The following is a 144179-nucleotide window of genomic DNA, read 5'->3' on the forward strand; positions in this document are numbered from 1 at the left end:
CAAGCCAGGCATGGTGGCTTATGCCTATAATCCCAACACTTTGGGAGGCCAAGGTGATGAATTGCTTGAGCTCAGGAGTATGACCAGCCTGGGCAACATGGCAAAACCCTGTCTCTACAAAATATACAAAAATTAGCAGGGTGTGGTGGTGCCTGCCAGTAGTTCCAGCTACTCAAAGGCTGAGGTGGGAAGACTGCTTGAGCCTGGGAGGCACAGGTTCAGTAAGCCATGATCATGCTGCTGTATTCCAGCCTGGATGACACAGCAAGACCCTGTCTCAAAGAAAAGAAAAAAGCAAAAATGAAAATTACTTCATTCCTGTAGTACCTAGAGGAAAGAAACATCTTCTATTACTGCTCCATTAACTCTACTCTAACTACTTGAAACATCCAAACCTTCAGCTGCCCTTATAAAGAAAATGTATACAAAACAAACACCCAATTAAAATAGTTATCAAAATCATCTGGCAATGTAAGAATAGTCTCATTAACAACAGCGACTCAAAAATACCACAAATCAGGCCAGGCACTGTGGCTTATGCCTGTAATCCCAGCACTCTGGGAGGCTGAGGTGGGTGGATCACTTCAGGTCAGGAGTTTAGACTGGCCTGGCCAACATGGTGAAACCCCATCTCTATTAAACATAAAAAAATTAGCAGGACGTGGTGGTGCCTGTAATCCCAGCTACCTGGGAGGCTGAGGCAGGAGAATCGCTTGAACCCAGGAGGTGGGGGTTGCAAGTGAGCCAAGATCACACCACTGCACTCCAGTCTGGACAACACAGCGAGACTCCATCTAAAAAACAAAAATAGCATAAATCATCATCTATTAACCTTATAGAGATGCAGGAAAGCAGCCATAAATAACTTTAAGATTTCTTTTTCAACCCTATTTAGAAGATTTTTACATTTGAACTGTCAATGTTGATGACACTTAAGTTCTCTTCTATTGTACCTATTAAATGAGATAAACACATAAAGCTCATGAAAGTAACCAGTATGTTAGTAAAAGATTAATAAATGTTAGTAATGTTTACAATTTTTGACTTATCTCCACCTTACAAATGGGATGTGTTCTGAAAAGTTCATTAGTAAGTCAACTGTTTAGAATTTGAAATGCATTTTCTTTTAGACATATATATATTCACATGGATATAAACATATAATTTCAAATAGTACACAAAAGTACATAAAGTAATACATATTATGTATACACGTCTTAGTCCATTTGCTATATAGGAATGCCTTAGTCTGTTGCTATAAAGGAATAACTGAGGCTGAGTAATTTATAAAGAAAAGAGGTTTATTTAGCTCACAGTTCCGTAGACTGTACAAGAAGCATCTGCTTCTGGTGAGGGCTTCAGAGTGCTTCAATTTACGATAGAAGGGGAAGGAGGGCAGGCATCTTACAGCAAGAGGAAGCAAGAGAGAGAAGAGGGTGGTGCCAGATTCTTTTAAACAATCAGATCTTGCAAGAACTAAAGGAAGCACTACCAGGAGGGCACCACACCCTTCATGAACAATGCTTCCCCATGATCCAAATATCTCCCACCAGGCCCCACCTCCAACACTGGGGATCAAATTTCTACATGAAATTTGGAGGGGTCAAGCATCCAAACTACATCAATATATAATTTTAAAATACTGCTCAACGTCAGGATATGAATGCCAGGAATAAGTTTATTCTCTCTAATATCAGAGGGGCTACTTCCCCAATTTTCTAAAGCACTAAGACAATCTTAAGCATATAATAATCACTAAATTCTTAGTTAATATAATTGTATGTGTTCATTCTAGATCTTTTTGCTCTGGAGGATTTTTTTAGTATGAAAAGGAGAAAACATAGGTAGAATAATATAATATTCTCTTATATTTAGAGCGCTTTATGGAAAGGAACTAAAGTTATAGTTTGGCATCAAAGAACTGATCTAGGACTGTTACCTGCAAATTATGGCACATATTTAGCTTCAGTATCAGAACTTTCTAATAACTAGGATATCAAATGATGTTATCATTTCTATGAAGTCATTTTTTAAAAGTATGAAGCATTCCTGAATCAGAAGGCTACAAACCTGAACCTTATTTTGTTCCTAAACCTTAGAGCCCTTAATTGAGATGATTTGATGTTGAAGTCTGAAGACTTTTTAGGAATGGCCACTACAACAAGTCAATATTTAAAAATAATTCCATCTGCTATAGAACTATTAACATGTTTATATTCAGTGCTCCCTCCATGAAGCCCCCATGACAATTTTTTTTTTAGAGCTGAGTGTTAGGAAATGCCTCTTTCCTTGAGAAATGTTGAGTGTATGTGTGTGTGTATTGGGAGGGTGTTCTTCCTAAATGCAAGGAAAATATAACTGACTTTTTCAACTGACCACGAGGAAGCTTACAGCCAAATGTGAGGCTCAACTGTAGGAATTCAGTAGGCTTTATAGCCCATTTAGTTGATGTTTTTTCAACTTATATCTTAACTTCCTACTCTTTTATAAGATCCTTATTTATGAGGTCTTGAGTCTTACTAAATGTTTAAAGCACACAAATATATTTATTTATAAACTGCCTCAGATTTTTTATGAATCAAAGCAGAGGAAGAATAAATGTTTACGTTTTTCTTTTTTTGCCGTACATATATCCTCTTGAGTCTCTAAGTCAAAATATCTATGTGAGAGAGATACATCTTGCTTGAACATGTGGAAATGGGACAATCCATATACAGGAAGATAAGGACAATTCGTGATTAGACTTTCTTGGGCATGAAACATGTCTGATCTTCATAAGTGTGTTTACCTATATCATTTATTACCTATAAAGTTAAATACAGTCACATGTGCATATTAAATATACAGAACATCCTCCAGTTTTCCTTTAACATTGGTACAGAAGCCCTGATTCGTTCATACAATATCCATGACCAAATAATCTCTTTCTGCCACATAAATTTTTTTTTCATGAGCAGAGCACTTAAACAATAATTGTACCTACTAAACCTGGGTTTTATGTAAAGATTATTTCAGAGGGCACTGGAAACCCCAGGTTTCTCTTCGATCCTCCAGTTCTTTAGAAAGCAATTTCTAACCCACCAGTTCTACCACCCTTTTAATCTCCATAAATTGTTGGTAAGAGCTGCATCAAGGCATTCTGCCATCAATTATTTTACAACGGTAGCTCAATCATATATGCACTATCACTGATTATCCTAAAGAAATACTGCACTTAAGAGAACCAACTCTAAATCATCATACATCTCATTCCAGCAGGTGTAGCTAAGAAATAAAAATAAAAACTAACTATATATACCTCAATATTTATAGAAAAATAAAATTTCATATAACTTTCCATTCAGATCTTTCAGAGTATTTTGTTTATATGTTTGTAATGGTGAACATATAAAGAATGTATTGAAACAATGGCCTTGTAAATTATTCTATTATCCAAATCCTAGAACAATAACTTATGCAAAACATTTAACCTTAATATACCCTTTACAGTTCAAGATTTAGTTCTTCATTAAAAAGTGAACTTTAACATATATAAATTTGATTTAAAATTTTTTGAATGTTATTAAAAAAACTTTCACTCATTGAAGTTTGCCATTTTTTATGGTTTAGTTTTTTAAAAAATTTATATTGGATACATAGCATATGCTTTTTGTTTTTGAAGACGTAATCTACTCCAAATGTTCTATTTTCCTTCTGTTAGATAATTATACATTTTTAAAGACATACTACATGCCAATGATAAGCTGGTTTCATTTAAGCTGGTTCCAATTTTCTCAAGCAATTCTTATTTCTCTGGCCTGGTATTTTGGGCCAAATTCCAATGACTGTGGTTTGTGACATTTTTGTGTAATTTCCATGATTTCTAAAAGTAAAAACACCATTTTTGAATCACCTTTTCAGTATTACCCCTACATAATTCCCTATACAGCAAGATCAAATTGCCTTTTACATTTAGTACTTCACTTTTAAAAACTTTATAATAAACCCTAGATTTACTAGAGTCAGATCCCACAATTTATTTCACAAACTGGATATTCTGGGGCAATAATCAGTAATTTTCAAGTCCATCTGACACATCTCTTGTGGTTTAAGACTCTCATTTTATTAGATTTTTTTGGGTTTTGGTTTTCTTGAGGAAATCTTATAAGGCAACTTTATTAAAAGTCAGGTTTTCCTTGTGGCACTCACTATCTGAATAAAGTAGCTTAATGAATTGTTTCACATTAAGCTTTTTAATGCAAATTATTAAGCAATAATTAAATTGCTTAAAATCTACCAAAATTTGCATTGATTTATGAGGTAAACACTTGCCTATAGCTTCCTTTTAAGAACAATTCTCAACCTACAATTCAGACAGATACACATAAATACAAGTATCTGTCAACTACTCCCTCAACATTAATAGTACACAGAAGAACAAAAGGGGACAAAATTAGGCAAAATTATTCTCTAATTACTATATTGTCATAGCTGTTCCTTCTAAAATGTACACAGGAAAACTTTTTATTAACAAATCCAACAACCTAATAATCAATTTACCAAAACATCAAATACTGGAGTTCTCCTTCAAGTAACTGATGGGGGCAACAAATAACCCAATTACTTAGCCCAGATGTTAAAAACTGACACCTTCCTTGATAATTACAAAGTAATTTGTAAATGTAAGATGACACACCTTTAATGAGACTTGTAGGAGAAAAAGAGTTTACATTAGTCACTAAATCTCAGATTTGAAAAATGTGACAGTATGTGAGAAGTTATAAAATAAAGTATTTTTAAAAGCTTTGTGTATTTACTGTAATTAGGTTGTGTTGGAAACATGGTAGAACACTTAGAAAAACTAACCCCTCACACGAAATAACCAACAGAAATGTAATTTTGCTTAAAATTCAAAGGACTCTTTTTTCCTATAAAAGAGTCATTTAATGACATTCCAAAACATCTAAAAAATGTTGTTCAATGGAAATACCACTATGTTCTAAAATATTTTAAACTTTCTATATGCACAAAATACACAATAAACTTGTAATTCAGAAATAAAAAATTGTATCTCAATATTGCCATTGTTTTTCCCATACATGTATTATTACTCTAAAAAATAATTTTTAACATAGAAAAATTTGAATTTGTGGCTCAAGCTCCTAAGTCTAGGGTGAGATAATTGGGACATACTGGATAATTTCCCTATTTTTACTCCCCTGTTATAGCCCAATGTTATTCTCTACTCTGACTGTAAAAACTGGTGTTACAGCTTGACCCTAGAAGGGGAGGTTTCTTGTTTTGCTTTGTTTTTTTCGTTAGGGGGATGGGAGGAGGAATCATTTCATTGGACCATATTACAATAATTTTGACAACAAAATGTCTTCATCACCTACTATTCATTCTCATACTGTACTAATGATTGTGTTAGCTTAAAATATGTTCATTGGTACCAATTATCATTGGTCAGAAAACAATTTTCAGTCTAAAATATCTGAATCTCAGGAAAAGGATCACAAGATTTTTTTGAGTAAACTTCCAGGAGTTTCTATTTTGTGAAGAAAATATGAAAGGATTACTGTGTTACATAGAAATAACAAAGCTTTATAAACACAAGTGTAAAATTACCATAAGACATTTAAAATAATTGAAATGAACACTACTGGAAAAAGGCTTATAGAGGGACTAAAAAGATGAGAACCAGATCTCAGAAACTGATGAATTTAGCAAAAAAAAAAAGTAAAATAATTCAAATAAACTTTGTGCTTATCTCTACAGTAGTTTTATTTTCCTCTTTATAACCTCAAATTTTGCTGCAAAATACTAGTTTCCTTAAGATGTTTCTTTATTACCTTCCCAACTGCAAAGACAGTATTTTAAGGCTACTTCTACAACATAAAACTTTTATTAATCAAATTATTTCACAACTAGTTTAACTGCAAATGTAGCAAGTGTCTCAGTTCTAAAAGGCACTTACGTTTTTGGGTATCAAGCAGAAAGTTATACTTTCAGTTAGTCTTGATGAGGAAATACAAGACCCACTGGAAACCTATTCACCACCTAGAAAAACAGTATTTCCCTCTAAGTACTGGCTGGACCCCCACTTCAAAGTGGGTATGTCAGAAGTTTCTCAACTCCTCCCAAGTCCCTTTTGCTGAGCTTCTGTCTGCCAACAGCAAATCCAAACCGCAGAAGACTCTTTCTTCAGAATTTTTTTGCTAAACATTTTTGGCACTAAGGCTATCCAACACATCAGAGATTTTCAATAAATTCCACATTTTTGCTAGAAAGCCAGGGGAGTGTTTTATCTAGAAAAATCTTGTCTTTTTGTCTAGAAAAAATTTCTGTATCTGCCACAGCCTATCTTAGTCTGCTTTCAATGTTGTAATGTGTGAAACTATGAAAACCTAATCTATGAAAAAGGCAGGTACCAAATCACATAGAGCATGCTATCCTTTGTGTGTAAAATGGTAGTATGCTTCTAGATGGACAGGCTATTCCAAAAGAAACAGGTAACACCAAATACTCTGAGGAGAAGAACTGGGAGGCTTGAAGGATAGGAGAGTGAGAACCATTTCTTTTCACTGTATTCCCTTAGGTAGTATTTGCATTTTATTTTATTTTTTAATTGTATTATTTTGCTGGGTGCCAGCATTGCTTTTTAAGGAAAACAATGAGAAAACACTCCTGAGAAATAAATTTCCTGTGAAATGCAATTTAGTCAATAATATTTGAGAATATACTAAGTATAAATTTCCACACGTAATTTAGGTACACGATAATCTGATGAAATGAATACAAAGCTTCAATGGAATATCAATTGCGTTATATTGTATCTATATATAAATGTACATACACATCCTTCAGACTATATCAATTTTAAGAATCATCCACACACATCCAAATAGTGTTTCCGGCATGAAGATACGTAATTTCTAGAATGAGATACAAACAATTGACAGGGAGAAATGTCAAAAATTGTAGATTTTTCTTCCCCAGAACTGTTTACCTATAGTGATGGAATACTATTTGGCTTATCAAATTCCTAAGCAGTCAGAAAGTGACTTACTGCAGAGAACCTTCAGATGTGATAAAGTGCTTTTAATTTAAAGATGGAAGCATTCCAGATGTATATGCACTCATAACAGGACCCAATGCAGTTGAAAAACAAAGTAAGCAAAAATTGTAATACAACCACTTAATGTTAACTGGGATGTCAAAGTTCTACAAAGAAAATTACATGAGATGAAATGTATAGCCTGAAAACAGAGTAACTAACAATCATCTGGAAAAAATTAGAATTGTAAACACCTTTCAATTTGGACAACTAATCAATATGGAGATTATGATAATGAATTTTATTTTTGAAATACATTTGAACTTGAAAAATAAAATATAATGGTCTACAAATAACTTTTATATTCACAGATGTCATAACACAATTATTTTTTACTTACCCTGTTGTCTCTGAGAAACGTTTGAAATGACTTTCTATTTTATTTAAGCTAATACATACAAGTAAACAATACAATTTAAACTAAACTGGAAACGTAAAATCCAAACTGTAGTTTTCAGAAGGATCCCAGCAAGTGTTTAAATACATACATAAATGCTTCTTTGTGTATCATTAGTTTGTTTGTTTTTTTAAGTAGGTAATTCCAGTGCAGGTGAGGATGAAGACATAGCCCAAGTGTTTCAAGTTCATAAAAGGCCTGTAAAAGTAGCATCATGTTAAAACTGTAGCAATATGAATCTTGCTAAGTCAATATTGATGTCTGTAAACAATTCTTGTAACCTTGCATTTTATTTTTACAGTATATTAAAACATTACTCTTAACATTCGTCTGTCACTTCGTTCCCATAGGTGACCTATGACTTTTTCCCCCCTAGAAAGGGCAGATTCTTTGCAAAACTATACTGAGATTAACAAAACAATAATTTAAATCATAAGAACAAAACCATGGAACACATTGACACCAAAGGGCTAAAACCAAACAGAAAAAGGAATATGTAATACTGTTCTTGCCTTCAAAACATGTACTGTCAGGTTAAACTTAAATCGTTTCCACACACCCTTTTCTGGAAAAAAAAAAAAAAAAAAAAAAAAAACCAAAAAAACCGCGTAAAATATTGCTTAAGAAAGTACTCTCCGTGTTTTTCTTTCTCCTGCTCCAGTTTCCAGGAAAACTTACAAATTTTATCTTCATTTCCCCGTTATCATTATTATTGCTGCAAGATTGTTTTCAAAATTTAATCAATATGCTTTGCACTTCTTTTGTCTTATGCTTTGTCTTGTTCAGTATTTAGTAGAGAGTTCGTAATGTCTAAGTATTCAGATAAAACTGCAAGTCAAAGGATGACAAAGTTTTAAAAATCTGTTTATCTATGGTTTTGTATTTTTTCAAAGAAACTACAATTTTCACCTGATTTCTGCATCCATTTTCATACCGCTTGAACAGGTTATATTTTTCCAACAACAACAAAAAGGCCCATTGCGAACAACTAGAAATATTTGGAAGTTTTGATGTTTTGTCTTTTCTTTTTGATCATGATAGTGATGGGAGAATAAACTTAAGTCAGAGATATTTATTGAGAGAAAGAGAGAAAGAACACACACAAAGAGAAAGAAAGCAGTAAAAACAACTTTTCAAGTGTAAACTCAGTATGAAATATTTTAGGAAATAAAAATGTTCCCCCTCTTTCCCTTGTTCAATCTCCATCCCCACAGAGGAAAAACAGAATACTTACAAGTTAGTATCTGCGTATTTATCAGTGTATGTGTTTTCTCTCTTCTTTGGGCTTGGATACTTTGAGCTAATTTGGAAGTGCCCGTTTGGTTGCCCACAAAATGATGCTTAAGGGTCTAAAGACGCATAAATTAGGGAGCCCTACAATGGCAAAGGACGGTCATTGTACCTCCTCTCTTTATGCGCTCTTACGGTGGGACCCAAGAGTCTTTTTTTTTTTTTTTTTTTTTTTTTAACACTTTAGGTGATGGAGCGAATGAGGGACTGGTAACTGGAGAGGACGAAGCGAGCTCCCGCAACACCCTCCCCCCAAACTTAGCAGTATGTTCCCCACTCCGCAATTATACCAGACTTTGCATCGAAGTCGCTTTAGAAAACTGGGGTCTGGACGGGACCAGGCGAGGAGTCCTTCCTGTCTAGCCTCGACGCCAACCTCCGAGTTTCTATTTCTGGAGCTCGAGGGCTGGGGTAACGGCCGCAGATGGAGAGGCGAAGGATGGGAAAAGCAACGGGGGGTGATCTTTCCAAGAAACACCCAACTGCCGCTTTTACCTTTTTTGCCTCCATTATGGGGCGGGGGCTGGGGGGAGCGAGAGAAAAAGATGTCAATGACCATTGTTTGCTCGTTTGGGATGTTGCTCCGCCCCCCGAGTCTGTCGTAAACCTGGCGCCGGACTAAAATAAACCCCAGATCCCGCAGCCCGGGGGGCTCGCCGAGCCGCCGACTCCTCGTCACAGGCTCAGCTGCCGCAGCCGAGGTGGCGGCGACGAGCGGCCGCCGCGTCCTGCCGGCGCGCGCCCCGGGCCCCCTACCTGGTCGCCCGCCGAGCCATGTCGTTGAGCCCAAAGCACTCGACGCCCTTCTCCGTGTCCGACATCCTGAGCCCCATCGAGGAGACCTACAAGAAGTTCGGCGGCGCCATGGACGGCGCGCCACCCGGCCTGGGGGCGCCCCTGGGGGCCGCGGCCGCCGCCGCCTACCGCGCGCCGCCACCCGGGCCCTCCTCGCAGGCGGCAACCGTGGCAGGCATGCAGCCCCCTCACGCCATGGCGGGTCACAACGCGGCGGCCGCGGCGGCGGCGGCAGCAGCGGCGGCGGCGGCGGCCGCCACCTACCACATGCCGCCTGGCGTCTCGCAGTTCCCGCACGGCGCCATGGGCGGCTACTGCAACGGCGGCCTGGGCAACATGGGCGAGCTGCCCGCCTACACGGACGGCATGCGGGGCGGCGCGGCCACCGGCTGGTACGGCGCCAACCCGGACCCACGCTACTCGTCAAGTGAGAGGGGCCAGGAGCGCGGGACTGCGGGCGGCTCAGGCGTTTCCCGCCACAGCCGGGGGGCGCGGGACGGGGTGCGCGCGGCTTAGGCGGTCCTGGGACCTAGCGGGCGCGCTGGGCGTTCTGGGACGCGGCCCGGGACGCGGGGGGTTTCCGCGGACTCTGGGCGCGCGGGGGGTCCTGGGACCCGAATGGTTACGCGCGCGGGGTCCTGGGACCTGTTGCGTGCGGTGCCCTGGGACCGGCCGAGGGAGCGCGGGGCGTGCTGGGGCCCGGGGCCGCGGCGCTCAGGGGGTCCTGGGATTCAGCGAGGGCCCGGCAGCGTCGCGGCCGCCGCGGCGAGAAGAGAGCGGCGGCTGGAGCGGCTCCCAGCGGGCCTGGAGCTCACCCGCCTTCCCCCTTGGGCCTCTTCCCCAGTCTCCAGGTTCATGGGGCCGTCGGCGGGCGTGAATGTGGCCGGCATGGGGTCGCTGACGGGCATCGCGGACGCCGCCAAGTCGCTGGCCCCGCTGCACGCGGCGGCGGCGGCGGCCGCTCCGCGAAGGAAGCGCCGCGTGCTCTTCTCGCAGGCGCAGGTCTACGAGCTGGAGCGGCGCTTCAAACAGCAGAAGTACCTGTCGGCGCCCGAGCGCGAGCACCTGGCCAGCATGATCCACCTGACGCCCACGCAGGTCAAGATCTGGTTCCAGAACCACCGCTACAAAATGAAACGGCAGGCCAAGGACAAGGCGGCGCAGCAGCTGCAGCAGGAGGGTGGCCTGGGCCCGCCGCCGCCTCCGCCGCCGTCCCCGCGCCGCGTGGCTGTGCCCGTGCTGGTCAAGGACGGCAAGCCGTGCCAGAACGGTGCCAGCACGCCCACCCCTGGCCAGGCCGGTCCGCAGCCGCCGGCCCCGACGCCCGCGCCTGAGCTGGAGGAGCTGTCGCCCAGCCCACCCGCGCTGCACGGCCCGGGGGGCGGCCTGGCGGCCCTGGACCCGGCCGCCGGGGAGTACGGCGGTGGTGTCCTGGGCGCCAACCTGCTCTATGGCAGGACGTGGTGACAGCGAGGGCGCCCCGGGGCTAGGACCTGGTGCAGCCGAAGGGTCTGCAAGAAACTGCTAGAACGGATGGGGGAGGCATGCGAAAACTGACTCGCGCGTGTAAACGGCGATTCAAAACGAACCGATCTCAGAGAGGGGCAGGCTGTGAACCTCTTTGCTGGGGGCGGGGGACAGCGACAGCCCGGAAACCGAGTAGTGTAACATTATGCCACGAGGCTTTGAGGTGATTTTCTCGTCCTAGAAGTTCTTAAATGACGCGAAAAGATTGGAGAAATTCACACGGCGTTCTTAACCACAGCTCTCAAAGTTGGAAACTTTGTTGGCGTTTGTAACTCTAAAAATCAACCCAGCTTTAACAATGAGTCCTTTCTGAAGTGGAGTTTATCTTGGGAGATTAATTTTCGAAGGGCCCCATAAGTGCAATTTCATTAATGTTTGATTGAAAGTAAATTGAATTGTAGCTCAAGGTGGATCATACACATAGCAACATTATTGCAGAGGAATTACTGCCATTTAGGTAATAGAGCAATGGAATCAAAATAGAATACTGATTATATGGATTGATGGAGCTTTTTAAATTTAATGCTGATTTCAAAATGTTTTGATGGTTATTTGGCAAATGAGTGTTTGTATGTTACCCTAAAAGAGGATTTTCCCCCCTAAGATGCAGCTCACCATAAGAAAGGAAGGTTGTATACTATTTGTATATGCAATCTGGTCTCCCAAAATCAACTGAGAAAATAAATAACCCTATCCTTCTGTAAACATGGTATTTACTCTTTTTGAGGTATTTTCTTGTCTGAATTTGAATACCTTGATAAAGTACTAGAACAAACAATTAAAATTTCTAGAATTTACATCAATTAATCTATATTCAAAGCATGACAAGAAGAAGAAAGGTGATGTATTGAATTGTAATCAAGATATAAGGAATGAGTAACTAAAATATTTATAATTTTCCCACCATATTTAGAACTTAGGAGTTGCACTGGTTTTGTTGGTGTTTTATTGTACAAATAATGTATTTACTCTTTAATATGTCGATTTATATTTCCTATGTTTCAAATGGATATTTAAATATAACTTAAAAGAAACAAGTTCTTTTTTCTAAAAGTCAAGTGGTCATTTCTTTTTCATTAAGTTTATACAGGACTTGATGCGTTTTTAAAATACTAGTTGTCATGATGTGACAACACAGCTCAGTTAACTCATAAATGACTGGTATTGGAGTAAAAATACTAAAAGCTGAAGAATGTGTGTTTATAAAATTAATGAAAATTAAAGAAATAACGTGGATAAAGCATGATTTGCAAATGATCAAAACAAATAGTTACCGGAGACCCCAAACCTCTTCTACATTTGAGATTTTAGAATTACAGCTTGGGGCTGAAACATTGTGTTTCACTTCATTGTTAGAACGTTTTTCTGAATGTGCAACATGAATTCATAAGAAGGTGTTTTAGAAGTTAAACTTGCACTTTTTCTAGACTCTTTTGCATAGTAATTTTTTAAAACTCTAGTTTCTTTCACAGAGGGAGAAAACCACTAAAGAAGCAAGGAAATCACCCTTTATCAAGGGGTTGTAAAAGAATTTTTAGAAAATGAGATCTAATTTTTGAGACATTTTATGTAAGAACAAATAATTTGAGCAGACAGATTTGTATGAAAATGTTACAATACACCCACAAAATTCTCTCAACTTAGGGGTTTTTTGGCATATTAATGGAAATGACTTTAGAAATGTTAACTAAGCTAGCAAGACTATTATTGATGTGCCAGATTTCAGAATGTTTGTTTATATTAGTTTGATTTCCTCACAATAGTACCATAATTCTGAAATTTTACTTGTAGAAAACGTTCTAAAAGTCCACATGGTTGGCAGTGTTTTTTTGTTACAGTCCAATACCTACAAAAACAGTAATAGCTTATAGTCCAAGGGCTCCGGGTAACATATTTAAAGAAAATAAGTCTTCATGGACAGTTTATTTCTGGAACAAAAAAATCCTTTAGACTGAAGGCATGCACTTTCTTTTAAAAATATGTCACATTAAGAAGAAACAACTTTTATATACAGTATTTTCTGAAAGTGTATTTTGTGTGGGCGTATCTTTTTCCTTTCAGCATTCCTTTAAGCAGTAAAAAACCCCAAGCCAGAAATAATTGCTGCAAAGGGCTTAACATTCTATACCCAGAGACTTACTGAGTGTATGTGTGCATATCCTGAAATTAGGGAAAGGTTTGATTCTTGCAGCTTAAAATAGAAATGTTTTTACCATAGAATCCCACCTTCTGATTAATGCAAAACAAGAGCTGTTTTCTTCTTTCTGCAATTAGTGCTTTGCAGATCTTTTATAAAAATACAAACGGCCGGACTAGGTGAAACTCATTAACTGAAGAGGAGGATAAGTGTCTCCACAACTAAGAGGGAGGACTGGCGCAGGGTCTGAGTGAAACAAAGGCCCCTCAAAGTTTGGCAGAGGCCACAGCAAACCTGTTTCAAAAATGCTTACTCAGCAGATGTGACCTTTTCCTAAATGTTTTTGGGTTTTACAAGAATCTGACTTACCTTTTCCAATTGAGGCACGGAAACCAAAAGCCAGAATCAAAGTTGCAGACAGGAACATAGGGATTGCAGGTACTTTTCTGTAATATGTGTTGGGATGTATATTGAAGTGCTGTGTGTGCGAGAGTGTGTGCAGTTTAGAAGGACACAAGAAGGGTGTTTTGTATATGGAAGGATGGGGGTGTAACCCAGTTGTCTTCTATTTAAGTCTTTGCCTAGAGCTAAAACTTAATGGTCAGAACAAGTAGTCAGTCAGACTTCTATCAACACAGATGTTGTGTTCAAACTCCATTCGGCTAGCGACTGTTTACTTTCAATTTAAAGCAAATCAGAGACTCAGTCCTGTTCACTAAATGCAAGCATCTTCCATAGACTTGCTTTGTTAACTGCATTGAATACTGATTATTTTAAAAGACTTTTTAGAATAAATTTGTGAGCCATAATTATATAAAGACCTATCAATTGGATTTTTAGATGTGAATTTGTGCCGAAGAGAACATAATGCATTATGTGGTGGCAACACAAATTTCAAACAGAGTTCAAAGCATGGATAATACTCCCTCACTGCTTACCATAACCCTAATGTGTGGATGAAACCCTGTATGTTAATTATTTGAGTACAGTTTTTTGAAACACTATTACTTGTTATCCTGCAACCCAGTGAGAGAAAAATGATACATTTTTAAACATATAAATACCCTTTCACTACTAGTGAGATTGGGTGAACATCTGGGGAAGTTTCAAAGAAGATACCTAGACTGGGGAACTGCATTCGCATCCCATCAGGAATTTGCGCTCTCCAGTAAGTATTGAGATAACTTTGTGATTTCAATATCACTTTTGTTTTTATTATTTTTAACTTTAGAGGTAATGGAAGTTTCTGGGAGAGGTGGGTTTGGTTTTGTTTTTGCTTTAGAATGTTTACCTGCAATTGAATGAAATGCCTTTCGTTTTTTGAAATTCCATGTAACCTTCAGTAATTGTTTTAGGTGACTTCTAAAAAAAAAGTTTCACTAGGAACATTGCCTAAATTTAAGTTGTGCAAACTGTTTTGCAGTAGTGAACAGCTGTATTCCTATTTCATACACATCAATTAAAGCCTGTTCTCTTTTGGCCCTCATTCCATAAATAAGGCATGGAGAAACAAGCCACAGGAGGATTCTGCTTTACTGGGTGGAGGAGAAATCCATCGAGAATGGGCCGTTTGCTAGTTCATTCGTTCATTCCTGATGGGAAATAGCAGAGCAGTGGATCACCAGGAATAGAGTCTGGCGAGATCGCAGCTCCAGGACCCTTTCGGGGTGGGCAGAAGGCGTCAGTCAGTGGGACGGAGCCAGATCGAGGAATTGGGAGCTCTAACTTGACTCTTCAGGGAATGTCCGGATTTTAGATTTCAAAGCATAGCTAAATTCGGTTACTTTCACACTTGGAACTTAAAACAGCAGCCTCGGAAGGAAGACCATTTCTGGTATTCTACAGCTCTGCTGCTTGCATCTGTACAGGGAGTTGAGATGCAGCGGCAGGTTGAGAAGCTGCGGCGCCGCGTGAGGGGACGCGGACGAGGAAGGAGGGTGCGCCCGAGGGTGGAGGAAGGAGCTTTCCGCGCCCATCCTGTGCGTGCGGCCGGCTCGCGGGGCTCCCGGGAAGGCCAGTCGCGGCGTCTGCGGGGTGGGCCGGGCGGCTAATGAGCCGCTGGGGAGACCCAGGCGCCGGGCGCGTGCCCCACGTGCATCGAGGGCCGGCACTTCCCAACCCCGCTGGGAGAAAGTTGAGCCAAGCACCTAGGACCTGAGCCCTGAGTAGCCCGCGGGTCCCGGAAGCCGCCACCATCCCGCCCCCGGCTGCGAGGTCGCCGCGCCCGGGCCCTTCATTTCGGTCCAGGCGCTCCCAGCAAGGAAGTGCTGGGACTCCGGCCTCACCCGGCCTGTTCCTGGCATCCCACGTCATCGTACGAAAATTAACCTATCGCTCATTACACCCAATTTGCCTTTGTAACGCTAAATGGCAATTTAATACCAGTTTGTAGACGGCTTTGTACATTAACATACATTACCCCATTTGATCTTTAAAGGGAAGACAACTGCTCATTACGGGCCCTTAGCCCCAGAGTAGTCAAGCTGTTTCCAGGTTCTAAGATTTTTTTGTTTAACTTTAATAGAAGACCCTGAAAAAATGTGCCGTTTAAAGAGAATATAATTGCGTACAAATAACTACTTAAAATTGGCCCAACGAATTTATTTTTACATCAGAATTTGGAGGAGATATTTACAGCTTTAAACATTAAAGCTCTAAAAAGCATTGTGCTTATTGAAATGGGCAGGGCATTTTCCTGGAAGATTCAAACGCGGAGACAAGTTGGAAAGAGATGAAGACTAAGGATGGAGAGGCAGCAGCAGGGGTGAGGTCAGGAGCAGGGCCTGAAGCTGGCTCAGGGAGGGAACACCTGCCAATTCTGCAGAGGAAATCTGCTGTCATCAGTTTCTCCATCAGGCCTTTTGCTCAGATGTCTTCCAAACAGTGCTTTAAACATTCAGTCAAAAACTGAATTCTCAAGACAGCTTAAAATAAAACTAAGTCAAAACTAAAGGTATGAGAATATAAAGAGTGGAATTGTGGGTTTTGACTGTGAACTATGAACAGTAAAACATTTACTCCTTTGGAAAATGCAATGCTTTACTGAGATAGCTATCTATATTTTTAATACTTGGGAGATAAACTTATAGAGAAATTTAATAGAAGACATTATCACTTGAATGTTGAGCGAAGGCAATTATGTAAGGGTTGGATTGGTAATTCCTGATGGAGAGACTCTTTGTCTCAACAATAAAGGATCCTGCTCTGGTCACCCATCATTAGCAATGAACTCAATAGCTACAAAATACCTTCCTATTCAAGGTTGAGGTGAGATTTTTTTTCACCCCCCCAGACTAAGTTTAGCAAGTACACTTCAGTTGAATATTAAAGCAAAAATGCCCTAAGTCAGGAGGTCAAAGAGAAACTTTACCTCACAATCTTGGGCTAGGAGGGAAAAACTGAAACAAAGCAATAGTCTTTGTATGTATGTCTAAATATGTTTTGGTAATCAAATGAAAATGCATACGTAAGTGCCGTATGTGAACTCCAAACACACATTTAAGCAATTTATAGTGTGCTTAGTGTAGCAAGGAAAAACATGAGTACAAATTGCAATCTAATGAAATACAAAAAATATGCTAAGGAGCATAGACTATTTGGCCATTAATTGTCAACTTGAAGATTTAAAACAAGTCCTTAAAACTGGAGCACAAGTCTACATTAAATTTGTAAAAATGTTATTTATCTCACAAAGATTTTTGAGTTAGCCAGATCAGTCACTGACATACTAATACAACAAAGTTAAAGCTTTTGTTATGTCTTGCTGACCCTATCTTTTAAAATCTACTTCTTCAAATTGACTTCTTTGTCCTTTGGTTTGACATCTGATTATAGAAATAAATAGTTTTCTGCAAAAGTTAGTTTTAAAAAACCATGCTTGGTCAAGATTTTCAAAGTAGAAATACTGCAAAATAACAAGAACACAAAACAGAGTTTCAAAAGTTTAACTTTATTTTTTTTTACTAAAGTCCAGAAATTTCTGTAAGACAAGTACATTAATGAAATGTTTCCAAAGAAATACTGAACAATATATACTCTAGTTTGCTGAGGGTTCCAGCTCAAGAGTTCAAACCTAATTCTTGTGCAATAAAAATCAGCATGGATCTTAGATGATCTAGAATACACTGTGTTTTGAAATCCACAGCTGGTTTCATTTTTAACCATAATGAAAAACCAGTACTCCTATTCCATCAAATTGTGTTTTATAAGCAATAATAAATTCAGATCCACTGTATTATGCAACATACATCTTTGGAAAGCAACATAAACAGTGAGATCAGATCAGTAGAAATATACACAGTTAAAAGAAATACACAAAGTACTGTAGTTTTATTAAAAACTACTACTTGAGAAAGAAATCTTTCCACAAATAGCATAAAACTGTAGAATGATGAAAGGATTTGGGAAAGCTTTACAAAAGCTTAATTCCAATTGTATCTTCCTGAGGGTGGTGGCAAAGGGTATTTCCTTCCTTCTCTGGGATATCCCTGAAAATAAACAAAAGAAAAGAGTTTATTTTCTGGACTGATACTCCTGCAAGTCAGTTAATTTTACACTTCTATGGAAAAATACATCATAAAGAAACTGAGTATGTGTTAAAGGTACAGCACATGGAAAGGTCCCATAAACAGGTGCTTTGATCCAGAGCTTTAACACAAACTTGTTGCAAAGTTGGAGGCTAGCACAAATGCTATTACTGAAAAATAAAAAAAAATAAAAAAAACCTTAACAATCACAAATGCACACAAATGCACTAGAGTTAAGTGTTTTGTGTAAACAACATGTACAGACAGTGGTTCTCAATTTTCCCACCGTCCTAGCAGTAGTAATTCAAGTCACTTTGTTGTAAGATACCCACATCAATTTAGACTTATTACACAAGGAAAGTAACTTTGCTTTAAACAAGGCAAGAGCTTGCTAAGTCAGTTAAGGCCAAATTGATTTTAGGGATTTTTTTATTTAGCAACAAAAAGTAGGACATTAAATGATATATTAAGGTTATTACACAATCCATTAGCAATGACCTTTATAACAAACATATCCTAGAATGCTTGCAAATAACATTTCTGTATAACAAAAGATAAACCTGACACCTCTTCACTGTAAGTCCTTTTCTAGGCCTCTAGGGTTTTGAAATGGAACCCCCTCCCACCTCATTTTGCCACCCAGAGAGCACTTCAGTACTTTAAATATGAACATGTGCAGACTCAAAGCCAGAATGTAGGCTAAGGCCTTGTTTGGTCATATAAAACTTCACTAAACATACAATGAAGTAATGATTTTATGTTTTTAACAACAGACTTCTGCAATTTAATAGTGCTTCAAACATTGTGGTTTAATAAAAAGTATCTCCGTGGAAAAGAGACTGAGAAAGAAGAAATGTTATTTTAAAAAAGTCCTAAAAGAATAATAAATTTACCAATTAGTTTATATCTTTTAAGTAAATAAGAATTTTATCTCCTACAATAGCAGAGAGTTCCTTTAAAAGGAAGATCTCCAAAGGAGGAAGGAAAATGGATGAACTGGGGTCAGCAGTCTAGGCAGCCAGCCCCCAGCTCTCCCGCCCAACTGTGTGGGGTTTTTAGGGTTTCAGTTTCTGACTTGGAAAATGAGGTGACTAGACTATACATTCTCCAAGTTTCTTTCAGTTACAAATATGTCCTCACTTCAAAAATGCTCATCACTGAAACTGCCTAGTGCCATCTAACCACAGTAACATAAAGAGCCTTAATTCACTGATGTGATTTTGAGGGGTCCTGGTTTGAAATAATTCAAAGCAAAATTCTATAAACTGATTTAAATAAACTGTAAAAAAATCCTCTCAGAAGACATTAACTATTTGCAGTTAAGGTGATTATCTTCTTGTAAGGTGGAGATACTTGTAAGAATACATCAAAAAAGTATACAAAATATGTTCCTTAGCTGTGAGAAGAGAGGTCTTACTAATTAATATGTGAAGCACTGCAGAAGGCCTGGAGGCAACACCAGGTAAGCAATTTAAAAACCACTTCACATCACTGCAGGTGCCAAACTCCATAAACACTACACTCTGAATCATAGCATTCCAATCTTGTTCTCTAGTAAGGATTCCATTAAGAGCATGTAAATACTGGCCAGGCTGTCAAATTGCTGGAGGAAATTATGTCAAACAGACCTCAGTCTTAAATGCTGCTAAAATTGGATGCTGTAAAGAGAAAGAACTGAAGCTTACATATACTAAATTTGTCTAGGAATTATGACATTCAGTGATACAGCTGCTTACATTGAGAAGAAAAATATGTGGAAGATTATCAAGCAGAGATTTATGAGGAGGGATATCAGATGAATCAAGACAGGAGACTTCTAAAATGACATTTTAAAATGACTTCTAAAAGACAACAGCTGAAAAAGTAGACTTACTTTCCAGCTTCCAGAAAATCACCCATTATGAGGGATCTAGGTTCTACTAAAGAACAATATCCTTAAAGAAAAAACAATGTTTTGGTGACTGACTACATTTGGACTAATTATCACTGACTGCTATGATTTAAAGGGCTTTTGGGTTAGAAATTCTTTGGCATCTTCAAGGTATATAACCTATTTAGTGAGGCAGGTACTCAACCCATATACATTTTTAATGACAGACCAAAGTTCAGCCAAGATACTCTATCAGTGTCTTCTCCAGAAATGTTGGTAAGAAAATATGGAGTCCTGTGAGCCTTGCTGAAATATAAAGTGAGCAGTATGCTTTTCATCCCACAACCCATTTACCTGTCTCCCTCCACGATCATCTCGTCTGGGTGGATACCCACCAGGCCCAGCTAGCATCTGGTACTGGTTTGGCTGGAAGGCTGCATTCTGGGTTTGCAGCATCCGGTTCCATGGGAGCAGAGGTTCAGCCCCAACGCCTCTGTAGAAAAGTACCAGGTTTACATCAGAAGCCATGCCTACTATACAGCACAAAGCCTAAAAGTGGCAGGTATCATCTCCAAATTTTAGTACAATCCAATTTACCTGGATTTATCATATGGGATACAGAGTATCAGAATGGCCTTTGTGTCCCTTATATCCAGTATAATCTAACATGTTTCATGAAGCATGAGCATTTATTACAATGGATGTTTAAACTCAACTGAGAAGTTCTGACTTTTAAAAATTATTTTGTTCATTTTCAATTGGGAAATTTCCTTTTTAGTCACTTAAAGATGTAGACCCAAGATCACCAAGTTGGCTACATTTAAGATGCTATCCAAATAGTAAACATGTACACGACAGGAGAATGAGGCTTTATTTTCAAAAATGTCCAGACTCGTTCTTGGATCCATTCTTTCTACTTAATTGCAGGTTGCAAATGAATTCTTACTGCTGAGTATTTTGAATCCAGGGTAGGAGACTTGGCTGTTTTTTCCCATCCATTATTCTGTTCAATATGTCAGAAGGTCTGATTGGGAGGAAACCTTTTCAAGTTCTATTGATGCAGCTTTCAATTGACCACGGTGACCTAGCAACATGAGCACTAATTGGCATGGGCTGACTGGCATTTGGTGTACAGTTTACATGGGAACACAGATTCAACGGCTATTATAACCCAGTTTGCTGTCCCAGATTACTAGTCGAAAGAAATGTTTTAATTGTCTTCAAGTGCCTATTTTAACTTTGCAGATGCAAAGCAAAAGGTATAATGTACTAAATCATAACTTAATTAAAAACTGTCACATAAACAATGTAGCAAGGATATATACCTTCTAAAGGCAATCACCATTTAAGACTTTCCCCTTAAGGCACTTTCCATAACTTCCATTTTATGGAAGGCACTATAAAGAATAAACAGAGGCAAATGCGCCAGTATATTTGAACATTAAAAGCTTTGGGGCCACTGACCATGTTAGGAGGAATTCAATAAAACTTTAAATTCACTGAAGTGCTGACTAGCTGGTAATCAGTTATAACCATAGCAGCATAAGAATTTCAATTCCGAGGTCTTAGGGGAAAAAAGCCTGGTGCTGGGCTCACTGGGTAAAGCATTCTTCTCACATCTATTCAAGCCTGAATCCATCCTCTCTACCCCCACTCTCCTCCCTTCACTTGGAGCTTGCCTTCTTTTTATTAAAACAACACCAGAGATAATTATTTTTGTGTGATGGCTCGAAGAGATGAACTGCTCTCTGAAGAACTCTAGCAAGACTAAAGCTTTTCTTTACAGTTGGTAGCTGAAACCAGAGCTCTAATAACAATATGTTATAAGTAATTCAGAATACAATTAAAAATAAGTTTTTATCTCAGAAAGAAAATGCATATGGCTAGGGCTTTTAATTATTTTTCAGGATAATTACTAGCACAAATATATTTTAGCAAGAATGCCTCCATTTATTTTAGCAAAAACAGCTCCATGTGCAGAGATAGGAATGGTCTCTTCCAGTCTCTGCAGGAGTGAAGAGCTAAACTAAGGTTTGTGCTGTAACCAAAGTCTCCTCAAAACTGGGCCAATTAATGCAAAACCTATAGGCTAAAAATACAATTCATATCTTAACTATGATCAGTTTTTCTTTTGAGTCTTACAATAATAAAATTCAACTGAGTTTTAGGAAGATCTGCTGGCATAAATAATATACATTATAAATGCAATTCAAAACTATTTTATGTTCCAAAAACAGATTAAGAACAAAGCCACAGTTTAAAAACACAAGTTCTTTTTGTTTGATTACTTATAATGTTTTTTGACAAAGATAATTTTTATGGAAAAAATCATCAATAATTAAAATTAAACAGAAGAAAAAAGCAAGGATGTCATGTACTACCCTCTTCTGACTTTTATGACAGAAAGGCCTTTATTTTCAACAAGTTTATCTATATGTCTAGACTAATTATATAATTTGCAAATACTTACAAAACTAAAAATTTGCCTAGGAAATTATGTTTTAAAATCTGGGATGGAAGCACAGAGACTGACATATCCTAACTTCTAAAAATTAGCAATGAGGCCAGGCACAGTAGCTCAGCCTGTCATCCAGCACTCCAGGAGGCCGAGGCAGGCAGATCACTTCAGCAGGAGTTTGAGACCAGCCTGGGCAACATGGCAAAACCCCGTCTCTAATAAAAATACAAAAATCAGCCAGGCATGGTAGTGTAGGGGCCTGCAGTCCCAGCTACTTGGGAGGCTGAGGCATAAGAATCACTTGAATCTGGATGGCAGAAGCTGCAGTGAGCCAAGATCATGACATTACACTCTAGCCTAGGTGATGGAGTGAGACCTTGTCTCAGTAAATAAATAAATAAATAAATAAATAAAGTTAATAAATAAGGCAACTTATTTGAGCCATTTGGCATCGTAGATGACAACAATATTCTTAAGTTTCCAGATTGTTTTGGAAAGTTACTGGCAATGTGAACTACTATGAATTTGGATATTTTAAATGTATACATATGGTAAAACCGGAGTTTTAAAAGATATTTCATGATTGAGCTTAACACCCATAGGAAAAAAATTAAATGGCTGCCTTGCAAATGACTGAAAAAGAGGCCTCCATCGACAAGAAGAATCCAAACAATGTGGCAGAACTCAAGTGACAAAGATAACGCTGGGTATCTATTAACTCTAGGCTGTGTCTGTGTTGGGAGGATCTTCCTGTTGTATTTTTAAATCTACTGGATATATGGATTATACATACCATCTTGAAGTAGAAAATATTCAAGAAATGCAATGTAATTAAAAAAAAAAAGACACTCAAAAGTCTCTTAATAGGATTCTCAACGAACACTCAGAATAGTGCCATGGAAACATACTGAACTAAGGACTGGTAAAAATCTGGTTCTGGACAAAATGGTGTATTTCTTAAATATCTGTAGGACTTTTATGATAGAACTCTATTATGCTCACATTTACCTTTTGCTTTCAGGTATAATTTTAAGTATTTGACTAAAACTAAACCAAAAAACATCCCCACAAAACTTGTCACTAACCTGCTGGGTTCACAAAGTCAGAATAATACTAGTACTTGGCTAGGGTAGAATAAGAAAAAAACCTGATGGACAGCAGGGCAAGGGAAGGGACAATGATGACGATCTTAGGAAAACTTTTAATGTGAACAGAGGGGAGGAAAGCTGTTGGGGCCTTAGAAGTGGAAACAGATCCTTTACTTCCTTTGAAGTCCCTACGTCTTTATATTATGCTCAGAGTAAATATTCTGGTAAGTTTTGTTCCAGTGAAAAGTTTCTTGGTAAAGAATGGCACAAAAGAGTGACCTTAGGTAAGCTGCTGAACTTCTCCGTGCCTCACTTTCTTCATTTGCAAAAATGTAAAAATAATAGCATCTATTTCAATGCATTGCTGGGAGGAATAAATGAAATCATTCTTATTAAAGGATGTGAACAGTGTTAACATTTCGTAAGCAGACAAACATTTGCCATTATTATCAGTATGGAAAGTGAGCAATAAGATAGGGAAACCAAGTATATAATTTAGGAAAAATTTACCCCTTACTCATTTAATTTCTGCTTAAAATTGGTGGTACCGAGGAAAATGAAACAGCACATACTGTGTGCTTTCAGAAAATATACTAAAATCAAAACATTAATACACACATTGCTAGTCGTACTACATTTAATGAGACTTGCACTAAGTTGATACTATCAGTAAACATCGAATAACATGATTCCTTTTATCCTCTTGAAGATAACAGTGAAATGAAGTTTTGGAGTCTCTAAAGAGTTATAAAGTTTTCTTAAAAGGGGAGCTGCATTTAGAACCCCATTTATAAAAACACTTTATTCATTTCAGATGTGAACAGATTGAGATTGTTAACATGGCAGAGGAGAAGATAATAGAACAGATTAAAACTGGGAAGGCAAAAAAGAAAGCCTTATTATGATGTGGCTTAATTTGTTTTTGCATTTACTGATGTTGGCAAAACCATCGTGAAATGATGCATTTTAAAGCTGGCCTTTAAAAATTATTCTACAGAAGTTAATTATTCATAACGTGCCTAGTTGTCTTGTCGTACAGAGTCCATCTGACTTAGGAGCATACAACTTATCAATGAAGGAATACATGTTAAACATCCCTTGTTATTAAACCATGTCACATTCTTCCTAGTCCATGGTACTTATTAGACTGCAGATCCCATAATCCTCTTCTGAGTCCCTTCTGCGTTTAATTCAGTTCAGTCTTAAGTAGTTAAAGAAACTGTTTTCAGTGGCAACTAATAACTACTGACCTACAGTGACACTGCCCTACAATAGGCTTGTCAGCCCTGAAAAAGTTGTACCAAAGAAGCTGATTAGGACTTCAAGAGGTTTGCAGCAAGAATCAATGGTTGGTCTGTACTAACGCTGCATTGCCCGCACAGAAATGATAAAAGTGGAACACCATTAGTTATGCCTCATTAAGCTGCACAACCCTTCTAAAAAGAAATTTGTTTAGCCTGACCAAAACCTAATACCGTTTTAAGCTGTGTTGCATTTTTCAGGGCATCTCAAAAGCATCAATAAAATAAAGGCAAAGAACCAAGAAAAGTAAGAAAGTATATTAAACATGAGTCTTTTAATTCAAAGTATTAGCTATATACTTCCTTTTTAAAGGACAGGCACAAGGGAAACTGTTTTTGGTGGGAAAAAGTACATTTCAAACCATGGAGGTTTTAGCTTCCATAAAACCCGTAAGCCCCAAATGTTGGTGTCAGAAAGTATTTAAAAGTCATGTCTACTTTAATATTACCTGTCAAACCTTTGCTGCTGGAAAAGGGGAGGAGGACCTCGCCAGGAATCCTGGGGCCTCATATCTGAAAAAGAAACAGAAAGGATTAAGAAGATTTTTTAAAGTAACCAATATTCGACTACCCAATATTTTATAATTAAAAGTTCTTGAAAAGAATCTGAGAAAGACTGTAAACTAAATAAACTAGTATCATAATAACACACGCCACAAACGTATAAAGATAGGTAACTAACAGGGTCAGCAAATTTTTTGTTTTATTATTTTTCCTTTGATAACAAAATAGGTTTAGTAATCCCTGGCCACTAAACTCACATAATCGTGTGTGTGTGTGTGTGTGTGTGTGTGTAAGTAAAGATATATATATTTTACACAGTTTTTACATTTATATTTTAAATGCTGTGCAAAAGGAAAGGTTTAGTTCTTTTCCATAAATAGAATTAATACAAACTGAATGAATAGTATCTACAACAGAAATCCTGAAATTTTCCTTCTGAAGGCATAAATTGCTATCACTAACATTAAACAAAGCACACACAATCTCTCCAACACAAACCAAGAAAACAGGTTAAGGAAGGGACCACCCATTTCTCCATCTTTTCTGATAGTTTTCTTGTAACACAAAGCTGAACTAGCAACATCATCTAACTAGAAGAAACAATTAAATGGCTCCAGCTCTTCTATGTAAACTGACGGATATGGGATGAAAGAAACATCTGGGCCTGTCTATATCAACGAACCACAGCTTGCAGTCACTTCACCTTCAGCGGGGTCTGCTGTGACCTAATTAAAACTGCTGGTTCCAGAAGTTGTCTAATGAGATCACCGTGCGAGGACAGTAACCTCCTCTAGACTCCCGAGACCAAGGACAACAAGGCTTACCATAATGTATTCAGGCTCACATTTTAATAGAAACACAAACTAAAAAATGCTTTTCAAAATTACTTGCTTAAAGAATAGAAGAGTTGACAGCTTATCTCTGGTTAGAAACCAAAAATATATATGGTTTTTTACTTAAGAGAGAGAGAGAGAGAAAGAAAAAAGTAGAATCACGCATTAAAAGCCCCATACCAAAGAACATGGAATCAATAAAATATCTAGCTGCTCACAATGATTCTAGCTCACAACTGGCGGCCTCAGTCCTGGGCTTCCTTCCCATCTTGACATGCTGAGAAGGCCAGACTGAAGAAAGTTTTCTTTATGTGGACAAACTACCTGAAGGTGGGCAATCTGCAGCTGCCACAGCCACTCCCACCTCAGTCCATGGCCAGCTGGAAAAGTTTCTGCAGCCATACCCATGGGTGCCAAACATACCTCTCAGAAAGGTGCAGGAAGCCCTTCACCAGCTGTCACTTCCAGGCAGATTCCCATTGTGAATTAAAAGGTAGTATCTTTAGTCAATTGGAATTAAGTTCCTTTTTCATCTCTTAAAAACCAAACTACTAGCAGTCAAACTGAGTAACAATGTGGAGGATGCTGATTACCACACACTCCACAGAAAACAGAGGAAGACAGTTCCCCACCCTAGGCCCAGAGTAAGTTCTGAGTCATTACTACAGACTATACACTATCAAAAAATCAATTTTCTGAAGAGGTAAAAGTAAAAAATTCTTACAATAATGGCAATCATTTGTATGGTTTATTTCTATGCAAAAACTTAAGATACATTTACATATGACTTTCAGTGAGTTACCATTTGTGAGAAAGTAATCTACTGAAAGTAAAATCAATGTTTGAGCCACTTTTTCAGCTCATGTACAAAATTAGTTTAGTGAGAATCAGTTAAAATGTTCCCAGAAGAATTTCATTTTAGTGCCCTTATATATACAAAATTTACAAATGTAAAAAACAGAAGTCAAAAGCAGTACAGCAAATATTCATCCGGACCCCTGTCTACCTCTATACTTCACATCCCCTGGAATCACTGTGGTTACCCTGGAAACACACCCTTTTTTACCATTAGGACTTAATTCCATATTGCGGTTGCCTGGTGTCTCTTTACATATGGTATAATCGCAGGATACACATTCTCCATGGTACTTATGAAAGCTTCCACGGTGGCTCCCTAATAACGTTAAAATCGAATGAAGACAATACAAAGATACAGCTACATTAAGAGAAACCTTCAGAAACAATCTAATGTTTTAAGAAAAATAAAGACGGGAAAAAAACTTGTATATTTTCTCCTAGAAACTGTGCTAATGCAGATGAAGCCATCAACACCCGTAATATATATTCATTAGACTCAAACATGCTATTCTTAGATTAAGCACAGCAGTATTTCTAAGTAGAACTGGAATGTAAAGTTTACTAAGTATAAATGCTTTTTTTGGAGGAGGAAATAATTGTCTAACCTATACACCTAGAAATGTCTTAAAAAACAGCAAATGTTCCTAATACATCACTTCTAGTGTGCCAGTTGCCTCTCTATTTTCCATTTTCTATCTCTCACCGCCAGGACAATTTTTTTTTCCATATAAATTCAGCACATACGAGTATTAACAGTTTTTTGTTAAAACCTAAGCAAATTTTCCAAAACTTTCAATAAACTCTGATGCAATTATTAAAACACTCCTTGTTTTCAATCCAAAAAGAAAAATAAAAAGGCTCAAAGAAATATTTCAAGGTTATTTTTAACCAAATTTCTTTATATGGCTCTTAGTAACATATATAACCTGGAAGTATTCATAAAGTAGAAATATTTCATGGCTGATCTGTAATGAAGTAGATGGTAAAACAAACTTATTATCATTCATTTGTATGGCTCTAACAGAAGATCCATTTGAGAGGAAGGAAAAAAATTCTGAGATAGTGAATTGCACTTCAGAAGGTACAGGCGAGAGTAGAAAAATGACAGTTAATTTTTTCCTTTGGTCTTTAAAAACTTACCCCTTTTCTAGAGCTCTAAGGCCATGTAAACCAAGCTTCGCCAATAGCTTCTCAAGTGACAATTTACCTAATCAGCGTGGCAATCACAGAAAAGATTCCATGTTTACTGTTGTACTAGGCAAAAATCACTTTTCAATGTGGCTAATTGACAAGTTTACAGACTAAAATGAAGAGAAGTCACATTTAAGGTTCTCTGGGCTACAAAAACCAAATGCTTTATTCAGACTGAGTACTCAGGGCTACACTCAACTCCAACAAGTTATCAGTACTCTGACAATTACTCATCAGTCAAAACTGACATATCAAAGACAAATCAAACACCAACAATAAGAAACACCTACAGCAGACGTTTGTCAGAGAGTTGTCAGTTGGACCAAATGGCCCTTCTTTTTTTTTTTGAGACGGAGTCTTGCTCTGTCGCCGAGACTGGAGTGCAGTGGCCGGATCTCGGCTCATGCAAGCTCCGCCTCCCGGGTTTACGCCATTCTCCTGCCTCAGCCTCCCGAGTAGCTGGGACTACAGGCACCCGCCACCTCGCCCGGCTATTTTTTTTTTTTTGTATTTTTTACTAGAGACGGGGTTTCACCGGGTTAGCCAGGATGGTCTCGATCTCCTGACCTCGTGATCCGCCCGTCTCGGCCTCCCAAAGTGCTGGGATTACAGGCTTGAGCCACCGCGCCCGGCCAAAAATGGCCCTTCTTGAGTGCAATTTCATACTACACGAAAATGATTATACTAAAAATACTTTAGACTGAATAAATGCCTTAGAACTCAATCTTACTAAAACAAGCTATTTGACTAAATTTTAAAGTTCAAAATTCTATAAAAGATGATCTTTTATCACTTAATACTTTCACAGTACTTACTATATACAAGGTACTATTTTAAGTGCTTAGCTTCTTAAATTCATTTAGTCTGGTTATTTTGTCAGATAAATATTCTTATCCTCTGTACTAGTTTTGAAATGAGGAAACTGGGGCAACGACCAAACCTGTCAGAGGTCACACAACTATTAAGGGTCAGAGTGAGGCCAGGGGCTATGTTTTCGTAACCACTCTCTACTACACTGTGCAATCTCAAAGTTTCACATGCATTTATGCTGTCGGTTGAGATGGCACTTCATATTAATTTATTTCAGAAGAAGCAGAGGAGAATCACCCATGATTTTGTGCTGCTTAATCAGGAGGCTCAGAAACTTAGGGTTTCAACAAGGTTGGATGGGGGGTTTAACAACTACTCTCAACATCTTAAAGGTTCACAACTGACATTACTACTCATAGCCAATTAGGATAGGAAAGAAAAATAACACACATTTTAGTTGTAAACATTTAGGCAAATACAGGATTTATAGGCAGAAAATAAGAAAACATCTTGGCTAAAACACTGGAATCTCTGCTCTTTTTAAAAGGATAATACTGCCCCTCAAAATCTGGCACTTAAAATATAAAGAGAAGGGATCAGGTAAAAATCAGTATCAAGAGGTTCCTGAAGCGCAAACCAAAACCCAACATCACTCCAAAGAGCTCAGCTGGTCTGTCGAGGGACAGAAAGAGCGGAGAGGCGCTCTTGAAGCTGTGACAGCCTGGGCGAAATGAATCAGGTCCCCTTCCTGGTCAAGCCTACCTCCCTAGAGACAAAAAGGTACCTCTCTGCCCTCATAGCCAGAGGAAGCAATGGAGAGATGTGGCGCTTAGATTCACTTTACAATCCCGTCCATCCAAGTCCGAATCATCTTAAAGATGCTTTTCCTTGCCCTCTATCTCCTCCCTTTTGTGTTTTTCTTCCTCTTATAGCTAGATATGGAAGAATGGATGAAAGATTGATACACAGGTGAGGACTGGTTCTATATAAATATTGAATCTAGAAGTAACGAGATCACAAAACAAATATGTCAGAAGTCTTAATGACAGTAAACTAAAAGAAAATAACCACAGGTCAGACGTGGTGGCTCACGCCTGTAATCCCAACACTTTGGGAGGCTGAGGCGGGTGGATCACTTGAGGCCAGGAGTTTGAGACCAGCCTGCACAACATGGCAAAACACTGACTCTACTAAAAATACAAAAATTAGCTGGGCATGGTGGTGCATACTTGTAATCCCAGCTACTTGGGAGGCTAAGGCAGGAGAATTGCTTGAACCTGGAAGGCAAAGGTGCAGCGAGCTGAGATTGTGCCACTGCACTCCAGCCTGGGTGGCAGAGCAAGACTCTGACTAAAAAAAAAAAAAACCAACAAATCATATGTTGGACTATGTGTAAAGAATGTTAGGAAAACATCAGATTTCCTTTTTTCGTTGTCTGCAGCATTTGCCTGAGCTTATCATACTCTAATGACCATTCTAGATCAAGCTAATTATTTATCCAATACATTTCTTACAAAAGTATCAGGGAATGATTTGTGAAATGACATGGTTGCCTTCAAGGAAGTCCAAATTCTTAACCCAAGCTTTCCAAAGTTTTCTTATAACCAAGAGCAATCAAAATCTATTAATCTATTCAAATCTTTTTTGAGCTTCTACATTTCTAGTTTATATGCAGACAATCCCCAAATTTCTCTCCAACTACGTCCTCTCTCTCTTGAGCAAGAACCTGACTCCTATGACCACCTAGCACAGATGCCTCTAATGTCTTTCGGGCACGCCGACCCTCACAAATCACTCATCACATTCTTTCATATTCCTTCACCATCTTGGGTTTCCAAAGTCTGTGAAAGGCCTCAGGAAGCACCCAGGCATCCACAGTGGACACACAGGACTATTCATTCCCTTCTCCCTCTCCTCCTCACTCTTCATATTCAATTATCCAGACTTTCAGCCTTCCCTTCCTCCCACCTTCCGGACTTTGGATCCACTCTGCCACAGTGTAGTTCAGACCCTCATCATCTCTCCTTAACCCACAGAGTTGTGGTTCTAGAATGGAAATGTTATCTGGTTCATTCTTCTGCTAAAGTTTTTAAAACCTTATAAACAAACAGACTAGTGCCCAAATTAAATCAGCAAGGGACAAGAACAGCCAACTTACGAAAGAAAAACTGGTCAGTAAAAACATGACCAAAGTAGCAATTCAAAAATCTTATCTTAAAACAAAGACACATTATTTCTTATCAAATTAGCAAGAACTTTATTTTATGTTAAAGAGACAGGGTCTTGCTGTTACCCAGGCTGGCGCTATCATAGCTCACTGCAGCCTCAAACTCCCCGACTCAACCAATCCTCCCACCACAGCCTCCTGAGTAGCTGAGACTAGAGGCACATACCACCACGCCTGGTTAAATTTGTGCTTGGATTACAGGTGTGAGCCACTGCACCCGCCCAAGAGCTTTTAAAAAATAACACCTGGTATTGGTGGGAGTGGGATATTAGACATTCTCATATGCTATTGTAGGAAGTATAAATTGGTATACTCTCATTTAGAGGTTAATGTGGTGATATTGACCAAAAGTCTAGAAATTCACCATACCTTCTGACCCAGCAATACCATTTCTAGAAATTTAGCCTGCAGTTAAGAAATAAATATATTTTTAAAAGATTATTAGAAAAGCCCTAGATATTAAAAAAAATTAAGCAATATACTTCTAAATAATCCATGGGTACATAATGAAAAATAAAAATCGGAAAATACCATGAACTAAATGATAATAAATATGTGAGACAAAACTTTGTGGGATAAGTCTAAAGTGATTAGACAGAAATCTGTAACACTGAAGTATATATATTGGAAAAGACCAAAAACAAATTACCTAATTCTCCATCTCAAAAACTTGGAAAAGAATACCAATTTAATCCCCCCCAAAAGTAGAAGAGAATGATGAAGACAAAAGTAAAATCAATAGAAAACAAATGCACATGGAGGAGGCAAAAGGAAAAAAAAAAAAAAAAAAATATATATATATATATATATATATATATATATCAAGAAAGCCAAAGGTTAGTTCAGTGGGGGAAAAAAAAACAATAAAATTAAATAGGTTCTCAAAAAAAAAAAAAAGTTTCTAGCAACGCTAATCATGAAGAGTGACTGTATATTATCAGTATCAGCACTTAATTTTGAAGTCTTACAGTCATTAAATATATACTTTATTTTATTTTTTATTATACTTTAAGTTCTAGGGTACATGTGCACAATGTGCAGGTTTGTTACATATGTATACATGTGCCATGTTGGTTTGTTGCACCCATTAACTCGTCATTTACATTAGGTATATCTCCTAATGCTATCCCTCCCCTTTCCCCCCTCCCCACAATAGGCCCCGGTGTGTGATGTTCCCCTTCCTGTGTCCAAGTGATCTTATTGTTCAATTCCCACCTATGAGTGAGAACATGCGGTGTTTGGTTTTCTGGTCTTGCAATAGTTGGCTGAGAATGATGGTTTCCAGCTGCATCCATGTCCCTACAAAGGACACGAACTCATCCTTTTTTATAGCTGCATAATATTCCATGGTGTATATGTGCCACATTTTCTTAATCCAGTCTGTCACTGATGGACATCTGGGTTGATTCCAAGTCTTTGTTATTGCAAATAGTGCTGCAATAAACACACCAAAAGCAACGGCAACAAAAGCCAAAACTAATAAATGGGATCTAATTAAACCAAAGAGCTTCTGCACAGCAAAAGAAACTACCATCAGTGAACAGGCAACCTATAGAATGGGAGAAAATTTTTGCAATCTACTCATCTGACAAAGGGCTAATATCCAGAATCTACAAAGAACTCAAACAAATTTACAAGAAAAAAAACAAACCACCCCATCAAAAAGTGGGCAAAGGATATGAACAGACACTTCTCAAAAGAAGACATTCATATAGCCAACAGACACATGAAAAAATGCTCATCATCACTTGCCATTAGAGAAATGCAAATCAAAACCACAATGAGATACCATCTCATACCAGTTAGAATGGCAATCATTAAAAAATCAGGAAACAACAGGTGCTGGAGAGGATGTGGAGAAACAGGAACACTTTTACACTGTTGGCGGGACTGTAAACTAGTTCAACCATTGTGGAAAACAGTGTGGCGATTCCTCAAGGATCTAGAACTAGAAACACCATTTGACCCAGCCATCCCATTACTGGGTATATACCCAAAGGATTATAAATCATGCTGCTATAAAAATATATTTCAAAATCTTACGAACAATTTCTGGCAATAAATTTGAAATTTTAGAATGGGCACACTCCCAACAACAACAACAAAAAACTTACCAAAACCAACATAAGAATTACTGAAAAATCTGAAAAGCCAGTACTAAAAAATCTATAATTGAAAACTTTTTCATAAAGGAATCTCTAAGCCCAACTGGCTTGACCACTGAATTCTTCTAAAAATTAAGAAATGACAACATTCTTACGATAACCCAGAGAACAAAAATGTAGAAAATATTTTCTAACTTGTTTTATAATGCCAAAAAAACTCTACCCCAGAACATCCAAAAAAGGGAAAGTAATAAAACTAATCTCTCTCATAATACATAGATTTTAAAAATCCCACCATACAGTGACATACAGAATGTAGTGACATATAAAAAATGATGATATATATTCCAGAAATTAGGTTTACTCCAGAAATGCCATGTTGGTTTACCATTTGAAAATCAATCAGTGTAATTTACCATATTAACACAACAAAGAAACAACAACAAACAAAACCCCAGGTTTTAGAGAAAAAAAAAAGCATCTGATAAAATTCAATACCCACTAGAAACAAAGAATAGAACTTCCTCAATCTGATCAAGGTTATCTACAAAGAAAAAAACTGCAGCAAACATCATATTTAATGATGAAATAGTAAAAGTTTCCCCCTTAAAACTGATTGGGAATGAAATGAGTATATCTACCATCATCACTTCTATTAATTATGAGAGGTCCTAGCTCGTGCAATAAAGCAAAACAAAACAAACAAAAAAGGCATTAAGATTAGAAAATAAATAAATAAAATGGTCACTACTTGGAGATGACGTAATTGTGTACACAAAAAAATTCAAAAGAACATACAAATTATTAGAAGAAATGAATCTAGTAAAGATGTCAGAAACAAATATTGAAAACAAATTTTCAATGAAGTTGAAAAAATCAACTTTATCTCTATATACAAACAAGCAATTACAAAATGATATTTAAGATACTGTTACTTAAAACATCAAAACACATCAATTATATAGTATTGATTCTTTTTGTCCTGTTTTTTTTTTCTGAATTTTTTACTGTGATGATTTCAGACTTAAAAGTTACAAGATGAGTATAAAGAATTCCCACATCCCCTTCACCCACATTCCCTAAATGCTGGCATAAACCTCTATTCATCATATGATACCAATAAAAAAGCGAAAAGGCAAATTGTCAAGTGGAAAAAGATATTTCCAATATAAAACTACTCTCATAACCAGAATATAAAAACGTCTACAAAACAAAAAGATAGATAACCCAATGTAAACCACACAAACCTTGAACACTACATCACACAAACAAAAATATCCAAATGGTTAATAAACATTTTTTAAACTGCTCTAATTAGTCACCAGGAAGATGCTAACTAAAAGTTCAGTGAGATACCCACTCCCTGCTTAGTCAAATGGCTAAAAGTGCAAAGACTGATAACATCAAGGGTTGGCAACAATATGAAGCAACCAGAACTCTCCTCCACTGCTGAAGGAGTGTAAATTCATACAAACTGAATGTCATTTGGGAAATGTGCCTGACACTTTCATTCACTAAAGCTGAACATACACACAATCCTACAATCTTGCAATTCCACTCCTATGGAGTACATTACCTATCATGAGTGTTTACATGTGTGCATCGAAGGACGCACAGGTTTCACAGCAGTCCAATCCAGCAACCTTAAACCAGAAACCAACCCAAACGTTATTCCTACTGGATAGGTAAATATATGGTGATATAGTCCTATGATTCAACACTATAAGCAACGAAAATGGATGAACTGCTGGGCACGGTGGCTCATGCCTGTAATCTCAACACTTTGTGAGGACAAGGCGCGCGGATCACGAGGTCAGGAGTTGGAGACCAGCTTGGCCAACGCGATGAAACCCCATCTCTACTAAAAATACAAAACTTAGCCGGGTGTGGTGGCATAAGCCTGTAATCCCAGCTACTCGGGAGGCTGAGGCAGAATTGCTTGAACCTAGAAGGTGGAGGCTGTAGTGAGCCAAGATCGCGCCACTGCACTCCAGCCTGGGCGACAGAGCAAGACTCCATTTCAGGAAGACAAAAAAAAAAAGAAAAAAGAAAAAGAAAATGGATGAACTACTGCTACAAGCAATATAAATCTCAGAGAAAAAGATTGAAAAAAAGGCAAGCTTTTAAAAGGGTAGTCATGTAGTAGCTTTTTAAACTATTAGGTAAAGTTAAAAAACAAAAAGGTAATGTATGATACTATGATACTGCAGTCAGGATAGCGGTTCCCTTTAATGGGGGTAGTGCCAGGAAAGGACACAATGGGGGGCTTCTGAGGACTGATAGGTTTCCACTGAATCTGAATGGTGGATACATGAATATATCCATTTCATAAAAACTAAACTGTACAGTTCAATTTGGCACTTTATATATGTTACATTTCAATAAAAAAGTATATGTAAAAATACATATAAAATAATCTAATTTTCAAAACTTGGACACATGAAATAATAAAAAGAAACACTGCTTATTTCAGGACTATGGAATTACTGGTGTTTTCTATGTTTTATTGCTACATGCCACATTTTATTCAATTAACATGTACTGTAGTTAAAAATGCATTTTAAAAGTTTTTTAAATTAGTTTTCTTCCCCTCGTAATCTGTTCCAAGTATGCTCCCAGTCTAATTTTGTATCAGTTATGCTATGCTTAATACCACCCAACTACTTGCCATGTACTTCAAAGTTCATTGTTTTCTCTCAGCCTAGAGTAGCCCAAATTTCCCACTTTTGGGCTCAATTTAAATACCACATGACTGCCAATTTTTTGTCCATAAACTTTTTCACTCCTCCCATTCCTACGCCCTTTGAAAAGATGTTAAATGTCATTAGAGTCCCAGCACTAATCCTCAGTTGAGTCAATGTTTACAAGTCACCAGGCAGAGGGTACTTGTTTCTTGCTCTAAATCAATCCCTACTTTACAAAACATATCTCCCAATTTTTTCATGACATAACTGAAATAAAGATATTCTAACTGGAACAGATTCTAATTAAAGTCCGTTTGTAAGTATTTTGTACTTTGTAAGTACACATTAAATCTAGTAACAGCCACAACAATGGCAAATAAGGAGTTACTTAACCAAAGTAATATTAATAAAAGTAGAGAGGGGACTCCACTATTTGAAATAAAATGCACAGATGCAAACAAGAGTTGTCTGTTTCCAAAGAAGGCAGACCAAGAACTATAGAACTGTAGGCCCCTAAGGGCATGAAATTCTCTCCTTTGGTGTAAAGCTAATAAATAAAAGAACCTGGCTTCTTTCTTTCCCTATTATTGGAACAGGATCCTTCTGCTAGAAGCAGAAGGCCATGGTATCCATGTAAATGGTAAAGAGTAACAAGAAAAAAGAAATGGATAGGAATGTGTCAATAACAGCTGGCTTTAAAAATATGTTGGATATGCTTTCACCATTTATTGGTAAAATCTTACAGCAAAGATAGTTCATTCAAAATGATTAGACTCTCCTGTTGTACATGGTATGACTTGATACTGAATATATGGAAATACCTAGAAATGTTATTTGCTAAATCTTATGGGAAGCAGCTGTTAACCACTGCACCAAGCAGATTCCCACAGGACCACTGACTCTGTACCTCTGTACCCCTTCTGTGCTTCACTGAATAGAAGTCCATAGTTTTCATGATAGAGTCTCACAAAGCTCCACTCAATGTCATTAAGCCATATAGCAAAGCTATACCGCCAGTGAGAGGGACAGAGATAGAGAGTGAATACACTAAAAACAGAGGGCCCTGAAAGAGTAAGACCTATAGAACCAATTTCTTCTTGGGTACTACATCCAGAAAATCTGGACTTCTGGTGTGTAAATTAACTGGCATTACAACAGTGCTAGGTGCATAGTACAAATATTTCCCATCAATTATCCATTTTTAACCTGGCACATTCTTTAATAAGTACAGCTTCGGTTTAAAAACAGCTCTGAGGGGTGTCTATAACAAAGTATCACTCTGTGTTTTGGAAATCAAATTTTTATGAAATATTTCAAACAATCAGAAAAAAATGTTTTAATGATATGACACTCAGATTTAACAAACTTGAGCATCCTGCCACACTGTATCTTCTCCCCTATGCTGCCCTTGTAGCAACCAGACAACGAGGAATGGAGAAACAAAGCCTTCATGAAGACATTTGTTTTGAGACACTGGCACACGACTTATACTTCTTTGATAAATGGGCATGACAATGGAGCTCAAAAATAACATTAAATGGGGATACAATTTAAAATTAATGTAAAATCTACGAAGTCTAACATTCAACTATCTTTTCCCTTTCCCACCGCAATCCAAATGCCATGTTAATAATTTTTGTGGTCAACATTTCTGACCTGTCCACAGAACAGATTATGAGGGGTTAAGGAAAGACTAAGGTCTTCCAGAACTATGGGGTTAAAGGTATAGTCCACCTAAAGCAGTGCCTGGCTATACTGTAGGTAATACTGAGATACAATCTGAATCAAGAAAGGGACACCTTTGTCTTTCAGGCAACTAAGTGATGACAATCCATATCTATCACATCTGATTTAATTATACTTGTATTAATGAAATAAATTGCAATCATTTCCACATACTTTTTTTGCCTATTAACTGAGAAACAGATTTGTAAGTGAAGATTAAGGAAGAAATCCAAATTATCTTATTCATTTAACTATATATAGTCAAGATGAAAAACAGACCAAGAATAATCAGTTATCATGAGCAAAAAGAAAAAAGCTGGAATAATCACATTACCTGACTTCAAATTATACTATAGAGCAATAGTAACCACAACAGTATGGTCCTGGCATAAAAACAGATAACCCACACCAATGGAACACAATAGAGAACCCACAAATAAATCCATACATCTACAGTGAACGCATTTTCGACAAAGGAACCAAGCACATACACTGAGGAAACGACAGTCTCTTCAATAAATGGTGCTGGGAAAACTGGATATCCATATGCAGAAGAATAAAACTATAACTTTATCTCTCATCATACACAAAAATCAAATAAAAATAGTTTACAGACTTAAATCTATGAAACTACTACAACGAAACTTTGGGGAAAATCTCTAGGATATTGGTTTGGGCAAACATTTCTTGAGCAATACCCCACAAGCACAGGCAACCAAAGCAAAAATGAACCAATGTGATCACATCAAGTTAAAAAGCTTCTGCACAGCAAAGGAAACAATCAGCAAAGTGAAGAGACAACCCATGGAATGGGAGAAAATATCTGCAAACTATCCATTTGACAAGAGTTTAATAACCAGAATATGTAAGGAGTCCAAACAACTCTATAGGAAAAAAACGTAACCTAATTTTAAAGTGGGCAAAAGATCTGAACAGACATTTCACAAAAGAAGACATACAAATGGCAAACAGGTACATAAAAAGTTGCTCAACATCATTGATCACCAGAGAAATGAAAATCAAAATTACAATGAGGTATCATCTTGCCCCAGTTAAAATGGCTTTCATCCAAAAGACAGGCAATAACAAATGCCAGTAAGGATGTGGAGAAAAGGGAACCCTCGTAGACCACTGGTGGGAATGTAAATTAGTATAGAGCTACCATATGATCCAGCAATCCCTAACGCTAGGTATATACCCCAAAAAAGGGAAATCAGTACATCAAGGAGACATCTGCACTCCCACATTTACTGCAGCACTATTCACAGTAGCCAAGATTTGGAAGCAACCTAAGTGTGCATCAACAGATGACTGGATAAAGAAAATGTGGCACATATACACAATGGAGTACCGTTCAGCCACAAAAAAGAATTGAGATCCTGTCACCTGTAACAACGTGGATGGAAATGGAGGTCGTTAAGTGAAACAAGTCAGGCACAGAAAGACAAACTTTGCATGTTCCCACTATTTATGGGGGCTACAAATTAAAACAATTGAACTCACAGAGACAGAGAGTAGAAGGATGGTTACCAGAGGCTGGGAAGGGCAGTAGGGGAAGGGTTAGGGAGGGGAGGATGGTTAATGGCTATCAAAAAATAGTTAGAAATAATGAATAAGATCTAGTATTTGATAGCATAGCAGGATGACTATAGTCAATAATTGTACATTTCAAAATAACTAAGAGTATAATTGGACTGGTTCTAACACAAAGGATAAATGCTAGAGGTGATGGATACCCCATCTACTCTGACGTGATTATTACTCATTGTATGCCTGTGTCAAAATATCTCATATATCCTATAAATATATACAGCTACAATGTACCCACAAAAATAAAGATAAAAAATATATGAAAGATTTTGCATAAGGTATTCTCTTACAACTCTTCTAACTAACATGTTTTTAAAGTTCACTGTCTGTACTGATACAACAAATCTTTTTCAGCAACAAAGATTAGAAACCAACCTTTGCTGTGATATTTAATTCATAATGTAAAATAACCGATTTGTAAAAGCTTACTTGACATAAGTTTTGGAATCTGGGCTTGTCCTCTCAAAAGCGGCCTGTATAAGTTTCCCTGGTAAGTCGCAGGTGGTGGTGCAGCATTGCTGTAAATGCCAGTTCCTGAGCCTCTTGGCATAACATGGCTATAAAAGGACCCAACACAAGAAAAAAAAATTATATAGTGATATACCCATCATAACACAGCTGACACAAATAAAACAAATGCTCACAGCCATGTCTTCACTAACAGATCTGATCAAGATAATACAAACAAAAAGGTGGTTTATAATTAAAGCTCAAAACTACATAATGGTAATAGTGAGAGCAAATGTTCATCTGCCACACCAAGACTCTTAATTGATAACCACTTAAATATTTACAACTTACATCACACAAAAAATAATTTGAATGTTTTTCTTTTTTTGCATTATGTTTCAGTTTCGTCCTTAAGGATCCACGTTCTTGCTATCACTGTATACATGACTACTCTACATCTTGCTATTTTTAATTTACTATATCAAATACTTGCCTATGTCTTTTCTTCATCTTTGTAATTCTTTTTTTTTTTTTTTGAGACGGAGTCTCGCTCTGTCGCCCAGGCTGGAGTGCAGTGGCACGATCTCCGCTCACTGCAAGCTCCGCCGCCTCCCAGGTTCACGCCGTTCTCCTGCCTCAGCCTCCTGAGAAGCTGGTACTATAGGCGCCTGCCACTATGCCCGGCTAATTTTTTTTTTTGGTATTTTTTAGTAGAGACGGGGTTTCACCGTGTTTGCCAGGATGGTCTCGATCTCCCGACCTTGTGATCCGCCCGCCTTGGCCTCCCAAAGTGCTGGGATTATAGGCATGAGCCACCGCGCCCGGCCCATCTTTGTAATTCTAACACATAAACCTATAGAATACTTTACTATGTTGATATCTTACACTTTACTAAACCATTTCTCTCATTTTGTACTAGTAGTATAGATTACAATACAATAGAAATATTTGGGCATATAATTATGCTCATCTAAAATTACTTCCTCAAAAATCCAAGAGGTAGGAATTTGGACCAAAGGTTAAGAGTATCTTCTGAACTCACCGCTCTATTTAGAGGAAATACTATGTTGCTTTCCAAAATAGCTGAAATAATGCAAAAAAGTTATCTTAGGACTATTTCAAATCTGCATTTCTTTTACTGCTACTAAGAATGAAGACTTTCCAAAACAATGACAGTAACAGCTAACATTTACATAGTGTTTAGGAACTACCCTAAGCGCGTGACAGACATTGGGCTCACTTAATTCTTACAACTTCATAATTTTAAGAATATGTAGGTATAATTACTGTCTCCACTTCAGGCATAAAGAAATGGAGGCATAGAGTAGTTCAGTAAAGTTCACAAATATATTAAGTGGTTTAAAAAAAAAGGTATCTGAATCCAGACATTTAAGATCTATAAGCCCATGCTCTTAATCACTCTGCCACACTATCCCTCTTAATATTTGTTGTATAAATTACATGCTGATGGTGACCTTCTGCCTAAACAGTTTTTTGAATCTTAAGGTTTCCCCACTAATTGGAAATATCTATTTATAAGTTATCATTAGTAGTGCATGAATCCTAACTCATTAATATTATGGCAAGCCTGTTGCTCTTTCTATACTAGCTTTACCTGCTATTCTTTACAAGTCCCCTCTCTCTATAGTATCTCTACAGCTAGGAAAAAGACAATTCAGTAACTAATAAGGGCAAAGGATAAAAATCAAAAATTCGTAGAAGAGGAAATACAAATGACTAATAAACATATTAAAAGATAATTTCAGTAGGCAGGGAAATGCCAATTCAAGCAACTATGAGATACCACTGTTCAAGCACTGGGCAAACAAAAATTTAAAAGACTGGAGGCTTCCATACCAATGTATTGGTCAATACTTGAAAAAGAGTCTCCATCATACATTAATTAATTCAGCTAAAACTTTCTTGCGGGTAAAGAGGAGGTTTTATTCCCTTGAAGTAACAGTCAGAAAAATAGTAAAACATCTTAGAGAAAGCAATAGAATTCTCATGCAACACATATAGCAATACATAAATGGAGAAGTGAATTTTTAAAAATGAAGAAAAGCAGAGCAGTATCAAAGTTATTAAAATATCTACAAAACAGTTGTATTTTATGGTCTGTTAGATATTTGTGGCGTACAATAATGTGTCCAAAATGCCCGTTTAGGTTTTAAAGATGGAGCTCCACTCTTTGCTTGGTTTTAAGTATCTATGAGAGGACATAGTAGTAGTGGTGGTCAGCCGTGGTGGTGAGACAAAAATGTAAGTGTGAAACAAACTGAGTATTTCTTTTTTTTCTTTTTTTGTTGAGACGGAGTCTTGCTCTGTCGCCCAGGCTGGAGTGCAGTGGCGTGATCTCGGCTCACTGCAGGCTCCACCTCCTGGGTTCACGTCATTCCCTTGCCTCAGCCTCCCAAGTAGCTGGGACTACTGGTGCCCGCCACCATGCCCGGCTAATTTTTTGTATTTTGTTTAGTAGAGATGGGATTTCACCATATTAGCCAGGATGGTCTCGATCTCCTGACCTCATGATCTGCCTGCCTCGGCCCCCCAAAGTGCTGGGATTACAGGAGTGAGCCACCGCACCTGGCCCAAACCCCGTATTTTCATAAAGTTTAAAAAAAAAAATTATGGCATAAATACTGACTTGTCTTGAGAGATGATTCAGAAAAAGCAAAACATACAAGGGCTAGAAACTGACAACTCACCCCAAAGTCCTGAAGGCTGCCTGATCCAGGTGCACAGGCCTCCGGTCACGGTTAAAGCCAAGCTGAGGCTTCCACTGCCGTCCATTGCTGGATTTTTCCCAGTCACTAGGTTTCAGTACTGCTGCTGGTTTTCTGACCATTTAAAAAGACAAACCTTAGTAATAGGGATGAAAACCATTTGTACAAAATAAACCTAGGTAATTTACTGTTGTTACCTTGCTCCTGGAAGCATTACAGCTTTAAAAATGTAATCTTCAGCAAACTGTGGGTCTTTAAAATTAATACTGGAAAAGAACAAGAAACAATTCAATGATCTGATTATATTAGCCTGTCTTAATTATCATGTAGACTGAGGTATTTTTCATGTTTAAGTCCTCTCCAAAAATTATTTTAGTTAATAAATGGGTTTGCCAAATGGCTAAGTATCTTCCTCACCAAACTGTCTCTAATTCCTGGTACATATAACCTTCATGTAACTTTTTCTCTGTGGGAAAAGTCATGCTCTAGTTAACTATTGGTGATGACAGAGAAATAACAGACATTGCCTCAACTCAAATTTCAATATGATATTGTAGACAGGTCGAAGAGGTTTATAACAACAAAAAATAAAAATAAAATAACCTTTAATTTTGTTCAGTCCATGGCAAAAACCCCTAAGCATCTTGAGGCAGATTAGCCCCTATTTTAATAATTGATATACCAATAGAAATATTTGCAAAATCAAAAAATGCACACAAATTGCTAAGAAATCCATGGGGTGTGGGGGGGAATTACAAAAAAAAAAATTGAACTTCACAGTTGGACCCTTGTATCCTTCTCTCCTAATGTGTGATTTTAATAATTTTCACCATTTGACAACTACACAAATATGCTTTTTTTTTTTTTTTGAGACAGGTCTCACTCTGTTGCCTAGGCTGGAGTGCAGTGGCAACTCACAGCTCACTGCAGTCTCAACCTCCCAGGCTCAGAGATCCTCTCACCTCAGTCTCCGTCACTGGTGAGACTATATGTATGCAACACCACGCCCGGCTAATTTTTAAACTTTTTGTAGAGACAGGGTTTCCCCACATTGCCCAGGCTGGTCTTGAACTCCTGGACTCATAAGACCCACCCACCTCAGCTTCCCAAAGCAATGGGATTACAGACATGAGCCACCGTGCCCGGCCAATATGCCAATTTTTAAAAGATATACACTCAGGCTTTGAGTATAAGCTGGGCTGAACTTCTTTTCTGGTGGTGATGGCGGTGGTAGCGGTATGTGTGTGTATGTACCTATCCCAAAGGTTGGTAAGTACCTAAGTCTGTCTTCTGACACAGCAATGCTTCTTCCAGGACTCTGTTTATACACCAGATTTATACTTAAGGATGCTTATAACACTATTATTCACAATGTTTCAAAGACTGTAAAACCCAAGTGTATGAATAATAGCGGACTGGTTAAAACACTGGAGTTCTTCCTTTTTAGGAAGAACTCAGATAACATTTTAAAAATTTAATAACAGAAGGCCGGGCGTGGTGGCTCATAAGGTCAGGAGATCGAGACTATCCTGGCTAACACGGTGAAACCCCATCTCTACTAAAAATACAAAAAGTTGGCCAGGTGTGGTGGCGGGCACCTGTAGTCCCAGCTACTCGGGAGGCTGAGGCAGGTGAATGGCGTGAACCCGGGAGGTGGAGGCTGCCGTGAGTCAAGACCGTGCCACTGCACTCCAGCCTGGGTGACAGAGGGAGACTCCGTCTCAAAAACAAAAACAAAAAAAACCCAAAAATTCAGTAGCAGAATACTTAATGACCTTAATGACATGGGAAACATATATACAACAGACTAGACATATTCATCAATCGATTATCAGTGATTTTTCTCTGTAAGTTAGTAACTTGTTTCCTTTTATTTTTCAAAATTCCTCCAATGATTACACTTACACTTATAGTCAGTTAAAAAGGTTTTTTAAAAAAGTTTTATTAACCTGGTTGACATTTTTAGTTAGCTATTTTCTTTTTGAATACTGCCGCTTTAACTAGAGTCCACCTGCTTTACAGAAATTTTCGTTTTAAATTTAAGTACACAAAAATGGATTCACTTACAATAAATGTACCATGAGCTCAAAAACAGCTGAACAATACTTATTACTCAACTGGTTCTTCTTACAGCTCACTCTTCACTGGCAACTGTCTTTAGCTCAGATTTTTTTCTACTGGCAAGATGGCATGGGGCAGGGCAAGGTAGAACAGACAGCAATAAATTAAGAGGATGACAGAAAATGGTACTTAAGTATTTGGGCTCGTTAGGGCTTTGCAGATAAAAAGTCAAGTAACAAAGCAAGACTTGCAAATAGTGTTTTGAAGCAGGTATCTGTGTTTCAGCAGGGCTTTTTTTAGCAGTTTGCCAAACTGTTAGAATATCTATTGCATGCATGGTTCATGGTGGGAGGGGGGTTATGCACACCGCCAGGCATCAGGCCTGCCTCCCCTTCTAATAAGAGAAATAAGGAAGAAAGTAGAAAAATGCAACAACAGGCACAGAAAAGATGCTGAGTCAAAGCATGTGTGTCTATACACCTTCCATACAAACATCTTTGTCAGCGTAGGCTAAAGATATGTGTGTACTGGGGGGAGGGAAGGGGGAGGACAGGAATTATTTCACCCAAGGACCAAGGAAAACATCATCCAAGAGGCTGCGGTTTAAGATGAGACAGGATTAGTTACAGGGTGGCAAGGGAAACAAATGGAACAAAGATATGGAAAGGGGTCCCAGGACCAAGGAACAGTACAGTTTTACTGGAGCAGCCCTTCTCAATGGGGACGTGGGAGGGAATTAAGCCCTACAAAAAATGATGAGTGAGTACATTCTCAATTCTCCCAAGGAAAAAACATAGCTAGTATCATTCTAGAGATACAGGACACAAACTGCTACCTACAATCTGATACGTACAACAGATGCTTTAAGATCTCAAGGCAGAATTCTCCCATGGAACTCCAGTTGAGAAGGGCTAGATTAGAGTAAAAATGCATTTGGGCAGAAGTGGGGCAGGAAGAAAGGTAACTGAAGCAGGTTATGGTTATGGAGGGTTTGTGTGAGTATAATGTGATGCCTTTGCAAGTAGTCAATAAGGACGTATAAGTCATCAAAGATCATTTCAGAAAGAACAACCCAGCAGCAGTGTGCGAGAGCAGAGGGACACCCACAAAGAGGTCACCGACAGAGCCTAAGCAACAGTCTTCGACACACATCTGGGATGGGAATGTTGGGAAAGTAAATAAAATGGTAAGGCTGGAACTAGAATGGAGATGGAGCTCAGATGAAGATCTCCAAGTCATGCACAGAAAGACCTGAAACTAAGAAAATGAAGGAAATAGCCAAGGTAGTAAGCTCCCAGGGAGAAGGGAAAATCCCAGGGTCACAGAGATAATCACTTCTGCAGGAGAATGGTTATAACAAAAGATTTAATAAGATAGCTGAAACTAAAGTTTGAGAAAACAAATCCATCTATTTCCCAATTGTTCCTTAACAAAATTGTTTTTAAAATTCCATTATTCATGCTCCTGCTCTGAAAGGGAAAAACTTTCCAAGTCAATAGGACAGTCTCCAAGATCATCCCTACTTCCCCTCAGAACCACACTCAACAAAAAGATCTACACACTTAATACAATACAAACCATTATGAGATAGAAAAGGAGTATCTAAAAATGTTTGGAAGTTTCCATTCAAAGACAAGGACACTAATGACAACAAAGTATTAATACCATTTTTCCTTGGATCCCTGAGAATAATTTGAAGACACACTCTCTCCTAAAATGGATTAAGCTTCCAAGGGTTGAACAATTTTTAGTATTTTAATTTGTTCCCAAAAATGTATGCTAAGATCTATTATGTTTTTAGAAATGTATTTTTCCAATATGATAACAGCCATGACTCAGACTCAAACAAACTTCCTAAAAGTCAAACACACAGACTAAGCAGGAACCCATTAGGCAAAGACTCAAAAGGTAATTTTTTATATGGATCCAAACTTTTGAAGGTCTTTTATTTTTTTCATGTCTATGTCATTTAAATTCCATCATCAGACGCAAAAGGGTTTACTTGTGGAGAGCTTATCTAGGGAAGTAGTAAGTAACACTGAGGTAAAGAGAGAAGCACCCTCACACAAGCTCTGAAAAGCAGAGGAAGGGAACGAGTTAACACAGCCTATAGACTCAACAGTCTGCCCAGCTGAGGTAAGAGACTTGTGTTTAGATTTGTATTACTTCATCTAATTCTGTAAACTGAAGTATTTTTAAACAATAGTATTTTTATCCACTTTTTCCAAATGCAGGTGAAACACTGTTGATGCATCAAGCTTTTATGTACCAGACCAGCTTTCCCCCAAGGAGCATAACAGATCCTTTCCTTGACAGGTAACCTATTTTAATCGCTTGATTGTCTTCATAAACACACCAAGGAAAAAGTAAATAAAAATTTAAAACCTAAGCATGGTTGAAAATAAGAAAACTGAACAGTGCTTTTGTTTATATCACAAGTAGCACTTTCAGCACTGCTGTTAAGAAAATATTGTAGCAAAGTCTCAGCAGAAAAGGAATGGAATACAGAACGCCTTTTTCTGATTCGCTTTAAGAATTATCCTTAGAAATGCTATTTTAAGTATTACTGTTAGAGAGTGTTAGCACACTTCACAAAGAAAGCAGAAAACTCCAAATATCAAGTTTCATTTTTACACAACCTTTCCCTGATATATTCCATAATTAATGCTAAATTGGCATACAAAGGCAAACTGTTCTTGCAGGGAAATTTCATGATTCATATACTTGACATTTTAAAACACTTAAAGAGTTTATAGAATTGTGACATTCTATCAGAAGAGGTTAATCAATTCAGCGTCCTATAAAGTACTGCAGGCAGTGAAAGTGAAACTTTCCCAACTGTTTTCCACCATCAAATCCACTGCTGACTACATGTATTCCACTTCCTTCAGGCTTTGTATTTCGAGTTATCTGCTTGCCAAGCACAAGCCTTGCAAATGCTGTAGAAATAGTTACTTTAAAAATCCATCTTCATACACATCCACATTAAAACAAAAAATCTCCTTGAAGAGATAAAACATTCTATACCTTGTCTGATTCATCCAAAAATGAATACAAAAAGTCTGAGAAACACTCCTCTGAAGAAAAAAGTTCAGGCTCTTCAAAGACTTTGGAAAACACTGGTTGCAACATTATGAACAACTAAGCTTTTTTATGAACAACTGAGCTTTTTAAATATGAGTTCAGAACTATGCTGCTGGGTGCTATGAGGAAAAAAAAACCTAACGACACTACTGCTGGAAACAACATACATAAAAACTGTATAAATTACGCTTTAGAACAAAAGAAAAGCAATAAACGGCAGGCTATGGGGCAGGTGGAAAAAAGAAAGGAAGAGTACTTCAAACAACAGGAGAGAGGGGCAGAGGTCAAAGGGTACTGAAGGGATCAGCCTGGGCAGGAAGGAAGCATCCTGAGGACCTGGGGGTTCAGGCACAGAGCCAGGGCCCTGCCAAGCTACGTCAGGCCTTGAAAAAGTAAAAGCACACAAATGCACTTACCCTTCAGATTGGGAGGAAAACTCTTCTATGATTTTAAAGTCACATGCAGAAGCTAATATGTTGAGTAATTTATGGAGTTAGAAATGTGAAAAAAAATATGATCTCCTAGGTTAGAGTTGACCATATTCTCTAAGGGTCTGTCTACGAATTTAAGGAACTTCAACAGCCTGTATAACATACTTTCTGAGCACTACAGATAAGAATGAATACAATGGGAAGAACTTACCTAAACTCAACTTGAGGAAACGATTTCTCAAATATCAAATGGGATACTAGATGTATTTAAATAAGGAAGAGGAAAAAATGCCAGGAGTCAAAAGAGAAATAACTGGCAAATGACTGGTGAGTATATTTTGAGACTTTTTAAATCTGAAAATTATAAGTTAAAGTTATAAGGCAAATTTAACACTGGAATCTACAATGAGCCCTAAAACACACACGCAAAAATCTGCTGTAAAAACTGGATCTCAGCCTAATGTTGCCACCCTTCAAAGAAAGCACTGAAAATTACTTTTACTTAAAGGAAGTTAACTTCAGTCTCCCACAAATCCCCACAAATCTTCAGCAAATTAACCTAATTTAATTGATTTTATTATAAAGTTATTTTCAACATACACCTGAATATGCATTTAGATCTGGGATTTGTTTTATACATTTTTTTTTTTTTTTTTTTGAGATGGAGTCTTGCTCTGTTGCCCAAGTGGCATGATCTTGGCTCACAGAGGCCTTGGCCTTCCAGGTTCAAGCAATTCTCTCACCTCAGCCTCCCGAGTAGCTGGGACTACAGGTGTGTACCACCACCATGCCCGGCTAATTTTTTGTAGTTTTAGTAGAGATAGGGTTTCACCATGTTGGCCAGGCTAGTCTTGAACTCCTGATCTCAGATGATCCACCCATTCTGGCCTCCCAAAGTGCTGGGATTATAGGCGTGAGCCACCGTGCCTGGCCTGTTTTATAAATTTAATAATATTGTGAACACAGTGTATACTAAATACCAAAGGCCCCTTTAGGCTCAGAAACAACCAACCAACATCATCATCATCCAAACAAAAATTCCAAAATGTGTCCATTAATTCTGTAACTCTCCTCTAGGCAAGCCTCTCTATCCTAATTAGAAAGTTAAGTAGAATTAACTATTTCTACAGGGTTAGGCAGGAAGGCCCTTGAATATATGCAGAAAAATTGAGAAGCACAAGCACACATGTGACAATCCAAAGAGAGAACCGTGGAATTAATTGGCCTGAAGCGCCAATGCTTTAATGCAAGCCAGAGACCCCAAGGGTTAATACAGTGTTCACAGTGAATTTGTCAGAGCCAGATTGTTTGTGATGGGTTTAGGAGCGTGGCTTTCAATTCTGTACCCAACCCTTAACAAAAGAGCACAAAGACAAAGAGCCAGGACAAATTAGGTGTAAAGATAAACAAAAACTTATACGTAAAGATAAACGTAAGCAACTCATCCAGAAAGATTTTCCGAATTCACAATAGTTTTCTTTAAATAAAAGCCTTTCCAGAATGGCAATCATTTACTACCTGAATCCATTAAAGATAGGAAATAAACATGTTTATACTTCACAAAGGCAAATCTAAAAAAAAAATCTAAAATATTTCCTGAGGGAGAGAGAAACAAAAATGGATGGAAAAGGAGGATTCAGGATTAGCAGGCTTTTATCAAATTCTTGAATACCTGAGATGTGTTTGCTTTAGTCTTACCTAAAGATTGGTGAAAATGACAACTAAATTCTGCCATCAAAATTTGTCATTATATAATACAAAAGAGTAGTCAATTTGTTGGATTTTAGTCCAAACGGTCATATTACATTTTATATTATTTTTACTCAATAGAATATGCTGTCAGCACCAAAGAACTGAGATATAAATTAGTTTTCCAGAGAGAAGAAATTAGCCCTTTAAGTTTATAATTGCTAATAAAAATTTTCACAAATATATTCTGCTCTATGTCATCTTAACTAAAATATACTACAGAATATTTCTGCTTTCAAACTCTGCAGGGCCATGATTATAAACATAAGTAAAATAGTCTGTTGTAATGCAGGGAAGCTGTGTGAACCTCTGGGGTGTAGAGTTCTGTTTGTTCCTATATAACAAACTGCTAGATACTCCTACTCTTTACCTCCCACTTGCCTAATCCAGGAAGAATTACAGGTTGTCATGGGAAACCAGAAAACAGATAAGCAAGCATGTTAAATCAGTAACCTTAACAATATACATAATTTAGAGTCAAGAGGCTCTGCTCTAAGGTCTGCAACACAGGGACTCTCCAATCTCAAAGCACTGGTGGATTAACAGCTGCCATTTCCTTGTGAATCAGAGGTCTTTTAAAATGGATTTGCAAGTTCAGAGCTGTGTTCTCAGTGAATGCCATGAATTTTGGAAAACTTACCTGACTACAGTGTTCTGTGTCAGATCCCTTAACATAGGAACAGGAGAACATACTATTCTAGAAGGAAACAAGAGAAGAAACATCTATCTGTAAACTAACCTTTTAGGTAAGTGGAAATAAGACGTTGCTACGTTTGTTAGTCTTCAGAAAAGATAAATCATTAGAATGCACTAACACAAACAATAAAACCATTTATATCTTTAAAAAAACAGTAAGTACCACATAAATGAAATGGCTAACTATTAACATAAGGCATTCAATCTCATTAACACTCAGAGAACTGCAACTATAAACCACAAGATGTCAATAAGCATCCACCAGACTGACAGAAATTAAAGTTGTGACAAGGGTTTGCCAAAATGTAGAGAAACAAGATCTCTCACAAACTGCCACTGGGATTACAACACAGTGTAACCACTTTGAAAAACCATCTAGAAATATTATCTAGAAAAAAAATGAAGATACACATACTCTATGGCCAGCAGTTCCATTCCTGGAAATGTACCCTTGAGACGTGGTTCACAAACTCTGGTCTCAGAACCCTTTTACCTTCTTAAATCTCAAAGGGCTTTTGTTTATAGTGGTTATATTTATGAACATTTACCCATTAAAAATTATGACTATGAAATTTTAAAATAATTAAAGATAACCCTACATGTTAACATAAATAACATTCTTATGAAAAGCTATTTTTTACAAAGCAAAACAATGTCATTGTTGTACACTTTCAAAAATCTTATTAATATCTGGTTAGTATCTGTTTAATAGCTACTTTCCTCTGCTTCTATCTCTTGAGAGGCCTCTGAAAAACTCCACTGTGCACTCAAGAGAGAAAGTATAAGAAAAGCAAGTAACACCATAACATCTTAGTATCATTATGAAAAGAGCTTTGATCTTCGGGATATCCTGCAAGGGACTCCCAGATCTCCCTGCACAAGGTGACACAGCTCCTATAAAGAGCTGGGCTTTGGACCCAAGCCTTTTTCAGTCAGCAAGGTTTTGTCTTATTTTAAACACAATTTTCTCACTATTATTAGAAAATAAACATTTAGACAACAAGGAAAAAAATCCTAACTAAACTTCCTTCCAGTCACCTCAATTATATACAAAATGAAACTTACTGATCTGGAAGAATGGCTTCTTCATCCAAAGAAAACTTTCCTTGAATCCCATGACATAGTTCAGGGGGTACATCCACTGGCTGTGGAAAAATGCATTCCTGATCTCATATGCAAAGAATGGAAAACTGGGACTCAAGCAGATTCTTGAGTGTTCATAGCAGCATCATTCATAAGAGCCGAAAGGCAGAAACAAACCCAATATTTACCAATAGATAAGTGGATTAAAAAGTACGCATACAAATAGAGTATTATTCAGCCATAAAAAGGTATGAAATTCTGATACATGCTACAATATCAATGAACCTTGAAAACATTATGCTAACTGAAATAAGCCAGACAAAGCCAATACAAAATACTGTATCATTTCACTTATATGAAGTATCGAGAACACAGGTATCAAATTCATAGAGGTAGAAAGTAGAAGTTACTAGAGAATGAGAAGGTCGGGCCGGGCGCGGTGGCTCACGCCTGTAATCCCAGCACTTTGGGAGGCCGAGGCGGGCGGATCACAAGGTCAGGAGATCGAGACCACAGTGAAACCTCGTCTCTACTAAAAATACAAAAAATTAGCCGGGCGCGGTTGTGGGCGCCTGTAGTCCCAGCTACTCGGGAGGCTGAGGCAGGAGAATGGCGTGAACCCGGGAGGCGGAGCTTGCAGTGAGCCGAGATCGCGCCACTGCACTCCAGCCTGGGCTGGGCGACAGAGCGAGACTCCGTCTCAAAAAAAAAAAAAAAAAAAAAAAAAAAAGAGAATGAGAAGGGCAGAATGAGGAGATATTATTTAATATTATTTAAAAGGTACAGAAATTATATTCGGGAAGATGAAAAAGTTCTGAAAAAGTGTTGATGGTTATACAACACTGTAAATATACTTAACGCCACAGAATTATAACCACTTAAAAATGGTTACAATGGTAAATTTTATGTTACGCATATTTTACCACAATTTTAAAAAGTGCATTTCTAATTAACCAAATTGCGTAAAATACCTCTGTGGAACCTGTCTGGTACAGCTCTAAAATGAAGTCATGGAGTGGGTGATGTTTCCCCACAAATAAGACATCACCTCCAAGGCTGTTTCTTCTGGCTAGGGGGAAAGAAAAGAATAAGACCTACACATAAAAAACTGCAAGACCAATTTTTATGAGCATAAAACAAGGAAAAGCACCTAAATGTTAAGAATTTAATTATAAAATTTATGAAAAATAATTTTAAAGTGGTAAGTTAGACAAGAGTTAAGTTCTAGTATTTGATAGTACTGTGAGGAAGTTAGTAATTTATTACATATTTCAAAATAGAAGAAAAAAACTATAATGTTCCCAACACAAAGAAAAGATAAATGTGAGGTTATGGATATCCCAATTACCCTATTTTGATCAGCACATATTGTATATAGGTATCAAAATACCACATGGACCCCAAAAATATGTAACTATTACGTATCAATTAAAAACAAATTTTTTAATTATAGTGATAATCTAAATGTGTGATGTGCCTCTATGGGAAAAAAAAATATTTTAACAAAAAAGTTTCAAAAAGATCATTTAAAAAAAACCCACTGAAATATATATAAACATACTGCAAGATAAAGGACAATGTTTTCTTATTTATAATAAACTCAATTTCTTAGTATAATACATAATCATTCCCTGGGGAAACATAGACAGTGTCATCTGATGACAAGATCGTTCTAAAAGACAATCTTTTTGATATAGAAATTGTTTCTAGAGGCTTATTATAATGGTATTAAATTTTTCAATAGAGCCCAGCTTTGCAATTTCTGAATATGAATACTTTTTATTGTCAGTATTAATTACAAAATACCTCCTTTTATGTCATATTTCAAGTTAGTACTCAAAGAGCATATGTTTTTGTTTCACCCTAACCTTTTAAACAAAGTAGTTATTATTGGGGGGGGAAGGAGGAGTAGGGGAGAAGGCAGATGGAGAAAATGAATAATATCTTCCCAACAGGCAAAAGATACTTTCGTGCGTGCATATCATATAAGAATCAAAATGTCAAAGGATATTGGTGAAGTATTGCTTTTTTAAAAATTTAACAAATACTTGTAAGTTAAAACATTTTATTTAACTACTACTCAACTTACAGATAATGAATTAAGAAGCAAAGTCAACGTCTGTAATAAGAAAATAAAATCAATGATTTATGCCCCCCTTTATGGGAAATTTGACAAATGGGGGAAGGAAGGTCTAATTTTATACAGAAATATAAAGTGTATATTACACAGATCAATGTTAACTAAGAAGTATAATTCTTACTCTCTTCTGGAGTGAGGTCTGGGTATACCTCTTCTAGGGCAGCTCGTAGCCTTCGCTCATCCACGAATGGCAAGAGAGCAACACCTGGGAAAACAAGTGCAAATGAACCACCCCTGCCACCAGGATCACCCAAATTCCAATTTATCATTGGTCGAAATCAACCTTTCTAGTCGAGTTTCCTTGCTGATACAAAAACATTTTGGAACTGAACTCTTATTGTCTCATTAAGCCAAAACTCAGATGCTAATATTTTCCATGTAGTGGCAGAAGAAAAAATTCTACATATTTTCTATTCTTTAATGGCTTATATGGAAAATCATGTTTTCTGAATCTTAACTCCATGGTGATAAGTATTTTAAATAAATGAACAAATGGCTACCTGGATACCAGTATATGTTCTCACTTTAGTTACTAAGATGCCCCCAAGCAAGCCAGTTACTCTCCCTAGGGCTTAAGCATGTCCTTTCATCTTTCTAGTACTTGGTTTCATCTTTTGTAAAATGAGAGCATTTCAACCAAAATACTCAATTCTGTTCAACCAGAATTCAAGGATCTCCTCCTGCTCTAAAATTTCATAGTATTCTTTTTACATTTTAAAGCCTACTAATTATATACAAAAAATTTTTAAAGACTTGCTTAAATAACTTGGGGGCAGGGGATAGAACAGAGGCTATTCATTTGGGGCTTCAAATGATCCTCTGGAGTATGCTGAAATTAAGGGCACTTATTTGGACCCAGATGCATAATTTTTGAAGAAGCACATCACTAATACAATGCTATAAGAAAAATATACAAAGTTATTGAAGCATATATATTTTCTGCTATACACAGTATAGGTAGTATTTTGGCTAAATAAAAATTTTAAGATACATAGCAAAGACAAATGCTAAATAGTGTTAAATAATTCTGAAACTACTGCTACTCAAAACCACTGTTATTTGTGACTATTCCCTTTAAAATTATGAGAAATGAAAAGGTTTCCAAGTCTTATTTAGCTACTGCATTTTCAAAGTTAGGAAACATGTTCAATTTTACTACCTAGTAAGATATATTTTTTTAATTTTTAAGATAAGGTCACCCAGGCTGGAGTGCAGTGGCATGATCATTTCTCATTGCAGTCTCAAACTCGCAGCCTCAGTCTCAGACTCGCAGCCTCAAGCAATCCTCCCACTTCAGCCTCCTGAGTAGCTGGGACTACAGGCACAGGCCACCACCACACCCAGCTAATTTTTAAAATTTTTGTAGAGATGAGGTCTCCTTGTGTTACCCAGGCTGGTCTCAAATTCCTCGTTTCAAGCAATCCTTCCAACTTGGCCTCCCAAAGTCCTAAGATTACAGGCATGAGCCACTGCACCTCATTTTTTTTTTTTTTAAGTTAAAAAGAAACTAAGTTCTAGTATGAATTTTGAATGGCTTAAAAGAGTGATTTCAAGGATCTTAATACCTAACATGTGAGTCAAGTTATTTCAATTACTGGTAAACACATGAAGAAAACCTAGGAAATTGCTAAAATATTATTTAGTCATACACTTAAGAGAAATATATCAAGGAGAAACTACAGCATCATGTAGCTTGTTTTCTACCCACTACATTTAAGATATATATATATATGTCCTACCCAGTACTTATATATATATATATAAAACCATGCTACATATTTATATATATATAATATATATATAATAAGACTTTTCTACAGTATCAATTCCAGAAGCTAAATCCAATCAGTTAACAATGTGAAGTGTTACTCAACAGCAAGAAAGTTACTAAGCAATAAATTAGCCCTACTGGCCAGCATAGAAAGGAATGCCTTACATCCAGATATGACAGAGCTAGAGTGAGCTGATATGTAAGCATGAGAATAGCAGCTACTGTTTTCTGAACACTTCTTATGTTATATGCATTATCTCACTGAATTCTTTCAATACCCAGAGGGAGCCCAAGTAGTGATAATAACTTAGGTATTACACAGTCACTTTGAACATGAGCTCAGTATCAGACTTTCTGAGTTCAGGTCTTAACTCTGCCACTACGTGACTTGATGGAATTACTTAAATTTTCTATTCATATATAAAATATACAGCAATCAAAACTACTATGCTATATATCTATATAGTACTAGGCAAATGGACCAAAACGATATTGCCTTTAAATAACGTATGTTGGGCCCGGTGCGGTGGCTCACACCTATAATCCCAACACTTTGGGAAGCTGGGGCGGGTGGATCACCTGAGGTCAGGAGTTCAGGATCAGCCTGGTCAGCATGGCAAAACCCCACCTCTACAAAAAATACAAAAAAATTAGCCGGGTGTGATGGCACACACCTGTAATCCCAGCTACTCAGGAGGCTGAGGCAGGAGAATTGCTTGGACCTGCGAGACAGAAGTTACAGTGAACCAAGATCACATCACTGCACTCCAGTATGGGTGACAGAGTGAGACTCTGTCTTTAAAAAAAAAAATTACATATAATGTTGATAAGCACAAGTTTAAAAATGTTGAAGTATCCAGATATATTTTATCTTCTATTAAGACGTACTCATCCAGGTAAGAGTTTAAGTATTATCATAACTTTCACTAAGTAAGTTTTAAAAACATGTATGAGGAAGAAACTATATTTCCCAACAGTACTAAATTTTACCTCAAGAAAAGTGTGTTCTCGCTACTGAGCTAAGTAAAAATATTTATATAAAACATTGTATAAAATACAAAAATATCTGAGGTCAAAATTTAAACCCATCCTAAAATTCATGTGAAATCTCAAGGGACCTTGAATAAGAATAAAGTTGGAAAACACAATTTCTGACTTCAAAACTCACTACGAAGCTACAGTAATTATAACAGTATAGCATTGGCATAAGAATACATAGTTCAATGGACTAAAATAGAAAGCCCAGAAACAAACCTTTACATATATGGTCAACTGATTTTCAACAAGAGTGCCAACTTATTCAATGGGGGAAAGAATGGTCTTTTCAACAAGTGGTGCCAGGAAAACTGGATATGCACACGCAAAAGAATGAAGCTGGACCATTACCTTACACCATATACAAAAATTAACTCAAAATGGATCACAGACTTAAATGTAAGAGCTAAAACTGTGTAACTTTTAGAAGTAAACATAGGAAGAAAGAGTCATGATGTCGGATTTGGTAAAGATTTCTTGGATATGACACCAAAAGCACAAGAAGCAACAAAAAAGATAAATGTGATTTCATCAAAATTTAAAACTTGTGTGCATCAGAGGACATCATCACACGGTGAAAAGATAATCCACAGAATGAGAGAAAATTTATGCAAATCATATATTCAATAAAAGCTTAATGTCTAGAATATATAAAAAAAACTTCTATAATGCAAAAAACAAAATCAATCCCAACTCAAAATTGGGCAAAGGACCTGAAAAGACATTTCTCCAAAGATTTAGAAATGGCCAAAAAGCAAACGAAATGATGTTCAGTATCACTCATCATTAGGGAATGCATATCGCCACCACAGTGAAATACCATTCACGCCCATTAGCATGGTTATTACTAATGAAAACAAAATAACAAATGTTGGAAAGGATATGAAGAAATCTAAACTCTTGTACATTATCTCACTTTTCCCCTAGAGTTAAGTTATATTGAAAATATCCCGTCAGTGAAAGAAATAATACATACCACAATGACAGAGTTGACAAGTCACCTGCATGTTTATATACTTATCTACTTAATAAACCCAATGATTTAATAATTTACTTATTTAACAAACACAAACATATATTTGCTTCTTAATTTACTTTTACATCTCTCACTGTCCTATGCATCTTCTCTCTCTGCTTTAATCAAGACATCCTCCACAAAGCATCTTGAAAAACCCGAATCTCCAATCCATTTAACATGGAATAATACATGATCATGAAGCACACAACACTTATACAACCCCAATGGGTGCATTTCCATGATCATTCCACTGAAGTGATATACTTCCGCTACTACATAAATCAAGCCAACTCCAAAGCCTCATGATTTTTCAATTTGTAAATTATATTATTTACTCCCCTTTGTCTCAAGACTCTCTGTAAGCCATTTCATTGGACATTCCAACCACAGGGAACAGTAAGAAAAAAACAAAAAAATATGATTTTACCAAATGTGTTTATTACCCTAGGAAAATGTTTGGTGGAAGAAAGGGTTAAATAATTTGCTGCAGGATGGCTTTAGTGTGAAACAATAGCTGGTTTACAGTGTAAGAGATATTTCTTTATTGTATTTTACATTCAATCATCATCACATATTGGTTGAGTGGTAAACAGCACCTTAAAGTTAGTACTAATTTTATATAGCCATTCCTACAAAATCTGTTAATGGAACGAAAAAGTAGCAGGAAAAGTAATGATCAACATCAAGTATTTAAACTAAATAAAAGTTTCTGGCATATTTTTCAAAAGTTTCCATGGAGTATACGTAAATCTCCACATGGACACTCCTGTGTTTCTGTATTTCTCAGCAACCTCAAAAGGTGTTAATGAGCTACTGACCACTGAATGTAACAAGCCCCATTAATTAATCACAAAGGAAATAAAAGATGTAATTATCAACCTATTTCAACCCAATTTACTGCTTCTAAGAATGTTATAATTAAATTTACTATTAATCATTGCTAATCCCAAGTTGGATGGAGAAATATCAACATTTCACATATAATTCTGAAAATATTTACCTTTTAAAGTATTTATTTATTTATGAGACAGGGCCTCACTCTGTCCCCCAGGCTGGAATGCGGTGGCGCAATCATGGCTCCCTGTAACCCAGACCTCCCAGACTCAAGCAATCCTCCCACCTCAGCCTCCCAAGTAGATGGGACTACAGGTGCAAGCCACCACGCCAGGCTAATTTTTGTATTTTTTGTAGAGATGAGATTTCACCACGTTGCCCAGGCTAAAATATTTATCTTTTACAGAATTCTTTCATCTCAAAAATTATGTTTGCTCATAGTTTTACCAGAAAAGAACATCTAAATTTTACCTTGCCATGCATATTTCTTCCCATTCAAATCAATAGCAAAATCTTCAGGATAGAAGTCAATTATACTAGAATCCTGTATCAGGGAGAAAAGTAAAGAATCAAAACAGAAGTCACACATCTCTGTTATAAAGAATTTGATACGACTTTCATTCAAGTAATAAGGTCTGATGAGAAAATAAAGTACATTCCTTTTAAAAAAATGTTGAGATATTAGGTCATTAATCCCAAGTATAGTAAAACAAAATGAACAATGTTATTTTAAAAGATGAAAAGAAAAAGCATTATTGTAGAAGAATTTTAGAATTGACAACTATGGGCCTCAGGCAGGCAGAAAGTAAAGGGTTTACGTACTCTAACACTTCCTACTTTCTGGCTGGGTCTCACTCTTTCTAGCTAGCATACAAAACAAGTGCACAGGTGATTTTAGGTAAGGCAGTCTCCTCATCTCTGGTGGCTACCATATATGGCTGGAACAAATAAAATTAAAGACTTACAGGTAGCTAGAGAACAAAATGACTGTTATAAAAATTTCTCCCCAGCCAGGCGCAGTGGCTCACGCCTGTAATTCCAGGACTTTGGGAGGCCGAGGTGGGCAGATCAAGAAGTCAGGAGATCGAGACCATCCTGGCTAACACAGTGAAATCCCATCTCTACTAAAAATACAAAAAATTAGTCAGACGTGGCGGCAGGCGCCTGTAGTCCCAGCTACTCAGGAGGCTGAGGCAGGAAAATGGTGTGAATCCGGGAGGCAGAGCTTGCAGTGAACCAAGATAGTGCCACTGCACTCCAGCCTGGGCGACAGAGCGAGACTCCATCTGGAAAAACAAAACAAAACAAAACAAACAAAAAATTTCTCCCCAAAACAAACCGATCTACTGTGTAGGGCCAAAGAAAGCAGGAAATATATGTGTGTTTGGAGTAAAAAACATACTTTCTTTCTGTACTTCACTGTTTAACTATCAGCTGCAAAAGCAATTGTAACTAATAGTAATAAAATGTATGACAAAAATCCTGTCACCCACACATTCAAAACACTGAGACTCACAGGATCACTCATGAGCTTCCGCCATGATGGAGGTAGAAAATTACCACTTGCAGCTGGAAAAACTCCCATAAGTTGTTCCAGTGGTTTAAACTGCAAAAAAAAAAAAAAAAAAAAAAAAAAAAGTTAAAAGACCCAAGATTATTATCTAATCCAAAATTCTATAAATTTTATGACTTTTAAGTAATTAAGCTTACCGGTTTTGTACCCTTCTCAAAATCCGATGGCATGTCTGCAATGCCTTCAAAGTCTGAAGCAAATGGTGCATAATGAAATGGATAATACCACTTCCAGGAAGCACAGCCCTAGAATCATTAAAAAGTAACAACAAAATCAAAAGCCTACGTTAATGATGAACACAATTAAAAAAACAAAAATTAGACTGTTAACCTATAATACTCTATTCATAAAACACATGACTTTTGGTATATATTCCAAATACCGATCTTTTCCATGACTCCTAAAAATTGTTTAAGTTTGAAGTTTCTAATTCACATCAATGGCTCTTTGACTTTAAAAATATTACAAACCATCTTTGAAAAATCAGTAGTTCCTGCCAAACTTCATATTCACAAACAGAATTTGGTGAAAATTTCTATCCTTAAAATACATTTGGTGACATTTCTTTCCATCTCTAGAGCTGTCATCATCAAGTAAAACCAAAAGCAATCACAGCTGACATTTACTGAGCATGTAAGATGGTAGGAGACATTATTGGAACAGCGGTTTAGAGTAAAACAGCCATGAGTTTCATTTTAAAATTCACCATTATATTTCCACCTGACAAGTTTCTTTTGACTATAAAAACATGTGAGTAAACACACCAACAAGAAAACAAAAGCAAGTTATACTCATAGGAAAGATATCTAACATGTGTTTTGACAGTGTCTAGTGAACTTAAATCTTGACAGTAGGAGTAAAACATGCAAACAGAGTACTTAATAGTCAATACTCAGTGCACTGCGTTACTGTCTACTTGTCAACAAACTTCATCTATTCCCAGGTCACACCAAATTTAACTTGGTTTGCTCTCTAAGCACGAAACCAGATATTAACTATCAGTGTTACAATCCTCAATATGTCTACCTAATCTCTCACCAATTATCAAAAGGTAGGATACAGGTTATTCCAATTAGAATGTGTTTCATGTATCATCACTATATTATGAAAAGGATAGCATTCAAATTCCTTTAGAATTCTTACTGGTATTTTCCAGGCTTTGTCCTCTGTTCAGTCATTTAGTGACTGTCAATTCATTACTCAGTTATTTTTGTACTCCAATTTTAAAAGCACTAACCTTTCATCATCTTAAAGACAAAGTGCAGTCAATCACATTCTTGATGCTGAAAATACTTTTAACAAAAATTAGCTTTGGTTCTATATTAATACCTAAGAAGCTTCCAAGTCTTCACAAATAAATATTTACAATTATGGACTTCTGAATAGGGAGCTTTAAAAGATGAGCCTGGGTTTGTTTTCAGGATCCAGCTCAATAATACTATTAGTACAGAAATTACCTGGCTGGGCGCAGTGGCATGACCCCAGTACTTTAGAAGGCCGAGGCAGGCGGATCACGAGGTCAGGAGTTTGAGACCAGCCTGACCAACATAGTGAAACCCCATCTCTACTATATATACAAAAATTAGCCGGGCGTGGTGGTGCACTCTGTAATCCCAGCTACTCATGAGGCTGAGGCAGGAGAATCGCTTGAACCCAGGAGGCGGAGGTTGCAGTGAGCCAAGATCGTGCCATTGCACTCCAGCCTGGGCGACAGAGCAAGACTCCGTCTCAAAAAAAAAAAAAAAAGAAATTACTATTTTTCTTAAATGATTAACTACAAAGTCAGAGGAAAATATTCTTTTTGTACCTGGTAATAATATCTAAGAACCCAGCAAAGTCCTTCAACGTACGACTGCACAACTTTCCGACGGAATTTCTCATCAGCTGCATCCACATCAAATTTGTTCTTGTAGTACCTCTGCTTCCAGCCAGCTTCCCATAACCTAAAACCAGGCACAGCTCATGTATGCTGAATTAACACACCTTCAGTAACAGGCTGTCTACCAATTTATACCCCAAATCAATTTATATTTAATATCCAGGGGAAATGTGAAAGAGTTAAACAGTCATGCTAACACAGATTCATTTAATTATTTCTAAAAAGTCTAATTTCATAGGATTTATTATCAACTTAAAGACAGTTAAACACACCCCAGTCACTGATTCTGGTAAGACCATTATAAAACCACATTTTAAAAATGTTATTGAAAAAGATATACAACACATGTTTGCTCAAATTTTACTACTACTTTACATGTTTCTTTGTACAATTCTAAAGCTACATTTTAAGCTTCAAATATTGAAGATATTTTATATAGTTCAAGTTCCTTAGTTTGTTAAAATATATTTAAACCATACAAAGAAAGTCAACTAAATTACTTAAGACTCACACAGGTAACTTTTTTAAATGTAAAAAATAAATTTATAAAAGAATAATCTAGACATTAGGCAGAAATTATGTGTATACCTACTCTCTCTATCCTTGCTTGGGCCTTATCCCTCTTTCAGCTAAGAGCTGTTGATGGCTTAAGGAAAGGAGATAGAGATATATATAGAGAGACATACACATTCTATATCTCTATATATCTATGTATACATATACACACACAAACATGTATGTTATGGTAAAATCTAGAAGCAGGTCAATGAATCCACTAAATTATCATTCATCACTGAAAATACAATGTGACCAACCACATTTTCACCCAATGTATTATTTTTTTTTAAGAATCCATTTCTTATTCTCTAAGATTTAACATTTAAAGAACATGAAGAAGCCAAAGAACACTTTTAAAAACATCAGAACAGATCAAGAACATCAAGATGATTCTCCATTTAGGCCTCTTTTCCACGTGCCAGATTTCACATATTAATTGCAGTCATGTTTCAGAATATACCATATCAGTTTTAATCTACCCCTCCCACAACACAAAAGATTCATAGAATAACAATTAGAAATATCCCCTATCCATAAGGTGGATTATCACTATTTTACAGAAAATATTAATGAAAAAATGCTAAAAGCCCCAAGCATTTCTTGGTAGAGGCATTTCCACCCTTAATTATCCTCTAGGATTAAACAAAAAAATACTAAACAAATCAAGTTACCTATTAAACTAGTATTGATCATGATGGCTACATAGTAAACAAAATCAAAGACATGCTGTAAGAGGAAAATCCAAAGTACAGAAAGTAGAGGATAGAAACTAAAGATATACAGAGTAAGTAAATGTTCAATCACAAGTAGACATGGATCTGAAATCAAAGGATGTTAGAAAAATGCAGAACCACACATGACCCTTGCAAAGTTTCTAATCATAAACACAAATCACACACTTTCCATGTCCTGCAAAAGCAGCATGAGCTGTAGGTGACTACTGTCTTGTTTACCTTTGAAATAGATTGTTTTCCTAAATTCTTAATGAGCTACAATTATTGAGATTGTTGGCCTTTTGCACTTGGAGCCCACGGTTCAAATCTGGATTTAATTACATGAGAGGTTGTTAATCTTATTATATAATGATCTCAAACTTCAGGATGAATTAAAGAATCAGCTTCCTATTTTAAATTTGAAGTACACAGTTAAAGGGAAACTCCTCTCATGAAATATAATTGTGCATATGCAAGTTTGTGGTTTTTAAAAAACATACATATTGATCTCTTAACAGAATGATTTCTGCATATTTCATTTTGAGGAAGAACTCTTTCAATTGAGAAGATTAAGGCAAACTATATTAAGTGTCTAAGTATAACTGAACTTTCTAGGTTAAGCAGCTTGAAAATTTAATCAGTCTCCAAACAGCAACATTCAGATCACATAGTCAGAGCTAAACACCTCATGTCTAGCCGATCTTGTGCCTGGTCTCAGAGGAAACAGTGGATTGGAGGACGAAAGCCTGCACGCATACTAATCTAGACACTTAGGTTTAACAGCTATAGCTTACACATCTCACTGGAATTTACTGACTATTCTAACCCTCCACATTAATTACTGATGGATAAAAAGATCACAGGCAAGTATCTGAAGGCACTGCTGCTCTAAGCTAAATAGCATTAATTAGACTGCATCTATTTCAGCAATTTGCTATCAAAGTGATACCAAAAAATGGCTTCACCTGACGTTATCCTCTGGCTCAGGTTCACTGTCACTGTCTTCTGCTTTTCGCTTAATTCCTCCTATTGGAGACGGGGAGCCATCAGATGTGAAACTCGTATTAGGAGATATTGAAGGACTCTGCAGATAATGATGACATTACAGAGGAAGGATTTCATTATTCATTTTACATAAGAAGGTACATCCAACCATCACTACTTACCGTGTTTCAAGTAACATTTTTAAAGCTACTATGTAGAGATGGTAAACATATTTAGAAGGTACAGAGACTGATCTTGCTCCATTTCACTTCCCCTCAAAAGAAGTAATGTAATACCCAAACTTCCCATGCTTAAACTGAAAAGAATTAACACTATTAGGGCAAAAAAAAAAAAAAAATGTTTCTGAAGCAAAAAAAAAGTTTTAATTTTATAGATTTTTAAAAATTATAGTACTTGAATTTTATTTTCCCTTGGTGGTTCAAGTTCATTTGTGACAATCAATTGTAACAATTCCTGTTAGGAATTCACAATCATTTGCCACCTACCAAATGGCAAAGCTATGAGGGGAAAAAACATACATATATTTTATATATATGTATAGTTCTATGTTATATATAAAATGTATTACATATATAGCATATATATAATAATAGATGTAATAATATATAAAATAGCTAATGCTGGTGAGAATGCAATTAAATGTTTAATTAAGTCTTCAACCTAGTACAACCACTCTGAAAAGCAAATTTAATGAGACTGTGTTAGAAAACTTAAATTACTTTATATGTTGTTTTAAAAGTCAATCTATAAATAAAAATCTATTAGTCATCTTAGAAAAATGCAGATTTTATTAGTATTTCAGAGACTTAGCTGTCACTTTAAATTCAGTATTATCTTCCCATTGTACCTAACTCAATTAACATAATAGTTTAATTTTAAGTAACATATTTTAATATAACCCTAACATATTTTAATATTTAATCTAAAAATTAAAAGAAAATCTTCTGCAACTTTAGTTACTCAGGCTAAAGGACCACATCACCAAAAACATAAGGGGCAGAAACATTTCCACAGTCAAATTTTTCTTCTGTTACTCACAGTGTATTAGCTATTTCAAGTAAATTGAATTTTTTTTAAACTGAGAGCACAGAAGGCCATTTAAATGATATAACAATTACAGTATCCACAGCATAAACACAGTTCATACTACGGGTCAAGAAAAGTTAAAAAAAATACGAAATCATATTTCACATAGAACTTAGAGCACTTCTCTTTTAAAAACGTATGTCAATGTTATTAATGAAAAGGTACAGACAATACTGTCAAAAAAAAACCCAATAAAAATAAATACAGGAAGGCACTGTTGTACTTGGAAAACAAGGCAGGTATTACTGTATTTTAGTTATACAGATCTGAGTCTGAAATACCAAATTCAACCTTTACTGGCTGTGTGGTCTTGAACAATTTATTACTTAACCTCTATGAGCCTCATCTTAAAATGGGGATGATAATGTTCTGTTTCCTTACAAGTTATTGCAAGGATTAAACGCATCAATACATGTGAAAGATAACTGCCACGCTGCCTACCTGGTACATGGTGGTTAACCATTCAGTAAGTAATCACTATTGTTTTTTTAACACTACACTAATCCATTTCGATTAAATTATGAGAGCGACATTCCCATTAATTGTCTAGAGAGAAGTTGTGTAAAAAGCAAACTTTAACAAAATTAATTATTGACTAACAAGATATAAACTCTATCTTTAGAAAACAAAAATACTAATATACTTTCTAGAAAAAAATGCTGTTCACCATTTAATGCTAAATCTCCACTGCTCTGCCTCTACCAACAAAAATATTCTTCTCAACATAACCAGATTCATATAAATTCAAATTTCTTCTTAAGCTGTTTTTTAATCAAATTAGATATAATGAAACCACACTGAAGAATGCTAAATATAAAACCACATATACAAGGAAATGGAAGCTATTTAATAAAACACTAAGAATGTTAATCATCAGTAGACAAGTACTAGAGACTACAACCCAACAGCTCAGAAAAATAAAACAACAGAAATCTGTAACTTAAATGGCTCCCTTTAAATAAACTGGTAATTTGGCTTCAAAATTTCCTTAAATTTAGAACATTCTAGGTGAAAATCTCACTCTACGAAGATTCGAATTCTATACCTCCTCTATATAGAAATAATTGTGGCTAGGTGAAAATCCCACTCTGCAAAGATTCGAATTCCATACCTCCTCTATATAGAAATAATTGTGGCAAGGGGAGTTAATTAAGACAGAATCAAAGAAGCAACCTCATCACCAATCTCCCCATTACTACTCCTGCGGCAGATGTTATCGATCTACAGTCTGGTCCTGCAGCGTAATCCTACCGAGCCTGAAAATAACACTGGAATCCTTCTTGAAGCAACCACAGCTGGCAAATTTTAAACCTGCCTGCCTCCCAAGATCAAAAAAAAAAAGTACTCTACCACCAACAGGGCATATGACAACACCAGTCACTCTCAGTTCTGCTCTGCAGGTATGGTAGTCACTAAAATCTTGAATGATGGGCATCAGCTATTTCCGTTCCATATGAGCATCAATAGGATAACTAACAGAATAACAAAAATTAAATATCCAAGCTTATTCGATTTCCTTGGATATATCATAGCAAAAGTGAATGTTCCTTCCTCTACTGTTAGATCAGGGTCTGTTCCCTCAGCCCTGCTGTTGTCCCACTGGGTATTCTGAGAGCTCATGGTTTATTTCCACTACAATAGGAAGGCGGTGGACAAAGTACAGCCTTGCAGGATAGGTTGACCTGCTTCTGGAGTTTGGATTACCAAGTTCAAATATGGAAGAATACAAGGCAAATAAATGCATGCAGTTGCTGAGTTCACAAACAGGGAGCAACCAGAGTTTGAATAGTAAGGGCTACCTTAAGATATTTATTCAGATCTATTTCATGATGAATTGGAGAGCCAGAGTTTACAACTAAGGAATACTATTTTGCAAAATGCTCACAACTGCCCACTGAAGGAAAGGGGAAGTAAGGGAATAAAACCCATCCTCCTCCTCTTGCCCCAGCTTTGAGACATATGGATGTCCCTTGACAAGCTTCTAGCACCATTCGCCACCCTATTCTTTGGAGAAGGGGGAAGTAGTGTGTGGTCCATCTGCATTACAAAAACACTGCAGCCACCTGGCTTATTTTTGAGACAGGGTCTCACTCTGTCACCCAAACTGGAATTAGCTATCTCTTTATATTCGCACGTTATCACCAATCCTACATGCTTTTCTTTCACATGATTTGGATATTTTCATATTGATAAAGATGGACTTAACAGAACTAAAAATATCTCAAGGCAAAGCAATTAAGAAAAATTATAAAACAAAACTCCAGGCTGTGATAAATTTCACACACACATCCCCCTGCAAGAGGTATGTGATATTCACCACTCTTAAATACCACATAAAAGTAAGCCACTTACAGAGTTATTCTGCATCCTCATTTCATAGGCTGCTTGTCTCGGATTACTGGCTACTTGAGAACCTGGTGAATTTCTTGAACCCAAGGCATGAGGAGTTAATATTCCACTAGGTGTGAAAGCTGGTTGATCTCTCTAACATAAATGGAAATTAATGTAGAAATTAAAATTAAATCACAACACAGATGACACAAAGAAGGCAATGGAATAAAGTCCAAACTGTAAGCACTTTACAAAACCCACTAAAAGACCAAATGATCTTCATTAATATTACAAGGTCATCTACACTTTGATTTGATGTTAACTTATACCTTCCAAACAATAGTGTATAATACTTAATAACTCTGCCCTAAAGTACATACAACACATTGTCCTGAAATACAGAGAAAATCTTTCAAGTCTCATTATGCTAATCCACTGCTTCTTACAATTACAGAAAACATTCAAGACACAATTTCGGGCAAATAAAAACAATATAATTTAGGTTAAAAAAAAAGTTGAGTTTGAGTTACACTTAGGAAATACAACTTTTTAAATTAATTTATTTATTTTTGAGGCGGAGTCTCACTCTGTTGCGCAGCCAGGAGTGCAGTGATGCGATCTCAGCTCACTGTAACCTCTGCCTCCCAAATTCAAGCGATCCTCTCACCTCAGCCTCTCGAGTAGCTGGGATTACAGGTGCACATCACCACACCCAGCTAATTTTTGTGGAAATACAACTTTCATTTACCCTTCACCTTGCTAGAATTTAACTCTTTATTTACAATTAATTAGATATAATTACAGCTAACATAGGTGATAATCTTGGCTGACTGATAAAAGATACTGACAATAATATATAAGTAGAAACCAAACATGCCCCTCCCAATCTAAATGATTTTGAACCCACTGCAACAATAAATAATTCTACTTTTCTCCCTTCTTGTTTCCTGAAATTGCTTAATTCTAACAAAACGTAGTAAAAGTCAGTCCCTAAACTCCACAAGCTTGAAAATCTACTAGGGAAGATAAGAAAACAAGAACTAAAGAAGTTAAATGTCTATAAAGCATTATGAAATTAGGTAAGAAAACATGTATCAGAGGTAGGAAGCACCAGAGTTAAAAGAAAGGATTGCTCAATCTGTACTATGAGCATAACCAAGAAGGGAGGCCTTGTAGAAAAGGTAAGATGACAGTGAGCTGCAAAGTCAGAAATCCATTCAGATGTCACAAATGAACACAACACTCTTAGCAGGGACATGGTGTATTTAGAAGACAACAGGGGATATGCTGGACAGCTGGAATTCAACAAGATGACAGTGTGCTCTGAACACCAAACTAAGATAGAATTGGATTCTGAGGGGATTAAGGAGTCAGTGGTGCATTTAGAGCAGAGAAACAAGTTTAGAGTGTTATGTTCTAGAAAGATTAATCTGACAAAGATGTAGAAACAACAGTATAGTAACTTTCAAGGGGATACAAAAGATTGACCATTTTTACTTAAAAAACAATACTTGATTGCTGTAAACCATTCAAATAGCTAAGTGCCACCCACCTCTCACCTCCCAAGTGTATCCCTTCAGACACCAGAGCCTAGAGGACCTTCTTTAAAATCGACACCAGTGTTCTTTCTACAGGTAAAAAGGCAATTGGGTGGACACTTACGTCCCTGACCAAGTCCTACTGGACAAGGAATAAAGCTACTGTAATGAACATCTTTCTCAAATTGTAAAATTACGCTATTGCCAATCTCATGAAATCAATTAAAACTCACCTTCATTCTCTTTCTTTTTTCTTTCTGTCGTCTTCTAAAACTGTCCTAAAAGTATAAAATCCACATATTCTGTCAAATAATTACACAAAAATGTCAGAGTTAAGCATTACCAGGAATGATATGGGAGACAACTTAAGTTTTAAAGGACAACACCAGAAATTTAGGTACATGATTAAACCAGGCAACAAGACTATATGTTCAAAACGCTGCTTATCAGAACTTAACAATAGAAGACTGAATTTAGATACAATTTAATTGTTCTTAGTAATTCTGTTCAGAAAGCTTTTGAATCATTTCAGGAAAATGCAAAGCCATTACAAAGATCCTTGGTTTTATCCTGGAGCAAACAGGCTGTCAATATGGAGAAGACACAAGTAAGTTTAAAAAAAAAAAAAAAAAAAAACTCAACAATTCTTAAGGTTTAGTTGAATGTAGTTAATAACTAAGGTATCCATTTTTTAAAAAATCAGCAAGACAATTTAATTAGACTCTGTTACCCAAAAAGGGCTCTTACTCTGTAGCATGCACGGCACAATAGAGAAAAGAGAGAAGTGGGACTCTATGCAAACATTATCCCTCACCCCGGCCAGATTCCATCAATCCAATGAAGAAAAGGAAGGAAATTCAGATGTATGCACAGCTTACTACTCTGGGCCAATTTAATTCACAGGCAAGGGTCCAGCCCACGTTGATTTTTTCCCCCCACTCATTTCCAAATTGCAGCCATGGTTTCAACTGGACAGAATTTTGTGTTCATCTTGTTCCCTACTAACCCTGGGTCATTCATGGGTCTCCCATGCCCATGCCCAAGTTTCCCTGAGTATCAAGGAACTGAAATGACACCTAGGGTGGCCACAGCTGCTGTTGTAGCCTAAAACAGGGGTCAGTGGATCCTATACTGACGGTCATCCTAGTAGGTACACTTCCAAGTCAGTCCTACCAACTGCAATATAAGGCCTTAAGGAAATTGGTGCTTTCTGCCAGGCAAAAAGCTGAATGCTGGATACTTAAGTCTCCTGCTCTGAAGTGGAGCCCAGGAGATCAACTACCCTAAAACCTCCTCTGATGTAGAAACCACTGATTTATTTAATCAAGCTTCTGTCCCATCTTCAATGAAACTTCTCTTGTGTAGGTCACCAATGACCTGCAGACTATGAAATCCATTAGTCAAACTTCAGTCCTTATCTGACCAGGATTCTTTCCTCCTTGGATCACAGTCTTCACTTGGCTTCCAGGAAGCTACACTCACCTAATCTCCTTCCCTCTTGCTATGTCCTACCTCCTCAACTCCCCAACCTCTTAACCCATTTATGCCGGAGGCTGCAAGTTTTTTGTGTGAAAAATCAGACCTTGGGGATGACCTTGAGCAGTAGGATATAAATAACTCCCACAGGCTTATCATTTCAATAATGTAACACTGGGCACAAATGGGTTAATGTTGGTGCTCCCCTGGGCCAAGTACTTGGACTTCTCCACTTCTCTCCTACCATGGGAGTCATCACCTGGTCTCATGGCTTTAAACACCATCTACATGCTGATGGCTCCCCAACCAGGGCCTCTCCATACTTAGCATCTCCATTTGGCTCTCTCAAACTTCACATGTCTGAAATAGAATCCCCACCCCACCTTTGCACCTCCCAGTCTTTCCATGAGGGTTGCTCAAAACATCTTTCAGTCTTTTGTCACCTTTCCTTCTCTTACACTCTATATTGAATGCATTTGCCAATCCCACTGGTTCTACCTTCAAAATATGTTCAGAATCCAACTGCCTCTGATCATCTCCACTGCTACCATCCAGGCTCCCTTAGATTACTGTAAAAAAGGCTCCTCACTGGGCTGGGCTCACTGCTTTGACCTTTCCCTCCACACAGTACTTCCAACATGGCAGCTAGAGTGATCCTTTTATAGTATGTGTCAAATCTTGTCACTTTTCTACTCAAAACCTTACACTGATGCAAAATGAAGTTAAAAGTCCTATGATGACCTGTGGAGTCCTACCAGACTGGGCCCTCCATCTCCTTTCTGACTTCATCTCCTACTGCTCTTCCTTTGCCTCCTCTGCTCCTTCCACAGTGGCTGCTTGGTGTTCTGTGAAATCCTGAGTATGCTCCCGCCCCAGGGCCTTGGCACTGGTGATTCCCTCTGTCTGTAAAGTGCTTCCTGCAAACATCTGCACGGTGTGCTCCCTCACATCCTTTACATCTTTAATCAAGGTCAGCTGTCAGTGAGGCCTTCTCTCGTCACCTTTTCTAGAACTGTAATGCCCAACCTCTCCCTTCCCAGATGCATCCTCACCTGCTTTAGTTTTCTTTGTGGCACTTATTCTCTAACATTTAATGAGGTTTACTTAGTTACTGTGTTTATCCTTCCAGCTCACCCAAGAGAATGTAAACTCCATGAGGGCAGGGATTTCTGTCTGCTCTTTTGTTTTTTGCTGTATCACTAGCACTCAGAACACTGTCTGGCACATGGTAAATACTTAAGTATTTGCTTAATAAATGAACAACATTTCCAAGATAAAAGGCAAACATCAAAGCTCATAAAATAAAAAGCAACACATTTCTTGCCTAAATGCTCAACTTTAATAAGCAATTTTTTTTCCTTTGGAGACAAAAGTATCGCTCTGTCGCCCTGGCTGGAGTGCAGTGGCATGATCCCGGCTCACTGCCGCCTCCATCTCCTGGGTTCAAGCAATTCTCCTGCCTCAGCCTCCCAAGCAGCTGGGATTACAGGCGCCTACCACCACGTCCATTTTAAATTTTTGTATTTTTAATAGAGATAGGGTTTCAACAAGTTGGCCAAGCTGGTCTCAAACACCTAACTCCAGGTGATCTGCCCTCCTCGGCCTCCAAAAGTGCTAGGATTAGAGGCACGAGCCACCATGCTTAGCCAATAACTAATATTAATTTAGTCCTTTTCTACCATTTGTTCTGCTGGTCTGTTAAATGCCTATCTCTAAGGGTGGTAGTCACACACAAACAGAAGACCACCTGCGTGGACCTCATGGATCTCTCCCTTTTTTGTGCTATGAACGCCTTTGGAAATCTGTCAAATGCCAGGGACACACTTCCCGGAAAAATAGATACACCCGGAAACTCTCCTATTGCATTTCTGAGGGTTTCCCCTGGTGTCCAACCATGCTGAAGGATATTTCATGACTTCAGGGACACCAACAAAGATCCAAAGCTTTAAAATGCCCTCTCCTGCCAGGTCAGCTGAAAAATAGTATTAATTAAATCTGTAACACTATGGTATCTACCAAATCCCATACTTCCTCCTCTAATGCTAACTTACAGTGCAGAGTCTGCTAATGAGAAAGTAGAAGGCTAATGTAACTTGAGGTTTTTAAACCAAGTGGTACAAAGTATGTAGCAGCAGATCAAGGGATGCCACTGTAATTGTTGAAAAAGTAGTTAAAAATGTCTGTTCCAGTTGTCATCTGATCATCCCGACAAAGCTAGTTCTGTAATTTGAATTCTATATGCAAAAAAACTCTTGACATCACATAAAAACATTACCAAGTACTGAAGGCTTTTGGAAAGAATGCTTACAGTCAACTCACTATGTTACATAAAATGATGCCCAAAGTTTAAAAATAAGAGATCACTAGCTACAGTATACAAAGTTGATGAAAACAGAAAATAAGATTCAATGACACATTTTAATGTGTTGGGAGATCGTGAAGCAATGTAGCAGTAATATATGTTGTTATCTGCTTAAAATAGCCATGTGACTTTTATAAAATCAGTTTCTGAAAGGATTTCCTTACTGTTTCTAAGAAGCTATTATCTGCTTATTTTGACCCCTGCTGGCCTCCCTTGCTACACCCTGCAATCACCCTTCAACCACTTTGCCTCCAGGTTGCTGCCCCTCTAATCCCATCAGCTCACCAGGGGCTCCCAAACCCTGTCCACAGACGAAGTGCCTGTCCATCTCACTGTGACCCCTTGAGCATGACTTCTCATCTCTTCAGGAATTTCCTTCTAACTCTCTAGAACTGGCTCCTCTTTCTCCTTAAATGTCCATGGTTCCCTAGACTTCTGTTAAGCGTACTTTTACTCCACACAAGCTCCCAGGGTCACACTCGTAGTTTGAAGTACCTTCCATTAGTTAATGGTTCTCAAATCTCTTTTCAAAAGACTTCTGCCCTGAGCTTTACACACATCTAACAACTGCTTAATGGACTTTTCTCCTCTCAGGTGTCCTATAGCCCCTCACATTAAACATCTCCAAAATGAAACTCAATTTCTACTTTGTTCCCACCCCAACCCATTCCACCCCTAGTGCTTGCTATCTTAGTAAATGGCACCAGCAAACTCCTAACTGCCCAAGCCAGAACCTGGACTTTTCATGTAAGCACTCATCCATAATAAGCAATCAATTTTCAAATGCTTTGTTATTTTATTTCCTTCTTGTGTTTCAATTTCTTACTTAAGAGATGCAGCTCTCCACAGATCCTACATTCTCCTAACCCTCTGCCCTGGCTGATATAATCCAACCCATACTCCCTACACTATCGATTCTTCTTGACCTGTCTTCCTGCCTTCAAAACATGACAGTCACTAGTTCGATCCCAGTAGTCTTCCAGCCTTAGTACCGGCATTTCAAATCCTATTGATTAGAAATGTGTTTGGATTTATATTCAGATTATGAAGACAGAAAAAAACATTACAATGCAACTCAAACAGGGTACAATACACAGTTTCACAGAGGAAGCAGCACAACCTTTATAAAATAATCAAAGCACTGACCGCTGATGATTACATTAGTCTTGACACACTATAATGATATAAAAACACACTCAAAGAGATTAAAAGTAATCACAAGATCATCATAGCCTATTAGAGACAGGAGCAATTTTAGCTACTGCAATAAAAACACTTTACCTCATCATCCTTTCTCTTTTTAAAAATGCTATCCTCAACTTCACCAACTGCTAACATGATCATCTGTACTCTTTGCAGATTGACATAACCACTTTCTGTAAGGTAACCCTGTAAGTGATAAAATATATGTAAAATGATCTTCTTATAAAAGCAAATACTTCTGTTTTGAAATCATTCAAGAATGAACTTACCCCAGTTTTGTGTACCACATTTTTGTATATGTTAACCAAACGGTCAATTGCATTTTCCCTGTCAGCAAGAGACAAACATTATACATTAGGACCATTATGCTTTAGGCACAGTAAAGTCAAGAAGCCTAAAACAGTAGTTTGAAAAGCTACACAAATGCACATACCGAATCTCTAACGACGGCAAATGAGGGAGGAAGTCATTTCCCACAAAGAAGCACATGAAAACCCAGTCATCAATGCTCCTCTCAACATCAAATGTGAATGGTAGGCTGGCCATGGTGAGTTCTCTTTCCAAATACTGCAACCAAAAAGGAATGCTACCATTACAGCTATCAAAGGCACCCTGCTTTGAGTGCTGATTTCAATGATTATTGCTACATACCTCACGAAGAACATTAAGCCGAAGGAAGATAAACTCTCCTTCTGCACAAGGAAGACTATCGGCAAGTTCATCATGCTGCAAGAACAGGAATGAAGATGAAACAAGTCTACTCTACGTCCAGTAATTTTTTCCAACCAAGCAAATTTTAAGGCTTTTTCTAACACAAGATCCATTTTAATATCACAAGTATTAAATTTTTAAAAGCTCACCAATCCATTTTAAAATAAAAATTACCCAAAAAATCAACCACATCTAGACCAGGGGTCAGCAAACATTTTTTGCAAAGGGCCAGACAGTAAATTATTTTGGCTATTGGGAGACATATATGATCTCTGTTGAATAGTCTTTCGTGTTTTATTTTGTTTTTAACAAGACTTTAAAAATGTAAAAAACATAGCTCACAGGCCAAACCTGGAGGACTGAAGTTTGCTAACTGATGACCTATACCCAACCAACCATTACCCCTTCCTTGTGAACAGATGTGCATAGATAACATCTATACTGTCTTTATTGTATTACGTATCTGAAATATGTACACAGACACAGGTATACTGTCTTTATTGCATTACATATCTGAAATAATACACTATATTACATTTATCTCTTTTTTTACTTAACGATGTCTTTGAAAGAGGCACCATTGTCTTTTCCCCCCCATAAAGTATATGACTCAAGAGGCACCATATTATTGAAACACAAGCCCCTTTAAAGGGGACTGGACATAACCAAGTGAACCTAAAATACATAAAAAGTGGGAGTAACTTAAAAGTCTCAAGAAGTTGTAGTTCCTTTTAAGAGTATTTCAAACAAATAACTTCCACAAATAAATTACAAGCTATGGGCATTATTATCTATGAGAACTAAGCCTCGTGTAGATATAGGTGATGTCAGAAAAAGTGCTAAGTAGAAAGGATGAGTGTGTGCAAGTTTTTGAATGCAGGTTTATGTTAAAGTACTTTAAAAGATACATCTCTATCGAGACTCCCTCTCAAAAGGAAAAAAAAGAAAAGAAAAAAGATACATCTCTGTGAAGGGTAACAGAACAAGCACATAAAAAACTAATCAACCACAATCTTCTCTTCATTTTAAAAACAAGGTAACTCAAATATTTAATGCTATTTAACTGTATATTTTAAAATGGTTGAAATATTTTATGTCATGTACATTTTACCACAATAGATTTTTTTTTTTTTAATGAGGCAACTACCATCTCAAAGTTCTTACCTTTCCCTTCTTTTCTCTTGGCAAACCTTCACAATCTTTGACCTCATGTCCAAACTGATTACAAAGACCACATGGTTTGGGCTTGTTTGGTTTGAATTCTTCTCTAATAATGGTAAAGTTGGGTTCATGTGTGGCAAGGCCAAGCATAATGAGATCAGCTATCAATCGACAATGAGAAAAACACTGAACAGTGAGTATTCTGAGAGGATTCTTACCATAAACTACTATGAGATGCCAACACAAAGAAAAGCCCAAATGAGCACCCAAATGAGCAGCCAAGCCCCAAAGCCTGACACTTCCTGGCAGTTCCCAGTTAATAGGAAGTCCTCCAGATATGTGGACCTACAACATAGACTGCCACTAAGGATTAAACACTTGGGAAATTTTCCATTTTAAAAGTACGGGGAGTTAAAAGGTTGAAAAATGTAAAAAAGAAGAAAAGAAATTAAAGATCACTGATCACAGATTAAACAGCAACTCAATACTAGTTCCTTGTCAAACATAAAATAACCAAGGCATTTTGGAACTTCCAGGTAACCATGAATAATCCATTACTGCACACCAACCCATAGACTTGCTATGGTTTAATCCAAGAGAAGCAAATCCCAAAGAAGAAACCTACCATCTGCTCCACATAAACAATGATGAGTATTTGGGTCATGGTTAGGCTGGGCTAAACAAGAGAGAAACAAATATTTATATTAATATATTATATTCCACAAGAATATTACTTCATACCAAATATTTTCTATTCAATGGCTTTTTAAAAATAGAACATACAATCAAATACTGGTTAAGTAAGCTTTACCTCTTTGCCTTCTAATGTAATCCATGATTTTATGTTCTCCTTCACCAGGAGCACTAGCATCAGATAAAATAACCTATAAAAAAATTAACACTTTCAGCTTATCCCCAATTTTCTATAGGCACAAATATCAAATGAATTATATGTCTCAAGAAAAACTGAGAAAAGTATTACAGGAAAATTTTCTGAATAAGGTGGGTGGGCGGGTGGGGGTGTGTGTGAAACACCAAAACTACTTCATTGAAAATTTTCTGAAGGGGTGTGTGCGTGTGTGTGTGTGTGTGTGTGTAACGCCAAAACTACTTCACTGAAAATTTTCTGAGTAAAGTGGGGGGTGTGTGTGTGTGTGTGTGACACCTATTTCACTGATTAACTTACTACATGGAATGGAAAGTAATGAAATGTCTGGGTCAGACCTAGCCATCAGAAAAACTGATCATTCACAAGTTCCTATTTTCACTGCCATGCAAGGATATAGTACTGGACCATATATGCCCCAAGAATAATCAATAACAGATATCTATTAAATATAATTTACCATTTCTCATTATTAGGGAAGCCAGCTTATGAACCTAAAATTACAAACAAGTTCATTTAAATATTTTTTAAATATTTGGGAACATAGCGATTTAAGGCAGACCCACAACTTACTAATCTTGCTATATTTTGATATGTAAGAATGGAAATTTCCATTTAAAAATTACTTTCCTATATATATTTTTTAAATCATGAATCCCATTTTATGGCTTCATAGTGATGGCAAGACGACAAAATTGGCTTTAAGAGAAAATTCAGCTATCTAAAACCTAACCATGTAAGGATACCCCATCTCCAATAACCCTGGAAGCTTTTCTTTCCTCCGACAGTCAACTAGCATTTTATGGGGCAGGGCAGAAGGATAAATAATGTCAGTCATATCAAAGTACAGCCTTGAATGATCGCCCTTAATCTTTCTGAAGTATCAAAATGTGAAACTTACTGTCAAATTTTTCCACCCAGGGTCATTATTTAAACGATCAGCTATGTAATAGCGAAGGCATTTAGCAAGATTGTCCATAAATTCAGTTCCCTAAAACGATAGAAAGAAACAAATTAACCTATCATTTAAGAGTTAGCAATAGCTAGCAAAGTATGAGACTACTTACTGGTGTAATACAGTTGCTGTCGAATCTTTCTTTTATTTCTTCTGGAGGAAGAAAGCCACCTAGAGAAAAGAGGCAACATTTTGTTCTCCCCATAAAAAGTGAGATACATTACTCAATATTAAGCCAGAACAACAAAAACAAAAAGTTCAAATACAAAAGGAAGTGAAGTCTTGTCATCCGAGGAACAATGTTCCCTCACTGGGAAGAAAATAAGATTCCATCTCTCAAATTTAAATTATTATTATTATTATTATTACTATTATTATTATTATTTGAGACAGAGTATCGTTCTGTCACCCAGGCTGGAGTGCAATGGTGCAATCTCGGCTCACTGCAACCTCCGCATTCCAGGGTTCAAGCTATTCTCCTGTCTCAGCCTCCTGAGAAGCTGGGATTACAGGCACCTGCCACCACGCCTGGCTAATTTTTGTATTTTTAGTAGAGACGGGCTTTCATTGTGTTGGCCAGGCTGGTCTCGAACTCCGGACCTCCAGTCATCCGCCCTCCTCGGCCTCCCAAAATGCCGGGATTACAGGGGTGAGCCATCATGCTCAGCCTTTTAAATTATGTTTTAACAAGAATGTAAAACAATATATGGTACACAAAATACATTATACTGTTACATAAAAATTATGAAGTTATTCACTCTGCAAGAGACTATACACACACACACACACACACACACACACACACACACACATATACACCAGTTAGGGGCCATATTTTTGTTAACAGTTCCTAAAATAAAGGTGCCTAAGAGAAATGAAATTTTAAAGGCCGAGTTCATCACAGCTTTACAGGATAAGAAATACAATTATCAGACAGAGGAATATAAAAATCCAATTTTTTCCTCTATATCACTATTAGCTGCTTCTCAAGAAACAAATATATTTCATCACATCTTCAAAAAAAAAGACATTCTTAAAATCAGAAACACTGTTATAAATACAAACTGGTTTTAGAGTCTTAATTACAAGTTGCAGCTAAAGGAACTATATACTTGTACACTTCCAGCAAAATTAAAGTAATATAAAATGTATTGTAATTAGAGGCCTGAGGTGACTATACTATGGCATCCTTTTTCAACTGTAGAGCGCAATTATCTGGAGCCAAGACATTGTGGCTTTTCTGTTCTATTATAACCCTGTAAGTAGCAGAACACCAAACAAACTACTCTGCTACAACCATACCCTACCTCACACACAGGTATGGTAGGAGAGAACCGTCCCAACTGGCATCAACACTCCTTGATCCTCCTTTTCTCTGAGGCTTAGTCAGTTCCTACCCATGTAGCCACCAGGAATTTTTTTTTTTTTTTTTTTTGAGATGGGGTCTCGCTCTGTCACCCAGGCTGGAGTGCAGTGGCGCGATCTCGGCTCACTGCAACCTCTGCCTCCTGGGTTCAAGCAATTCCTCTGCCTCAGCCTCCCAAGTAGCTGGGACTACAGGCATGTGCCACCATGCCCGGCTAATTTTTTGTGCTTTTTTTTAGTAGAGACGGGGTTTCACCATGTTAGCCAGGATGGTCTCGATCTCCTGACCTCGTGATCCACCCGCCTTGGTCTCCCAAAGTGCTGGGATCACAGGCGTGAGCCACCGCGCCCAACCACCACCAGGAATTTTAAGGCTTTGGGGAACTGCAAAAATGAAGACATCCCACCCCACCCCTCCAAACTTAAAGGAACCATAAGTGCTGTGCCTGCTCCATCAACTTATATTGAAAGTATGCAAATGACTTGGCAACAACCTGTAAATGTGGATCGAATCACCTCTGGCTTCCTCAGATAGACCTGAGTTTCAAAAAGCAAGCAAACCAAAGCTGATTTGAAGAAAATGTTTACAGAACTATAGCTTTCTGACAGCTGCCACAGAGAAAAGTAGTAAAAAGTACTTACTGTATTTCTATTTTACAGAGACATAAAAGTTTGTTAAAGAGTTGCACTGGCCCTGAGAGGGGTTGACAATCTGCACTCTCCACCAGAATTCCCTATTCCCAAGGCTCCCTTTTACAGGAGAGTTTGAAAATAAACAAGCCTATTAAGCCTATTGGTAGGATTTCATGAACTACTTTTCCTCAACAGTGAACACTGGATATTCTGGGATCCTTATTAAATTAAAAGCTTGCCTATTTGTAAGAAAAAGTTGCCACCATCCCCTCATTCTGCATACATCTTATAAAAAATCCAACTTCAAGATACATATTCTTTACCTTTTGCCAATATTTCTTCCCTGACTCGCTGCTTCTCGACTGCTGCTTCCATTCCTTCTTTTGATGCTCTGAACCTCCTTGAACGCTGCTGGTTCATTTTGGCACGTGGTGCCTGAAAATTTCATATTCCATAATACTAATCAAAATATTCACAAATAAATCTGTACATTATTTTGAATCAGGTGTTCTTTTAAAAGTAGTATACTAAAATGGAAGAAAGGTAAGTAGTGTGTCGAATAATCCTTTCATGGCAGATACCAGATCCTGAGAACTTAAATTTGGACCAAGAACCTAAAAGCTGAGCTCAATCAGGTGAATGAGTGCCATGTCAAATGGACAAACATCCTATGAAGCCAGAGCACTTATACTGCAAGTCCTCCCAGTCTAACACCAGTTCCCCTCAGTTAGGGTGCTTGATTCAAGGCACCCAAGAAAGAAAGCTCACTTTACTCAAAAGACCCAGCCAGCATTTGATGAGTAGTTACTACTGAACTAAGATCAGGAAGACCTTCTCTATGTCCACACCTAAAAGGAAGAATGGTCTCCAGATGGGATTCACAATGTCTCATAAAAAAGCAACAGAAAACTATTTCTTTATCTGCAGAATCTCGGTGCACTTCTATTTCCCACAATAAGGTTTATAATTATTAGTCTGTCTTTTCAATACAGCATAGCAGTCAGAAAAGAAATAATGTTTTAACCAAAAGTACTTTTAAATCACTCTAACCAAATGCAATTTCACTGGAAAAGCCCAAATAAAGTGAACCAGATTGTAAGATTTTGGAAGTTACTGAACTGAGTTCTGGGGTGGGAAGAAACTGTGAAACATCCTGTTTACATCTAAATATAAGTTATTTAATATTCTCTTTAAACAATTTCCTTTTCTGTAGAACAAGACCACAAGACCATCTAATGTAGCCCTCTTAAGTACAAAGTTCTTTATCTACATTTATATATTAACAAAAAAAGTGTGTATAAACATGTACACACACATATGCATACAAACGTGTACATACTTTATACTTGATGCAGCAGAAAGAACACACTGGAGTAAAGCTAAAGATTTATTCAAAAAAAATTAGCTGAATATAAACTGAAATGTGCTCTAAACAAGACATATTCCTTTTCTTTTTGCTCTTTACTCAATTCTAACTGCAACTTAGCAAGTTATCAGGTAGCTAAGATTTTTCACTGAGTAAGACGAATCTCACAGAAAAGTTAATCTTCTTGGATTCAAAGTTCTCTGGATTTCTAAACTCATTCCATTAGCCACTAGGATGCACTAAAATTAAAAGAAAGAATCTACTTGCACATAGCTAAATAAATTTAGAGTTATATCTTACCTTACACCCCGATACAGTTTGCTGGTCATTTATAAAATGAACTACTTGGTATTATTATCATAGGTCAGTAACTTACTCCTCTCAAATCATTTTCATGACTACTCATTGCCTAGAGGATACAATCCAAACTCCAGATGGTAAGGCTTTCTCAAGCTTTTGCTATACTTCGCGTCTCAATTCAAACCACCGGTAGTTGCCAAAACATGTCAGTGTGGTCAAAGGCATGGAAACTGTGTTTACCTGCCACATTTGAGAAATGTGGAAGGTCCTCCCTCCCCAAATCCTGTCCCATCCATCTCCCACCATTACCCACCAATCTCCCAATTATTCTTCATTGTTAAAGAAATGGAACAAAAGTCACCTCTTCTCTATATCCTAACTTCCTTAGCAGCACTGACTTCCTCTTCCCTCAACACCCTGCATGTATTGTGCTTATAATGGCTATAAATAACTAAGCTCACTCATTTATCTATGCCTCCTTCCCTTTGACGGTAAGCCAAAAGTTCAAAAGCAAGGGCAGTCACCAACATCCCCAGTATTTCACAGTACTGAGCACAAAATAAGCACAAAACACACACAAAAAAAATCTGAACGAATGACTGAAGGATGAGGCTTTCTTTCTCAAGTTCATCACTGTCAACATTTTTCATTATTTAGCTGACTTTCATTCTAGACACTGGTAACACAGCAAAAACCAAAATGGAGGCTTCTAAGTTAATTATTTTAGCACTTACCACTCCATCTATTGCCATGTAGAGAAGTCGTCTTGGTCTTACAATACTGAAAAGTCTGTCAATGTACTCAAAAATTGCAACCATCATTTCATCTTCATTTTTTGGTGCTGGTCTATAATGACAACCAAACAATGTAATATAATATAGTGTTTCCTCTGTGATTTGCTATATCAGTGACAAAAACGGGTTACGTACTTGTCTTCAGGATGAGTACAGGGATGGATGATTCCATTCATATCCAAATACAGATTATCAAACTCCACATCATTTGGATTAGGTTTACTGGCATCAACTGGAATCTTTACACCATTGCATTCTTTTGGCTATGAGGAAGTGATAATTAATAGTAGTTTGATTGTTCAAGTCTAAAAATGACAGATCCTAGGCTCAGTATGAACTTGTGCTTCATTTCTGAACTGGAAATAAAACACTTCAAGTAACCTTTAAATTATAAGAAGTTATTTTATTCCTTAAAGCAAACTGAAGCAGGTATTTTATCTGTAGGAAGTGGATGGCTTCTAACACAGTTATTTTTGACAATGTAGGAGATGTATAGAAAATTCCCAAATCATTTAGGTTGTTCAAGTAAGAGATCATGGGAGTCATCTTAAAATTCATTTCCCTCACCACTCACATCAGTAAGTCCTGTCAAAGTAACGTAAAAAATGCTTACCTACTTCATCTCCTTTCATTCCCACCACCATGAACAACAAGAAGTTACCATCTCTAACCTAAAAGAGCACAACCTTCATCTAGTCTGCCCAACCTCTAGACTCTCTGGTCTCCAGCTCACTCATTGTCAGAGTTCTCTTTCTAAAACATAAAAGTGTATGTCTTAATCTTACCTAGTTTTTCTAATGATTCTCACAGCAGGCATTTACCAATGAGCCTGGACCCTTCCTAGTCTCCTATCCTGCCATACTGTTGTTGAGGCCCACTCACTCTCTTGTAAGTTCCTAGAAAATGCCTTTTAATCTCTCAATGTGGTCACATGATGCTTCTTTCAGAATGCCTTCTTCCTCCCTTGCCAACACCCACTTCCTGAAATATTACTAATTTCCAGGGTCTAGACTCAAATCAAATGTCACTTACTTTATAACATCTTGTACGTATCTCCCAAGAAATTAATTGTTCCTTCTGCATTTCCTCATAATTTTGCTTATTCACTTGTGGCACTTGCACTGTTTTACAATTAGTCAATCTACCCCAGCTACAGAGTTCTTCGAAAGGCAAGGGCTTACTCACTGCCAGAGATACTCAATTATGTTTTTGTAAATGTTATTACCTTTGTTTTTCTCTCCCAGAGCCTCAGCGAAAGATTAAGACTATGAGATCTCATTTTTACTATTAACAATAAAAGTCACTTAAAATAACAGTTCCTCAAACACATATAAAGCATCACTTGTAACAGCAAAAACTATAAGCAATTTAAAAGCCCATCATGTACATACTACATCATGGATGAAGCTCAAAAACATTATGTTAAATGAAAGAAGCCAGTCATAAAGTACCAAGTACTATACAATCCCATTTATATGAAAAGTCTAAAACAGACATGTTTGCAAATATAAAATGTAGATTAATGGTTGCTTCATGTGAGGGTGGAGACAGGGGAGGGAGATGGGTAGCAACTGATAACTACTTTTGAGAATGAAGACCCTCTAAAATCAGATAATAGTGATAACTGCACAGCTCTGTAAATATACTAAAAACCACTAAATCATATACTTTCAGCAGGTCAATTTCATGACATACAAATTATATTTCAATAAAGCTGTTAGAAAAAGAAACAGAAATTTAAAATCAGGTATGGTGGTATGTGCCTGTTGTCTCAGCTACTTCGGAGGCTGAGGTGGGAGGACTGCTTGAGGCCAGGAGTTCAAGGCTGCCGTGAGCTATGATCACACCACTCATATAACATCCATATACCTGGGAGATGCAAGTGAGATTGGAAAAGCTAGAGCTAGATGGTCACAAATATACTGCCAAGACCAAAAAAAAAAAAAAAAAAAAAAGAAAGAACATACACAGTATACCATTTACAGAAAGTTATGAATTAAAACAGCATTCAATATTGCTCAGGGACGAATACATATGCAATAAAAGCATGTTGAAAAGCAAAGGAATGATAAACACCAACTTCAGGATATTGACTATCTCTGAGAAGGAATCACAGGAATGGAACTGGGCTTCAAGTTGCATTTAGAACTGAAGGGAAAGAATAACGAAAGGGATTTAAGGCAGAACAGAGAAGAAGCCATTAGACAATCTTCTGTACACACATGCTGTGAATCAAGAAAAAAAGGCTTGATCAGGAACAGTGAGTGGAATAAGTGGTAAGGAAAAAAGCAGATCAATTTTTGGGGCGGGGGTGGAGTCTGTAGAAAAAGGTAATTTGATGACCCCAAAATTAAAACAAACTCTATGATGGCAAGAGGCTCTCTATACTGCAAAGTCCAATCTACCTTCATCCTGTCCAAGGGCCCACCACACTCAGGAAAATCAAAACTCATTCTTTGTGTCCCCCAAGAGAGCAATCGGTAAATATTTCAGACCTGCTGGCCATACGATCTCAACTGCAACAACGAATATCTGCCTTTGAAGAGTGAAAGCAGCCATAAACAACACAACATGAACGGGCATGGCTGTATTCCAATAAAACCTGACTCACAAAAACAGGATGTCACTAGCTGGCTAATCCCTGCCCTAGTGCCTAGCACAAGAAAAGGCACAGCTCTTCATATGGAGTGGAGCTACATGAGAATTTCTACTTCTACTACCTAGGAAAAAAATAAAGTATGCAGTAGGTGGGTCCTAATTTTGAGAAAAGAGCTCCGAGTATTCCCAGTAAGAAAACTGAATATGTTTTCCCCTCAAGAGTACTGTAGATATGTCCAACACACTTACTATGTAACTTTAGAATTCCTTTCATCAAGAGAAGACTTTGATGCTCAACAAAGAACTGACTCCTCAAGAACCTTGTCCAATGCTATACCAACACATTTCCTGTTCAGTTAAAGAGAGATCCTTAATCAAAGGGCAGCTAAAAGGAGAGCCACTCTGAACCCTAAAACCAATGTATTTCAAGTAATGACTTTTAATTATTTTTTTGGATTCCCCAGATGACAGACTGAGCACACACTGCAATCTTCCCTTTCTACCCCGAGAACACATGAAAGACCAAACAATCTACTGTATAACTACGGCAGAAAACCAGAATTTCTGTGGCTGAGAAATGATGAGGGATACCTAAAATATGGGGAACCAATAGCCCTAACTGAAGATGGAGCGCAGTACCTCCAATATGTGAGAAGAGATATGCTGCCAAAGGTGGGCTAACACAAGAGGGCTCCAGGCCCACAGAGGAGACTCAAGGAACAGCTTCTGGATGAGTCATCAGCGCCAGTCACAGGAACAGCCAGGTGGGTCAACTCCTGCCCTCTCCTCTCCCTTCACCCACCCAGGTCCCATGTGAGCCAGGCAACTTGAGAAAGGAGCTCCCAGAGAACATGAAGGCTTAGGTTAGAAAGGCAGTGCAGTGCCCTGGCTGAGCAGCAATTCCCAGGAAGGAACAGAGAGCACCCATACCAGAAGGCTGGCAGTCAAGATAGCTCTGCCTAGTAGGAAGCCTGCTCCTTCATGACTTCATAGATAATAAAGTAGGGGATATATTTATTCCAAATAGGCAGCTGGGATATCATTCTATTGTGCATGAAAATGCCAAGAAATCAAGATAAAGAAGGTATTTAAAGAAGTAAATATACAAATAATGTTTGTATAAAATACATTACACAGGTTTTGAAGTCCTAAAATGAATTTCATGCCAACCTATAGTCCCAGTCAACCTTATGAAGATAAACCACCACCAATAGCTCAGTAGATGCATTATTTTTGTTTAAACCTACAAAGGATTTAAAAAGCAACATTAGAAAAACCACGAATCATGTCTGAGATTCCAGGGCCATAGGAGTATCCCACTGAGGGAAGTCACAGGCCAAACCATACAACTCAGTTTTAGATTTCCCTTAAAGAAGCTTGAACTATGAAAAGAAATTCAAAACATGGGTGATATTTTAGAGAGAAATGGCCAAAGAGCTAATGAAAAGTTTAAATTACAGTATTTAGGCTTAAAAATTCAACCTATAATAAGACATTTTGACACTTGTGCATGATTAGTATTTTTTCAAGTTGTACGTGTGTTAGATCTTCATTTTTATATGATATTAGTGAATGAGGACTAATAATTACCACTAGCATTTATGGAGCACTTAACATGTGATAAGCACTGTTACAAGGGCTTTTACTCATGGATTATTCCATTCTATACTCACAACAACCTTGTGAGGTCTGGAGTATTCCACTTACAATTAAGAACACAAATGCTTAGAGAGGTTAAGTGGCTTTTCCAAAGTCACACCACTGCCAGGTTCAGGAACTAGGATTTAAAACCATGACTAAGAGATGGTACCTTAACCAGTATGTTAGACTAATTAATTGTAATTTCACTAGATTCAAAGTGATGTGGGCCGAGGTCTATGTTAAGTACTACACAGGATACAAAATAGGCAAGGTGTGTGACATTGATCATCATTCCCTACATAAAGTCTTATCAGAAGATTTTATTCCAACATGACAGCATGAAGAGCTTCAATGACCTGCTCCCCAGTGAAACTGGTAAATATTACTTTTAAAACAAAAACATTCAAAGCCTTTGGAAATGATCCTGAGGGCAAACAGCAAGCAACTCAAGAAAACCTGTAAAAATTTTAGAACGAAATTCATTTGCAAAAGTGCACAGTAAAGTTTGAAAAAAAACAAAAACAAAAACACAGCTGTTCTCAAAAACAGTGAAAGTAGAGTGAGGCCGAGTGGCTCAGGTCGGTCATCAGCATTTTGGGAGGCTAAAGTGGGGGAATCACTTGCAACCAGGAGTTTAAGGCCAGCCTGGGGAACACAGAGACTCCCAGAGCCCCACCAAGAATCAGGCAGGGGGCCGGGCGCGGTGGCTCAAGCCTGTAATCCCAGCACTTTGGGAGGCCGAGACGGGCGGATCACGAGGTCAGGAGATCGAGACCATCCTGGCTAACATGGTGAAACCCCGTCTCTACTAAAAAAATACAAAAAAAAAAAAAAAAAACTAGCCAGGCGCGGTGGCGGGCGCGGGTAGTCCCAACTACTCGGGAGGCTGAGGCAGGAGAATGGCGTGAACCCGGGAGGCGGAGCTTGCAGTGAGCTGAGATCCGGCCACTGCACTCCAGCCTGGGCGGCAGAGCGAGACTCCGTCTCAAAAAAAAAAAAAAAAAGAATCAGGCAGGGGCAGTGGCATGTACCTGTAGTCCCAGCTACCCAGGAGATTAAGGCAGAGGGCTGCATGAGCCCAGGAGTTGGCAGATACAGTGAGCTGATTGTGCCACTACAGAACCATAGCCTAGGTGACAAAGTGAGACCCTACACACACACACACACACACACACACACATACACACACACACACACACACACAAAGCCAGGCACAGTTGCTCACAACTATAATCGGAGCACTTCGGGAAACCAAGACAGAGCACTTGAGCCCAGGAGTTTGAGACCAGCCTAGGCAATATGGTGAAACCTCATCTCTACAAAAAATTAGCCAGGTGTGGTGGCACACCTGTAATCCCAGCTACTCAGGACGCTGAGCTGAGGTGGGAGAATCACCTGAGCCCAGGAAGTCGAAGACGCAGTGGGCCAAGATCACACCACTGCACCCCAGGCTGGGCAACAGAGTGAGACCCTGTCTCAAATACAAACAAACAAACCAAAACAGTGCAAGTTATAATGAAAAGCAATTGGGAGGAGACTAATGGATCTAATGAAGATACAGGCCTGGACTACAAGCTAGTTTGCAGAAGAAAACTAGGCATTAAGATGGCTGGGAGGAGCCCTCCTGGGTTTGGCACAAATACCAAACACTGACCTCAGAAACTAATCCCCGGAAAGATCTACAATTTAAGAGTTCGAGTTCAGCCTGGCCAACATGGTGAAACCCCATCTCTACTAAAAATATAAAAAATTAGCCGAGTGTGGTGGTGCATGCCTGTAGCCCCAGCTACTAGGGAGGCTGAGGCAGGAGAATCACTTGAACCCAGGAGATGGAGGTTGCAGTGAGCCAAGATCGTGCCACTGCACTCCAGTCTGGGTGACAGAGTGAGACTCCATCTCAAAATAAATAAATAAACAAACAAAGAAGGCCAATAGGTAGTGGGATAACATAAAAAGCAGTGAAGAAGTGGAAACAAACAAACAACAACAAAAGAACCCTGTCAACCAAGAATTCTCAGTCCAGGAAAGCTATGGTTCAAAACTGGGGTGACATGAAGACTCAGATGAATAAAAAGCTGACCGAATTGTTGCTAACAGACCACACTTTCAAAAACTACTAAACCAAGTTATTCCAGCTATAAAGTTACAAAAAGTTTACTAAAGTTACTAAGGCAAGTGACTCCAGATGGTAATGCAAGTCCATGCAAACAATAAGCACAAGTATATTTTCCCCTCCTTTATTAACTGAATTAAAAAGCAAATGTGTAAATATTATATAGTATAATGTTGAGCTTATAAGGTAGAATGTAATATACATGTAACATATTTGCCCTAATAGCACAAAAGGGGTGGATGGAAACAAAGTTGCAGTGGGCTAAGGAAATGGCTGCAGATGGTAAAGTAACACTTAAAAAAAAGTATTGTTGGGTTATGTCAATATATGTAATATATATAACAATAATATACAAAGGGGGGATGGGAATTGAACTATATAGCAGTAAAGTTCAATAAATTTTAGCATATATTACTGAAATTAAGCTAGTATAAATCTGAATCTGATTCTGATAAGATACATAGGGTAATCTCTAGAACAATGACTTTGAAAAATATATATAGTAGAAAAAAATTACTAATGAAATTAAAATCCTTCTAGTAACTGGCCGCTGAATAAGAAAAGAAAAAAATTAGAATGCTATATTAGAAAATAGCCTCTCATTACAAAAGAAACCACGAAGGAGAAAGAGAAAAATGACATGAGACATACAAAAAACAAAAAGTAAAACGTAGCTCTATCAATAATTACATTAAAATGTGAATGGATCAAACAATCCAACGAAAAGGTAGCTTGTCAAAGCAGATTTTAAAACATGATCCAACTATGTGTTATATACAGGAGATATACTTGAGATTCAAACACCCAAAAGAGTAAAAGTAAATGGATGAGAAAAGATAATCATGCAGACAGCAACTACAAGAAAACTGGAGTGGCTATACTGATTATCGGATAAAATAGACTAAAACAAATAAAAAAATGTTACTGGAGGTAGAAGGTCATTTTATAATGATAAAAAGTAAATCCATCAAGAAAAAGATGTAACAATTAAAAATACAGGTGCACCTAATAACAGCACCAAAATATACAAAACAAAACATATGGCAATTCAACACTGATAGCTGGAGACTTCAATACTCCACTTTCAATAACAGAACAAAACAGAAGATCAACATAAAAACAGATAACTTTAACAACACTATCAACAGAGACCTAACAGATGTTTATAGCACATTACACCTAACAACAGAATATACATTCTCAGGTGTACATGAAATATGCTCTCGAAAAAATTAAAAGCATAGAAATAATACAAAGTATATCCTCTGACCACAATGAAATTAGAAATCACTAAGAGAAAAAAAATTAGCAAATTCACAAATATGTGGAAATTAAACAACACTGTCAAATAACCAAGGGGTCTAGGAAGAAATCAAACAGGAAATCAGAAAATACTTTGGGATCAATACAAATGAAGACACAATATACAAAATGTTACGGAATACATATAAAGCAGTGTTCAGATGGAAATTTATAGTTGTAAATGCTTAGATTAAGAAATATCTCTTCAGAAGTATTTGGCTCTGAAAAAGTTAATTAAAAAAAAATCTCAAATCAATTACCTAACTTTCCACCTAAGATACCAAAAGAGAGTAAACTAAACCTAAAGCAAGCAGAAAGAATAAAAGATTAGAGCAGAAATTAATGAAAAGAAAATTCAAAAACAGAGAAAAAGCGAAACCAACAAAGCTAGTTTTTTAAAAAGATCAACCAAAAAATGACAAACCTTCTGCTAGTTTGATTAAGGAAAAAGGAAGGAAGATTCAAATTACTAGAATCAGAGACGAGAGCGGACATTACAGTTAACCTTATAAAAACAAAAAAAGGATGATAAAGAAACACTATAAATAGTCATACACCAACAAATTAGATAACTTAGATGAAATGGACAAATTACTAGAAAGACACAAACTACCAAAAATGATTCAAGAAAGAGATAATCCGAATAAACCTGTAACAAGTTAAAGAGATTAAATCAGTAATCCACAAATTATTCACAAAGAAAAGTCCAAGCCTAAATGGCTTCACGGCTGAATTACATCAGACATTCAAAAGAAGAATTAGTACAAATTCTTCATGAATTCTTCCCAACAATTCTGAACACATTTTATTGGGCCAATATGACCAATACCAAGACCACACAAAAACATAAAAGAAAAAACTGCAGACCAGCGTTTCTTATGAGCATGGATGCAAAAATCCTCAACAGAATACAGTCAGCCCTCCACATCTGTTGATTCTACTCTGTGGAATAGGCCAATCACGGATCGAAAATATTCAGGAAAAAAAATGGACAGTTGTGTTGGTACTAAACATGTGCAGACCTTTTCTTGTCATTATTCCCTAAACGATACAGTGTAACAACTACAGCATTTACATTGTACCAGGTATTTAAGTAACCTAGGGATTATTTAGAATATACGAGAAGATGTGCATAGATTATATGCAAATACTAAACCATTATATATCAGAAATTTGAGCCTCTATTGATTTTGGCATCCACAGGAGGTCCTGGAACCAATCCCTCACAGATACTGCAAGACGACTGGACTAGCAAACAGAAGTCAGCAATATATTAAACTATTATACACCACCACCAAGTAGGATTTATCCTAGAAAGGCAAAGTTGGTTGAACATCCAAAAACCAATCAATGAAACACATCATATAAACAGATTGCAAAGCAAAATCACATGATCATCTTTATACAGAAAAAGCATTAGAAAAATCTAACACTTTCATGATTAAAAAAATACTCAACTAGAAATAGAATGGAAATTCTCAACATAAAGGGCATCTGCAAAACAAAACAAAACAAAAAATCCAACAGTTAACATCACATTTGGCGGTCAAAGCCTAAAGGCTTTCCCTCTAAAATCAGGAACAAGACAAAGATGCCTGCTCTTGCCACTTCTATTCTGGAGGTTCCAGCCAGGGCAATTAGGCAGGAAAAAGAAAACGTATTGGTATTAGAAAAAAAGAAATTAAACTGTATTTGCACATGACATGATTTTCTATATAGAAAATCCTAAGGAATCTACTAGAAAATTATTAGGATATATGACTTCAGCAAGGTTATAGGATACAAAATCAATATATAAAAATAAATTACATTTCTATACACCTGCAATGAGTATTCCAAAAATAAAATTAAAACATTCTCACAATAGTATCAAAAAACTAGGGCTAAATCTAACAAAGAAATGCAAAATTTATATTTTGAAAACTACAAAACATTGTTGACAGAAATCAAAATCGTTCTAAATAAATAGAAAACATCCCATATTTATGGAACAGACGACTCAACATTAAGATGACAATACTCCTCAAACTGATTGACAAATTCAATGTGATCTATACCAGAATCCCAGCTGATTTATTTGTAGAACCTGACAAGCTGCTTATAAAATTTCATATAAAATTGCAAGGCAGCCGTAATAGCCAAAATAATCCTGGAAAAGAATAAAGTAGGAATCATACTCTATTTCCTGATTTCAAAGCTTACTACAAAGCAACAGTAATCAAGACAGTGTGGTCCTGGGACAAGGATAAACATTTAGATCAACGGAATGGAACTGAGTCCAGAAATAAATGCACATAGCTATTATTAGCTGATTTTTACATGGTGTCAAGATCATTTAACGGAGAAAAGAACAGTCTTCAACAAATGGCATAGGACAACTGGAGAGCCAATGCAAGAAAGTGAAGCTGGACTATTACTTCACACCTTAAACAACTCAAAATGGATCATGAACCTACATTTAAGAGCTAAAACTATAAAACTCTTCCAAAAAACAGGTGTAAATCTTTGTGACCTTGAATTTGGCAGTGGAATTCTTAGATATGCCACCAAAAGCACAAACGATAAAAAGAAAAAAGCAGATGAACTGCACTTCATCATCAAAATTTTAAACTTTTTTTTGTTTTTTGAGACTGAGTTGTGCTCTTGTTGCCCAGGTTGGAGTGCAATGGCGCGATCTTGGCTCACTGCAACCTCTGCCTCCTGGGTTCAAGCCATTCTCCTGCCTCAGCCTCCCGAGTAACTGGAATTATGGGCGCCCGCCACCAGGCCCGGCTAATTTTCTGTATTTTCAGTAGAGACACGGTTTCACCATGTTGGCCAAGCTGGTCTCAAACTCCTGTCCTCAAGTGATCGGCCCGCCTCAGCCTCCCAAAGTGCTGGGATTACAAGCCTGAGTCACCACGCCTGGACAAAATTTTAAACTTTTATTCTTCAAAGGACACCATCAAGAAAGTGGAAAGACAATCCACAGAATGTGGGAAAATATTTGCAAATCATTTATCTCATAAGGGGCTTATATTCGGAATATATTCTTTAAAACTCTTACAATTCAATAACAGGCCAACCCAATTTTTAAAAGGCAAAGAGGCCGGGTATGGTGGCTCACGCCTGTAATCCCAACACTTTGGGAGGCTGACGCAGGTGGATCATCTGAGCTCAGGAGTTCGAGACCAGCCTGGGCAATGTGGCAAAACTCTGTCTCAATCCAAAATACAAAAAGTTAGTCGGGTATGGTAGTGCCTGTCTGTAGTCCCAGCTACTCAGGAGGCTGAGGTGGGAGGATGAACTTGACCCTAGGAGATGGAGGTTGCAGTGAGCTGAGATTGTGCCACTATCCTCCAGCCTGGGTAACAAGAGTGAGACCCTGTCTCAAAGAAAAAGGGGGAAGAGGAGACAAAGAACCTAAATAGATATTTCTCCAAAAGATACACAGATGGCCAGTAAGCACATGAAAAGATGCTCAACACCACTAGTCATCAGGAAAATGCAAATCAAAACCACAGGAAATACCACGTCACACACCCACTAGAACGGCTAAAGCCAAGTCAGGTAACAAGTGTTGGCAAGTGTGGGATGGTTCTTTGGCTGGCCTTGGACCAACTCAGTTCCTTTTCTTGCTCATAGTTCTCAAAAGTGACTGTAGAATGTGATGGGAATGCAATATCCTGAAATAGGGAAGAACTGCCTAAAAATGTCCAGCCTTGCTCCTGTCCCTCCCAGGAATGTAACATCTTGAGTGATGGCACCACTGCCTGGGACAAGGTGGGCTCTGTACCTTTCACCCCCGGAAGCAGAACGTTTTTCAAAGCATTAGCTCAGTGTGTCACATGAACCCTGAGGTGTATAACCCAGAGTGGGCTGCCTTTTGGGGTTCCTCTGCCACCATGCAAGTGTGGCCCCTGCAGTCAAGACTCTATCTGCCCTGGGCACATTTCCTGAGCCATGGGGGACCCATTCAGAATGAATCCTAGGCTTCTGTTGTCCTTTACTGTCTATTTGTAAATAATAAACCCTCTTCATGTAACACTGTACGTGGATGTCCTTATCTCATCAGACTCAGACAAGCTGGTAAGCAGCACACAGTAAACATGCTTCACATCAAAAATGTGGAAAAACTGGAACCCTCATACATTACTGGTGGGAATATAAAATAGTGCAATCACTTGAGGCTAGGAGTTCAAGACCAGTCAACACAGGGAAATTCCATCTCTTTAAAAAAAAAAGTTAGCCAAGCATAGTGACACATGCCTCTAGTCCAAGATATTTGGGAGACTGAGGCAGGAGAATCGCTTGAGCCCAGGAGTTCAAGGCTGCAGAGAGCTATGATCATGCCATTGTACTCCAGCCTGGGCAACAGAGCGAGAACCTGGGAAAGCGGCTGGCAGTTCTTCAAATGATTAAACCATGTAATCCAGCAACTCTACCCCTAGGTATACACCCAAGAAAAATGAAAACATATCCACATAGAAATGTAACATGAATATTTAAAATAGCATTATTCATAATAGCCAAAAGATAGAAGCTGTTCAAATGTTTATCAACAGATAAATGGATGAACAAAATGTGGTATATCCATACAATGGCACAGTATTTGGCCATAAGCAAATAATAAAGTACTGAAACGTGCTACAACATGGGTGAACTTTGAAAATGTAATGTTAAGTGAAAGAAGCCAGCCAGAAATGACCATATTCTATAGATTCCTCTCACGTGAAAGTCTGGACTAGGAAAAATCTACACAGACATAAAGTAGATCAATGGTTGCTTAAGGTTGGGAGAAGAGGTGACAGCAGATAGAGGGACAATAGCTAAAGAGTACAAGTTTCTTTTCAAGGTGATTAAAATGTTCTAAAATTGACTGTGGCGATGGATGCACACATTTGTGAAAATATTAAAAATCATTGAGCTGTACACTTTAAATGGGTGAATTTTATTGTATACAAATCATATCTCAACAAAGCTGTTTAAAGAATGTGGTAACCAGCTCCAAAAAAACAATCATATTGGAGAAAATAGAATGTAGGATAAGGATAAATGTCCGCCTTATTATTTTTCTCCCTTCCCTCAGAGTGATATCAGCCTATCACAAAAGTAGTACTCAATGAAATGGAAGAGAGAAAAGAGGCAGTGGAGGAAACCTGGATTTCATTACATGAAAACAGTAAGACCACACTGTACACTACAACGCAGCATCACCAAGAGTTAGACTCAAAAACATCTCTGCCTTTACTTGGACAAAAGTACTAAAAATTAATTCACCAAATAAAATTCTGAAATCAGATTTCCCAAATAGTTGCCATTTAGCAAATGCTTCTGTACTAGGAATGTATAACTGGTATTAATACATCTAATCCACACAACCACCCTCTGTGATACACACATAGCCAACTTTCACTATTCATGAATCCTGTGTTTGCAAATGTGTCTACTCACTGAAATTTATTTTTAACCCCAAAATTAATAATCATGGTACTTTCGCAGTCATTTGTGGACATGCACAGGGCAGTGAAAAATTGAGTCACCCAACACACACATTCCCAGCTGATAACAAATGAGGACACACAGCCTACTGGTTTCAGCCCTTGCACAGAGATCACCAGAGGGGAAAACTGTAGGGAGCAGCAGTGTAGCGTAGTGTGATAACTTACATCAAATTTTGCCTGAGAATGGCTCCTTCCTGATTCTTCACTTGAAGAACTGCAATATTACTTATACAAAGTCCATTAAGGAAAAGCCTAACTTAGGAGCACGCTTTTGTAACAGAAAGCAGAGTCTCGGCCAATCACAGCAGTTGAGCTTCAGTCAATCACAGGTTGCCAACTTACCTGGCCATATTCAAATAAGCCAAAGATCAAACCGTTTTTATATCTCACTTCCGTTTTCGAGAGCTCCCCAAACCTCTTCTGGTTCTGAGGGCCACTCAATTGGCAAACTGTTCACTGCTCAATTAAACTGTGTTATTTGATTTATCTAGGGCCCAGGCATGGTGGCTCATGCCTGTAATCCCAGCACTTTGGGAGGCTGAGGCAGGCAGATCGCCTGAGGTCAGGAGTTCAAGATCAGCTTAGCCAACGTGGTGAAACCTCTACTAAAAACACAAAAATTAGCCAGGCGTCATGGCACACATTGGTAGTCCCAGCTACTTGGGAGGCTGAGGAAGGAGAATAGCTTGAACCCAGGAGGTGGAGGTTGCAGTGAGCAGAGATCGCCCCACTGCACTCCAGCCTGGGTGACAGAGCAAGACTCCATCTTCAAAAACAAAAAAAATTTATCTTGGGGTTTGGTTTTAACAAGAAGCTCCAGCTCTCCAGAGTTCAGGCATTTAAGTCATTTTCCGATGGTCAGAAAGCTGATAAATGGAAGACTGTATGAGCCAAGCAGTTAAAGTACATGAAGTGAAGAAGCTGATGATTGAATCAGTAAAGAGTACTTAGTAAGTAAGCAAAGAGAATAAAATGAAATCATAAAAACACAACCTAAGGCCGGGCGCAGTGACTCACACCTGTAATCCCAGGAAGTCAGGAGATCGAGACTATCCTGGCTAACGTGGTGAAACCCCATCTCTACTTAAAAAAAAAATAAATAAAACACAAAAAATTAGCTGGGTGCGGTGGCGGGCACCTGTAGTCCCAGCTACTGAGGCAGGAGAATGGCGTGAACCCAGGAGGCGGAGTCTCGCTCTGTCGCCCAGGCTGGAGTACAGTGGCATGATCTCAGCTCACTACAACCTCAGTCTCCCGGGTTCAAGTGATTCTTGTGCCTCGGCCTCCTGAGTAGCTGGGTTTACAGGTGTCGTACCATTACGTTCGGCTAATTTTTTTTTTGTCACTTTTTTAGAGACAGGGTTTCACTATGTTGTCCAGGCTGCTCTCAAACTCCTGGCCTCAAATGATCCATCTTCCTCGGCTTCTCAAAGTGCTGGGATTGCAGGTATGAGCCAACGTGCCTGGCCATCAATAACCATTTTAAATATAAATGTTCTAAATGGCCCAATTACAAAGCAGACTAGAAAAACAATTTGGTGGTTCCTCAAAATGCTAAACACAGAATTACATGATCCAATGATTCCACTCATAGGTACACACTCAAAAGAATTGAAAGCAGGGACTAAAAAAGATACTTGTACACTAATGTGCACAGCAGTGTTATTCATAATAGCCTAAAGGTAGAACCAGTCAAAAGTGTCCAGAGTGTGACATATACTCCCATATACTCCCACATACAATGGGAGTATCATTCAGCTTTAAAAAGGAATAAAATTCTGAGACATGCAACAACATGGACAAACCTTGAAAACACTATGCTAAGAGATATAAGCCAGACACAAAAGGAAAAATATTATGATTTCATTTACATAAGGTAGCTAGAATAGGCAAATTTATAAAGACAGAAAGTGGGGAGGGGGACAAGGAGCTACTGTTTAACGGGTAGAGTTTCTGTTTGGGATGATAAAATTGTTCTGGAAATAGACATTGGTGACAGTTGCACAACAACGTGAACATACTTGATTCCATTGAATTGTACACTTAAAAACAGTCAAAAAGGTAATTTTATGTTATGTATGTTTTACCCCAATAAAAAGAGGGGGCAGAGATTCTCAAACTGTGTTAAAAAGCCAGACTCAACTGTTATGTTACCCACAAAAATGTCCACTGTAAACATAACGATGCAAACAGACTAAAATAAAAGGATAGAAAAAAATACACCATGCTAACACTAATCAGAATAACTGGCTGTATCAATGACAAATAAAAGATTTCTGAGCAAATATTAACCAAAAATAGTGAAGGTCATTTCATGATAAGCATATTATTCATCAAAAAACTAGAACAATGTTAAGCATTTATGTACCTAATAAAAGAGCTTCAAAATACACGGAGCAAAAACCAACAGAACTGAAAGGAGAAACAGGAAAATCCAAAGGTTATAGTCAAAATTTCACAGCAGCAAAAAATGTATCCTTTTCAAATGCACATAAACCATTCATAGAGACCATATTCTGAACCAGTCTGATAAACTTTAACAGAACTCAAATTAAGTATGATCTCTGATAAGTGAATTAAATTAAAAATCACTAACGGGAAAAAATACCTGGAAAATCTCCCGTGTGTGAAAATTAAGTAACACTCTTAAATAACCAATGGGCCAAAGGGAGTTCTAGACTATATTTCTAAATGGATGAAAATGAAAATACAACATGTCAATATTTGTGGCACACTGTTTAAACAATATCTAGAAGGCAACTTATGGCACTCAAGATCTGTATCAAGGCCGGGCACGGTGGCTCAAGCCTGTAATCCCAGCACTTTGGGAGGCCGAGATGGGCGGATCACGAGGTCAGGAGATCGAGACCATCCTGGCTAACACGGTGAAACCCTGTCTCTACTAAAAAATACAAAAAACTAGCCGGGCGAGGTGGCGGGCGCCTGTAGTCCCAGCTACTCGGGAGGCTGAGGCAGGAGAATGGCGTAAACCCGGGAGGCGGAGCTTGCAGTGAGCTGAGATCCTGCCACTGCACTCCAGCCTGGGCGACAGAGCGAGACTCCGTCTCAAAAAAAAAAAAAGAAAGATCTGTATCAAAGAAGAAATGTCTCAAAACAATGACCTCAGCTTCTACCTTAATAAACAAGGAGGAGAAAAAACAAGTTAAACCCAAAGTAAGCATAACAAGGAAATAAATATAAGAGCAGAATCAAAGAAGTAGAAAACAGAAAAACGATAAACAATGAAACCAAAAGCTAGTTATCTGAGAACAGTATAGCCAGACTGATAATGGGGCAAAACAAAGAAAGCAGAATTACAAGTATCAGGAATGAGAGACAGAACATCACTACAGATTCTAACAATATTAAAAGGATAATAATAAGTTAATAGGAAGAAAAAACAAAAGAGAAGTAAAAACAGAAGGAGTGAAAACATTTTTAACAAAAAAAAGGATAGTAAGAAAATACTATGAACAACTTTATGTCAGCCAATTCAACTACTTAGATCAGGGGTGTCCAATCTTTTGGCTTCCCTGAGCCACTTTGGAAGAAGAACTGTCTTGGGCCGCTAATACTAACGATAGCTGATGAGCTGAAAAAAAAGAAAAAGTCTGTGCATAAATCTCATGATGTTTTAAGAAAGTTTACGAATTTGTGCTGGGCAGGATTCAAAGCATCCTGGGCCACATGCAGCTCGCAGGCCATAGGTTGGACAAGCTTGACTTAGATGAAATGGGCAAAACCTGTGAAAGATACAAACTAAAAAAGCTCATCCAAAAATAAATAAATAGGTAACCTCAATAGTTCTAGATCTACTAAAGAAACTTAATTTGCAGCTTAAAGCCTTCCTACAAAATTCCAAGTCCAGATGGCTTCACTGGTAAATTATATCAAATATTTTAGGAAGAAACAACACTAACTCTATACAAACTCTTCCAAAAAACTGAAGGAACTCAATTTGAGGTCAACATTATTCTGACATCTGAACTAGACATTAAGAGTGCTACAAATATCTTTTGTGAACAGAGACATAAAAATTCTCAAGACAACTTTAGCAAACTGATTTCAACAGTATATAAAAATAATACAACATGATCAAGTGGGGTTTAATCCAAGGAATGCAAGGTGGCTTTAGGATTTAAAGACCGATAATTCACCACATAATTAGACCAAAAAATGGAAACCACAGAATGAACTAAAACTATAAAACTTCTCTAAGAAAACACAAGAGACTTTGGCTTTGACAAAGGATTTCTTAAATACAAAAAGCAGAAATATAAAGGGAAAAAATTAATCAGACTTCACTATAATTTTTAAATGTTTGCTCCCAAGACATTGTTAAGAAGTAAAAAGACAAGCCACAGATTAAAAGAAAACATTTGCAAAAGATATATCAAACTAAAGATTTCCACCTAGAATATGTAACAAACTCTACATTTAAGTAAGACAACCGAAGGTAAAAATGGGCAAAAGATCTGAACAGATGCCTCACCTCGCCCGTGATAATATACAGAAAGCAAACAAGCATCTGAGGGAAATGCAGCTTAAAACCACAATAAGGTAACAGTACACTGGAATACCTAAAACTAAAAGGGCTAACCATATCAAGTGTTGGTGAGGAAGTTGAGCAACTGGAACCCTGATATGCTGCTGCTGCCAACGTAAAATGGCACAACCAGTATGAAAAACAAAAAGTCTGGCAGGTTTTTCTATTTAAGTAACCACACACCTACTATACAATCCAACCATTTCACTCCTAATCTTTTTTCCCCCAAATAAATGAAAGTGTATTTCCCTACAAAGACTTGTACACAGATGTTCATAGGTTTCTTTTTCTGAAAGCCAAAAACTGGAAACAATCCCAATGTTCATCAATCATCTGAATAAATAAATAAAATGTGGTGTATCTACACAGAGAATACTATCCAAAAATTAAAAGATGAGGCAGGCAGACCACTTGAGGTTAGGAGTTCAAGACCAGCCTGGCCAACATGGTGAAACTCCGTCCCAACTAAAAATACAAAAATTAGCCAGGTGTGGTGGCATGCGCCTGTAATCCCAGATGCTCGGAAGGCTGAGGCAGGAGAATTGCTTGAACCCGGAAGGTGGAGGTTGCAGTGAGCCCAGATTGCACCACTGCAGTCCAGCCTGGACAAAAGAGCAAGACTCCATCTCAAAAACAAGGGAAAAAAAAAAGAAACTACTTACACATACAATAATGGATGAATTTCAAAATAAATAAGATGAATGAAAGTAACTGAGGCAAAAAATGAGTATATACTAAATAATCTCATTTATAAAAAATTATAGAAAATGAAAACTTATCGATAGGGTCAGAAAGCAAATCAGTCAGTGGTTGACAAGACAGGTGGCAGGGAGGGATGGTAGAAAGGAACTACAAAAGGGCAGAAGGAATGTTTTGGAGGTCACGTTCACTGTCTTGGTTGTGCTGGTTTCACAGATGTATGCACTGTATTAAATTATACACTTTAAGCCCAGGAGTTTGAGGCTGCAGTGAGCCGTGATTGCACACTACATTCCAGCCTGGTGACAGAGCAAGACCTCATCTTTAAAGAAAGTTAAAAAAAAAAAAATTGTACACTTTAATTACCTGCAGTTGATTCTATGTCAAGTATACCTCAACAAAGCTGCAAAAAGGCCAAAGGCTGGTGGAGGTTTCAAGGAAAGCCAGAGAATGAGAGAGAAAATAAAAATAAGAATACATGAGTCTAGGAGAACCAGTATCCTGAGTCTGGAAAGGGAAGAGAAAAACGTCAAGAAATCATCAAACAGCATTCCCTAAAATGCTGTTTGAAGAACATAAGACTCCAGACTCAAAGAGTGAGCCACGTACTGATCAAAATGAATCTGAATTTAAAATAACATCTATACCTAGGTACCTAATAATGAAAGTTTACACTATCAAGAAAAAGATCTTTTTAAAATCTAGAAAGGAAAACTGATCACAAAAGAATGAAAGCATACGAGCACAGAAATGAAGTCCTTCTGGTTTCCACACTAGCTCTGACATTTATCAGCTGAGGGACCTTGGTATCTATGATACTCTACCCTGCTGTGTTTCCATTTTCTCATCTGTAATAATAATAAACAAAAATAATCATTATTTTTCTGAGACGGAATTTCGCTATATCACCAGGCTGGTGTGCGGTGGCCCGATCTCAGCTCACTGCAACCTCCGCCTCCCGGGTTCAAGGGATTCTCCTACCTCAGCCTCCCAAGTAGCTGGGACTACTGGCACGCCACCACACGCAGCTAATTTTTGTATTTTTAGTAGAGACGGGTTTCACCATGTTAGCCAGGATGGTCACCCACCTCAGCCTCCCAAAGTGCTGGGATTACAGGTGTGAGCCACCATAACATAATAACAATATTGGTTGTCTCTAAATATCATGCTTCTATTATTTGTACGTAATAAAAATAATTACAACAGTAGGAGTCATGTGGTTGTAAGGATCAAACAAGTTAATAAAGTTCTTAAGACAACGGTAAATGCTATATAACTGCTGGTTAAATAAATATATCACATTAACACCGAACTTGTCATCAACACCACTAGATGAGAGAGTACAAAAGAACAATTTCTTTCAAAGTTTTCAGGGAACCTAATACTAAAACTCGAATTCCTGGCCAGGTGCAATGGCTCATGCCTGTAATCCCAGCACTTTGGGAGGCAGAGGCTGGTGGATCACCTGAGGTCAGGAGTTCAAGATCAGCCTGCCCAACATGGTGAAATCCCATCTCTACTAAGGCAGGAGAACGGCTTGAACCCGGGAGGTGGAGGTTGCAGTGAGCCAAGATCACACCACTGCACTCCAGCCTGGGTGACAGAGCTAGACGCTGTCTCAAAGAAAAAAAAAAAAACCTCGAAATCCATGCCTAGCTAATGATCACTCACGTGTATAAGGGTAGAATGGAGCTATTTTGGGGCCTACAATGACTCGGAAATCTCACATCCCACACAGCATTTCTTAAGAATTAAGAATAAAAACTAAGAAAAGATTTAAAGGAAGAAAGACGGGCCAGGTGCCATAGCTCACGCCTGTAATCCCAGCACAAGGGGGGCCCAGGCAGGCGGATCATGTGACGTCACGACAGAGAACAGCATAGCCAACATGGCAAACCCCGTCTCTACTAAAAATACAAAAAAAAAAAAAAAAAAAAAGCCAGGTGTGTTGGCTCATGCCTGTAATCTCAGCAATGTGGGAGGCTGAGGCAGGCGGATCACCTGAGATCAGGAGTTCAAGACAAGCAGGACCAACATGACAAAACCCTGTCTCTACTAAAAAAAAAAAAAAAAAAAAAAAATTTAGCTGGGCGTGGTGGCGCACACCTGTAGTCCTAGCTGCTCCAGAGGCTGAGGCATGAGAATGGCTTGAACCCAGGAGGCCGGAGGTTGCAGTGAGCCACTATCACGCCACTGTACTCCAGCCTAAGAGACAGAAGAAGACTCCGTTTCTAAAACAAATGAAGAAAGATGCTGATCCAGAAAACAGTACCTCCCACTGAAGAAAGATATGACAGCAATAATAATAATAAAATCCCAGATGCAGCTTTCCAGCAAGCCTACAGAATAGCCAGGTATGACAGCAACAAAAATAAAGAAGACCCCAAGGAGGACTCTTCAAGAAGAAAGACTCTTGATAGACTACCTGGTAAAATAGAGTTTGGGTGCAGAAAGATGTAAAGTGGAAAAAAAAAAAGGCATCCCCAGGGAAAAAGACAAAAGCAGCACAAAAAACAAAATCGCAGTACATAACTTGAATCCACACAGTGTCAATGCTCAAATATCCGATTTGATTTTTCAGCTTTTTAAATCTGTATAGTCAAAGCCCTGATCATTTAATTTTGGATGCTCACAGCGCAAAGTACAGCTGACAAACTTGAGGTGAAAGGGAAGAAAAGCTAAGATCGACCTTAGAAAGCATTAAGTCAAGGGATACTTTACACAGGTGATGGAATGAAAAAGGCAAATTACTTAGTTATAAAGCTTACCAATGAAATATATATAGTGATTTACTCCATTAAGAGTATAGAGGGAGGCTGAATAAGTGACTAAATCCTCTCCTATCCAGCTAGAATTCAACAGATCTAAAAGCGATAAAGTATAAGTATACTTAGAGACAGAACCAAAACAGTTAAAAGTGGAGAAATGGGATGAGAAGGGGTAGAGCAAGAACTGTTGCTTTTTGTTTAACCCACGTAAAAGTTCAATAAAGTTCGATTAAAATTTTACAAAGGAAGCAAGCATTCAATTTAGCAGTTGCTTTTTGAAAAAAAAAAAAAAACAAGAAATAGTGGGAATGTCACTAAAACAAGGCTTTTGGTTCCTCCTTGGATAGAAGCCAAGAAAGTTTAAAAAAAAAAAAAAAGCAGAAATAAGTTCACACTGACAGGCAAGCACTGCCTTCAAAAACCAAGGAGTGAGGTACGCATGATGTGCCTCCGAACATTTCCAATCCAGAAATTCTAATTAAGTGTACAAAATCGAACTCGCACGGAATGATGAAAACAATAAAAACAAAACTCAATAATGGCCAAAAATCTACTTACATATTAACAACAAAAATTGTACTGCTCGAGTATATCCAGCAATCTTGAAATTTTCAACAAGCACCCACCCTGTCCAGTAGTCGGGGCACACAGAGAAGGGTAACTTCTCAGAATTCTATAGCGTTCGTCCTGGACCTGACATACTGCTTTCAGCGCCCAATCTAACCAGAACAACAAATGGTCCTGAACACTAGGAGAAAACCTTTCAGGCACGACTGATAAACAACGAAAAGCTCGCCGCCAGGGATTCCTTTAAAAGGTTGTCAAAAAGCAGGCCTCCGAATCCGTGCATCCGTAACCCGCTAGCTCAGCCGACCTGGCATGCATTGCTCAACAGCCTCTGAACCTCTTCCGAGACCCAAAACGCGCGGTCTCGAGAGGAAACAAAGCAGTGGGCGGGGCCTTCCGGTGCCGGGAAAAAGCGGGTAGGGGAGGAGCGGCCCTCCGAGTTCAGAACCAGATAGGCCCTTGCCCAGCCGAGGGTCCCGAATCCCTAGCCCCCGGGGTCCTGAATCCCACAGCCCGCGTCCCACCGCGTGTGGGGCTGCGACTGCTCGCGAGGCTGGCAGCAGGGCGCGAGCTCCGGCAAGGCTCCCCGGGGGCAGGCGGCGGAGCCCGAGGGCCGCGGCCTAGACATGCCAGGACCCCCGGCTCGAGTGTGGCGGCCGCCTGGAGCCTCCTCACCTTCTCTTCCACGCAGTTGACTATGATGGACGGGTACTTGCGGCTGAGCCAGCGGAAGAACGCCGGGACTCCCATAGCTGCACACGGCTGGAGGCGGCGGCTGCCCGGCTGACGAGCGTAACCAAAGAGACGGGAGCGGCGGCTGAGGGCACCAGCACTTCCTCCCACGTGCGCCCTTGAGACCGGAAGTGACGTCACGGCGCCGCCGCCGGGGAAACTGGGAAGGATCCTCGGCTGGGTGACAGAGCGGCGGAAAAGGGCCTGGCCGGGCTGCTTGTCGGAAGCGGGGTCCGGCAGCGGACTGGGTAGCGAAGGCTGCAGCTCGCCCTCGGTGGTCCCAGCCACGGAGCGCGAAGCCGAGCGCGTCTGAGTCGCGGGGGCTCATGGGCGACTACTCTGCCGCGGCTCCGCCGGGGTCTCCCAGCCCCAAGCCCTCCGGCTCCCTGAGCGCAGAATCTGTGCGCTCTGCATGCCCGGGGGGAGGTCTCCCTTGCCCGTTTGGTTACCTCTTGTTTGGAAGAACATGTCTTCTTTTGCCTCCATTCTCACCTATCTCTATCTAGGACAGAATCGAAGCATCAAAACTCACTCGTTATTTCCATTTCCTGGTTTCTCCTGGTTTTGTGCCACAGTACGTAACTGGACTATCGAAAGGAGCATTTTAAAGTATTTTACAGTAATAATGGCTGGTTTGCACCAACAATTTGCTTGTTACTTATGCAAATAAATAATTATAATAGTTACCGAATGGAATCTAGCCGGGGTTTAGCATCCAATACAACCTTCTAGCTACAATTATGGGTATAAACTAATTGCTAATGTGATTTTCCAGCATTTTCTGAGCGTTTACAGTGTACCAAGACATTGACTAAGGGATTGCCCTGTGTAATCATCACTTGAGCCTTGTGAGGGTACTGTTAGCACCCTCGTGTAAATGACAAGAAAGCCAAGTTATAGAGGGGTTAAGTCACTTACGCACATAGCTTGTTTCAATTCAGCAAAGATCATTTTTAATCCGTCCTTGTTCTAACACGATACTTTTATCCTTTGTTTTCTGGTGGTCTCAAACGAATTTTTTTCATATGTAAGGAGAGGTCTGGAAGAGGAGGTTTATTTGTCCGTTTGCTCAAGCCTGGAAGTCTCCCTGAATCCCCTCTTGGTTTGACACACATCACACAGTGCTAAATGCTCACCTCAAGAGGCCTCTGTGAAAGTATTTCTCCGAGTTACCTCGCAGGCAGTATTTATTGCCCCTCCTCTGTGGTCTGATGACTACTTTGTTTAAACTACTAGTGTGGAAATTAGAGAAATTGTCATCCCGTGTTTTACTTAAGGATAGTCAAAACTATTCCAAAGTATTATGTCTGTGGTGAAATTCCTCCTTTTACGTGGAAACAGCCCCTCTGGTTTCCCTGGGAGGTGCGTTATAGGAACATGCACACCATAGGCAGTTCAGGGATAGCTGGCCAAGTTGAGCCATTTAGAATCCTCAACCAGCATTTTGGCGTGTGTGTGTGTGTGTGTGTGTGTGGCGGGGGTGGTTATTGTTTTCTTTTTGTTTTTTCAGACGGAGTCTCGTTCTGTCACCCAGGCTGGAGTGCAGTGGCAAGATCTTGGCTCACTGCAACCTCCACCCACCGGGTTCAAGCGATTCTCCTGCCTCAGCTTCCCGAGTAGCTGGGATTACAGGCGCCTGCCGTGACACCCCGATGGTTTTTGTGTTTTTAGTAGAGATGGGGATTCACCATGTTGGCCAGGCTGGTCTCGAACCCCTAACCTCAGGTGATCCGCCCACCTCGGCCTTCCAAAGTGCTGGGATTACAGGTGTGAGTCACTGCGCCCAGCCTTACCAGCACTTTTGAGCTTTGAACCATAAGAAATTTAAGACTGCATCTTTCCAGTGCGTGAACGCTAAAAGATAAGAATTGGGACTTGTTGCCAGTAGACAATGAGAGAAGCAGGGTTAATTCCCTGGTTCCAGTTAAATCCCTCTCTTCCTGCAGTTTGATTAAGTCTGTCCTTTGATTCTGTGAGCCAAAAAAGTTTCTTTTCTTTTCTTTTCTTTTTTTAGGACAGAGTCTCTCTCTGTTGCCAGGCTGGAGTGCAGTGGCGCCATCTCGGTTCTCTGCAACCTCCACCTATCGGGTTCAAGCAATTCTCACACCTCAGCCTTTCGAGTAGCGCCTCAGCCTCCCGAGTAGCTTGGACTACCAATGTGTGCCACCACGCCTGGCTAATTTTTGTGTTTTTAGTAGAGACGGGATTTTACCATGTTGGCCTGTATGGTCTCAATCTCTTGACCTCGTGATGCGCACACCTTGGCCTCTCAAAGTGCTGGGATTCGAGGTTTGAGCCACTGCTCCCGGCCAAAAGTTTCCTTTTGCCCTAAGCTGGCTTAGACTAAATTCTTATCCCTTGCAAAGGAAAGAGTCCAGTAACAAAATTTAGAGAGTGCAAGCTAATTCACCTGGGCGGTGAAATTGGTTTGCATAGAAGTACAAAAATTGGAGTTTTGGCACTCAGAGAAGGGGCGGGTAAAAGAGAGAAGAAACTTGAAAGGTGGCAGGAGGATATGGACTAAGTATTGTGACACTTTCCCTGGCCCAATGTGTCCGGTAAAGCCTGTCAGACTCAGGCTTGGTATGGGTTTTTCTTGTAGAAATCAAATTAAAAGTCTCCAGTTGGGGTCACTGTGGTCTGGAACCACCACGGGTTGGGCAACACAGAGCTCTAGAAGCAGAAGAGATGAGAATTTATTAGTGTTAGAAATTAGCAGGGAGGCCAGGTGTGGTGGTTCACATCTATAATCCTAGCAAATTGGGAGACTAAGACAGGAGGATCACTTGAGCCCAAGAGTTTAAGGCTGCAGTGAGCTATGATTGCACCACTGCACTCCAGCCTGGGTGACAGAGTGAGATGCTATCATTAAAAAAAAAAAAAAAGAAGTCCGGGCATAGTGGCTCACGCCTGTAAACCCAGCACTTTGGGAGGCCGAGGCGGGTGAATCACAAGGTCAGGAGATCGAGATCATGGTGAAACCACATCTCTACTAAAAATACAAAAAATTAGGCGGGCGCTATGGCAGGTGCCTGTAGGCCCAGCTACTCAGGAGGCTGAGGCGGGAGAATGGCATGAACCCGGGAGGCAGAGCTTGCAGTGAGCCGAGATTGCCCGCCACTGCACTCCAGCCTGGGCGACAGAGCGAGACTCCGTCTCAAAAAAAAAAAAGAGGCTGGGCGCGGTGGCTCAAGCCTGTAATCCCAGCACTTTGGGAGGCCGAGACGGGCGGATCACGAGGTCAGGAGATCGAGACCATCCTGGCTAACGCGGTGAAACCCCGTCTCTACTAAAAAATACAAAAAAAAAAACTAGCCGGGCGAGGTGGCGGGCACCTGTAGTCCCAGCTACTTGGGAGGCTGAGGCAGCAGAATGGCATAAACCCGGGAGGCGGAGCTTGCAGTGAGCTGAGATCTGGCCACTGCACCCCAGCCTGGGCGACAGAGCGAGACTCCGTCTCAAAAAAAAAAAAAAAAAGTAAAAAAGAAAAGAAATTAGCAGAAATACTGAACCAGACTTCGGGCTTATGCAGGCAGAGAACCCAGAGGCTTTGAAACATTTTTGCCTAGATCTCCAAGGGAGAGAGGAAGGCCACAGCTAGTATCTGGATTACATTAATGTGAAAAGCAATATGACAAATATATAATACATAGAAACTAGGATTTTTAAAATATTCATCAATTTTTAAGCCCCATTAACATTGTAATTATTGTAGAAAAAAAAATCTCAGTTTTTTTTGCTTACTGTTGGTCCCTCTATCCAGTGCTTCCTTTCCCTCTTTATCCTTGCAAAATTCATTGTGAATAACCTGATGTATTTAAAACAGTAATTGTGGCCGTTTTGGGTTGAGATAAACATTTTTAATCTACAGAGTAAAGCAGATTGCCCTCCATAATGTGGGTGGACCTCATTTCATCAGTTGAAGGCCTGAATAGAACAAAAAGTCTGGCTCCCAAGCAAGAGGGAATTCTCTAGCCAACTGCCTTGAGATGTAATCTGCCTCCTGAGTCCTGAATCTGCTGGCCTACACTGCAGATTTGGATTTGCCAGTCTGTATAGTTATGTGAGCCAAATCCCTTATAATAAATGTCTTTGTATATGCCCACCTGTTGATTCCATGTCTCTAGAGAATGCTGACAGCTACAGATTCTGGTACTAGAAGTGGCTGAAATGAAACAGAATCTTAGGAATGCATTTTCACAATTGGTTCTGAGGTTTCTGGAAGTGGTACTCTAGTCTGATTAGATTAAAAACAGGAATAACTTTCTAGTAGTAAATAAAACACTGATAGTCTATGGCATGATGAAGTAATAGAATTACACAAAATATTACCAAAACTAAAAAGCAGGATCTGGGTGACCATGCGTATGATACTTTATAACATATTTGCCAAAATAACAAGTATAATGAGATTAGTTGCCCCTAATGTTGCTGGACAAAGTGGGAAAAGAAAAGGATGAGCTCAGGGATTCAAATTCCCACTCAAGTATAACGTAAATGACCTGAAACTTTCTATTTCTGCCCTGAAAGAGACCCTTATCTCCGGTAACTGCAGAGCCAAGATTGTTAAAAATCAACTCCAAATCACATCCTGTAAGTGGCTGAATTAAAATGCAGATTGAATTCTCGACTTTGCAGGTTGTCTACTTCTAAATTGAGGGCATTGATTGGGAACTAATAGGATCCTGAAAGTTGGAATGGGGGCATATGGAAAGACCTTGATGGCACTGGGGACATTGAGTTCCTAAATTCCAATGAGTCATCTTTGCCCGTAAAAGCATTTTCTCCATCCCAGTAGATATATCCTCTCCACCCCCACCTGAGGGAACTAACCTTTCATTGCTTAAGGAATCTATCATGACCTCTCCTGATGCAGTTGTCTCACAAGACAATGCTGATTCTCCTCAGGACACACCCCCATTACCCCGCTTGGCTTCTAGAACTATGGCTAGACTCAAGTCCTAGCAGTCCCAAAAAGTGAGGCACAAAATGTGATCCATGAGGCATACTACACTCCAAAAGAACTACTTGAGTTTTCTAATTTAGTCAGAAATTCAGGGAATATGTATGAGAATGGAAATTAAAGGTGTGGGATAAAGATGGAAGAAACATAAAATTGAATCAGGCTGAATTTATTGATAGGGGCCAATTGAGCAGGATTTCTGCATTTAATGTTGCAACTCAGGGAGTTAGTGCTATAACTGATGGGTTGGTTGACTGAAACATGGACAAAAGATGGACCACAGTAAGTAAGTGAGAAATGCCAGGCCTACTTGGGTTTAACGTAGAGAAGAGAAAGCTCAGGGCTGGTTTACAGGTGGTTCTGCGTGATGTGCAGGCACCACCTGAAAGTGGACACTGCAGCATTACAGCCCCTGAGACTGACCTTCCCTGAGCAAGAATGGATTCTGTCAGCAGCACCTCTTCCCTGGGTCTCCAGCCTGCTGGCCTACCCCATCAGATTTTGGATTCATCAAGCCCCCACAAGTGTGTGAGCCAATTTCTTCAAATAAAACTTTCTCACATCCTGTTGGTACTGCTTTTCAGGAGAATTCTGATTAATGCATTTTCAAGATGCTTCACCTCTCTAAACTTCAGTTTCTTCATCTGTAAAATGAGGATCATAGACCTCATAGGTTTTCTGTGGAAATTGAGTGATACCATGCCCAGTGCACAGCCCAAACTGGGCTGTGATCCAGAACCATGAAGTGATCGCCATTGTATGGCTATCTGTTGTGCTCCACACTGTTTGCTTTGAAGAAGCCTCACTATTTTATTAGCATGTTTCACTTATTTTGGACAATTTAATAATCTAACAGAGCCTCATTTTGCCACTTCCCAGCTGGTATTAACTTTCCTTCCTTCCTTCTCTCCTTCCTTCCTTCCTTCCTTCTTTCCTTCCTTCCTCTCTTCTTTTTCTCTCTCTCTTTCTGTATTTCCTTCTTTCTTTCTTTTTCTTTCTCTTGTTCGTTCATTCTTTTTTCTTTTTCAGACAGGATGTTTCTCTGTAACCCAGGTGAAAGTGTAGTGGTGCAATGCAGCCTCCATCTCCCAGACTCAAACAATCCTCCCACCTCAGCCTCCCAAGTAGCTTGGACTACAGGCATGCCACCACACTGCTATGGTGTTAACTTTCTAATATTGACTCTGTCTTCATTTTCCCTCACTTATATTTCCTGCTCATTCCCACTTTGCTAAGTTTACACTCCTAGTCTTCCCACCACCTTTTTTACAGTTCAAATTCTACTCATTCAAATTATCTCTTCCCCTCTTCTCTAGAAAGTCTGTCCCAGCACATGAGCCCAAACTGGCTCTTGCCCACTCTCATCTTCCACATCACTCCTGACTCTTTTCATACATAGTGTTGTGTCTTACATTATTTCCTATTTCATTTATGAACATTCTTTTTCCACTAATATTCCAGGATAAGGTAGGCTTTGCTGTAGTAACAAGTAATGCCTGAAACCTCATTAGCTTAGTTTATGTGATATCAGGCTACTCTTCAGAGCTGTCCTCCGTGTGGTGACTCGGGCATCCTGCTGCTTTCCTCCTGGGATTCTGCCACCTCAACATGGCCACCACAGTCACTACCAAAAGGGAAGACAGGGCAGGAGGGCCGCACTGGGTGTTTTTAAGGGCCAGGCTTCGTGGTGACTTATATTCTGCTGGCCCAAACCCAGTCACATGGCCCTAACCCAATTGCAGGAGAGACTGGGAAAGAGTCTGAGTGCTCAAAAACAGGAAAAGGAAATAGGACTGGTGAGCACATAGCTTTGTCTCTGCCACACTCAGTAGTTGCAAATGAAACTACTAAATACCAGTGTAAGATCCACAGTCTTCTCTACTTACCTTGAGCACCATAAGTAAAATAAGTTATTGCTCTGAAAGAGCCTACCATCAGTAGCAAGGACAAAATATAACCATGAACTATGAACTATTAATAAGTACAGTTTGAACAGTAATAAACAAGTCTCCCTCTGTGGTGTATGATTAAAATCCCAAATGAATTGCACAGATAATAATTGCTACAGACACTTAGGAAAAAAGTAGAGCTCTTGTCATCTAATGGGATAAAAAAATGACAAGGAGGAAGTATTATGGAATGACACTGAGTCTTGGAATATTAAGATTTGGTTGGAAATAAGGTATGGAAGGGGACACTGCAGGTTCCTTGGAGGTGAGGACGTGTCTTTGTATTTATCTTGTGGTGGGCATCCAGTAGGTTCTCAATAAATATAATACTTTTATTGAATTGAATTATTAGAGCAGTAGTTTCAAAGTGTGATTCAGAGACCCCAAGGGCCTCAGAGACTCTCTCAGAAGGTCTGTGAGGTCGAAACTATTTTCATAATAATATTAGGATGTTATTTACCCTCTTTGTTCCCATTCTTAAGTGTAACAGTGAAATTTTTCAGAGACTCTGTGACATACAATATCAGCAAATTGAATCAGAAGCAGATGTGACAATCCAGTTTTATTCTATCAAACCAGATATTGAAAAGATTTCCAAAAATGTAGAACAATGCCGATATTCTCACTAATCTTTTTGCGAAAATATAGCTATTTTCACAAAAATGTTGCTTATGGTAAGATCTTATGGGTTTCTTATTTTTAAGGGAATAAATTTGTATTTTTAAATTTTCTCAGGTTTGATTTCTAACACAATAAAAGTTTTTTTTTTTTTTTTTTGAGACGGAGTCTCACGCTGTTTCCCAGGCTGGAGTGCAGTGGCGCGATCTCGGCTCACTGCAAGCTCCGCCTCCCGGGTTCACGCCATTCTCCTGCCTCAGCCTCCTGAGTAGCTGGGACTACAGGCGCCCGCCACCGCGCCTGGCTAATTTTTTGTATTTTTAGTAGAGACGGGGTTTCACTGTGGTCTCGATCTCCTGACCTTGTGATCCGCCCGCCTCGGCCTCCCAAAGTGCTGGGATTACAGGCTTGAGCCACCGCGCCCGGCCAATAAAAGTTAATAGATATAATCCACTTAAACAAAAGCTTCTTGGGATTTTGAGAGTGTAAACAAGTCCTGAGACCAAAAATTTGAGAACCTCTGTCTTAGAATGTAAAACTGGAAGTGGAATCTACCAGTTTCTCCTCCTAGAACCCATCCAAAGCTAATTTTTCACATTTCCAGGATTTTGTTATATTCAGATCTTGTCTGAAATGTTCCTTGTTACCTAAAACAGTCTGCAGTCATTATCACTAAGTGTAATTCACAGGTACAAATGAACAAGACATTGGTGAGCAAACGTACAAAACACTTTTGTGTATATCCAGTTCTATCCTCATTGAACTTTAGAGTATAGCTCAGAAATGTCAGTACAGAAATGTAATACAGATACATAGACACAAAAATGTGCCTTTTTAGGGCCTCAATAAGTGTACATTGATAAATATAGAAAGATTATTTAATTCTGGCTTGGTACAGTGGCTCCTGCCTATAATCCCAGCACTTCAGGAGACTGAGGTGAGTGGATCACTTGAGCTCAGGAGTATGAGACCAGGCGAAATCCTATCTCTACAAAAAATGCAAAAATTGGCGGGCATGGTGGCACATGCCTGTAGTCCCAGCTACTCGGAAGGCTGAGGCGGGAGGATAGCTTGAGCCCAGAAGGTCAAGGTTGCAGTGAGCAGAGATTGTGCCACTGCACTCCAGCCTGAGCAACAGAGCAAGACCCTGCCTCAAATTAAAAAAAAAAAAAAGGAAAATTTATTTAATTCAATTCTAAATTTTCTCAATCTATGTTCATGCCTTAAGTCACCCAAAAACATTTTTGTGAGTAATGTATCCAAAAATATGTAAAAAGGAGGTTCTGTGGTCAGATAACTTTGAGAATTCTGGATTAAATCGAGCTAAACATACTACATTTCTGCAACCATCTTAGAGCCTTTTTGATTGCACATTTCTAAATTTCTCTAACCATGACAATCCTTTTTTGCAAACCATACTTGTTATTACATGGATTTAGATGACAAATCCCATGCTCTAAGCCATAACCCCAAGCAACCAAAGCCTGCTAGAACATGATTTGCTTGTAAAGCAGGTACAAGATCCTAGATCCATTACTATGAAAGGTGTCCTAGATCCATTACTATGTTTCATTCCCTAATACAACATTTGAGAAAATTCTGGCAGATTCCTATTTAAGGCCACAGGTTGTATTGTTCCTTAAAAGAAAAGACAGGGAGTTGACAGGAGCCGTATGTTTCAAAGAGCTGAACAGTAATAATTCCCTGGAAGAAGCTGGATGGAAAAGACCTTGTTTAAAGGATAATAAAGTGTAAAGCACTCTGAGAAGTGTTGAAGGTAAGACCTCAACCCTACAAGCTGATAAGCAGGCCCAGACTTTTATTTATAGTGACATGAGTGACATTTATCTGCCTTTCACTAGAACATGTAATCCACTTGTCAAGTTGTGTCTTAAACGGAGACCTGATTTCTGGTCAGAGTTGGCAGGCTTCGAATACAAATGTGACTGTCCTGGCTGAAATTCCTGATTGGAAAAACAAAACAAAAAACTGAGATATAAAATCATGGGATGGGGTAACTATATCAACTCAATTTCAGTTTGCCTCACAGAAGTCTTTGACTGAAGAGGGTCTTGGCTTTGTGATAGAAAGTATGGTCTGTCAGTTAAAGGAGGAGTGGAATGAATTACCAACGGGTTCACAAACCACAATACCTCCCTACTTAGTCCCTAGGTACAATCATAATAGAATTGTAGGTTTCTCTTCCTTACCTCAAAATGTTAACCCAGTCCAGTTTTAGGAACTGAAAATCAATGAATCAAGAACATCTACAAAAACTGCCCAGCTGCTGTAGTTAAGTAACTGTGGGGAGATCCAGGGTACAGGACTCTCTTAAGGAACTTGTGTTCTATGTATGAAATAAGCCATAAGCACATTTGAAATTAACTAGCAGTAAGCAATTTGAATAGCAGTTCAAGAGAAAAGAGGCCATAGCTATTTACACATATATTAAACAAACAGAACTTACTATAACAGTACAAAAGAGGGAAAGATGAGAAGGTTGCTCTGGGTCGGGCCTCAAGCAAGAATTTGCGAAGAAGTGGGATTTGAACAGGCCTTGATGGACGAGTGAAGTAAATAAGACCTTCTCTAAAACGATGTATCATTCTTTAACTCCAGGCCATGGTGGATCTACTCCCCCACCTCTCTCTCTCTCTCTCTCTGTCTCTCTGTCTCTTTCTCTCTGCCTCCTTCTCTACTTCTTGTCAGTAGGCTTCTTTGGCCGCTTAATCCATTCTGCCACCCATTGCTCCTAAGTACAGGGCCTTGTGCCATGAATCTGCACCTCAGCTTCGTACTAAACCATAAACACCTTAGGAAAGTCTCTTCTGGTTCCTCCCCTTGGCCTTGTGTAAAGCTACGCCCAAATACAGGTCTCTTTGTTTCTAACCGGTCAACTTCATTGTGGTGTAATTTTCACATATTCAAATGCATCCATTTGAAGTGTACAGTTCAATGAGGTTTGACAAATGTATACACTTGGGCAACCACCACTACAATCATGATATATAACAATTTTGTAACCCCCAAAGGTCTCTTCTGCTTCTTTATGGTAGAAACTCCCTCCCTAGCCCTAGTCTCAGGCAACCATTGATCTGCTTTTTGTCCCTATACGTTAGTTTCATTAGAGTTTCATGTAAATGAAGTCATACTATTTATAGTCTTATATCTGGCTATATTAAGTGTAATGTTTTTGAGATTCACCCATGTTGTGTGAATCGGTAGTTTTTTGGTTTTGGTTTGTTTTGTTTGTTTGTTTGTTTTTGCTGTGTGGTATCTTGTATAGATGTAACACAATTTGTTTACCCAGTTACCCATTGATGGATATTTGGGCTATTGGATTTCTTGGAATAAAGCTAGTATGAATATTCATGCACAAGTCTTTTTGTGGAAATACATTTTCCTTTCTTTGGAACAAATACCTAGAAATAAAGGTTGCTTAATAGTGTATATTTAACTTTGTAAAAAACTACCAAACTGTTTTCCAAAGTACTTGTGCCATTTTTCCTAAATATCTGCTTGGTGATTATAGGAATGGCCTCCATGAGCATTACTGCCATTGTCAAAAACTCTGGAAGCCACCGGGCATGGTGGCTCACGCCTGTAATCCCAGCACTTTGGGAGGCCGAGGCGGGCGGGTTACGAGGTCAGGAGATGGAGACCATCCTGGCTAACACAGTGAAACCCCATCTCTACTAAAAATACAAACAATTAGCCGGGCATGGTGGCGAGTGCCTGTAGTCCCAGCTACTCGGGAGGCTGAGGCAGGAGAATGGCGTGAACCCGGGAGGCGGAACTTGCAGGGAGCTGAGATCGTGCCACTGCACTCCAGCCTGGGCAACAGAGCGAGACTCCATTTCAAAAAAAAAACAAAAAACAAAAAAAACCAAAACTGTAGAAGCCTCTCTGGTTATCTGTAGGGTGGAATTCACACTCCCAAGTCTAGCATCCTTGGCTTTCCACTGTCTGCCCTTATTTCACTTTCCAGACTTGGCCTTCCACTGACCTGGTAAATGCTTGCTTCACTTGCTCACTCACCATTGAACCACTTACTTATCCACAACTGACCCATACATTACAGTGCCTCCAGGGCTGCAAGTGGACTTAGCCTGGCCCAGTGCTGCTTTTTGCCTGACTTTCCACGTGGCCAATGACACAGAATGACCAACCAAAAGGTCAGGGTTAAGATCAACAGGATCCTCAACAGGATCTAGGTTAGGCATCAGCATGGATATGTGACTCACTATATTCTTAAGACAAATTTCACAGACATTATCCATCTTGAAATTTTATTTATCTCTAAGGAGAACCATACCAAACATGTTTCTAGGATTTTAGAAATCCCCCTTTTCTTTTTCTTTTTTTTTTCTTTTTTCTTTTTCTTTTTTCTTTTTTTTTTTTTTTTTTTGAGACAGAGTCTCGCTCTGTCGCCCAGGCTGGCATACAGTGGTGTGATCTCAGCTCACCACAACCTCCGCCTCCCAGGTTCAAGCGATTCTCCTGCCACCACACCTGGCTATTTTTTTTTTTTTAAATATTTTTAGTGAAGATAGGGATTCACCATGTTGGCCAGGCTGGTCTTGAACTCCTGATCTCAGGTGATCCACCTGCCTTGGCCTCCCAAAGTGCTAGGATTACAGGTGTGAGCCACCTCGCCCAGCCAGAAATCTTGTTTTTTGAAAGGAAGGGAGTACAGAGGGCATTCTCTCTTCAAAGATTCATTCAACAACCATTTGGTGAGCATCTACTATAAGCAAAACTTCGTGGGAGATACAAACGTGCTGTCTCTGCAGGATGGCTGAGAGTCACTGCCTTTGAAACCAGCAGAGGCTCATAGAGAGCCTGAAGAAACTAAGTGGACTGATGTGATTTTAACTGAAGCACAAACTGGAAAATTGGAATGTATGGTTCATGACAATTACAAAGAGGAAGAAAAAGAAAAATGCAACCCACCCTGTCTCATTATTCATTCATTGCTTAAGCAAACAACTTAAATCATCTATTTCGGTGATACTGAATTTGAATGAAGTCTGTGCCTGTTAGTACATCGTCATGGGCAAGATTTGGTTCCATAATGTCTCCTGGGTTCAGCTGTGGTTTCTTCAAGGTAATGCTAGTGGTGAAGATGAAAACAAGAGAGGAGGGGGGTGAGGGGAGAAGAATTATGCATTTTTAAAATCACCAATGGCCAATTTTGCTTAGTAGACAATGATATCAATTTGAAGGAGAAAATACATTAGGAATTTAGTGTACAACATGTTTAACCACCATTTCTCATTTCTTCTATTTTTTTTTTGAACCTGATTTGCACTGGTCTGTGAATCCCCATACTCTTTTCTGAAATCAGTCTTCCACCTAGTATACTGTATTTCTTTGTCCTAACACATGTTACTTAAATAGAATCAGTCAATAAACCTGAATAATAACTAAAACAGGGAATTGGACACTTGAATTATGCAAAAATGAGTCACTATCTGGCTGTGGTTGACAATGTGGGAGCTGCTTATACCGTAGAATTTAGTCCAGCATAATAGAAGAATGCCTTGAATTAGTGCTCTCAGAAATGTAACAAAGTTGAGGATCAAAAAGCTTTTCTTCCAGTGAATGGCAGGAACATGTTTCTATCTGTTTATCATGGAATCACTTGCTTAAAGAGAACCAGCTTAGAAATCACTACCTTTTCCAGAGAGCACTTTAGCGTATGGTTAGAAAAAAAGGGGACATTATGACACCCAAAGATGAGGAATATTTTTATGTGGCTGATCCCACCACAAAAGGTAATTTAAAAGACCTAAAACTCCAAAGAAAATGCATTTTCCTTCTGTCTAGTACAAAAGGAACCCTCAAAGTATGAGCCTGACTTTTAACATCCAATTCAGAGTCAATATTGTTTCTGACATCTCATTCGTTTCTACCTAACTGCACTGCCAGGCTAGGAACACTCCTTTCCTAAGAGATGCTGCACTTGGCAGAGGAGGCAGCCCTGCTGCAGAAGACCGAGAACCTGGAGCTCTTGCTAGTGACCCACGTCACGTGGCCTGCCTTCTAAGCCTGCTGCTGTGTGTCCTTGAAAGAGCCTCTCATCTGCTTTAGATCCCACTACCCTCACCCAGAAAATGAGTAGCTAAACCAAGTCACCTCTAAGGAGCCTTCCAGCTCTCATGAGTCAGGATGAGATGCTCTCTCCCTCATCTGAATGCCTGTGACGTTGGTGATCTGCATTTAACACACTGATAACTGTGTTATCAATGGTCTGATTGCCACTTGTTTTCAGCTATGTAGGCTCCGCCTCCCTTCCTGGAGTTACTCCATTCATTTAATTACCTTCGACAAATCCTGACTAAGCAGCTGATGTGCACCAGATGTGGTTGTAGGTGCTGGGTGGACAGCACAAAGTGCCTACTCATCTAGATTTTACGGTCTTCTTGGGGTGGCAGGTTGGGGGAGAGAGAGACAGCAAACAGGTGGGAAAGACGGTATGTCATGCTGTAATGGGTTGTGATAGGTGCTATGAACTAAAATAAAACAGAGCAAAGGGACAGGGAGTAACTATGGGCTGGAGACTCTATTTGGGGATCAGGAAAGGCCTTTTTTCTTTTTTCTTTTCTTTTCTTCTTCTTCTTCTTTTTTTTTTTTTTTTTTTTTTTTTTTTGAGACAGGGACTTGCTCTGTCACCCAGACTGGAGTGTAGTGGTGCAATCACGGCTCACAGCAGCCTTGACCTCCTGGGCTCAAGCCATCCTGTAGTCCCAGCTACCGAGTAGGGACAAATCCTACCGAGTAGCTGGGACTACAGGTTTGCACCACCATGCTCGACTACATTTAAAAAATTTTTTTCTAATTTTAAAATGTAATGTAATTTAAATGTAATTCTAAATTTAAAATGTAAATTAAAAAATTTTTTTTGGTAGAGATTAAGTCTTGCTTTGTTGCCCAGGCTGGTCTCGAACTCCTGGGCTCAAGCGATCTTCCTGCCTCGGCCTCCCAAAGTGCTGGGATTTCAGGTATAAGCCACTGTACCTGGCCCATTTTTCTATTTTTATTTATTTACTTATTTATTTGGAGATGGAGTCTCATGCTGTCACCCAGTCTAGAGTGCAGTGGCGCAATCTTAGCTCACTGCAACCTCTGCATCCCAGGGTCAAGTGATTCTCCTGCCTCAGCCTCCCGAGTAGCTGGGACTACAGGTGCCCACTACCCTGCCCAGTGAATTTTTGTATTTTTAGTAGAGATAGGGCTTCAACATATTGGTCAAGCTGGTCTCAAACTCATGACCTCAAGTGATTCACCTGCTTCAGCCTCCCAAACTGCTGGGATTACAGGCATGACCTACCACACCCAGCCCCATTTTTCTATTTTTTAAATTGGAGTGTAACGGACCTACCATATGATGCACAGTTATGTGTTCAGTTGATAAGCTGTGACAGTTGTACAGAACTGAAATTCTATGACACTGTTCCCATCTTTCCCACTATTCCCATCCCATTCGTTGATTTTATTTTATTTTTATTTTTTTTGAGATGGAGTCTTGCTCTGTCACCCAGGCTGGAGTGCAGTGGCACAATCTTGGCTTACTGCAACCGCTGTCTACCGGGTTCAAGCAATTCTCCTGCGTCAGCCTCCTGAGTAGCTGGGATTACAGGCACACACCACCAGGCCTGGCTAACTTTTTTGTATTTTTAGTAGAGGTGGTGTTTCACCATATTGGTCAGGCTGGTCTTGAACTCCTGACCTCTAGTAATCCGCCCGCCTCGACCTCCTTTAGTGCTGGGATTAAGGCCTGAGCCACCATACCTGGCCCCATCCCTTGATTTTAGACTGGACTTGTGACTTGATGTCAATGCACACAATGTAGCAGAAGGGACATGGTATGATTTCTGAGACTAGGTTAGACAAGCAAGAAAGCTTCCACCTGGCACATGCTTGCCTGGGGTTTCCCCTGCCCCCTCCTCCCTCTCCATCCGTCCCCCCACCCCCCACCTGCACCACCACCAACCTCATGCTTATCCTCAGAACCCACCCAATTGCACTGTGAGGAAGCCTAGTGGCCCTGGACAGGCCATGTGTAAGTGGGTGTTCTGGCCACAGCTGAGGTCAACCGACAGCTGACACCAACCACCAAATATGGGAGTAAATGAACCTTTGGATAATCGCAGCTCGTAGCCTTCAAGTTTTCTAGCTGAGGCCCCAGACATCACAGAACACCCTGTCCCCACTGTGCCCTGTCCAAGTTCCTCTACTGCAGAAATCCCGAGAGGTAAAAAATAATGGTTTTCTTCAACTAAATTTGGGAGCAATTTGTTATGCAGCAATAGACAACAGAAAAAAAAATCCATGTAATTACCACCCAAAATAAAATGTAGAACATTTTCATTACCCCAGAAAGTTCTCTCACGCCCCTTCCAGACAATTTCTCCTCCACCCAGAGACACCACATTCTTCTCCTACTGGCATTAATTAGTTTTGCTTATTCTAGAGAGGAAAGCCCCTTTGAATGAAGTGCTCTTTGATTAGACGCCTGTGGGAAGTAAGGAAGTGATTATGTGTGCCAAGGTCCATGGGATCCAGGCAGAGGAAACAGCCACTGCCAGGGCCTCCAGATAGGAATGTGAATGGCGAGGTTGGGAAACAGTGGAGTCTAACGTGGACTGCATGGAGTAAGCAGGAGAGAGGGGCCAGGAGAAGGGGCAAGGGTCAGATTAAGTTGTCTAATTAGCCAGGAGAGGAGAAGCTGTTGATGAGCTCTAAGATTAATGTTTTGTTTTTGTAGGTTTTTGTTTGTTTGTTTGTTTTCTTGAGACAGGGTCTTGCTCTGTCACCCGGGCTACAGTGGAGTCGTGTGATCAGAGTTCACTGCAGTCTCAAACTCCTGGGCTCAAGTGATCCTCCTGCCTCAGTCTCCAGAGTAGCTGGGATTATAGGTGTACACCAACATGCCTGGCTAATTAAAAAAAAAAAAAATTGAAACGAAGTGTCACTATGTTGCCTAAGCTGGTCTCAAACTCCCAGGCTCAAACGGTCATCCCGCCTTGGCCTCCCCAAGTGCTGGGATTAGATTACAGGCATGAGCCACCACACCCTGTCAGGGATTTATGATTTTAAAAGGAAGTTTCTAGAAGTTATGTGGAGTAATGGTAGAAGCAGAGAGACCTGTGTGGTGGACTAATGATGACCACAAATTCTTTGCCTCTTTCCATTGAAAGCTGGATAATATTTCTCAGTACTTAACTTTGGAAAGATTCTGTGACTGCTTTGATTAAAGGAATGTGCAGAAGTGGTTCCCTGGTCTGTGATTTAAGAAATATGTAGTTTCCCTTTCAGTGCCTGGAATGCTCCCACTTAGAACCTAGCCACCATGCTGTGAGGAAGCCCAAGCAGTTATGTGGAAAGGTGAGATGCAGGTGGAGAAGAATCAAGGCCAGGGGCCTTGATAGCTGAACTTCCACTGGTAGTCATCCCCAAATCCCAGCCATGAAAGTGGGCCATACTCATCCTTCCAGCCATCCTAGTACCCCAAATGACATCACATCAAGCTGTGTAACTACCTGATCAACCCACAGAATCATGGGAAATAATAAATGAAGGGCTGTTGCTTTGAGCCACTAAATTTCAAGTCATTACACAGAAAGAGAAAACTGAAACAACCTGTGAGGAGACTGTTAGTTTGGGTGGGAGATGATGGTGGCTTGGACTAGGTTAGTAGGGGTGGAGGCAGTGAGGAAAAAGATGACAGGATTTGTAACTGTGGAATACGAAGAAAAGAAAAAGGGATGAAACCAACAATTTAGGTCTTGATACTTGGAGGAATGAAGTTGTCATTTACTGAGACAGGAAGAATGGCAGAGGGACAGGCTTGGGGGAGAAATTAGGGATTCAAATTGGGACTTGTTAAGTCTGACATTTAACTTAAACTTCCAAGTGGAGATGCTGAGTAGGCAGGTGGATCTGTGAATCTGAAATCCATGGGAGGAATCTGGGCTGGACACTTAAATTTGGAAGTCAGCAGCATATAAGTGGATTTAAAGCTACAAATATGGATGCAATTACTTTGGTTTCATGTTAAAAAGGAAGAGAAGAGTTCTGGAGACTGAGCCCCAAGGTATTCCAATATTGTGAACTCTAAAGGTTAAGGAGAGGCTGGGCGCGGTGGCTCACGCCTGTCATCCCAGCACTTTGGGAGGCCTAGGCGGGCAAATCACTTGTGGTCGGGAGTTCAAGACTAGCCTGACCAACATGGAGAAACCCCATCTCTACAAAAAATACAAAATGAACCGGGCATGGTGGCGCATGCCTATAATCCCAGTTGCTCGGGAGGCTGAGGCAGGAGAATTGCTTGAACCTGGGAGGCGGAGGTTGCAGTGAGCCGAGATTGCGCCATTGCACTCCAGCTTGGGCAACAAGAGCGAAACTCTATCTCAAAAAAAAAAAAAAAAGGATGAAGAGAAATCTCAGAGGAGACGGAGAAGGATAGCCTGTGAGATGGGAGGGAAATCAAGAGTGTGTCCTGGAGGCCAAGAGAAGGAACATGTTTCAAGAAGAGAGTAGGCTGGGTGTGGTAGCTCATGTCTGTAATCCCAGTGCCTTTGGAGGTCGAGGCAGGTGGATCACCTGAGGTCAGGAATTCAAGACCAGCCTGGGCAATATAGGGAGACCCAGTTTCTATTTTAAAAAGTTCAAAAATAGGCCAGGCACGGTGGCTCACGCCTGTAATCCCAGCACTTTGGGAGGCCAAGGCAGGCGGGTCACCTGAGGTCAGGAGTTCAAGACCAGCCTGGCCAACATGGTGAAACCCTGTCTCTACTAAAAATACAAAAAAAAAAAAAAAATTAGCTGGGCATTGTGGCACGTGCCTGTAATCCCAGCTGTTCGGGAGACTGAGGCAGGAGAATCACTTGAACTCAGGAGACAGAGGTTGTGGTGAGCTGAGATCATGCCACTGCTCTCCAGCTCAGGGGCAACAGAACAAGACTCTGTCTCAAAAAAATAAATAAATAAAAATTAAAAAATAAAAATTAGCCAGGCTTGGTGGTGTGTACCTGTAATCCCAGCTACTCAGGGAGGCTGAGGTGGGAGGATCGCTTGAGCCTAGGAGTTCAAGGCTGCAGTGAGCTTTGATTGCACCACTGCACTCCAGCCTGGGCAACAGAATAAAACTCCATCTCAAAAAAAAAAAGGAGGAATGGTTAGGTCAACATGGTATGTTAATATGGAAATACTCTAGCAATTTTTAAAGACCAAGGTAGATCTATAGATAGTAATATTTTGTAATCTGTAGCACTTTTGTAACAAACCATGAAACTTAAAATTCCTAAATATAAGCATATGTTTGTAAATGCACACCAAAACAACACCAAGGATACTTAGCTATTTATCATTTGAATATTATAGAACAAGAATCTACTTAATATGTGGGCATTTAAAACAAAATTTGGTAGAGAAACTAGAAGAAAGTGAAGCTAAATATTTATAGCGCCTGCTTGGAAAGGTAAGACTTTTGCGTTCATTTTCCCCTGTGTTTTTATTTTTCCACTGAGTACATTTTTAGAATGATTATTTATATGGGAAAAAAGACAGTGGTGAAATAATAACAGGTCAAGAAACAAGACCACCAAAAAAAAAAAAAAAAAGATATGCTCATTAAAGGAGATGAAATTGTGCAGTGAGAGTTCCTGAGCGTGTTCTAGACTCTTCTCCTCATTAAGTATAAGTCCTTCCCAGAGAGTTTGGATATGGCAGCAGGGGTGGAAAAAGGGCTAGGGGCCTCTGAAATCATTGTTCTTTGTGGACCCAGAATTGGAACAGTAGCCTAATATGGCCACGTGGTAGGAACATCTCTGTGGGACCAGTTGTCTTGATCCAGAGAGAAAACAGGTTCCACAGACAATAAACTGTGTAGCTAGGACCAGCCTTGCTTCAGTGCAAAGCTGTTGGCCACAGGGAGGACTGATCAACACCACTACCTTATTGTGGGTAGATGGAGTTGCACCTCCACCCACTGCCAGGCTGCTAAGGTTTCCCTTCTCTCTCCTTCTGCTTCTATTCCTGCCTGTCTGCTCAGCAGGCAGGGTTGCTATGCAAGCCAGCGAACGGCCTGCCCCTGCACAGGGATGACATGCTCTGTCCCTCTCTGTTCCCTTCTTATAATGCTGATCTTCTGAGATCAGGAGAAGTAAAGCCATGTCCTCCCTTGAGTGAGGGCTGCCCACTTTTTCACTAGCACTAGTTTGGGGTCCAGGCCGCCACATTCCCATCTCTAGTTTCCTCATCCTCTGGATTCTAATGGTCCTGGTTACACATTAATTGACCAATGGCCTTGGACCCTGGTAGCGCCCAAAGGTGAGAGTGCACAACGATGGGGTGTGTCTGGACAGTGTAAACAGAAAGTGAGGTCTGAGCATTAACACCCATATGTTAAGACCTGGTTTCCAATCCAAGTCAAAGATCCTGGATGGGACCAAAAGAAAGAAATCCTGAATTGAAAGAGAGCTTGCACTCAAGGCTAGAAAGATTCAAGGTGGAAGGGGCACAAACAGTGCCCTGGGGGAAGGCAAAGAAATTGCTTTGCCATCTGAATAAAGTAGTTTACACATTGATTTTATTTGGGAGTGAGGAGACACTGACAGTGACCTCTGAGCACAAAAGAGGGTTAGTGATGTCCCACATCAGGAAAAAAGAAAACCTATGCTTTGAAAAACTTGTTTATTTTGAAATAATTTCACACTCTCAGAAAAACTGCAAGAATGGTGCACAGAATGCCCATATACTCTTTATTCAGTTTGATGATGTGTAAACACTTTGCCACATTTGTTTTGTCATTCTGTCTCTCTCACACACACATTACACATATTTTCTGAACCATTTGAGTAAAGTTAGCGCTATAGTTTGGATGTTTTTCCCTCCAAACTTCATGTTAAAATTTGATCCCCAGTGTTGGAGGTGGGAATAAACAGGAGGTGTTTGGGTCATACACGAGAGAGGATCCCTCATGAATAGATTAATGCCCTGGGAGCAGGGTGAGTGAGTTCTCACTGTTAGTTTCCACAAGCAGTGGTTGCTAAAAAGAGCTGGCCCCTCCCCTTCTCACTCTCTCTTGCTTCCTCTCCTGCCAGGTGATCTCTACAAAGCCAGCTCCGCTTTGCCTTCTGCCATGAGTGGAAGCAGCTTGAGATCCTCCCAGAAGCTGAGCAGATGCTGATGCCATGCTGCTTCTACAGCCTGCAGAACAGAGTCAAATAAACCTTTTTTCTTTACAAATGACCCAGCCTTGGTCAGGTGCAGTAGCTCACACCTGTAATCCTAGCACTTTGGTAGACTGAGGTGGGTGATTGCTTGAGCTCAGGAGTTTGAGACCAGCCTGGGCAACATGGTAAGACTCTGTCGCTACTAAAAATACAAAAAAAAAAAAAAAAAAAAATTAGCCCGGTGTGGTGGCACATACCTGTAGTCCCAGCTACTCAGGAGACTGAGGTGGGAGGATCACTTGAGCCCAGGAGACAGAGGTTGCGGTGAGCCGAAATTGCACCATCCTGGGTGACAGACTGAGACCACATCTCAAAAAAAAAAAAAAAAATTACCTGGCCTCAAATATTCCTTTATAGCAACTCTAAACAGACTAAGACAGAGAGATCGTGCTCCCCTTTATCCCTGAATATCTGACAGCATTTTCTAAACCTCTGTCCTGATTTTGATAAAAATCAGCAAAACTATTGATACATTGTTACTACTAAATAAACAGTCCATGTTCAGTTTTTGTCCTTTGTCCCCTAATAATGTCCTCTACAGCCATGTTTCCAGTCTGGGACCCCAGGGTCACACATTTGCACTGAGCTGCTGGGACTCTTTACCCTACCTCCATCTGGGACGTTCCTTCTTCCTTCTTTGCCTTTCTTGACCTTAATGTTTTTTAAAAGTGCAGAACAGTTCTTTTGTAGGCTGTTCCTCAGTGTGAGCTTGTCTGATATTTCCTCATTAGTTTTAGATCACACATTTTGGGGAGGAACAGCACAGCAGTACACTGCTGTCTGTATAGTGCGTTGAAGGTCGATATGTCCCACTGCTGGCGGCACTAACGTTGATCTCTTGGGTAAGGTGGTGACCCCCAGGGTTCTCCACTGGAAAGTCATTATTTTTCTCTTTGTAATTAATAAGTAATTTGGGAGTTAATATTTTGAGAATATGTAAATGCCCTGTTCTTAACCATATGTTCATGCACTACTTTTAACATCCATTGATGATTCCTGTGTGACTCAATATCATGATGGCTGCAAAATGATGATGTTTCTTTTCTCTTTCTTTCTTCTTTCTCTCCCTCTCTTTCTTTTTCTTTCTCTCTTTTTTCTTTTTCTTTTCTTTCCTTTTTTTTTTTTTTTGAGACAGAGTTCTCGCTCTCTGTCACCCAGACTGGAGTGCAGAGGCAAGATTTCAGCTCACTGCGACCTCTGCCTCCCAGGTTCAAGCTAGTCACCTGCCTCAGTTTCCCAAGTAGCTGGGATTACAGGTGTGCACCACCATGCCTGGCTAATTTTTGTATTTTTCAGTAGAGACGGGATTTTGCTATGTTGGCCAGACTGGTCTCGAACTCCTGGTCTGAAGTGATCCGCCTGACTTGGGCTTCCAAAGTGCTGGGATTATAGGCGTGAGCCACTGCACCCAGTCCAAAATGGTGATGTTTCTAACTTCATCATTCCTTCTACATTCGTTACCTAAATAGGAGAGAAAGGAAAGTTTTGTTTTGTTTTGTTTTTCTGAGATGGAGTCTTGCTCTGTTGCCCAGGCTTGACTGCAGTGGTGCTATCTCGGCTCACCACAACCTCTGCCTCCCGAGTTCAAGTGATTCTCCTGCCTCAGCCTCCCATGTAGCTGGGATTACAGGTGTGTGCCACCACACCCAGCTAAATTTTGTATTTTTAGTAGAGACGGGGCTTCACCATATTGGCTAGGCTGGTCTCAAACTCCTGACCTCAAGTGATCCACCTGCCTTGGCCTCCCAAAGTGCTGGAATTACAGGTTTGAGGCACTGCACCCGGCCAGAAGGGAAAGCTCTTCATAGGAGAATGCCAACTAATAATGTATAACTGCTATATACAAATATGCATGCATACATACATATTCATAATATACAAAAATAACACACATATATACATATTCATAATACACTAAATATACTAAAACACATTATACTATGTAGTATAATACTATACACACATATATAATATACTAAAAATTATTTTTACCATTTATATATAGAATACGTTATACTATGTAGTATAATGCAGTATGGTAATGTATACTACTATACACACATAAATAATATACATAATATGCTAATAATGTATATGTATATATATGTTATATGTATTTGCTATTAGTTGTCATATATACACACACACACACAAAGAGTGTATGTGTGTATAATAACCATGGACAGATGGATTCTTCTTTTATTTATGGGTTATAATCCTTTGCTGTCATTTTTTATTTTGATTTTTAAAATTTTTTTTTTATAGAGACAGGGTCTCTCTCTGCCATCCAGGCTGGAGTGCAGTGCCGCAGTCATAGCTACTGCAGCCTCCAACTCCTGGGCTCAAGAGATCTTCCCACCTCAGCCTCCTCAGTAGCTGGGACTATAGGCACGCACCACCATGCCCAGCTAGTTAAAAAATTTTTTCTTTTGTAGAGACAGGGTCTGTGTTGCCCAGGCTGGTCTCAAACTCCTGGCCTTAAGGGATCCTCCCACCTCAATCTCTCAAAGTACTGGGATTATAGGCATGACCCACTGAACCCGGTCTTATTTTGGCTTATGTTAACGTTCATATTGTCTCAAATGTGGTCAGTGGGAGCCCCTTCAAATTAGCTCCTGCATCCTTTCGATGTTTCCAACGTTTTTAGAGTTTGCCCTTTTCTTCTGGCACAATAAGATGTTCCAGGCTCATCTTGAACTTTCGCTGTGCCAGCTCTGGAATCAGCCATTTCTCCAAGTTGCCCTAGAAGTCTACATGTTCAGAAATGAAGTTAGTCCCTGTCTAAAGCTCTCAAAAGTATGCTGGCTGCTCTGGTGGGATATCCACTGAGCTCCCCACTAATATGCCATATCAAATTAAATTTTATCTCATTTTATTTTATCTTAATTATTTGTAATATGACACATTGTAAAATGATTGTTTATTAACAGAGAAACTTTTTTTCCTTTTTTTTTTTTTTTTTGAGACGGAGTCTCACTCTGTCGCACAGGCTGGAGTGCAGTGGCACGATCTCAGCTCACTGCAAGCTCTGCCTCCTGGGTTCACACCATTCTCCTGCCTCAATCTTCCGAGTAGCTGGGACTACAGGCGCCCACCGCCATGCCTGGCTAATTTTTTTTTTTTTTGTATTTTTAGTAGAGACGGGGTTTCACCACGTTAGCCAGGATAGTCTCGACCTCCTGACCTCGCGATCCGCCTGCCTCAGTCTCCCAAAGTGTTGGGATTACAGGTGTGAGCCACCGCGCCTGGCCTCTTTTATTTTTATTTTTTTTTGAGGTGCAGTCTCGCTCTGTCGCCCAGGCTAGAGTGCAATGGCGTGATCTCAGCTCACTGTATCCTACGCCTCCCGGGTTCAAGCGATTATCCTGCCTCAGTCTCATGAGTAACTGGGATTACAGGCACCTACCACCATGCCCAGCTCATTTTTTGTTTTTTTGTACTTTTAATAGAGAAGGTGTTTCATCATATTGGTCAGGTTGGTCACGAACTTCTGACCTCAGGTGATCCACCCCCCTCGGCCTCCCAAAGTGCTAGGATTACAGGCGTGAGCCACCACTCCCTGCCTAGAAGATAAACTTTTGATTTACTCTTTATGTTTAAACATCTTATGAAAGTTAGAATAAAATTTATCTTCCTACTTTTTGTTTTTGTGCAAAATTAGTAATTGCAGCCATGTTATGGGGTGACTAAGCTTTTGTGAACTGATCTAAACATTCAATTAGCCACCATGTAGAATCCTGATTGCATGAGATGAGTTCTGAGCATGAAACAACCAATTTATAAATGGACTTTGGAAGATGGGATATTTATAAGATGGGCTCACAGGTGGTTAAACTAGTCAGTGAAGTTTAAATTCTCCTTCATTCCTAAATTCTTTTTTTTTTTTTTTTTTGGAAACATAGTCTTACTGTGTTTCGCAGTGGCATGATCTTGGCACACTGCAACCTCAGCCTCCCAGGTTCAAGTGATTCTCCTGCCTCACCTTCCCAAGCAGCTGGGATTACAGGCATGCGCCACCACTCTCGGCTAGTTTTCGTATTTTTAGTAGAGACTGGTTTCACCATGTTGACTAGGTTGGTCCTGACCTCAAGTGATCTGCCTGCCTTGGCTTCTCAAAGTGCTGGGATTATAGGCGTGAGCCACCACGCCCGGCCATAAAATTCTTTTGCTTTTATTCATCTATGATTACCTTTGACCAGAAACCAATTCAAAGGTCAACTCCTGCGGTTGGTGGCGCTTGTATTCCTTTCCATGTTCCACCAGGGGTCAATTCAGAAAATACCTGTCAAATGAACTCTGGAGAGAAAAGGGTCCCATGGTTCGGGGTCCTAGTTTGCGCACAGTGTGAGGATGTGCTCAGAAAACAAGGAGACAGAGAGTAATTACTGGATACCACGGAGATCTAAGGCAGTGGTTGTCAAAGTGTGGTCCCTGGTCCAGCATTAGTATTTCCTGAGAACTTGTAGGAGATATTCATATTCTCAGGCCCTAAACCAGACTTCTGGATTTGAATCTCTGGGGTGGGTCCCAGGGATCCAGGTTTGATTTATTTATTTATTTATTTATTTATTTATTTATTTATTTATTTTTGAGACGGAGTCTCGCTCTGTCGCCCAGGCTGGAGTGCAGTGGCCGGATCTCAGCTCACTGCAAGCTCCGCCTCCCGGGTTCACGCCATCTCCTGCCTCAGCCTCCCGAGCAGCTGGGACTACAAGCGCCCGCTACCTCGCCCGGCTAGTTTTTTGTATTTTTTTAGTAGAGACGGGGTTTCACCGTGTTAGCCAGGATGATCTTGATCTCCTGACCTCGTGATCCACCCGTCTCGGCCTCCCAAAGTGCTGGGACTACAGGCTTGAGCCACCGCGCCTGGCCAGGATCCAGGTTTTAATATGCTCGCCAGGAGACCCCAGTGTCACTCAGGTTTGGGAACTGCCGCTCAAAGAAGGGTGCAGAGTCAGGGCTGCACCCTCTAACAAGCCAGCCGGCGTCCCAGCAAGCAGCCAGCCAGGGATCTGGAAAGGGAAGAATCTTCTACCACGGGAACGGGGACTGTTCCTGCCTCAGGTCTTGGCCACTCCCAGGTGTGCCCAGAGCCAAGTGTTCAGGTGACCCAGGACCTGCAGGAGAAATCACCAGGAAGCGGTTATGTTCACAGAAAATTCACACTGGATGGGACAAGCCAAGGTGCGTGGGTATCTGCTGTCTCCAGTGGTTCCCCACGCTACACCTGATTCTGTTTTCAGAGCCATCTTCTTGGGATATCAGACACCATCGCCTGACTGTGTCTCATCTAACAGGTAAGGAAGCAGGGAATTCAGAGCAAACAACTATGCAAAGCCCTGCAGAACATCCTTATGGGGAGAGGTTCAAGGGCTCAGGGATGGTGGGTGGGGGCAAAGAGGGAGGAGATTCTCCTGGACCCCCACCCCACAGTGGGAATGTGGCCACCTCAGAACTTCTGTTTATAACCACTAAGATGGCCATGATCCCAAACTGCAGCTGTAATAATATTTGACATCTATTTTGAAATCTCAGAACAAAGCTTTGGCTGCCCTAGAAAAGGGACTGGCTGTGTTCAGCAGATGGAGGCAGAGTTTGCATGGAGGGGTCAGGAGTGGTCACAGACAAGCCTTGCGATCAAGCTATGCAAATAGGCACCCATGTGCTATTCTGGACTCAGGGCCAACGTCATTTCCCATTTTCTGAAAAGAGAGCCTTGGAGTGACTTCCACCTTGGCCTCTTTAGGAAATTAAAGCCTGGAGCTGTGACGAATGCCTTTCTGACCAGGGCAGCACCGGCAGTGTAAAGATCTACGTGCCTCTTATTTAATGATGAGCTCAGGCCAAGATCAGCCTTCAAGGGGAAACCACTGCGTCTCCTTTCTGCTCACTCCAGAGCAGGGCTTGAGAGTCCTACTGGGCTGAGAGGCTCTTCAAGGATCTCAAGTTTACCCAGCAGAGATGATATTGACCTTCCATTTTTAATCAGTGGTTCGTCCCCCGAGGCCACACAGAAGATGGAGACTGCAATCTGTTCTTTCGCCTTCTTTTCTCTAATTCCTTTCCCGGTTCTGACAATGCTGTTTCCTTGGGAAAACATAGGTAAACATTTACATCAGACTCCCAAGGTCCTAGTTATAGCCAGTGGGGTCCCACAGCCTTCTGTTTTCTTATGGTTTCCTGGGGGAGAGCAGGGAGGAGGGGAGCCATCTAAACCAAGGGTGATGGTTCCTTTCCCTCCTTAGAGTACTGCAGAATGGGGACTCACAACATAAAACGATTGAGATCACCAGTCAACCTTTGCATATCTTTGTGAACTGTTTAATGTTTATTACAGTAAAATAATGACTTCCACACCATGTACAGGCAGTGTAAACTCACCAGTAACCTTCAGGGTCCTCCTCTGCGATGTCAGTAAGAAGCTTGTGAATTTACTCAGCTTGGGAGCAGAGCAGATAGTGCACAAACCAAGGAGAATTAGTGTGTGTATGCCTGGTTCTTCATGCAAACAAAAAATTGATTTCAACGCCATGATAGCGTTTCTAGACTCATGTATCCTGGACTCCTCTGGGTTTCTGGAAATGTCCTACTGCCTCTTCCACCAACAGGGGCAGGAAAGCCCTGTGTTGAGTTACTATCCCTCTCTCCTGATACTGCACTGCAAAAACTGTTTTACCTTCCTCTTCCCTTCTCCCACTCGAGGTCTCATTCCTTCTAAGCAACCCCCTGCAGAGAGATGCGTCTCTACCCAGAAAAGATCCACTGAAGGAACCAGATGTTTCCATAGGAGAAATGCACAGCGTGGAATTACTATACAGAGAAATACATGAGCCATCAAGAAGTAAAGCGAGAATGTGGATGAGGCCCATGAAGAAGCCAATATGCCAGACAGTGAGCATACCAGGTGTGTATGTGTAACCGGAAATGAAAACAGTTTCTGTGAAAGCACATTTTCACCCAGACAAGACCAGTTAGAATAGTGTTCACCACAAGTAAATGACTTTTACTGAAACTTATAACCTGAGAAATAGGTAGAACAGGTGTTGTTCCCAGTTCAGAGAGCAGCAAAGAGTTGCCCAGGTAATAATCACACCGTGAGACAAGGTCTGGCTCTGTCACCCAGGCTGGAGTGCAGTGGCACTATCACAGCCACTGCAGCCTCAACCTCCTGGGCCCAGACAGTCCTCCCACTTCAGCTTCCTGAGTAGCTGGGATTACAGACACATGACACCATGCCTGGTTAATTTTTGTATTTTTAGTAGAGATGGGGTTTCACCATATTGGCCAAGCTGGTCTGAAACTCCTGGGCTCAAGCCATCCTCCCACTTCTGCCTCCTAAAGTGCTGAAATTAGAGGTGTGAGTCACTACTCCCAGCTGACTTCTAGTGAGGATCTTTTTTCTTTAGTGAAATAAATGCTTTCCAGGAATTCTTCACATTCATGAAAGCCAAATGCAATGAGGAAGCCTTAAGTAGCTCCTTGAGTTAAAAAAAATGCTAGAATAGAAGATTTTCGTGCAAATTGGGAATTGTGAATGGACTATATGTTGGGTGGCATTCTTGAATTAGTGTCAATGGTCCTCATGTCATGATCGTGTTGTGACTAGGAAGGAGCCGTCCTTGTTCTTTGGAGATGCTGGCTGGGGGATTTAGGCCATAAAGAAAGAAGTGACCACAGAGGAAAGGAGAGTGAAGGCATCAGAGGACCTAGCTGGTCTGCTCAGGACTCCACTCAGCTAGAGTGGAAAACACAGTTCTGAATATCTATTGCTGTGTAATAGACCAGCCCAGAATATGGAGCATAAAAAACAACAATTGCTTCTTTGCTCCCAGTCTGCACTTCGGGCAGGTGCTCCTCTCTGGTCCTGTGGCATCACCTCTAGTGCTCCAGTGCTGGGGGCTGAAAGGAGTCACTTGCTATTGCCTGGTTCCTGGGTTCTCTCCACATGTCCTGTCCATGTAGTGAGCTTGGGCTTCCACACAGCATGGTGGTCTCAGAGTAGCTGGACTTCTTATACGACAGCTGGCTTCCCCTAAAGTGCAAAAATAGAAGTTGCCAGAGCTTCACAGGGCTTAGGCCTAGAACAAGTACTGTGTCACTTCTGCCACGGTCACAAAGCCGGGCCAGCTTCAAAGGAGTTAGATACAAGGAGAGGCTTATGCGGGTGGGGGTCACTAAACAGACAGTTAACCACACATAGGGATGAAGAGCTATGGTTAGTGGAAATTTACTGTGGGCCAACATCCACAGGAACAGGGTACTTGATAAGACCGTGTCTCAAAATTATCTGCTCATTGGCCCTACAAGGCACCTAAGTTGAATGCAGTGATCAAACCGTTCAGTGAAAAATGGGGAAAACAAGAGTTTCCTTATTACAGGACTACTCCAAGAATTTAAGAAGCTCATACACACTAGGAGTAATAAATAAAGGAATAATAAAGAAAGGGCTCCCTATTCAATAAATAGTGCTTGGATAACTTACTGGCCATATGCAGAAGATTGAAACTGGATTCCTTCCTTATACCACAAACAAAAATCAACTCAGGATGGATTAGAGTTAAATGTAAAACCTAAATCTATAAACACTCTGGAAGATAACCTAGGAAATATCATTGTGAACATAAACCCTGGCAAAAATTTCCTGATGAAAATGCCAAAAGCAATTGCAACAAAAACAAAAATTGACAACTGGGACTTAATTAAACTAAAGAGCATCTGTGCAGCAAAAAGAACTATCAACAGAGTAAACAGACAACCTGCAGAATGGGAGACAGTATTTGCTAACTATGCATCCAACAAAGGTCTAATATCCAGCATCTATAGGGAACTTATTAACAATCAGAAAACAACCCCATCAAAAATTGGGCAAAGGACATGAACGCTCTTCAGAAGAAGACACACATGCAGCCAATGAGCATATGAAAAAATGCTCTACACCACTAATCATTAGAAAAATTCAAATCAAAACCACAATGTGGTACCATCTCACACCAGTCAAAATGACAATTATTACAAAGTCAAAAAATGGAGAGGTCGTGGAGAAAAGGGAACACTTAGACGCTGCTAGTGGAAATGTAAATTAGTTCAGCCATGTGGAAAGCAGTGTGGCAATTTCTCAAAGAACTTAGAACTGCCATTCGACCCAGCAATCCCATTATTAGATATATACCCAAAGGAATAGAAATCATTCTACCATAAAGACACATGAACACGTATGTTCATCACAGCACCATTCACAATAGCAAAGAACAAGATCATGTCCTTTGAAGCAACATGGATGCAGCTGGAAGCCATTATCCCAAAAAAACAAATGCAGGAACAGAAAACCAAATACTGCACGTTCTCACCTATAAGTGGGAGCTAAACATGGAGTACACATGGTAACAAAGAACGGAACAACAGATAGTAGGACCTACTTGATGGTGGAGAGTGGGAGGAGGGAGAGGATTGAAAAACTACCTATTGGCTACTATGCTTATTACCTCGGTGACAAAATAATCTGTACACCAAACCCCCAGGACATGCAATTTACCTATATGCAAGCCTGCCCATGTATTTTAATTCTAAAATAAAATATTTTAATTCTAAATTCTAAAATAAAATATCTTCATTCTAAAATAAAAGTTAAAAAAATAAAGCATTTGCCAAACCTATCTGACTGCAGTGCACACTTTTTAAAAAAGACTATCATTTGAGACATTAGGATTATAAAGACTCCAGTTTGGATTCTAATCCTCCAATAAGGATGAGTTTCTCATTAGATCACAGTCCTGGGTTTTCTGCTGTCTGTCCTCAGTTTCAGCACGTTCCTGTTCACTGATTCTCATGATGTATGTTGATAGTCTCTCTTCTCTGTCATCCTCCCAAGGGGATTTGCTGAGGTTCGATGTTATTACATGGTGAGAATGTGAACCTCAGGAACCTAATATGAGCTCCCTTGGTATGAGAAAATTCTTACTGTTGACAGGTAAAAATAATATCGTGGTCACACACTTCCCTTGGCACACCCATGCCCAGAATGACTGAACCCGCAATTGTGCACATGCTGAACTCTTACTGGACCTTCAAGACTCAGCCCAAAGTTTCCTTCCTTATCTAAGCCTAACAGGAACCACTCACAAGCAGTCTATCCAATCCAAGTGCGTTTCCATGGAATAGTAAATAATAATGCTGTCAGCTAATAATTGTTGGGTACTTACTATGTATATGACACTGTGCTGAGTACTGGGATTTGAATGTAGATTTGTCTGACTCCTGAACCAGATTGTTTAACCATTGCATGGTCTGGCCTCTCCTGAGCTGTTTCCCTACCAGTATTTAGCACATAGCATTGTGTGATAAAGACTGCCAGTGTTCCACCAAAATTCACGTTGCTCTTCTTCCTGAGAATACGGCTGTCCAGGTGGTAAATGTTTCCTGACCTACCCCATGGCTAGGTGTGGCCAAGTAGCCAAGCATTCACCAGTAGAACTGGAGAAATTCCCATGGTCCTCCTTAAAAGGACATCTCTTTCCTAGGACTTCCACTCTCTCCCTTCTCCAGTGCCTGGAACTCGCTTGGCCATGCAGACCAGGATGGTCCCCTGGGGTTGGTGGAGGGATGAAATGCAATGAAATGGAAGGGCTTCAGAACGTGCGGAGCAGAGCCACCTGCCAAACTGGAGGCTGTTAATGAATGAGAGCAAAATGAACTTCCCTGTTCTCTGAGCCACTGTATTTCGGGGCCTGTTTGTCACAGCAGCTGAGACATTGCCCTAAACAGTTCACCTTGAGATGATCTGGTTTTTCCCTACAAGGCAATGAAGTCCTTGAAGTCAGGGATTATGCCAAATTCATTTCTCCATGTATCCAGCCTGACATGGTGCCTGGGGCACAGCAAGTACTCCCCAGTGATGCTCCTGTTGAATGTGTGAATAAGTAAAGTGCTACTTTTTATATTGCTGCAAAAATGCCAATGAGAAATGTTTGTGCATTGAGACTAGATGCAGGTATATCTGAACAGAGAGAAAGACTGGTCCTTGGTGAGAATTGGGACCAGGAGGCAAGACTGACAGCATTCCCAGGGGACTGGAGGGAGAGATGCATCCGATTTCGGTTGATTTCATACAGTGGCAATGAGTGTGCTTGCAAATGTCAGGAAGCCTTGGCCAGTGGCACCCTGTGAACACCATTTCATGAACGACTATGGTGATGAAACCTCAGCGTGCTCCAGAGAGGCTTTCTAGCTCTCTTCCCTGGCACATCCCTCTCTTGAGTAATGCCCGGCTTTAAATTTGGGAAGGCAGAAGATGGCAGTCGGGCTGTCTGTCAGTCTCATCATCTGTCATCATCTTCGGGCTGCCAGTGGGACAGCTGGGGAAGAGCGGGATCAAGTTGACTGGCAGAGGGTTTTACATCTAATGAGTTTGTGTGCAGTAATAGTATAATAAACAAGGCTCTGGAGGAACTCGGCTATCACTTGCATTCCAAAAGTGAGATATGGCCTTCCCAGAAGCTCACGGAACCATCTGTCACCAAATACTAGTCTGTGTCAGTGGCTGGACTGGCCCGAGGACATGGAAGATGTCAGTGGAAGGAGGCAATTGACACACCATGTCATTTAAAAAGATTTAAAGGGAGCCACCTTAAGGAGCTGGAGATTTCCAGGTGATTTTTGAAATACACATATAAAACTACCACCAAAAGCAGTGAGACTTGAAATTTCAGCTGCTGAATGCTAAAGAGTCTTTCCTTAGGAGGAGTTCAGTTTCTGTCACTTGGGGTAAATTCTTGAGTCACATCATCCTTATCTGCTTGCGTTTGGGGCTGGAATTAATGCAGTGTTTTTAAATGTGTTTCTGCCAGTGTGAGCCATCAAGATCTGATTGTTGCGGAAGAACTCTGCCAATGACACAGCCGTTAGTGACGGGAATATCGAGAGCGGACGAAAGCTTGAGTATTGGATAAAAGCTGTCAGGATTGGTAGTTGTTCGGTTTCCTTGTTTTTTTTGTTGAGGAAAAGGAGGAGGAGGCTTACAAGCTGTTATAAATAAAGAACTGGGGCCTGAATAAATCTTGTGTTGGTAACACAAGTCCATGCTGAGCTATTAAACCACATGGTAATGGGGAAAGTCAGGGGACGGAGGGGCATGGTGACCCTTTAAAATGGAGGCAAAATTAGGCAAACGATTCCTTGTGTTCACTTGAGTAGCACACATAATAAATTTAGAAAAGCAATTCATTGAAATGAAAAGTTCAAGGATAGCCAAGTCCTAGTGGTAGCAAATGCAGGAGATTTTATGGGTCTCATCGGTGTGAGGTAAGGTAAACCCACCAAGATTTACCTTGGTGTGTTTATGCCTGGAGAAAGTGTGCTTTCCCATGTTGATGGAAGACCCTGGATTGGCCTCTGCTGGGGATTGCAGGGATGGGTCCCTAAGGACAGGGTTCAGTGAGGTCGATTTTAGTGCTTCAAACTCACAGAATTTACCCCTCATTCCCTGACGAGAACAATCCTTCTCAAATGTATTCCAGGACCAGTACCAGCAGATTTCTGTGGTGGATATAGTAGAATGGTACTCCACATCCATTCCAGCCCCTTCTGGTATGTCTAGCTACACTACAGAGCATGGAAAGCAAATCACATCTCCTAGACTCCCTTGCAGCTAGGGTTCTGGTGTGCTCTAGGTAGGTCCTACTAATCAGATGTGCTTGTAAGAGATTTGGAGAGTGGGAAGCAGGCAGAGCTGTGCCGCTGCTCCTGGGGCTGAAAGCTTGCTTATGGCAGTGTCAGTGGAGGACACAGGGCATTGAATCAGAGCACACAACATCCATTTTGTCCTGGACAGCTATGACAGTGATGCTCAGTGGCTCACCTCGGGTCACCCTGGCACAGGAAGCCCAGTAGTGTGGGTGGGACTGTGGCTTTGGTTGTAGCCCTCACACACCAGGACTTCCAACCTGAATCCTCCACTTCCCCATGTGCATCTCAAGCCGGATTTGAGACTCCATATTCAGTCTCTCCTTTCACTGGGGCCCACATGCAGTCATCCTTGTGCTTAGCTTGGTCCCCTCCCCGGGTTGCCTCCCATCAACCTGGTCCCAAGCCATTCTTCCAGAACCGGCCCACTGAGGCCTCACCTCGGCACCCACTCCAGGCCAATCTGGCTGTCTCTCACACACGTCAGCCTTTATCCTGTCTTGTCACCTGGTGCGTTTGGTCACTTGTGTATGTTTACATGTGCGTGTATCTTGTCTCTCCAAAGACCCTGGGGGAGCCTGCCCCAGCCTTGTTCCGCAGCCCTGGCACGGAGCTAGGTTGCTGACAAAGGCTCAGCTTGCTCTTACTTGGATTCAGTGTTGGACCTGAAGCCCTGGGGCATCAACACTGGGCTCTCATCAGGAAAGCCAGCTGGTGTTTCCTCCGGGCATGAGTGGTCTGGTGAAAGATGAGGTGGGAGCCCTGGCCACAGGCCTTCCCGCACTGGGCACTGGGTGCAGTGATGGGGTTTCTCCCCACCGTGCGTCCGCTGGGGCACCAGGAGGTCAGAGCTGCAGGTGAAGGCCTTGCCGCATTCAGAGCACTCAAAGGGCCTCTTGCCCGTGTGGCTCCTCTGGTACATCAGGAGGCAAGAGCTGTCTGTGGTTGAGGTCTTGCTGCACTCAGGGCACATGGATGGCTTCACACTGTGTGCACACCTGGTGCACAGTGAGGCTGGAGCCCTGAATGAAGCCCTTGCTGCATGTGCTGCAGACGAAGGGCTCCTCCCCTGTGTGCACCCCCTGGTGCCACCTTCAGTATGTGCATAGAGATTCCCGCTGCGGTGGCCAGGCTGGGGCTGAGGTGGACAACTTCCCCGAGTTCCAGATGGTTCTGGCCTCTCTCCTGGGAGACATTTCTTTTCTTTTCCTGGGGCCTGCCTGGTGTCTTTTCGTTTCTCCCCATTTGCTCCCCTGCAGGCTGTTCCAACAGCTCTGCTCCTCTGTTCCCTGCTTCTCAGGCTTCCCCAAATGCACTGGCCTCTGGAATCTCACCCTTGAGTCTGCCAGAGAATTCTTCTTTCCAATTTGTTTATTCCAGAATCCAATCCTCCTTTTCAACTTTGGTCTCAATATCCAGCGTGGCTGAGGCCTCTCTACTCAGCCTTAGCAGAACGTCCCCAACAGTAACCCTCAGGGCAGGGAACAGATGGGTCCCAGGCAGCAGATGGCCTCAGAGGGCTGAAGTCAGAGGAAGCCCAGGCCCTGCTCTCACGGTGGCTTTCTCATCCAGAGCTCATGCTGCTGTCGCCAGGCCAGTTCTGAGACTTTCTGCTGTGGTATGCCAAGTTCCTATGGGAAATGCCCACACTCTGCTTTGGTGGGGGAGCTGACCACTTTACGTCAACTTCATACAGGCACAATTTACATGTCATAAACTGCTCCATGTTAAGTGTACAGTTTTGATAAATGCATACACCCATGTGATCACCACCACAATTAAGAACAGTGGTGAGGCCCGGGCTCCTCCTTCAGGCTCACAGGGCTCTCCCTATTTGTATGCACCTCATTTGCGTCTGACCCCAAGTGATTGGAGAGAGGAAACCCTGATGTGTTCTATGGGCTCAGTGAGTGTCACCTGAGTACGCCTGGCAGAGCCTGAAGCCCAGATCCTTAGGGTCTGTCCAATACTCTGTCCAAAAAGTCTTTAAGCCATTTTATGGCCTATTGTTGTAGAGAATCTCCAAATACAGCTCTGTGATAGTTTCTGTTGTATACACATGTAACTCTACCCATTAAGAGGTGAGGTCTCATACTCCTCCCCTTGCTGGTCCCAGTGACTTGCTTGAACTGCAGAATGCAGCAGAAGTGACTTTCTTTTTTTTTTTTTTTTTTTTTCCTGCCACAATATTTTTAATTACGTACAAAGGTCTGACATGGCACCCAGGGACCCATTTCACCCACTGCTCTGTTTGGCCGCCAGTCTTTTGTCTCTCTCTTCAGCAATGGTGAGGCGGATACCCTTTCCTCGGGGAAGAGAAATCCATGGTTTGTTGCCCTTGCCAATAACAAAAATGTTGGAAAGTCGAGTGGCAAAGCTGTTGCCATTGGCATCTTTCACGTGAACCACGTCAAAAGATCCAGGATGCCTCTCTCTGTTGGTGATCACACCAATTCTTCCCAGGTTAGCACCTCCAGTCACCATACACAGGTTACCAGTGTCGAACTTGATGAAATCAGTAATCTTGCCAGTCTCCAAATCAATCTGAATGGTATCATTCACCTTGATGAGGGGATCGGGGTAGCGGATGGTGCGGGCATCATGAGTCACCAGATGAGGGATTCCTTTTGTGCCCACAAAGATCTTTCTCACTTTGCATAACTTGTACTTGGCCTCCTCAGGTGTAATACGATGTACAGCAAAGCGACCCTTGGTGTCATAGATCAGACGGAAATTCTCTCCCGTCTTGTCAATGCTGATGACATCCATGAATCCAGCAGGGTAGGTTATATCAGTTCGGACCTTGCCATCGATCTTAATGAACCGCTGCATGCAAATCTTCTTTACTTCATCTCCTGTCAGGGCATACTTAAGTCTGTTCCTTAGGAAGATGATGAGGGGGAGACACTCTCTCAACTTGTGGGGACCGGTGGATGGACGAGGAGCAAACACACCGGTCAATTTATCCAGCATCCAATGCTTTGGAGCTGCTACCCGCTTCAGATGCTTCTTGGGACCACGAGCCATGGCTGCGTTAGGCAAGGAAAGAGGCGAAGTGACTTTCAAGGCTAGGTCATAAGAAGCATTGCCACTCTGGCTGGGCCTCTTGGAATTCTCGCTCTTGGAGGACTGAGCTGCCACATGGAAAGTCTTGCTGCCTTGAAGCCACTGTGCTTTGAGGAAGTCCAAGATGGCCACAAGGGAAGCCAACCACAGTCAGGAGATAACTTGCCAAGCAACAACGCAGCAAGGGGAATGAGTGGGTGGCATTTCTATGATGGCCTTGTGCATTTCTCCCCACTAAACCTAATATCCATGCCAAATGAATCTATTTTATACACTGACTGGGAACATGGAGAAGACACATTACAAATACTTGCTTGTTGGGCTTCTCTTTTTAAAAGCCCATGCTGGCTGTTCTTAATTGTGGTGGTGATCACATGGGTGTATGCATTTATCAAAACTGTACACTTAACATGGAGCATTTTATTACATGTAAATTGTGCCTCTATGAAGTTGACTTAAAGCTGTCAGCTATCTCTCTGGAGGCCAAGTCATGCCACAGGTCTTGAAGGTGGTGGGGTGTGTGGTGACTTCTGCAGATGTCTTTGATACCTGGCTTCATGGAGCCCAAATATTGTAAATTATCAGAGATCTTCAGGGAGAAAATATCTCTTGAGCTACAAGTGTCTAATGTATTAGGTTGGAGCAAAAGTAACTGTGGTTTTTGCCATTTTTATTGCCAAAAACCACAATTACTTTTACACCAACCTAATAATAAGATTATATGCTGTACTCCTTGTGTGATTCATTCAATGAATCCTTTGGGCATGAAGTCAATGTATAAGTAAATCTCCCTTAAAAACGGAGGGAAAACTTCATAATGCAGACTCGGCAGAGCTTGGATTTAGAATGGATGACAACTCCTATTAGTCCTATCTCGCTGAAGATAAGAGGCTCTCCTATAACAAATGATGAATGGGGAGGTTTTGTCTATTCCAGCCTTAGTCCCCTGTTTTGTCTGGTTCCTTTTCTTCCTCTAAGGTTGATGCTTCCTTCACTTCAGATATCCAAGAAACCCTAGCCTCTTCTTGGGACCCTGTCTTATTGAAGTTGAGAAAGTTAACTATTATATTTTCTTCTTCTTTCTTCTTCTTCTTCTTCTTCTTCTTCTTCTTCTTCTTCTTCTTCTTCTTCTTCTTCTTCTTCTTCTTCTTCTTCTTCCTCTTCTTCTTCTTCTTCCTTCTTCTTCTTCTTCTTCTTCTTCTTCTTCTTCTTCTTCTTCTTCTTCTTCTTCTTCTTCTTCTTCTTCTTCTTCTTCTTCTTCTCCTCCTCCTCCTCCTCCTCCTCCTCCTTCTCCTTGTCCTTCTCCTTCTCCTCCTTCTCCTTCTCTCTTCCTTCTTCTTCTTTCTTCTCCTCCTCCTCCTTCTCCTCCTCCTTCTCCTTCTTCTCTTCCTTCCTCCTCCTCCTCTTCCTCCCCCTCCCCCCTCCTCTCTCTCCTCCTCCTCCTTCTTCTTCTTCCTCTTCTTCTTGATTTTTGTTTGAGACGGCGTCTTGCTCTATTGTGAAGTCTGGAGTGCAGTGGTTGCAGCCTTAATCTCCCAGGTCCAAGTGATCCTCCTACCTCAGCCTTCCTAGTACCTGGGACCACCACACCCAGCTAATTTATTTTTGTAGAGACAGGGTCTCACTATTTTGCCCAGGCTGGTCTCAAACTCCCGGGCTCAAGTGAACCTCCCACCTCGGCCTCCCAAAGTGTTGGGATTACAGGCGTGAGCCATGGTGCCCGGCCTATTTATGCTTCTTGATTCATTGTTTATATTTCAGCTTGTGTTTCAGTCCAGGAGTTTGGCAGCTATTGTTAGGTTTGCCAGCTCAACTCACATTCCTATTTCAATCCCTATAGGATTTGTCTGCCTATGTCATAGAGGTGAGAGTGTGCAATATTATCTTTTCTAGACTCCTATGCAGCTATGATGCAAGCATATGACCTCGAACCTCCCAATCATGTGCACGCCTGTAAGACCTGGATGTAGAAGCAAACTACAGGACCATCCCTCTGTAGAAGAACTGGGCCTTCCAGCAAGCACAGTGGCAGAGGAGTCAGGTCCTCCCAAGCAGTCAAGGCCGAGTTTGTGACATCACAGTTGGCAGGCAGTGGAGGCAGCAGCATTTTCACTAGAACGAGAACTAGGCATTTTTTTCTGGTTTCATTGTAGTGACCATATGAACACACAGCCTAGTTGGCTAGTTCTCCTGGAGATTCTGGTGTTGTCAAATATTTTTCAATAAATCCCTTTCTACCTAATCTAAGCTAGAGTGGACACTGTTGCCTGCAACTAAGGACTCTGACCATTACAAGTGATGATGGTGACCAGGCAATTGTATTTTAAGTGTTATCTCTTTTCATGAACCAAGAACCTTTTTATTCAGTGAAAGAAATGTCAGACATCTGTGACAAAGGAGTAGAAAAAAATAGGGGGTCAGTCTAAGAATTTTCTGCTATAACAATAGGCTAATGCTGGGCATGGTGGCTCATGCCTGTAATCCCAGCACTTTGGGAGGCTGAGGCAGGTGGATCACTTGAGGTCAGGAGACCAGCCTGGCCAACATGGTGAAAACCAGTCTCTACTAAAAATGCAAAAATTAGCTGGGTGTGGTGGCACACACCTGTAATCCCAGCTACTTGGGAGGCTGAGCCAGGAGAATCACTTGAGCCCGGAAGGCAGAGGTTGTAGTGAGCTGAGATGGTGCGAGTGCACTCCAGCCTGGGTAACAGAGAAAGACTCTGTCTTGAAAGAGAGAAACAAAGAAAGAGAGAGAGAGAGAGAGGAAGGAAGAAAAGAGGGAGGGAGGGAGGGAATGAAGGAGGGAAAAAAGGAAGGAAGGAAGGAAGGAAGGAAGGAAGGAAGGAAGGAAGGAAGGAAGGAAGGAAGGAAAAAATAGGTAAGGTCTACTAGATATAATTTGATTTTATGTGGTCTTCTTTCACCAAGGAGGTAGTGAACCCGCTCCTTCTTTTCCTATGAAGGATGATAGAATTTTAAAAAATCTGTAGAGCAAATGCATACTGATGCACTCTCTCCTTTTTGCTTCAGTTTTTGACATTATCCCAAAATTCTACTTGCCGAAGTGAAATTATAACTGTTTATTCCTACCTAAATTTCAACTATTCTAATTCATTTGATACTGTATTTGGATTCAAAATAATTTCTTATTTAAATATATTTTAAATCTTACATTCTTATGTGTTCAACATTCTTTTATTTATATAAATATTTAAAAATTATTTCAGT

General features: G+C 39.7%; 4 protein-coding genes across 6 annotated transcripts; 2 read left to right on the plus strand and 2 right to left on the minus strand.

Annotated features, from left to right (window-relative positions):
• The first annotated feature begins 9557 nt into the window (after window positions 1-9557).
• NKX2-4 (NK2 homeobox 4) lies at window positions 9558-12139 on the plus strand. Its single transcript, XM_077952229.1, has one exon. The coding sequence runs from the start codon at window positions 9558-9560 to the stop codon at window positions 10092-10094; it is 537 nt and encodes a 178-aa protein (XP_077808355.1). The 3' UTR covers window positions 10095-12139.
• LOC144332242 (homeobox protein Nkx-2.4-like) lies at window positions 10197-12929 on the plus strand. The gene has a single exon (XM_077952228.1). The coding sequence runs from the start codon at window positions 10197-10199 to the stop codon at window positions 11043-11045; it is 849 nt and encodes a 282-aa protein (XP_077808354.1). The 3' UTR covers window positions 11046-12929.
• A 4243-nt stretch (window positions 12930-17172) lies between these two features.
• Window positions 17173-105900, minus strand: XRN2 (5'-3' exoribonuclease 2). Of its 3 annotated transcripts, none has more exons than XM_015149587.3 (30): window positions 104378-104521; window positions 82121-82248; window positions 81926-82037; window positions 79849-79960; window positions 77640-77698; window positions 77474-77563; window positions 76498-76570; window positions 76312-76362; window positions 75690-75847; window positions 74466-74540; window positions 74248-74381; window positions 74084-74141; window positions 73893-74000; window positions 69007-69051; window positions 67257-67388; window positions 63779-63897; window positions 61471-61606; window positions 59801-59908; window positions 59607-59696; window positions 58562-58634; window positions 53554-53637; window positions 52264-52361; window positions 51275-51354; window positions 50154-50210; window positions 42386-42454; window positions 42171-42302; window positions 39442-39569; window positions 24935-24998; window positions 19993-20131; window positions 17173-17729 (listed from the first exon to the last, which is right to left on the minus strand). In XM_015149587.3, exons 1-30 carry the CDS (start codon window positions 104450-104452, stop codon window positions 17664-17666), a joined length of 2853 nt encoding a protein of 950 aa, XP_015005073.1. In that variant the 5' UTR covers window positions 104453-104521; the 3' UTR covers window positions 17173-17663. The 3 variants fall into 3 exon arrangements, with proteins under 3 accessions (XP_015005073.1, XP_015005075.1, XP_015005074.2); XM_015149589.3 differs by having other exon boundaries at window positions 103694-104389; XM_015149588.3 differs by lacking the exons at window positions 79849-79960; window positions 81926-82037; window positions 82121-82248 and having other exon boundaries at window positions 104378-105900.
• Window positions 105901-140035: 34135 nt separating this feature from the next.
• LOC144332028 (small ribosomal subunit protein eS4, X isoform) lies at window positions 140036-140933 on the minus strand. The gene has a single exon (XM_077951106.1). It carries the CDS (start codon window positions 140908-140910, stop codon window positions 140119-140121), a length of 792 nt encoding a protein of 263 aa, XP_077807232.1. The 5' UTR covers window positions 140911-140933; the 3' UTR covers window positions 140036-140118.
• Window positions 140934-144179: the final 3246 nt, after the last annotated feature.

The sequence above is a fragment of the Macaca mulatta genome, chromosome 10, assembly GCF_049350105.2.
Source record: "Macaca mulatta isolate MMU2019108-1 chromosome 10, T2T-MMU8v2.0, whole genome shotgun sequence".
NCBI lineage: Eukaryota > Metazoa > Chordata > Mammalia > Primates > Cercopithecidae > Macaca > Macaca mulatta.

Bases quoted from the DNA above. Each gene is read 5' to 3' on its own strand.
- LOC144332028 (XM_077951106.1), bottom strand. From the start codon at position 140,910: ATGGCTCGTGGTCCCAAGAAGCATCTGAAGCGGGTAGCAGCTCCAAAG.
- NKX2-4 (XM_077952229.1), top strand. From the start codon at position 9,558: ATGTCGTTGAGCCCAAAGCACTCGACGCCCTTCTCCGTGTCCGACATC.
- XRN2 (XM_015149587.3), bottom strand. From the start codon at position 104,452: ATGGGAGTCCCGGCGTTCTTCCGCTGGCTCAGCCGCAAGTACCCGTCC. The intron at 79,961-81,925 runs GTAAGTGCTAAA...TGAAATTTTCAG, and splicing joins ACATGGCAATAGATGGAGTG to GCACCACGTGCCAAAATGAA. The intron at 77,564-77,639 runs GTAAGTAGTCTC...CTATCGTTTTAG, and splicing joins ACAGCAACTGTATTACACCA to GGAACTGAATTTATGGACAA.
- LOC144332242 (XM_077952228.1), top strand. From the start codon at position 10,197: ATGGTTACGCGCGCGGGGTCCTGGGACCTGTTGCGTGCGGTGCCCTGG.